Source organism: Telopea speciosissima, chromosome 1 (genome assembly GCF_018873765.1).
Source record: "Telopea speciosissima isolate NSW1024214 ecotype Mountain lineage chromosome 1, Tspe_v1, whole genome shotgun sequence".
Classification (NCBI taxonomy): domain Eukaryota; kingdom Viridiplantae; phylum Streptophyta; class Magnoliopsida; order Proteales; family Proteaceae; genus Telopea; species Telopea speciosissima.
Window position 1 is genome coordinate 68,288,840 of NC_057916.1, and position 144,179 is coordinate 68,433,018.

Genomic DNA, 144,179 nt, shown 5'->3' on the forward strand with positions numbered 1-144,179 from the left:
CCAGCCCTCTCTGGCCTAGTAAACGTATATGCACATGAAATTAATACAAGGGAGAAAAGGCTTGGTGTCTACTCATCTATCTTGGAGCAAAAGATTTCAATTTTTGCTTACAAGGTATAAAAATACAGAAAGGATAAGGATCTCTGAACCAACAAGATTTTCAATTTCCATTGAACAATAACAAAGGCTTAGATCACAAAGCTAGAAGATAAGTATAACTTTGATCACTAAGGTTAGGCCCCCTGAGCACATATCCTTATTTAGAAGAAGTTGCAACACAAGCAACCACTTCATTTGATAATTTTCCATTTTTTTTTGGAAATCTGAACAGCAGTATAAGCTTCCAAAGTATCAATAACAAAATAGTTTATATGAGAAGACTATTATGTCTCTGATTAAAACATCTTCAGTTTGTTGCTCTAATTTTTCATGTTTCTTGGCCTTCTCTTTCTCTAATAAGAAAATTTGTTCAGCTTTTGTTTACTGTTGACGTGATTGTACGTAGTTTTTCTTCAATCTTTACATTGGGAATAAGATCTTTAAAAATGCCGATCAAAATAGATTTGATTGTATCCCTGCTTTCAATCAAGGGCAAAGCAATAATCACAACAGTACCAATGGTACCCCATGCTATTGCAATGATAACCCAAAATGTGAAGTATCCCAAATTGAAGCTTTCTGCAAAAGAGATAAATAGATTTAGAACAATATATCTTGCAGAAATCTATGGAAAAGCATTGCTAAATATATAGTTCCAAAGCCAACTAATTCAAGTGCAAATGACATGTTTTAGTGTAAGCTCTGTTTGGACCTCTGAGAATCCAAACTGCCAGGAAAGATATAAAGATATGATTTATGGTAAAGTGTTAGGAATGTTTTGAAAGCTTGATGGGAATTCATCCAAGTATCTAGATCAACTAAGAAGAAGTCATAGATGAACTTACTTGCTGGAAGAGAGAGAACAGGCCACAATATCAAAATCACAATAGTGAAACAGATACTCCATTTTAATACCCAAGCTTTTGCAATTTTCAGCTTTTCCTCCTTGAATTCTTCATCTGGCAAATCACTAATATCCTTTTCAACCATGGTTATCTGCTTGGTGCTCTCCCAATCATAATTCTGTGGCCACAGAAGACTAGACACAGTATGGATAACTCCACTAGTCACTATAGAGACAATGTTTCCAGCAAGTGTTACTCCATTCCTGCCGGTAGTGTCAAGATTTACTCGGCCATACACTATTTTTGTCATTGTTAACCATGTGATAACTCCACAAATGCAGCCAGTGATCATTCCAGCAATGGCACCTGATGCATTTGCCTTCTTCCATAGAAGCAAGTAAGCTAGAGGTATAAAAGCTGAACCAATGATAACTCCCATGGCTAGATACATCCAGCCCAATGAAACTCCTGCCATATTCAGTATCACTGCTAGCACTCCCATCAAACATCCGAAGGTCAGAATGGCAAACCTCGAAGCTTTCAGAATTTGCTTTCCAGTTGCATTTGGATTGATATAGGTCCGGTATATGTCATATGTGAACAAGGAAGAAACAGCAATTAGCTCAGCAGAGCCACCGGATGTCACAGCCCTGAAAACAGAACATAAATTTTGATAAAGCACATGTGGACCTATTTTTCTTCACTGAGATTATATCTATGCATAAATACATATTAAACATCTATTGCAAGTTTGGTCCTTTTTCTCAGCAAGTTTCTTGTTGGAAAGGCATATCAAGCTCATTTATGATGTATGGATCTGAATGTTGGGTAGTAAAAAAACGAACATATAAACAAACCTAGTGTGGCTGAAATGAGGATGTTGAGACAGATGAGGGGCAAAACTAAAAAAAAATATAAAAAAAAGGAATGAACAAATTAGAGCTAGTTTAGGTGCAGCTCCGATACATGATAAGTTATGAGAAAGTCGTTTGAGGTGGCATGGATATATGCAACGGAGGCCTTTGAATGTCCAGTGTGGAGGGGTGATTTCATTCAGATTGAAGGGGTGAAAAGAGCCGGGGTAAGCCTGAAATGACTCTAGGAGAAGTGGTGAGGAAAGACATGCATAGCTTAGGACTAGTAACCAGTATAGTTTTTCTGATTGGAGAAAAAGGACAACCCATTTAGTTGGGAAAAGGCTGAGATGAGTTGAATGTTATATCTCTATTCTAACCCACCAATACTGCATACATCCAGATCAGTGAATTGGGAAGAATCACCTTGCACACTATATCTGAAAATACTATTGGTTGTTGATCTTAACCCTACTTGAAGAAGATGTAAACAGAGCAAAAAGCTCTGCAACTCATTAAAAGAGGTTGTGTAATGGTACTTGAAAGGAGTGAAGAAACAGACAATATATCAAAAAGGAAAATTTATACTCCCATGAACTACTTGTCCTCCATTTCCCTCTGTGAAAGATTATATAGTTCTCTTAATTCCAAAAAAATAATGAAATGTGAAAAGAAAATGATGGAAATAAACGATAAAGCTCTGAAGGGAAGTGAGACTCACATAAAAAGCATGGTAAGAAGTATAAATGACCCTGCTTTTCCCATCAAAGCTATAGCTATAGCAGGAGGAACAAGTCCACGACTGGCCTCACTTGCTGTTATTGGTAGATCAAGAGCTAAGGCTCCTAAACCGAGTGATGTAGCCAAAGAGAAAGGCACTGCAAACCAAACCAAGCCACCCAACAAGTAGCCCTTGTGAGTTGATGAAGGTCGTGCAGCAATGGCACTCATCCAAAATCCCTGAGGTACCAAAGTCAAAAATTTAAACAGTTATAAGAAAATAAAGTTACTTAACTATTGATTGAGTAGTCTCCCGCTTAAACCAATGAACTGAAGCAGTCAAATTGTGATATGAAAATAAAGTTAGGGTCAACCTGAAAATATTTATAACAGATATTGAGAAAGTATCTCCAGAAGAACAAATAAAACTTACATTGTCCGCGCAAACAGTGGCAAAATTGACAATGACTTGGATAACTCCAAAAATAAGACCACCAGAACTTAACATTGTTAGGTAGGATCCATTGTAGTTCCCACTAACAGGTCCACAGGCCTGTCCAGCATGAGAAATTGGCTCTTGACATATTCTTGATTTGCTGGTAACTTCCATGAGTTGATTGAAGACGACTGTTGGACTACCCAGCTTGCTACTTGCTGTGTAAACCAGGTATACAAAGATGACCAAAATCGCATGCACTGATAGAGCAATACATCATGAAATTAGTTTATTAAACCTCAAACAGTATAGATAAAAAATATAGGCCTCTTTTGATTTTAACTAATCTTATCTAAATTAACACATATCAGAGATTGCAAAAAGTTCAGGTATTGTACCTATAACAGAATGTATATAGCTAGCCAAGAAAGTAGCTTTTAGTCCCCCAGCCAATGTGTAGACCATGACACCAAGAGGGATTAGAAAGCTTGCAGCATAAATGTTGACCCCAGTAAGAGCATTGACAACCGCAGAACCACCAAGAATAAGATTGGCCGTTGTAATAATATTTGTCATGAAGCAGAAGCAAAGGAAGACGATATGAGCTTTAGGTCCCCATCTGAAAGAGGGAGTGAGAGATTTCAATCAAAATACAGGAGAGCTAAATTTATCATCTGGTAACTAATACATACTATGTCATGCAATTAGTAGTATATAAAACTTACCGAGCTCTTACTATTTCACAGACTGTATGAGCATGAGGAGCCTTTCGTTTGATCTCTATTGCGATAATACCAAACATGAGTACCTGTCTCGTAGAAAAAGTAAACCATTATATGATTTTTTTCATGTATCCCCAAGAAAGAAGAGAGCAATTGTATCACTTCAATACATATGACATAAGATTGTATGACAGACCTGAACAGTGGCACCACTTGCATACCAGTAAGGACCACTAACACCATACTCCCAGGCTACATTGGAGCTTTGCAAGATTGTAGCAGCATAAGTCCACTTTAAGAATCCAAATATCAAAAAAAATGTTAAGTTCCCATTGTAATTTATTCCAATTCAGCTACAGCGCCTACAGGTGACTACCGGCACAGAAGCATGTTACCTGAGAAACTATGACACTAGCAATGAGTCCTGTTTTAACAGTTCTTCCTGCAGTATTGAACCATTCAGATGTGTGTTGTGCCCCTGAATATCGCTTCTCAAGCCATACCTAATTATAGAAGATACAATATATTAAAAAAAAAAAATCAAAAGAACAGACACTTGACATTATTAAGCAAAGAAGAGAAAATGAAATTGAGTTAAATTAGACTCAGAAGAAGCATGATCTGAGTTCAATTAAAGATAGAGATTTGATCTTCTTTATTCCTACACTGAACTGAGCACCCCAAAAATTCTGATATTGAGGAAAAGAACTCTTGGGGACTAATCCAAACTATCACATTGGCAAAAATATACTTTGTTTGCATTTTTTTTTTCTCCAGATTTTATTGATTAAAATAGAAAAGTTGAGCTTAATAAGTGGAAAAATAGAGAACTAGAAAGAATGCTAATTCCACTGTGGCATATAACTTTCTTTCATGCTTATGTTCAGCATTGATTGAACCCAAGAAGCCATTTTTTGGTACTTGGTAGTCAACTCAACTTGTCCATTCATATATTTCTCATTCAGAAACAGTTTCAAGGAACCTAGAAGAGGATCTTAATATAATAAGATTGGCAGCATCATCAGAATTTGAAAGGTCTCTTCATCCAATACCAGTGATTTCTTGAATTGAAAATCTCCACAAAATACCTAAAATCATAGGAGTTGAAACTTGGTCCAAAATTGATGCTTTATGGAAGTAACCTAGAGATTTTTACCATAGAAAGAGAGAACTACACTAGCCTTTGTTTTGCATATTTTGCTAGAATTTTTTCAATTTTATGACACTGATGTGCTTTGTGTGTGTGATCACTTTGAATTGCTTCCTTATGATCATTATGAAAACTGCTAGAATGACAAAAAATGTCAAAGATTAAGGTTGTGTTTGGTATGCATTCTCGGAATAGATTCTGGGTCTATAACGTTCTAAAGTGAGAAAATAGAAAGCTTCAGAATGCATTCTAAACCCGGAATTTATTTAAAAAATGCATACCAAACACAGCCTGAGACTATCAGGGCCGAGTCTTCCTTTACTTGTCGTGAAAAGAGAATCTCTTAATCCACAGATTCTAGTGGTTGGATTGGACTCTAGGATCAGTGTCAAGGGCATTTTTGAAATTTTAACCATAGGGTGTAGAGAGAATAATGACACCCCAATGGCTAGATTCTCTTCACTCATATATGAAGAAATTTTTATTTTTAATATCAATTATATTAGCAACTTTATTAAATGGGAAATAAATATATGAAGGTACACAAAAATACTGACTAATGATTAATAAGAACAACACTAATGACAAAAATAACAACAAATAATAATAGCAGTATGTAACAAGCAGTTTTTTAAGTGGGTCCCACCTAGGAAGACACCCCACACTAACCTCACTCCTCCTAGTGACCCATAGTCAATCATAACAACAGAACCAGATTTACCCTGACCAATTCAGAGTCATCCCTACGTCCAAACATGCAGTTATGCCTCCCCCCCCCCCACCCCCCAATTTAGTCTCTTTTTTTCTTTTCAAAACCATCCATTTTTATTGATCCCACCAAAGTCACTCAATTCAGTGAAAAACTAATGCAGTGAATACGTTTCATGGTCACGAATGGAAGGGGAGTTTAGTTCCACATCGGTCAGGTAGTGTGCGATGTTTGACTTATAATCTTGGAAGGGTCTCTCCACCCTGGAACTCGGTGTTTTGGGTTGGACGCCATTAAAAACAGAGAATACAAACTCAGAAACAAACACTCAAAATAGATGTCAAAAAGAAAGAATGAAAAGCTCCAAAGTTCCATACATACCAGGAAAGAGGTGAAGAAGGCAAAGAAAGCTCCAAAACCCAAAATAACAGAATACCCAACAGCTTGATTGAGAGATGCGTTACCCTCAAAAAAGCTAGTCTGCCGGATACAGCTTCCATCGGGGCCAACATGATAGTACTGAGCAGAGAACCCGAACGGTGGGCACTGCACAGAAGAAGAAGAAGCCATGAGAACTAATGGCTTCTTTGTTTGCTCTGTTCTTAATCCATCTCTCTTGGGGACTAAACGGCTATATATAAAGAGAGGGAAGTTGAAGAAATGAAGGATATGATGATGTTTGGGTGACAGCAGGGAACTCTGACATCAACTTTTAAGTATCTGCCTCTCTTAGCTCTTTGGATTATGAAATTTGAAAATAACTCTTGGGCTTGGCTACAATATCTCTGCCTATCACTCTCTCTGTCTATCACTCTCAGAGTAAAAATTTTGAATATTCATACTTTTTTTTTTTTTTTTTTTTATTGTTTCAGTATCTATTTTAGATTCCAACTATGATCAATTGATTTTTATATTTTTTTTATTTTATTGGCATCCTCTGAGAGAGAGAGATAATTCTTAGGCTATGTTTGGTATGCATTCTAGGTCGATTTCGCATTCTCGGGTGATAAAAACTTTTTCATCCAGAATGCGAAATCAACCTAGAAATTGTTAATTTCCATTTCAGCTAGGATTATTGTTAGAAAGCCGAAACAAAAATGAGAGGATAGAAAGATGGCCTGAGTCGAACGAAATCGTTCTGTCCTTAAGACAGTATTTGCACCCTCCTAATCCTGCAAAGGGTTGCAGCAAACCTGCCTCCCAAGATAAATCAGGCGGATTGTTACTGGTTGCAGAGACAATGACACTGTGAAGCTATCAGAGATTTTTTTGATATATGGACTGAGAGAATTAAAGCGACATACTGTGACGATGCGCACGTGCGAAGTGCAGAGTGTGCCATCAAAGCGCCACATTGCGTCTCACCCATGCGCGTACGCGTACGCGCTCGGACGATCATCGTCCTCGCTCGCAAATGCACCGTACAATCTCTTCTAGCATTACATGTGATAATAATAACTACTAACTACTAACACATATAAACCCAATGAGCTTTCCTTTCATAGCCGATGTGGGACTAAAGTCCACATCAATATTTTGAAAAATTCCAACAATTATGGACCAATCCGAACCATTAGTATTACAGTATCAAGTTTCGCAATGAGGCTCTGAAGTGGCATTAAAGAGCTGTTCATTTTTGGCTGTCAGAGCTCGAAACTGATTTGACTATAATTGCATTCTAAAGGGCAAGTTTTGCTTAGTTTTGTCACATGGAAGAATGATATGATAATTTCGATTGTTGCATATTTAACAAATGAGAAAGTTTTTCTTTACCACATGATGAGGGTTCACCATGCCATCCTAGGGTTCACAAACCGCTATAAGGTTTTAGTATGTTCCTCAAAATACCCTCCCATGCACATCTAAAGTCCAGGTGAATGGATTCTCATTCATTGTGGCTGAAGAATAACTCAGTCTTGAATTAATCTTATATCAAATTGGACTAAGTTTCCCTCTACCTATAGAGTACAGTTTGCCCACCATCCTAGGGTTCTCAAATCCCTATAGGGTTTTAGTATGTTCCTAAAATACCCTCCTGTTACCCTCTCCCGCCTTCTCTCGCCCGGTACTGAATAGAATCCTTGGTTTTTTTTAATTTTTAGTTGAGTAATAGCCTTGGATTCTCAATATTTCATTTCATGACATGTAAGTTTCTCTTACCCTCTTTTTGTGAAATAACCCCTTTGCCCCTCCTATATGATACTTCATCCCACGCCCCCATTGGTGCCCTTAAGCATGACACACTTGTTAGAATGCTGAACTACGACCATTGACTTATTTGCCATAGAAAGCTAGCTCCATGCCTTGATTCCAATAATAAGAAGTGGAGTCCAAAAATGAAAATTTGTTTGGATTCTTAACATTCAGGTTTGTTATTTAGCTATTACTTTCTATGGTGAAAGTGGTAATAATTCAATGAAGTGACATTTCCACACATCATTGGGGACACGAGGGGACAAAATTGAGTTTGATTTTCTTTTTTAATTATGCTTGTATTTGTTTTAAATGCAAATTGATCAGGAAACAAACAAAATGGCTGATGTATGAAGAAGAAATATTTTTAGACTTGTTGTACTTATTAAAGTACTCAATGTTGCATGCCATTTTATACCTTTTGTACATGACACATGCCATAAATATACAGAATAAAATCTAGCTAGACAAATAAAAATCAGAAAATTCTTTTAAACACTTCTGCTTTGGTAAGCTTACCAAAAGAGTCCATTTTTATTACATTAGAAGGACTCGTTATATGATAATTCTGACTATTGGATAGATAATAATGGTCTAAATTAATCATGTGTCAAATATTGAAATATCAAAGCATAATTCGACTAAATATCTTTGTCCATTTTTACGTATTATTTTATAGTCATAAATTTTCGAACTTCATGTTTACCACCAAAACAAAAATTCAAACTTTAAATTTGCCGCTAGGAGAACTTTGTTTAGGCTAAATTTTACATGTGGATTGGGGACCTTGAGGTTTACATATTGTTAATAGTGAAGCATGATCTCAATTTAACCTAGGAAGTACTGGTGATTTTTCTTCAATATCAGTAGTCCCACTCACCGTTGAGTGGGCCCAAGGTTTGGGGGCGGGAGCCTCTGAGCTGAATTTTTGGGAGTCATTTATACTGCGGGGCAATTTTGGACTTTCGGAGATTAGGGTTTCTCTTTATTGTATTGTGCAAAATGCGGTACCAGGGTTATCTCTTAAGGAGGTGGTGTGTGAGGGTTTAAGTATTTTCTTCATTAGAATAGTGGAAGCCCTGATTATCGCTCAACCTTGGATGTAACCCATCTTGGGTGAATCACGTAAATCCTTTTGTTCTCTCTCTCTCTCTAATTCTACTTTCGTTTTTCCTTTACAAATCGTTGTTTTGATGTGTTGTTAATTCTTAACACATATTCCCCACAAATGCACCATCCAATCTATCAGGTGATAGGTATTTAGACTGCCACAATAAACTTATGAAGAAGGGCACCTTCAAAAAAGTTTTACCCTAAAAATAAAACTCAACTTTATCCTAACTAAATGTGATGGACTAGATGTGAACCTATAAAAATAAAATTTTAAGGTGTCATTTTATTTTTTTGCTCTCCTAATGTAATATATTTTTTCTTTTAGTGATGGTAAAATCTTGTCATTTCACATGTATACTCGAAAGCATAAAAAAAAAAAATAAAAAAAAAATACCTTCCTTGAAAACCCTTTTTGTTACATACGAATCACATAAGAGAAAATTTAACTATAAATCTTAGCTACATTCGAGCTGTAACATTGAAATCACTACCTCTTTTTAAAGTTCTATTTCAAAGGAATTCAAAGCATCAGGCCCAAATTTACATGAAGTACACAATGGGAGGGGATCGACATCCCTTTCGCATATAATGGCATCTCCCACATCAAACCAATGGATGCATGGGAAGGGATGTTGAATGTTGTGTGTATATAAAGGGACCCACATGATCAGGGAAGAGAGAGAAAGAAGTACACACCATGATATTCTTTTCCCATTACAAAAATACTTTAATCAAAAGTAAACACAAATTTACGTGAAGTTACGAAAATGCCACTGACTATCTAGCTGAAAATCAATACAAAAAGAACAAAAATGCCACTAATTATTTAGATGAAAATTCTAAATCATAGCCATTTGAATAGCCAACAAAAATGTCAAAAGAAATCCATTAAGATGGACAACTTGCAAATCTGGTGAACCCATTCTTTAGATTGCTGCCTGAGCTTGTCACCCTTGATTGAGCTTGATTATCAATAGAATAAGAGCCATATATTTGAATCTTATGTCTTCGAATTAGATTTTATACATTAGCAGTTAAGCTGTTGTTCTTAGTTAGGTGAAAAATGTGCCATGCCTATTGAAGCTTCAGCTTAAACAACTATATGGAAATGAATCAGATGCAGAGAAACTTCGGTCCTGCAACAAGAGGAAATATTCTCAGCTATATGTGAATAAAAAGAAGGCTACAAAATATATAAGAAACTGCCTAGACATATACGAACACAAGCATATATGTAGACAGTTGTGTTAGAGGAACTGGGGAACTGGGCCGGGCAAAGGACTGGAGGAGACAAAGAGGTTATAACAATGTCCACCAATTGAAGGAGAGTGTAGAAACTTTTTTATATTTGTATTTTGTAATTGGATTCTACGACTCTTTAATGAGTTGAATTGAACCAAATGATTACTCTGCTTAAAGTTGTAGAGCCATCTTGGTGCAAACGGATTTACTTATCAATCAACCCCCAAGATAAAATAACCCTTAAATAGTGAGGCTAGCTGGTAGTCATGCACCCACTCACTAGGCCAGCTAAGGACACTAAAGGTTGTGCTCGACACTCAACAAAACCATAGAGAAGAAAACTAGAGAGAAGAATGCTTGAATTTGTTTATCACAATAATGAAAGTGAATGGCCAATACACCCTTTAGTTATAGAGGTAAAGGGTCCCTTCAAGGTGTCTTCATAAAGAGATGTATCCAATATGATGTGTAGTCATGATTCAATTTCCCTTGGAGATTCCAAATTCATGCCTCTAGGTTTCTCCCACATAAGTGTGTCTCTGAGAAGAGACACAACCCATATGTAAGCGTATATCTAAAAGAAAAGACACATTTGCAAGAAAATGTGTGTATTCGGATTTAAGGATAACTCTAGGCCCAATAACACTTAAGCCCGTATCCAAAAATAGTTCTTGGAACCCATGCCCAAGTCCATATATACCACACCTTAAATGTGTCTATTCGGATTTAGGCTCAACTCTAGACCGAAAATCGAAAGCCCATAACTTATAAATATAAGTAACAACCAGGCCCAAAAACACTTGAGCCCATGTCCAAAAATATAAATCCTTGGAACCCAGACCTAAGCCCACATATATACCATACCATACCGTCATGGGCTAACGTGTTTATGAAAAGCACCCCTAGACCAACCCCAAACATGGGAGATGAGAGATACCTCTCTTCAAAGAAAACTAGAAAGAAGAATTCTTGAATTTGTTTATCACAAGAATGAAAGTGAATGACCAATACATCCGCTATTTATAGAGGTGAAAAATCCTTTTTAGATGTCTTTACCAAGGGATGTATTCAATATAATGTGTAGTCATGATCATAGTTGTCATGGTGGTTAGGCGACCCAAGGCGGTGGAGAGGGTAAAAGATCAAGGCGACACCAATTAGGCAACCAAAGCGTCCAACGCGCCCGCCTAGGTGACCAAGTCAACCAAAGCGCCTAGACGCCTAGGAGGCACCTTGACAACTATGGTCATGATTTAATTTCTCTTGGAGATTCTAAATCCATGCCTCTATGCCTCTTTCATGTATGGGTGTGTCTCTGAGAAGAGGCGCAACCTATATGTACGGGTATGTCTAAAAGAAAAGACACACTTCCAAGAAAATGTGTCTATTCGGATTTAAGCTTAACTCTAAGCCCAAAATCAAAAGCCCATGACTTATATAAGTTACAACGAGGCCCAAGAACACTTGAGCCTATGTCCAAAAATATAAGTTCTTGGAACCCATGCCCAAGCCCACATATATACCACACCATATCGTCTTGGACTGGTGCTTGTGTGAAAAGCACCCCTAAACCAACCCCGAACATGGGAGAGGAGAAATACATCTATTTATAGAGGTTAAGAGTCCCTTCAAGGTGTTTTTACAAAGGATGTGTTCAATATAATGTGTGGTCATGATTCAATTTCTCTTGGAGATTCAGAATCCATACCTCTAGAACCCAGGCCCAAAGCCTACATAAATACCACATCACACCATCCTAGCCTAGCATTTATGTGAAAAGCATGCATAGATCAACCCCTACCATGGGAGAGGAGAGATACCTCTCTTCAAGGAACCTTATTCTTATACTCCCATAAGTGTATATAACCTAGTCCTCACAAAATTTCATGAGCAATGTGAGACTAAAATGAGAATCTAGCTATAGATTCCTTCTGCATCATGTATGTGAAACAAGGCTGACCAGTTAGAAATTAACTTGTAGCCTCAAACATGACTTCTGAATAAATATATATATATAGGAAATATATTTGGTAGAAGTTTTGATACATGGTCGTGCATGTACACGGCATGTATCAAGTACCGCCAGATGGGCATAAATGCCCATCCGAAATGACCATAAAGCCCCCCACCCCCTATTGAATGCATTGATGACGGAATCTACCGTGTACCAATACCTTCCCCATATCTTTTTAATGATTTGAAGCAATGGAAGTAGTTCAGGTCAATAAGAAATGTTTAATTCTCTAATGAAATAACTACTATTCAACTCATCATGAATTTTTAAAGTACCTTGTTTCCAAAAAAATAATGGATCATAAGACCATTAAAAAAAAACTGATTTACTTTCTGGTGAATAATGGTGTCAAATTCAAATCAGAACCAAAAAAACGAAATCGGAACCAAATCAAATAAAATCGGTTAGGTATGAGTTTCAGATTGATTCCAAATCCAGCATAGGAAGCGAATTCTGGAATTAAAACTGAATCGAATTTGGATACCAGTATATTAATGTATTATAATACTAATAAATTATAGTATTAAAAAAAATGGCATATCAGTGTACGAGGCTCCCGCCATTATGGGGTCTGGGGAGGGTCATAATTTACGCAACCTTACCCCTACTTTCACGGAGAAACTGTTTCCAGACTCAAACACGTGCCCACTTGACCACAATGAAACAACCTTTACCGTTGCACCCCTAACTAATACATTATTTACTAAAAGAAGTAATTTCTCCATCAAATTAAATGTGGCAATCATAGCTCTTGAGCCATGAAATTTGTAGTTCACCTCTAATTTACATCTCCTGTAGATCAAGCAGAGCATTTAAATTATCCTTAAAATCAACAATTCCAATGGTATATCTGCTAGTCACATTCACATTCACATTCAGCCATCCTTTAGTTTTTCTTTCTCCCAACTTTCCCAAAAGTGATGAAAGAGCTTGTACTTATGTCAAAATATCTAACTATACTATAAGAAGTATTAATGGAAAGTATAAAAAACTTGTGAGAATTTCTCAAATAACCAAAACAAGTTTTCTTGTTGTAAGAAAAGCAAGTTAACTTGCCTTTGTAAGTTGATGTGGCATACATTGCCGGAAAAAGCTCCTGTCCTGCAGTGGCATGAGCTGGAGCGTCCAGCCCAGCAAAACCACAGCAAAAACAATGGTAGGGTGGTCATTTCACAAGTGGGTCCCACCTGGACCCCACATGTGAAATGACCACCCCACCCCCTGTTTTTGGGGGGTTTTGCTAGGCTGGACGCTCCAGCTCCCGCCACTGCAGGACAGGAGCCAAATCCTACATTGCCACATCAGCATAGAGGATGGTCAACACAACAATTTGTGTGCCCCTATGCCAGACATAAGGGGTGAGAAAATGACCATCCCACCCTCAATGGTGGATGTCTGGGCAGTGCTCCAATTGGCCTCTGCACTGACGAGGGGCAACGCGACCAAACAGCTTTTCTCTCTCCCTTAATTTTTTTTAAAAAGAAAAATAATAATTAAAAACATGAGAAGGTGTAGAGTACCCTGCTTGCTCAGAGAACCCTCTTCCATTCATTTAATAATAAAGCAGGTCATTCTTGTGTTTGTTCGCGACACCAGGCCTGCTAGCCCACAGACCAGACACAAAGGGGGTCAAAATGACCGCCCCACGGTAATGATGCCATGTTGATGCCGTCGCGCTCACTCCCATTGGCCACTATGTGCGTGCAGGGGCCACACTCTCCCACTGAGAATTCTTACCCATAAAATAAATAAGGGAAAAAAATTTCAGAATAGATTTTAAAATCGATTTTAAATGACTGTAAAGGTTGTTATTAGGTGTATTGCAGGTATGTTTTGGTGTATATGTGAACTTAGTGCACTATTCTGTTAATGTATGTTTTATAGGCTGTCATTAGGCTCTGTTTAATAATGTAATGGGTTTGGACTTATTAATTGTTATAGCTCATTTAGATCAAAGGATAAATGGGTTATTTTAATGTATTTCTGCGCCAATTTGATTTGAAGTTATAACTTTATTAATTAAAATTAGGGAAAGAGATTGTGTCAAAAAAAAAAAAGGGAAAGAGATCGGTGCCTCTAGAGCTTGCACATGCGTTGGCCAATGGGAACGCACATGTAAGCATCATCTTGGATGAGATTTCAACTTTGTCATAGGGGTAGCATGGTACTTTCACATGCTTCTATGACTATGGGCAGGAGCCACGTGGTCCACGTGACCAAGTAACCTTCCTTTCCCCTTAAAATTATATATCATAGCCGGTAAAAACCATCTTAAGCTACTTTAGGAAACCCATCTTAGATGAATCGACTACTAGATCAATTCAAAAATAATAAAAGGGCCCAACTACCCGACCAAAGGATTTGGATTTTGGCACATGACTTCATCTGGTTGCTCTGTTTGGTCCACCCATGAATCGATTCTAATTTGAATCGACTAAAGAAAACTAGTTCTTGGGTGACCCAAGAGCCCCTAAAGTATGGATTTCTATCCTATAGGTCTTAAATAACATGTTATTTGGGAGTAAAATTTTTTGTATTATAAGTTGTTTGGCTATTTAAGCACCATAGTTATATAAGGTACTATTAGGCTATTTAAGGTGTTGTTTGGTCATATAAAGTGTTTTTGGTTATATAAAGTATTGTTCATAACATATTACAAACAATTAATTTACGTATCTTTATCTTTTTTGAGATTTAAAGGTTTTGAGAGATCATTAAGTATTCACTTATGATTTTGCCTATTTCAGAGGTAGTTTTTTTTTAAATCTATTTGAAAATGTTGATTGTAAGATATTTTCTCATTGGCTGGCCCAATTGACTAAGTCCATCTCAACGTCTGTGTTAGTTACACTTTGGATGCTTAATTTTCTATTTGTTAGGCATTAGTATGTTATGGGATAAATCACTCTCTTAGTATCCGTTAATATCTAGCCATTATGTGAGGCTAGATATTAATTATTTAATAGGGAGACTCAGGTCCTTTCTCTACCTGAATACGCATACTTATCCCCATTGACGAATGTGCATATGGCTAAGACAAAAAGAGAGAAACCTAGCTCCATTAAAGGCTGAAAGAAAAAAAAAGTCAAAGAGCAACAACCGACGACATCAATGGCTTCATTCAGTTTTACCAGAATTAATGGCTCGTTGGTGAATAGTACTTAGTTTCTTACCTGTTTATGTTTGTGATTCATCAATGCATATGGAAAGATCCTTAGAGATTGTTGTGTATGAAAGAAATTCATCTTTCACTTGGTATCAAAGCAAGATTGTGTCTAATGCATTTTTTTTTTAGTTACATCTGATGTTGTTTGTAATGTATGTTATTTTATTCAGTAATCATGTCTGTCATTAACATGGATATATACCATGAACGATTGAGTGTTTATTGTATGTACTTTCATCCAATTAAGCCCTGATGTGTATGTGCTAAAAAAATTTTATGAAGGTAGTCATGACCACCATGAATCGACAGCCAATGCTTCCATTATCAAGAACACATCAAAGAACCTGATTAATAGGGTCAGCAGGCATGCACAGGACCTGTTGAGGTTGCCAACCACCATCCGTGTCTGCTGAGGTTTTTCCTTTACCATTAAAAAAAAAAAAGATGCAACAGCCATAATGGCCACTGCCATTAATGGACAGCAAGGGTGGTGAACAACAGCGGCAGTCGTCGGAGTATATTTTCTCACCACACAAGAAAGACACATGATTGTAAAGTGTACTATGATTTAGGTTCTATGTGATTTGGTTTTTTATATACTTTTTCGATTTGGTTCTATGATCGCAATTTTAAATCAACATTCTTATATAAAGTTGGAAAAAATGCCAAAAAAAGAACATAAACTACCAAAAGATTACATGTTTCAAAATTTGACATGTAGACTATCCATATCATCCCTATATATTAAATTATGGGAAAACACAAGGCACACCGAAAGTATACCTCAAGCTAGCGTCTGTTGTGTCTATTTCTCTTCCCCCCTCCCTTCTTAAAATGACTCCTTTGCACCTCATGTATCATGCCCCATTCCGTGCTCCATTGGTGTGGCTCTCTAGCGTCCATGAAGGTTCAGCCATCATCCTAGGCCTCACAAAACCCCTAAATGAAAAAAAAAAAAAAAAAAAAAGAAAAAAAAAAAGCCTCAACATGGTGTTGCTCTAATCTCAAGAAGGAACCAAAGCTCAATCTCTGTTATAAATACAGATGATTCGGGTAAACTTCATTGCAGGTTGTATCTTTCTTGAAAACTCAAGTCTCATTGTTGAGGACAAAAGCGATTAAAGAATGAATGTTAATTGCCATTAAAATTGGAATTGATTTGTGGATTTGAATATGATTGTTAGGAGGTGATTAAGACCATCAAGGGGGGAAAAACACATATAAAAACACATCTATGCCCCCTTGTTTTGAGGAGGAGAGATATAGACACATGGGAGTACTGGCGTAAGCCACACTCCTAGACAGAAAACTGCTTCCCAAATAAATAATACAAGCCCAGGAAATAAAAGCCCAGTAGAGATGCCAGGGGCCCAGGCCCCTATAGGATGGCTGATGACCGATGTGAAGCGAAGAAGCAAATAATGAGCGAACCCCTCCTAAGCGACAGCTGGAGCCTCTGCAACAGAGAAGCACAAGAAGATCTGGAAATGGAGAATCCAGAATCTGGGATTGTTTCTGAGATGAGGGGAAAGGGTGGGAAAGGTGATGGTGGTGTGTAATTGTGGGGGATCATAAGCTCGGCCCAGCTGGCAGCAGCTGTGGTTTCTTACTTCAAGGGATTCGGCGAGGACTCATGCTTCATGCCTTTTAAAGCCTTTGTTGTTGCTTCCCTCTTCGTCGGTGCAGGTGCCACCGCAGTCGTCGGATTCCTCCGCGTCTCCGACATTCGAGAGGTACTCTCTTTCTCTCTCAACCCATCATCGGCTTCTTTCTAACTTGCGCATTAGGGTTAGTGAGTAGCCGAGCAAGGTTCCAACTTCCCCACCGTAGGGCATAGCCGCATAGGCACAGACCCATGTGGAAATGACAAAAAAGGATAACGTTTACCTAGAGTCCAATTCCAGTAAGGATATTTGGTGGAGATTACTTCAAAGTAACCCAAGACGAATTGTAGGAGGGGAGTAACATCATAAGTGTGGGGTTTGTAGAGATAAGAGACCATCTTAGTCACGTTGTAGGGCATGAAGTAAACGTGCGCACGGTGCGGATCTTTAGTCCTGAACAAGTTATCCCCGAACTCCATCTCCAATATAACTTCGATACTTGGGCTCCTATGTATTTGTGCCTCATTTCTCTCTCCCCTATTTCCTACTTTTTCTTTACCCTTTAATCTCTCTCCCCCCTCCCCAATTTGGTGGGTACTCTAGATCCTCACGCTATTGCAAAGCCACGTTGCATTCTGGCCATTTAGTCCCCTGATGCTCTCAAACCAGGCTTTTAATGTCCCTCTGGCTTGCTACCTGCGTTGTCTCTATTCTCTCTTCATTCCTTTTCTCCACTTTGTGGGGTTTTCTATCTTAGTTTTTCCCTCTCCTTTCGCTGCTTAGGCTGGTTTTCTCTTGGGTTTGTCACTCTGATGCGGTTGTGTCCCTCCCCAGGGCCCCCCATCTCTACTACTACTCTATGATACCCCTCCACCTGCTGCTCTCTTGTGCTCTCCCTTGCGATTCTTGTGCTTTTTCTCTTTGTTCTTTTCTGTTGGGTGCTCTCCATGCCTCTGTGCGGCTCAAACTCTCGGTCTTCTTCTTCCCAGTCCAAGTCCTCTTCGGTTCAGGCTGGGGGTGGGTTCAGGCCCCTGCGCTCTGGTCCCGGTAGCACTACCCCACCTAGTTGCTCGAAGACCTTTGCCAACAGGAGTGTGCCTCATTCCCTCCTGTGGATCTTCATACAAGTTCCACTGGCGTACGACGGACTGGTGCCTTACATTCTCTTAAGCCCTCTCTGTCCCTCTTTGGGTTCCTAATCGGGTCCCCTCTACCGGATGAAGAATTTATTTGTAGCTCACTTTCCTCTGCTTGGGAGTCGTTGGGTCTAGTTTTCTTTTACTGTTTTGAGGACGGTAGCTTTACAGCGGAATTTGAATCGACTGTGCTGCGCAATAAGGTTCTCTCTTTGGCCCCTTGGTGGTGTGGAAATTTCTTAGTGCATGTGGTAAGCATCCACTCGTCGATGACCGTTTTAAGCAAGAAAGGATCACTGTGCCGATCTGGGTCCATGTCAAGGCCATTCCTATGGATTGTTTCTCGTACAAGGCAATCCAGCATGTTGTATCTTGCCTAGGCAAGGTGTTGGAGCTTTAGTCAAACTCAGTGGAACTTGGGCTGCCCTTGGACACGGCCCGTGTAAAAGTCCTGGTGAACAAATTTTATGCTGTGTGCATCTCTTCCAAGATCCGAAACCCTCAGGGGATTGCCTCTTCGGTCGAGTTGCGATACGAGCTTTTCTCTATTTGTTTCCAGTGCGGACGATTCACCCCCACCACCTTTGATTGCTCCATGTTGGTGGAGTCTTCTTCACGGCTGGCATCAGGAGAGTTTTATAAAAATGTGTTGACGCTGCCCCTTTTGGTCAACTGCACCTTGGATCGGATTCCGGCGATGCCTACCGCCTCTGATGGGCATGCTGAGTCACCATTCTCCACAGCCATGGACTTTTTTGACCCCTGCTATTCAGATTGAAGTGGATAGTGTGCCCCTCCAGGCTGATGCTATTGGTGACTTGTTACTAGATGACTTTGCTGCCCTGATGGCTCCTATGGATTGTGATGCCCCAGCTTCTGTTGCCCCTCAGGTTCAAGCTAATTTGGTGTCTTTGAAGGAGGAGGAGGAGCACAATGAGGACCAGTTTATTGCGGGACTCTACAAGGAATCCCCTGCTTCCAACCCTTTTTTCCAAACCCGGTGTGTCTAGAACCCCTGTTGGTCTACCAGCTTACAATGGCCCTGAACTTTCTTCTACCCCCGTACCCACCTTTGAACCAGGCCCTGGTCCCGTCCCGGTGGTTAACATGGATTTTTTCCCTGTCCCTAGCAATCCTGAGGCTACGCACGGGTTTTTTTTCCCATGGCCCATATTATATTTGTCCATCAACACTTTTACAGCCCGGCCCCTTCCACTGACCCTTCCCCTGTGCCTCCCCCCCCCCCCCCCACTTGCATGCTGATTTGGACATGGCTGGGTTTTCTGGGAGCTTGACACCCACACCTCTACCTAAGAAACGAAAGTTCTTCCCCTCTCAGGTGTTAGCTTCTACTGAATCTGAGTTCAATGCCTTTAGGATTTCCCTTGCTCACTCCCTTAACACTTCCCATAACCCTGCAGCCTTGTTCTCCCTCATTTCTGACTGGTTGACTGAGCAGACCTTGGACTCGGCCAGAGGTATTTGTATTATTGAACCTGCTGCAACTAATTGTGGTATTCACAATGCTGAGGAGGATCCAGAGGCACCAAATCCAAATCGGGTATCTTCCTTATTCTTTGACCAGCACTTCTTTAATTTTTATGTTGTTTACTTCATCATCTTGCTTAGTCTGGCTCTTTGCTGGTGGGATCTTAGTCGTAAATACTCCTATAGATCATTCAAGCCTCGAAAACCCCCCCTTTTGTGTATGACTCTTCTCTCCTGCTTTTTTTGCTTGTTTTTGCTGCTACTGCCTTTCCTTTCTGTTGCTTTTGTGTTTACTATTTTTTAGTTTGCTTCTGTCCTCGTTTTTTGTTTTAGTTCCACTATGAAGGTTTTTTCTCTGGAATACAAGGGGGATTCACAGATCCCTGACTCAGAAAATTTTACTTGACCATTTACTTGACCAATCATGCTTTATTTCATTTTCCTGGACTTTTGAGATTGTATAAATCGGTTGCTTTTATTGATAGCCTGGGGCTTAAAGGGCGCAAGGGTGGTTTGTGGGTGCTTGCTAATGATCCAACCTTGATTACTGATGTTTCACTTCATGGTTATTTTATTGCTTTTAAGTACTTGGATCCTTTAATGGGAGCTATTTGGCTTGTGTGTTTATACGCACCACCACATTATGGGTTACGAAAGGAATGTTGGAATGATTTGTATAAGTTTGTTGTAACCCTCTCTGGTTTGTTTCTGATTATGGGAGACTTCAATGAAATCCTTGCTCCTTCTGAGAAACTGGGCGGGTCACCGTTTCACCTCTCGCCTTTTGCTGGAGGACTTACTTCCATCATCAATGATTTTTCACTTGAAGAGATCAAGCTTCCGAGCCCAAGCTTCACTTGGTCCACTAGGCAAAAGCCCCTTGATTTAATTAAGGAATGCCTGGACCGAGCCTTGGCTAATCAGGATTGGCTCCAAGTTTTCCCACATACTACACTAATCAAGCTGCCCTCTGTGGGATCGGATTACAACCCCTTGGTCCTTCAGTCTTGTGGCTCCCAACCTTCCTACAGAAAGTTGTTCCACTTCTAAGAAGCCTGGACTCATCACCCTGCCTTCGCGGATTTCTGCCTGCAACAATGGAGGAACTTAGGTCCTGACCCCCTCCATCTCTAGCTCCAGAGATTTTCTGTTCTGCTACGCCAATGGAACTGGTCACTCTTTGGACATGTTGAGCTATTGAAGAGTAATATTCTGGATAATTTCCTTTCCATGGAGGATCGACAAGCCCTTAAGATCTCCTCTCTCGCAAGCTTCAGTGGATTTTTTATGCAGAGGAAGCCTTTTGGCTGTAGAAATCTAGGCAAGCTTATATCAAGGATGGGGACCGGAATATCAAATACTATCATGCTGTTACTCGGACAAATCTTCGTCAGAGACAGGTAAATTTTATCATAACGGACAAGGGCTCAAAAGTGGAGGATCCTAGGCTTATAGCTCATGCCTTTGCTACTCACTTACACCAGATATTTACAACTACGAATCCGCTTGATCCCTCTTTTGTTGAGTGCCTGTTTGAGCCGATCATCACCAACCCTGCTAGACATGCTCTTTGTCGGCCACCAACCAGTTATGAGGTGCGAAAGGTAGTTTTCTCTATGGGCCCCTGGAAGGCCCCAGGTATGGATGGCTTTCAAGCTTGCTTTTATCAAAAGTTTTGAGATCTGTTATCTAACGATTTATTGGCTTTTGTGCATAAGTTTTTCAATTGTGCTGCTCTTCCAGCAAGGATGAATCATACTCTCATTGTGTCATCCCTAAATCTGATGCTGCCTCTAAGGTTTCGGATTTTTGACCTATTAGTCTTTGCAATGTGTCGTACAAAATTCTTGCCAAACTTATTGCTACGCGTCTTAAAATTTATCTCCCTACTTTTATTTCGCCCTTTCAAGCGGCATTTTTACCTGGCCGACAAATTACTGACAATATTGTTATTGCCCAAGAAATTTTTTATTATCTTAACCGCAAAAAAGGTAAGGGTGGTTTCGTTATACGTTGCCATTAAGCTCGATATGTCCAAGGCATATGATAGACTTGAATAGTCCTTTGTTAAAACCATTTTTGGTTTTCTAGGGTTTGGTGAGGATTGGGGGCGTCTCATTTCTGCCCTTATTTCTACTACTACTTTTTCCATTAAGTTAGATGGGAGTCCCTTTAGTCTTTTTTCGGCATCCAGGGGCATTCGACAAGGATGCCCCTTAAGCCCTTATCTTTTCATCTTGGCTATGGAGGTGCTGTCCCGTTTGCTTCATGCTTATAGGGGTCTAAATTTATTTCATGGTATTAAGATTGCTAGAAATGAGCCTGAAGTCTCACACCTTCTTTTCATAGATGATATTTTCATCTTTTGCAAGGCCACATCGGAGGACTTACTCACAATCAAGGCAGTCTTGGACCTCTTCTCCGACTTGTCTAGCCAAGAAATTAACTATGCGAAGAGCGGTTTGTCGTTTAGTAAAAATGTTCCACTAGCTGATAGACATGCACTTTGCTCTGTCATTGGTATTATGGAAATGAGTATTCAATCCACTTATCTGGGTGTTAATCTTTTTCATTGCAGATCTAAATCCAAAGATCTGCAACTGCTTGTGAACCGTGTTCAACGTCGACTTGCCTCCTAGAAGTCTAACTTTCTCTCTTTTGCAGGACGGTGAGTTATGATTCAGTGTGTTCTCACATCTACTCCGGTCTACCTTATGTCATGTTTCCTTTGCCCTAAGAATATCTGCAGGGCCCTCTACTCGGTCTACATCAAGTTTTGGGCGGGAGGATCGTCCTCAACCAGGACTCACTCTATGATTGTTTGGGACAAGATCTGCCTTTTGACTAAGTTTGGGAGTTTGGGTATCCGCCGAGCATCTGTAACCAACTCTGCTTTAATTCTCAAGCTTGCTTGGCGACTCCTATTTGAGCCTAACTCTCTTTGGGCCAGGGTGCTTAAAGCAAAGTAATATTCCTCTTAATCTCCTTTCCATCATGCTGTCTAGAGAAGGGGAGGTTCGTGGACCTGGAATAGTATTGCTCAGCTAATACCTGTACTCAAGGGCTTTTGTTTCCGCGTTATTGGTAATGGGAACGATTCCTTCTTCTGGGATGATCCTTGGATCCCTTCTTTACCCACCCGCTCACTACCTCTCGCCCTAAACCCGAATAGGATGAATGATAGGGTAAGTCAGTACTGCTCAGGGTATCGATGGAACATGGATTTACTCTCCTCTTGTATTCCTCTTGAAATTTTACCTAAGGTTACTAGTGTCCCCTTATCGGATCAAGCTGACAGTTGGTGGTGCACTTTAGCACAAAATGGCAGGTTTACCTCGCAGCGGGCAGCCTGCGTCCTTTCTCTCAACCGGCTCCTTCCTCCATTCAGACTGGAACTATCCGATGGTGGAGGTTCTTTTGGAAATTGCCTTTACACCCTAAATTTAAAATATTTTTCTGGAGAGTTTTACATGCCGGTATTCCTACAAGAGTTTTTTAGCTAAATGGAGCCGGATTGACCCAAGCTGTTTGTTATGTGATCACTCTACATAGACGATTTGGTACATTCTGATCTCTTGCCAATGGGTGAAGCACATTTGGGCGGCGGGGCCCTTGGGCCTGCGAACTGAGCATCTCGAACACCCCTCTATTCAAGATTTATGCATTTTCTTTCTCTCTAATTGTAATCTTGATCTAACATCCCTTAACTGGTTCTTCTCTGTTTTCATAATTACCTGTTATTCCATCTGGGATGCTAGGAACAAAGTTGTTGCTGGCAAAGCGAATGCCAATCCTCTCAGGACCATGTCCTTGATAAACCGCTGGATCTCAGATCTTAATCTTTACTCCCCTTTATTTGATAACTACAAACCTATACAATCACGCACACCACATACTACACTCTCTATTTCTGCTTTGTATCGTCCTAACATCAAACTACCAACTTTGTTTTGTGCAGGATGGTTCCACTCGGGAATAGATTCCTCGGCTTGGGCTTTTTGTGTGATGCTCTAGGGACGTCTGTTTGCTGCTCATGCGGGTTTTTTGATGGCTTATAGCCCTTTGGAACCGGAGGCGTCAGCTTTTTTTTTGGTTTTCAGTTTGCTTTTTTTTGGGTATTAAGGTCCATGAGGTTCAGGTTTCAACAAAGGAACTTCTTCACCATCTCCCACAGCCAACCAAATGGCCATGGCCGTTGGCGATGCTGCCTTTGTTGATGGACGTTAATGCTTTTTTGGATGGTCATATTATATTGGAAAACTGTGATAGCTATATTATGACGTGGCTAACCCGCTTTGCTTGGAAAGCAGTTGAGCATCACCAGATCTTTTTGTATAATCAGGATGATGTACATGCTATGTTTAATACTTAGTTTAATGAATTTCTTACTTTCATAAAAAAAATTTAAAAAAAAGGTAATTTACACATACCACCCCTGAGGTTTGACGAAAGGATGATTTTACCCCCCAGTTTTGGAAAATTCTACGTACCCCCTGAGGTTTACAAACGGTAACAAATAAACCCATTCCTTCAGTTTATGACTAACACTGTTAAAGTCAAAAGGTGAAGTGACAAAAATGCCCCTTCAAGGAAAAAAAAAACCCTGCAACTCATCTTCCCCAAATCGATTGGGGAAGATGAGTTACAGGTATCCCCATCGATTGCTCCATCCATGGCTTCTAATGGAACATCTCCGGTGAGCTTCCGATGTAAATTTGGATTAACGAAACTAGGGTTTTCTTGGTTTTTTAAATTTTAGCGTATTTGCAATGATTCGAGCCAAATTCCAATCCGGATCTGATTCTTGGGTTTTAAACCTGATGAGAAGATAAAATGCATTTTATTAGGAAAATGCTCAATTTAAGTTATGTCAAGGTTTATACAGAAAGTAGACAACAGAAAATAGGAATTGAGGATGATTATGACTCTCTACTCAAGTATGAACATGTTAGAAGAAAGAAAAAAATAGAGAGAGAAAATGAACTACCAATAAGATGGACTTACCTTTTGACAATCCGTTAGATATCTGGCTATATTTAGGGCTTCCACAACCAGGTAGGTCTCGATGACAGGGGTTGCAGAGCACCAGAAATCAAAGGTGAAAGCCACGTTTACCTGAACTCGGGCGACGGCCTGCAAGGTTGTTCGCTGGGAAGAAGTTGGACTTACCCTTGCAAAGAAAAAAAAAACCTGCAACTCATCTTCCCCAATCGATGAGTTGCAGGTTTTATGCAGAAACCAAAACTCATAGAGAGCTCTGTATCTGAAAACGATTGCTAGCAAAGCTATGGCAGTGTCCCACTCTCCCACCACACCCCACCCCACACGACGAACAAGCCAGCAAACCACGAGAGTTGCAGGCTTATTTTCAAGAAAGTAAGCCCCAAATTTGCTAATAACAGATAATAACAATAAGTAAAGTACTTTATTGCCAATTTCTTTGAGGTAGCCTTACAAATAGAAAACCCCTTGAGAAATTGGACGAGACGCGTCTTTGTTTCTCTATCCTGAAGAGAGGTCTGAGTCTGACTCCTCTTTCTCTCTCTGCACTTTGATTTGCTATCACTGAACTTTGTGCTTTAATGGCGAACAGCAATCTACCTCGAAGGATTATCAAGGCATGTCTCGATCCTGTACTTTGATCCCTCTTTTAATTTCTCTGATCGCATTCCCAATCTTGCCGATAGTTGATTTTTTGAAAATTTTCATGAAAGAAAACCTTTTTCATGATTTTTCCGTTGTTGAAGATTTTCGTCGATGATCTTTTGTTCCGTTTTTTTTTTCTTCGATTGAGTTTTCTGATTCTAGGGTTTGTGATTCTGCTTTGATCGTTGAGTACTTTGTTATGTGATTGAACAGGAAACTCAGCCGCTCCTCAGCGAACCAGGTGTGTTTATTTCACTTCCGCTATTTCTCCCCCCGTCCTCCTTTAATCCATCATTTCTCATAGCTATCCTGCCGATTGCTAGTTTCCCGTTTTCTATAAGCTATTAGATTTAGAGTTGCAGGTCCTTGAGTACCCCTCCTCCCTCCACATCGAGCCTCATCACACACAACGCAGTGGAGCTCAAACCAATTCTCGACGAAAGCCCAGGAAGCTCACCGGAGATGTTCCATTAGAAGCCATGGATGGGGCAATCGATGGGGATACCTCTAACTCATCTTCCCCAATCGATTTGGGGAAGATGAGTAGTAGGTTTTTTTTTGTTTTCCTTGAAGGGGTATTTTTGTCACTTCACCTTTTGATTTTAACAGTATTAGTCATAAACTGACGGAATGGGTTTATTTGTTACCGTTGGTAAACCTCTGGGGGTACGCAGAATTTTCCAAAACTGGGGGTTAAAATCATCTTTTCGTCAAACCTCAAGGGTGGTATGTGTAAATTAAGGATAACGTTTTGAGAAATATGAGAATGAGACAACCGCCAGCGCAAAGGATTCTTATCGCCTTTGTACTGGGGGCGTCCAGTGCCCATCGTGCCGCTGTGCACACATGGGTGGTGCCCTGCCGCACAATGGGCATTGGATCGCCACCAGTACTGGGGGTGATAATTTTCCCAGCGCAGTTGGTGTGTCAAAAGTTTAGCCCCAATGGGATCGAACCAATTGAAACCGATAGGTTCAATTTGGACCAAATACGATTGAATCCTGATTACAAATTTGATAAACAGGAGGAAAAATAGATAAGAAATCGGATCAAATTTGACTGAAACCGTAATCAATGGAAACTAAAACTTCCTTAATGGTTTGGTTTCAAGTTGATTTAATGATAAATCGAAATCAATTCAACCCAACTGAAATCGGATCGGACCGGACCAAACTGACTAATTGACACCCTTGCTTACCCAAACATTGCAGCTCCCAGGAGGTCACCGTTCAACTCCTCTTTGTTGACTTGTGTCTTCAGACAAACAAACAGGCTATGGGGCATGTTAGATAAGGTAGATTTTTATATGGCCAAATATTCTCTGTTTTGGGGCGCAGGCTGCGCCCAAACATATAGGGACAGTATTTTTGCCATCTAGGGAGGTGGGGCGGTCATTTCGTCCACCCCCATGTGTCTGGACACAGCTTGAACGGCCGACCAGAGAACATCAACTTTTTTTTATATATACATATTTTGATTTCTAGAGGGTGGGGGGAGGCTTCGTGTAACCGGGGTTTTCCCTAGGGCTTGAACCGTAAACTTGGGCAGGTTCAAGGGTTTCCTCATTAGCACAAAAAAAAATTTGGGGAGGAGGGCTGTTGTGGACTGGTTTGCGTTTGTGTGATTGATCTCTACTTCTATTGGCAGGTAAAAGATTTGAAGGAAGTAGGCCCAACCATTAGGAGTGGCATTGGTGTCCCCCCAAGACAATCCTAGTGAATACTCTCTCTCTCTGAGTAGTGGGTATAGGCAATGTTGTCAAGTTGGGGAGGAGCTACGTTTTCAAGCATGGTTATAAACATCGGTATGGGATTCATATCGATCTCAACTGATACTGATATTAATATGTATTGGTTGTATCGAACAGTTTTGCCCTTAATTTCAATGAATTAAAAAAAATCATTATTTAAATAAATTTGCCATTAATAAAAAACCTTTTCATAAATACAAGACCAGACAAGTATCAGTATGAAGCACGACCGATATGGGTCAACCAATACACCCTACTGTATTTATAATCATGCTTCCAAGGTGATGTATTTCATCTCATCAGATTTACACTATTGTATTTGTTACAGATATGTCAAAATGTTCTCATTAATCAGTACACAGACTAAGAAGAAAGACCCATGCGAATGTGAGTGGAGGGTATTTAATTGAATTTGGCTTTTGATTTTGATATTTTGTTGCTTTTATTGAAGAAAAAAACAAACATGGTGATGCAGAAAGTAAGTGGGCCAAATAAGGCTTTATTGTGGTGGTGATGCAATCGAAAAATCCCACCCTTATTGGATGTCTCACGCATGTTCTCATTGGCCCTCAGACTAGTGCGCAGGGGCCATGAGGCTGGCAACATTCCCCCCTCCCTAATGTAAAATATCTCGTGATTATTTTCTACACAAAATTATAGCATTATGGATTTTAGTTTTTCACCCCTCCATGGTGCTTGTGATGTTATGGGAAAAGCCAATGTCATCATTTACTCCTGTTCCCTATTGTTGGAGTCTTGAAGGTCCAAAAACCCTTCTTCAATCCATTAAGATTGTGCCATTTAGGAACTGGATCCCAGTTTTAGAGCAATTTAATAAATAGGTCAGATCTTATGGATGAAGAGATTCTCTCTACAACATGGGTTAAGAGAAATTGGGTCATATAAGCATTGTTGGCATTTAGTTGAAAAGTTTATAAAGGAATGTTATCATAAGGAACAAATTTTATTTTATTTTTTTGGTAAAAATAAGGAACTAATTGTGTCCATGAACTTTACAAACAAATCCATCCCCTTATATTAGAACTCGAATATTTTCAATTTTAATATATTTTTTACTAGCCTTGATGCAACGTTTATTTTTATATATTTTTTTAATAGCCTTGATGCAACGTTTAATTGTGCTATTGCAACCTGATGGTTGTGGGTTTGAAACTTGGAAACACCCTCTCCTACGAAGCAAGGGTTAAGGGTTAAGGCTGCATAAATTTACCACTCCCATAGACCCTAGTAGCAGGAACCTCATTCATTAAGACGCTCTTTATTATATATTTTTTTAAAAAAAATTTAGAAACCAAATTTTATTATTATTATTTTTATTTTTTTTCCTCAATTGGAGAAACCTAAAGGTGTCAATCGGGACAGCTCCTAATTGATTCCAATCCTACGAGGCCAATCTTAAACCATCCAATTTATTAAATTGCTCTAAAACTGGGATCCAGACCTATTTATTGATGGCACAATTCATTTCCAGTTCCTAAATGGTTCAGACCATTGTTATAGTGCAAAGTTCCAAAATACCTTCGCGACGTGAACATGCAAATAACCAGAATATATATTCTTAAGCATACAAATTATCAAATATCTATTCCTTAGCATACAAACATTCAAATATCCATTCATAAGCATACAAACCAAATATTTGGAGGAAATCTTCTTCGTAAGGATACAAATTAGTCAAAAAAAAATTCACACTTCCAAATCACCAACATCAAATCAAATTCCAAATTATTTGAATAAACATCCTCCAAAACGACGTAACCCTTAAAACCAAGCTTATATTCATTTTAAATGGGGCATGGCAGTTCAATTCCAACTGATTCTTTATTGATCTCAGTTCTATAATCATTGAGAACCAACAACAACAACGATAAACTCAGACTTATCCCAACTTAATAGGATCAGGTACATGGATCCAAACAAAACACACTACAGATGGGAAATGAGATGGTCGTCAGGTCGTTTTATTAAATCAACCAAATGTTCATATAAATGTTATTTTTAGATCATTATCTCCATCCACACCCTTCTATTTTTTATTTTTTTTTCTTGACACTTAAGCACTGAAAGTCAAGTACTATATCAACATTTTTAAGCCAGAACAGTCCCAAAAAATACAAAAAAATGAAATCTATACTCCTCCTTACCAATCCCATTATAAGTGTTTCCAGCTCTGATTAATCCCTCCAATTGTTAGGTACCATTCAATTTTGTTGCAAGGTCCTAAAGGTTACATCCAACTAGAGTAGTAAAACTTATATTGGATTGCAACCATTTCACAAGTTTGTTGCAACTTTGGTTCAACTACTGACAAATATAATCCATTAATTCTAAATGTGGGTTTTCCATCCAATATGTTCTGGCTAAAGCCATCCTTTGGATGACTTAGAAGTCAGACCCTCAGAACCAAAAGACCATTGGTGAGGCCACAGAATGCCCATTTTCCTGTCAAGAAATTAAATGTAAATATATGCAGGAGTTGCATTTTTATTAAAAGAAAACTCTTCCAAACAGTAATTCAAGAATGCTATCCCCAGTGCACCACTATCACTACACCTTCCCTCCTGTTTGACTGACAGATGAACCAGACAATGAAAAACAAAAATTCTGTTAACTACCCCAACAACCTCCCCCTCCCCCTCAAAAGAAAAAAAAACAACCAAACCTAAATAGTCCTGCCCAAAGACCACTTCAGTTTTAGAATCAGAATGTCAGGTTTTTCTGCTCAATGTTCAGAAGAATAGGAGAACTGTGAAGCAGAGCAGCAATAGGTTTCTGTTAAAGCAAAACTTAAGCAGGTCTCATTAAAACCATAATTCAAGAAGTAAATGCCATGACGAAACTGCTACCCACTTATTGAAGCAAAACTTAGACATACCTTTAAGTTGTACAGCCCCAGCAAGGGCCTTTGAACAATTGGTTGTGTGCAGCCAATAGCTTGAGCTGTTAAATGGCAGCGAAAGAAAGAGAAGCCAGTGGTGCCTCGCAAGCCAAGCAAACAGTTATCCCCGTATAAATTAAAAAAATCGGAATACAAGAAGTGACTAAAACAATGATTCTAAATGCCTGACTGCCAAATGCCAGGCCTCATTAAAACAATAATTCAACCAATGCCATATAAATCAGACAACAGATTAGATTAAAAAATGACATTTGGTATGAGCATGAACAGATGTATGAATTTTATTTGATCTCAATGTCCTAAGCTGGGACATATGACTCCAGCATCAACTGTGCTGGTGAAGGTGATTTGATCTCAACTATCAGAAATGTGAACTTCCACTGTTTGTCCGCCTGGTCTTTGAACATCTCAGCATAAACCTTGCCAGCTCCATGGGGCCCACGAATATAGAAATTAACCTACAAAAGTTGATTGCATATTTTACTTTAACTACCAAGAAAAAATGACAAATTATCAGAAGCAGCTTCGGTTTTTTTTTTCTTTTTTTCTCCTCCTTTTCCTGGGAGTGGATACTTGCTTCTAGTTCACTAGGATAAAGGCTGTATCAGAATAATATCCTGCAATTTTTTATCAAGAAGGTACCTCAACATGCTCAATACCATCTTCATCAGTCCAAGTTCTATTCGGAATCCGTTGCCGAGCTGCCCGGTTTCTACTTTCTTGACCATAGCCTGTAACAGGTGATCCGATCCTCACTCTAACCTGATAGAAGACAAATCAAAATCATGTAACAAGAGACCCATTAAAAGAGGTGGCCATTCAGCGAAACAATTCATTGTCTGTGTCATCAAAAGGATTCAGTAACAATTGGTAAATGGCATAGCAGTGATAGTGGAATATCAGTGGGGAATCGGTTGATGGTCAGCATCCCTAGATCGAATTTGAATTAAATCTGTGCCGTAAAAATTCAAGTGTAATATCTGACAGACCATCATCATATTCCTTTTCCGACAACAAATAGAAGCAATTAACATTGGTCCGGATGATTATTGTCCCATGGAATGGCTTAGGCAGAATTCAAAGAGTAAGTGCTATTACCTCCCATACGAAAATGTTCCAGGACAGCTTATACTGTTCATATACACAACTGCCTTTTTCTTATTACTTTTGGCCACATATAAAACTCCTGGTACCAACTCCTTATTGGGAACTCTTATTCTTTTTGCTCAAACCATGGGATACCTCTTAAAATAGGATCATCAACCACCATTGAAGAGCAATATGTTTGCTATTCATTGCTAGACCAAGCATAATATTCGAGTACCAAGAGGTGTTCCCTAGGACCCTAACCCCTTCTGGAATGTGCATTCCAAGGAGACCAAGTAATGAAATTCATCCAAAGAATCCCATTGATTGTCCGAGTTCATTCCTGGTACTCCATGAATGCATACCAGGGATGAGTCTAAAATTCAAGGCCAATAGTTAGGTTTCACAATTGTGGTTGAAAATTTTGGATTTTAACTAGAAAAAGGAGAACTGGATTCAAAAAAATTTGGACTCCAAGAACTACATGTCTTCAACTGACCTGACCATCATTCTGAACCCTTTCCAGAGCCTTTCCAAAAATCTTGTACCTAAAACAGATCATGGATTTTAGTTTGTCATCTAAAAAGGAGAGAAAAAATAGTTGTAAAATCCCAACATTTCAGCAGACAGTAGTCAGAAACTTACTCCTTAGGCTCAAAAATAAGCTCCTTGAAAACAGCATATCCAGCTGCAGCTGCAATACCAAGTCCTACAAGTATGATAACACTGTATGAGGCACCTTCTGTAAAGGTCACTGGCTTCTCTGGAATATTGTATGTGGGGGCATCAAAAGGATCATCAACTGTAGATATGTCCTTTCTGTTCCGCTGGAGGAAGTGCACAACTGATGTTAATTGAGATCTAAAATTCACAATCATTGCACAGTAAAAAAAAAAGTAGATTGTATTGATCCTTTGGATAATATATCTTTCGGACTATTGACGTGATAATCTATATTAAATTAGCATGTTTTGCAAACATAGAAAAAAATTACTAGCAAAATCATATTAACTGGAAATAACTAAATGCATTTACCATGCAGCATGATGATGATTGAATGTGAAGTCTTGAAATACAAAAATAATGTGTAATTGATGTGACAAAAAGCTCTTTAATTTCAGTTTATATTTCTAACCTCTGGTGGAGTTTGCCTTGATGACTGAGAAGCTGAACTGGACGCAAGGGATCTAGCTAAGCAAGGAAGTATTGCAGGCTGTCCACGGTACTTCGCAAGTTGGTAAGGAGTCCATGAACTAACCAGACACTCTCTACTCCACCATCCTCTGGACAAAATTGGATTTCCTGTCAATCAACTACTTTAACATGTTACTGTCTTTCAATAAATTTTTTCTCAGGAAACCACAGAAGGAACTAAAATCAAGATAGCTATGACTGAACCAAAGCTCTTTCAAAATCATTTACAAACTTCATACTATAGTTAATCCAAGGTTTCAAGAATCATGATCAGATCAGTTGCATCAACTGATCCAGATCCAGATCCAGATGGGCTGACATGATCCATTCAAGACTTGCTGATTCCTCAGATATCCAGCCAATGCGTGGGCAGGATCTAGACAGCTTCACCAATCAGGATTGGGATCAGGCTGTCCATCATCGATTGCCAAGTTTAAAATTCTTGGCTTAATCTCAACTTCATCATAATTGAATCATGCCTCTTAGTTCTCAGGCTCAAGTATGAAATGAGATTCTTGACAGTGTCAGGGCCCAATTGATAACCATCCCGCTCCCAATTCCTTGATTCCAGGTGGAACTGATTTTTTTGGATTCCATGATTTTTGAGACTAAGATCGCTATTTGTTAAAAATTTCTGGAATCAATTCCAGAATAGAATAAGATCAGAATCAGCGTTTGGTACAATGTGTTCCATTCTCCAATTTTACACTTTACAATATTTACCAAATTGCCATTACCCAAATGAGAGGGAATATTTCCTCTCCTTTTTCCTCACAAAAATAAAGGCAGGGGTCTGCAATTGTTGTTCCAGCCATACGGTCAAGTCCCAGCCTATGGAGACGGTAATTAAGGCACCAACTCGAATCAAACTGAATCACATTTCATTCTGAAGAGGGTTCGTCTTGTTTGATTTTTGCAGAATCACCATTACAAACAAAGCACATTGCATTTGAGCACACCATGGGAAGGGAACAGAGCTGATCTACCACGACATGAAGAAAAGAGAGCAAAACACGGTCTCCATTCCTAGTTCGCTGCACAGAAGAACCACCACAGAATACAATTTCGAAACTTTTCAGAATGGAGTAAGCGTGTCAATGCCCGATCTCCGCGCTTTCCTCCGTAAATCAAGTATAAATAAAACGTTCGATCTGAATGAAAGGCAGCTCAAGGATATCAAGATCTGGGGAAGTGGAAGAAAAACCTGATCGTTTTCAAGAAATTGAAGCGTTCAGCACTCATACAAGCGAGAGGGACCTCATTAACAGCGAGTTCCGGATACGCAGCAAAATGTTTGAGGAGACTCACTCGAAGATATTGAATGGAAACATCAGGTCGTTGATGGGAATCAAAATAAAGAAGTAAAAACAGGAAAGTAAAAGAGAGAAGAGCTGAAAGCTTGTTGCTATTACTAGAGATGGTTGCAGGCGGATGCACGAGAGAGATGGGGAAACCAGGGAGATCGAGATGGGTTCCAGCGGAGGTGGAGGTCTTGGCGATGGCAATTGGGGGGACTTTCAGAGAGGCAATGTGATGTAGATCCAAGCACCCGCAAGAAGAAGAAGAAGCCCATAGATTAGGGCCTAGTATTTGGAGCCTTAGTTTATTTCCATACTTAGTTTATTTCAGCCTTAGTTATTTCCCATACTTAAGTTTATTTTCAGTTAATTGTAAACTTAAATTGAACCGGTTTAGACCATGGTTCAATTTAAGTGATTAATTCCTATTGGTTGTTAGGTGCTTATTTCCCATTGGTAGTTTAGGAATCTTTTAAGATATTAGCTTTTAAATTAAGTGTCCCACCCCCTCCACGATTTAAGAAGGGCAGTGATTTAGATTTGTATTAGGATTTGGGCCTATGGCCATATTATAAATAAATAAATAAATCGTGGGGGGGGTCCCCCACAATTCAGACTTTAAAAAAAAATCGTTTTATGCTTGCTACCATTGTTGCTGCTGCTTTGCTCCTTTGAGAGTGTTGCCTTGTGAGTAATATCAAGGTGAAGGGATTGGTGGATCTCCAATCGACTCCTTGCATCTTGTAGACTGGGAGGATCCTCTTCTCATCTCCTTGCATCTTGTAGATCGGGAGACCCTGTCTTCTTCAAGCTACTGCTGCTGTTGAAGAACTATTATTCAAGTAAGTAGTTTATTGTTTCATCAATACTCCTTCTCCTCATCCTCCAACCTAAGCCAACCGATCCTCCACACCATCCCCTCCATTAATCCCCATCGATCCATTAAACCCTAGCTTATCTACAGTCTGCCCAGCCTTAGTCCACGATTAGAATTCATTCAAATTTCAATCATAACATCCCCACATCATCCCCTCCACTCGACTGCAGCTTCTGCACCATTCCTACATCAAACCCTAAAATCCCCTCAACCTCCATTAATCCCAAAACCCTAGAATTTACAGATCCATCACTTCCAGCCATTAGTTTACCATCAAACCTTGGCCAAATATTCTTCTTAACCCCTAGAAGACTCGACCTAAAGCCCTAGTCCTAGATCCACATCTAAACCCTAAATTCTAACACCCCCCTCTTTCCCAAAACCCGAAACCCTAATTTTCTAAATTTTAATTTCTCACTCAAACTTCATCAAACCTATTTCATTAGACTCCTAAAAACCTGCCTATCATTATCATATAAGATTTACCCCATTACCCTAAACCTAACCCTAGTTTTTTACCTAAATCTTCAATTCTGCCCCAATCGGCCAGCAGATTGGAAGGTCCTGGTTTACTTGGCTCCTAGTAGATCCTTTGTCTATCTAGGACTACATTACAATGGCGGTTGGGGGGGGTAAAACAAGGAGGAAGAGGAGGACGTCGATCATCGGGCTTCAACAAAAAATTGTCAGGAACAGCCTTTATTTCGTATGGCCTTTGTTACAAGTTGGCTTGTTTTGGAAATATGTTCTGTAATTCCTGTTCTGGGAGGGCATTTATGGCCGATCTGATTTCTGGGAACATGAAATCAGACCGTTTTTACCAAACAGAATTCCACTCCCAATCTATTCCCACGGAACAGGAATCAACGAAATCAGGAGTGTTATCAATCGGGCACTCACTATTACACTATTGCATGGAGTATTACTGTGTTTCACGAGTATCTCTAGGTTTCCACTCCTCCATAGGATTCACAAAGTTCTCATAGAACCACCCCAATTTCAACTCAACACCCATGGCTGGGCAACATAGCTTCTTATGCTCCAGGAGGCCTACATGCTCTAAACTGTAAAAACTATTCCACAAATATTCCCTTCTCTCCCCCCCCCCCCCCTCCAACCTTTTTTTTTCTTCTTGAAGATTTCCATATACCTACATGCATTAACATCAGTCCTAAAGACCTAAAGAGAACTTTAGTCAATTTTCTTCTCTCACAATAAGCCAAAAACTGGCATAGCATACGGATATGTCAAATTCCATATGAAAACAGTTCATGCGAGTGTCAAACAGTAACAGGATCACATGGGAAAGTTATAGAAAGATATAAATTAAGCAGTAAACACTAAATTTTTTACTAGTTCAGTAAGGTGGCTATCATTGTCGTTGCAAATACTTCCAAAGCCTTGATCCAACTATTAGGAATTTTTTTTAATCACAGAAAAACACGAGGTTGAAATAATGATATATACCAAAAGCAAAACAAATTCCGATCCATTTGTTCATAAACTGGTGAAGCATCAGCAGAGGGTTAAGACACCCACCATTTGACAGGTCAACCTAGGAAATCTCTTCAAACAAATTTTGACATGATGGATGATACTAAGCATCTAAACTAATTAAATGGATCCTAACTTGCAAAACTTTTCCCTATAGTTAAAGAAAAAAGCATAAATTGGATGAGTACTTGTCATTAAATCAGGTCATATTTTCAACCTAATATCTCCTACATTGGTACTTGGGAACATTAAACAGTCGGTCCCCACTCCCCAGTGCTATGATCTGCAGTATGGGAATAATCATGGACTGTGATTGTCTACAATCTACAATCATTCATATCAAAGAGAGAGAGAGAGAGAGAGAGAGAGATCCATGCAAAATAGAATGGTATGAAAATTTAGAGATCCCAATAGACTATATTTGCAGCTGGTCCATCTCCTTAAGGACAGCTACCATATACATTGATATTAGGACAAAACAGTGATTCAACATAAGTTGCAGAGCTGACCTTCTGTCCCCAGCACATCCTGCAGATAAATTGGAGAAAAAGAAAACATTAAGTCTCTATATTTTTTTCCCCCTCTTTATTAATGGAACTCCTCTATATGTATATGGGGAAAGGGAAAACATAAATAGTGAAAGTGAAAAACAGTTGTTTCAATATTTCATGGTCTCTTCAGAGACATCAAATAGACTTAAAAATATGCATACCTTACACAGTCTGCTGGGATCAACACTAGTTTTGCTCACATGACCTGAGTTTAACACCACCTGTAATTATATTATCGTCATCATATCATCTAATAAAGGGAAAATCATTGCAAGCATAGATATAACCTTACATTCATAAAATACATCATCATCAATCAAAATTTCAACTTTAACCAATCAATATTAAATATTTCGTTCTTTTATTTTTTTTCCATTTTAAGCAATACCCTTCGTCTCAGAATATGAGTAGATTGTTTTCTCTTCTCCCCTGGGCCCTCCAATGACGAGAAAATAGCTATCCTGTGTGTCTGTCAAGCAAATTATATCAAAGTTTAAACCAAACTTTTGTATTGGTCCAAAGTGAAATCTGAAATTTCAAATTTTTACGCAAAAAAGGTTTTGAAGAAGATACCAAAGTTAGTTGCAATATTTAAATTTCAGAAACTTCAATCTTTCTACTAGTAATGTGAAAAACGTAAATCTGCACAAAATGAAGAACAAAAATGGATCCATGCTCCATTTTCCATTTGTTAACTCTGGATGCACTGTGATCCTTCTGTAAGATGTCCTCAATCTCCTATTATAATAGAAGCATAACATTATCACAAGCCCAAAAAATAAAATAAAATAACAAAATTCACCCAGACTGTGGCAAAATTTCTAGAAAGAAGGCTAAGAGGTGGAGTAGATCAATTCGTTAAGAAGACATAGCACAGCCAACAGTTGGATAATTGCATTAGTTGTTAAAAACAAGCATAATGTGTTATCTGCCTGACTTTAGCAGTAATTTTTATAATAAGATAAAACATTAACTGATTATTAAGTGGATTTACTTCGGGGAACTAAGATTTTGGTTTTATCTTATCTTAGATTTTACCTCTAGAAAGAATCTTTCAAGCCAATCCGACAACAGTTAAAAGTGAGATTTAGGATGATATTAGTCATATGACATATAGTGATGGCAACAGATAGAGCTTTGGGAAGCTTTCACCAATACCAAACCCAGCCATATTAATTGATGGTCAACTCTACCCTGCTCCTCTCCAGGAAGCATGCAATTCACCAACTGCTTGAACAATGTAACCAAGGCATGGCCACCACATCTTCCGTATAACCCCCCCCCCCCAAAAAAAAAAAAAAAGAGTTCACCAAATTTAATCAACTGCCAACCACTAGGAGTGAAGAAAGGCAGTTGTCAAGCTTGACTAGCACAGTTGCCGGCCCTATTGACATATTACATTGAGTGCCTAATGCGACAGAGGTATTTTCAGAAAAGGGAGGGGGATATGGGGCCGAAAAAGACAATGAGAAATGAGCTGACACCATGTGATTGACCTAGTTTCTTTCTTGCCTTACAGCTACTAAAGAAGTTAAAGGACTCAATGGAAATCTATTCACTAGTATCAGGTTGTCAAAGGATTTGCAATTTGAGGATCATCTAGCTACATCTGTTCTGCCAAGTGTCAGTAAGAAAATTCAATAAACTAACCTCATCACCTTCCACTGCCTATTGTTAACTTCACCACCTATCAGGCACTAACTTCAGGTGCCATCGAATTCCAGCACCCAATCAATATACAAACTCCCAACACAATTCACAGATTCTCCAAGAAAAGAGAACCGAAACCCTGTGGGCATAGAGAATCACCCTAGACCCACGCACTTGATTGAAATCATGAATTGTTGTTGGATCTATAGATGCATATAGAAATCCATAAAGCCTCATGGCATTTTTTTCCTAGTTAGATTGTGAAAGAACCTCTTGTATGACTCTTTCTGTGTCATTGTGGACCAAAAAATCTCCCTCAAACTCATTCACACACAAACCTGAACTTCATTCCATCAATTTTTTCCTGTTCAAAATCTCACTGTATACAACTGTACGTTAAACCTCAACCTCCTTATTACTAATTCCAAGAAGGGCAATGTGTTAATTCCTTCATATCAGTTTGACGACCATCATATTCAAAAGCCTCATTCTTCAATTTGTCCATTAAAGCCAAGTGCATTGCAGCAGATTGCAAGGACACCAATCAAAATTTTTGAGAATTTCAATGACAAAACCAACTCAATCTCACACTTGACAGAAACTTTCTCTGAAAGCCAAGTGCATTGCAGCAGATGATGAGAGTTTAGGAAGTAAAGCAACGCCAGACTAGCACCCAAGTTTTTCTTCTCCCCAAAAAAAATTGCAATTTCTTACCTACAGGCTACAGGTAGGATAGTAGTATAGCACAACCCCTTTAGTGCTTGGTGAGAAACTCAGTTGACTATTTATTGCTAAAAACTTTTCTGGCTTCTTCAAGTACATGGAGTGCCACTTCCAGTACAGAATAGTTGATACCTTGCATTTAAATAGAATTTACCAGTTGCTCTGTGTATCCATTAGCAAAAAATAATAACAAACGAAGAAGAAAATAGGAATACCAGTAAGAATTTAATCTACATACATTGTAAACAATTCAACACAATTTATAATAAATAAACAAATGAAAACTCTGCCAAAGCGTCATCTCTGAAACAGCAGTGCAGGTGGTTACAGGTTAGTCATTGTTCTCTGCAGATTGAGAGGTCAAGTTGGGGGGAGGATTCTGGATGCTATCTTCCCCCCCCCCCCCCCCCCCAAAAAAAATAATGTACCAAGATCGTACCTTTCTTCTACTTAAAATAAATCTGTACATGAAACTTAATAACAATCAATCGAACAAAGTAAAACGATGAAGAAATTGAATGGTAATGCCTGCAATCAGAAATCGACATACCTTTTTCACCGTCTCATCTATTCCCACGTCAACCGCATTCTTTCCCGTTGCCGTGGATGAAAAACTAATGAAACCCACATCAAATAGTGACTTTTCCGGAGACAAAACGATCGAAGAACACGAACTCTCTGAAGGTTTAAGCATAAAATCCCATCTGTTCTTCTTAATCAAAATCAGGGATTCACCCACTTTGTGCTTAAAACCATTCATCTTCACACAAGAATTAATGGAAGCTGCTAATAATCTCTCTCTAACTTCTTAATATCTGAGGGCCAACAACAAACGCCACCCCAGAGGCCTAAATAGTTCAACTCAAATTGAAGAAATAAGAAAGCTCTCACTCGGCCAGCGAGTCGGCAATTGGAGGTTAAAACTTGTTTACATGGCGGTGCCTATGCTTTAGGGTGCGCAGGGGTTCAGTCCTTCAGACTTCGGAGTGACCGGACGATAAGCAGGGTTTTAGTACTCGGTATACCGATCCGGATCAGCCCGTATCAATCTAGATTGGACAGATTTACCCGTATTTTCTTCGAAAAAATATTTTTTTCTACATTTTTACCCTTGGTCCATACGGATTCAATGATACAGAAAATTGGCCAGAAATCGGTATTGATCTTTACAAAAAAAAAAACAACCCCACCCCCCCCCCCCCCCCCCCCCCCCCCCCCAACACCCCCCCCCCCCCAAAACCCCACCCCAACCCCACCCCCCCCCCCCCCCCCCCCCCCCCCCCCCCCCCCCCCCCCCCCCCCCCACCAACCCCCCCCCCCCCCCACCCCCCCCCCCCCCCCCCCCCCCTTATCAATGGAGTGCAAAAAGGCAACCTCACCCCTTCCCGCAGATTAAAGCAAGGTAATTATTTTTCGCATAGCCTCTTCATTCTTTGTATTGAATGTCTCACATCATTGATTTTAGCGGCAACCTTCCAAAACATGTACTGTATGTGAGGTATCAAATTTCGAATGCATAATCCACAAGTTATTCACTCATTCTTTGTTGGTAATTGTCTATTGTTTCTTAAGCCTTCTCACAACTCACTTCGGCATCTGAAGATTATATCGAACCTCTACTATGAGACATATGGACGGTCATTAATCTTCAGAGGTCCTTAGCTTCCTTTAGTCCAAATACTACAATCTGACAGTGCAGAATTTTTACAAGGATTATTGGAGTACAACGTCTCATCACCCTTGGGAAATTTTTGGGGCTCCTTATTGAGGTTGGGAATAATAAAAATGTCACTTTCTAAAATATTAGGGAGTAGACTCAACAAGATTGCAGATGGAAGGAAAAATGTTGTCGCCAGTTGAGAGGAAAGTCCTCTTGAAGGTAGTAACTACTACAACTCCAATATACTATATGATTCACTTCAAAATCCCTCATGACCTTCTTGATGATATTAATAGAGCAAAGTGCAAATTCTTATGGGGTATAAACTTGATGAGAGGAAAATTCACTGGATTGGAAAACCTCTCACAAGCATATCTTGGGCCACAACCTTTTTGGGCATAGAGATGCATTTTGAAAGATTTAGAGCAATCATTACTCTCTATTTATAAGGCAAAATCTCCTCAACCTCCTCTTTGCACAGTTACTTAGGTGTCTGATCTCATCATAAATGATGCTCATTGGAATATCAATATTTTGATAAGCCTCTTTTTACAGTATGAGGTGGAGGCTATACTCAACATCCCCATAGGATCTGAGGATTTCTAGGACCAAATTTGTTGGGTCCCCCCCCCCCCCACTCCACCTAAAAGGATTTTTTTTCTATTAAATTTGTCTATCACCTTGGAGCTTCCCTTACCCCTCCTTCAATCTACCTCTAGCTCTAGAGTCAACTTGATTCATAAGGTAGTTTGAAAAATATTATGGAACTCAAAGGTTCCTCTCAAAATTCAAAGCTTCATATGAAAGACTTGCATAAATGCTATTGGTGTTCATGTTAACCTCAATAGAATGAATGTGGTGAACTTAAAGTTGTGTCCATGTTGTGGTGTTGCCAAAGAGACATAGTTGAACATGTTCTTCTTGAGTGCCCCCACATCCATTTGGTTTGGTTCACCATTCACTTCATGTGTATTGATGAGGTCATTGTCTCACCCAAGCCGGTGCATCTTGACTTGAGTCCTCAAATGGGGACAATTTCATAGTATGACTTAGAGTTAACAACAAGAGTGTTTCACCGCTCATGTAGGTTTTTGTGTGAGAAATTTGGAAGTGCCGAGATGCAACGCCCTTTAAAATAACCATCCCCGCCTTTCACCATTGGATGATTATGGTGAGTAGGTATGTGGAGGAGACTATTTCAGCACTCTTGCCTGTCCATCAATCTAGTGAACATCTTTATCAACCCAAGTTGAGGTTTTTTTACTCTCATGGGATCCATCATATCTTCACTCATGCATGAAGGCATCGCTAATGCGATCGCAACGGAAGCTTAAATAGGATCACAGTATCGATGGAGAAGTCATTCAAAATAGAATGAAGCAGGGATCGATTATTACCTAAGTCTCACAAGTGCAAGACCTCCAACCGATGATAGCCCTTTCTCAATCGTTCCACACACCACGCAAGCTTTGTGTTCCCACCACGGTCAAGCTTACTCCTCCACATTTCCAAGAACACAATAGCTTGGACCACCTCTAGGATCAAACACCAAGAGAACAAGAGAGGGAGAAGACGATTTTTCTAGGAGGGAGAGAGAGCTCTGCAATTTTGCTTTGGGTTTCCTTGTCTTGTGTGATTTTGTGATCTCATGAATATTTATATTTCTCTCACAAAATCCCCATATTGTAAGCTCACATGGGATAGATATATTGAGTTACTATAAGTGACTCAATTATCTCCCAAGCAATCTTTCTCTAAATTAGGAAAGACATGGATTGCTAGGAAAATCCAATCTTGAGTGAATATGAATATTCTTTCCATTGGGTTTCCTTTTCTAACAATCTCCTCCATCCTACTGTAAGATCCAATCTTACAAGAGGATCATGAAAAGGACATCACGATCAATCGTCACCGCGTAGATGAATGGAACTGAAAGGAAAGGGGTGGGATCGCAATGGGATACCACTTAGCTTCTAAGAAAAGGCCATCGAAGATGCTAAGCAGATGTAATAACCTACGCCCAAGGTAAGTAGTTAAAACACGCATTAGTCCCCCACAAAACAATGTTGCATGGTTCAATATAAGTCATGTGTACGGGACTGTCAATCCTCAATGAACCGATACACCGATCGAGAGATTCAATTACCTTGATTGGACCAACAGAAAACATTTCAAACAAAATGTTCAAGAAAATAGATAATGTTATATATATATATATATATATATATATATATATATATAACTAAAAACATTTCAAAAATATTTTGAAGATGCTACCTGATCCGGATTTGGGTCCAATCCTGTATAGAATACTCTCCTCAACATATTCCCAATGTATGGGTTGTAGGTTCAGTGTTGGGCATCTCTTTCGAATACAGTCAGACACTGAGAACCCAGCGCACCGGTATATAGTCAGAGATAGACATCAACCGTTGGTACACCAAAACTCTCAACATATGAATGCATCGATAAGGACCCCTCAGGTCAAGGGACCAATCGTGAACTACTTAAGAGAATCTCATTTTCTTTATACTGACAGTACACCACATGTGAAATTCTCAATGATCCAGTCCAATGCACACACCAAATGTGCACTCACATTTGTGTCTTGGAAAATAACCTCCCTAAGCACACACAATGTGACCACTATGCCGGATGGGATGTCCAGTTCCATCCCCAGTGGTGAACAGTTTTAGGTATGAATACCTAAGGACAATAACTGAGCTCAACAACTAATCATGCTAATCAAAACAAGAATTTATTATTCAAATAGAAGGAGTTTTGTACATCAGTGCCAATCACCCATGGACTTCACCCCCATATTCCCAACATGTTTCTCAAAAACACTAGGAGGCAACACCTTGGTCATGGGGTCAGATAGGTTATCTGTAGTGTCAACCTTAGCTATGGCTAAATCGCCACGCTGAATAATCTCATGGATCAAGTGATATTTCCGCTCCACATGCTTATTCCTCTGATGAGCTCTTAGTTCCTTCGCTTGTGCTATAGCTCCCCTGTTGTCACATAACAGTTGTATGGGTCGCTCCACTAGCTCAGGCACCACCCCTAGGTCTGTCAAGAATTTCTTGAGCCAGACACCTTCCTTGACTGCTTCACTAGCTGCCAAGTACTCAGCTTCTGTTGTGGAGTCGGTTGTTGACTTTTGTTTGGCACTCCTCCAAATTACTGCACCCCCACCAATCATAAAAACCATCCCAAAGGTAGACTTTCTGTCATCCTTGTCAATTTGGAAATCCGAATCCGTATATCCAACCACTGACAATTGATCATAACCATAAACAAGAAAGTAATCTTTGGTCCTCCTTAAGTACTTGAGGATCCCCTTGACAGCTGTCCAATGTTCCTATCCTGGATTGGATTGATATCGACTCACAATCCCTACGGCATGACAAATATCTGGCCTGGTACACAATATGGGCATACATCAGACTTCCTACTATCGAAGCATAAGGAACTCTCTTCATAGTCTCAATTTTCTCAGGAGTTTGAGGACTTTGCAACTTGGATAAACCGATTCCATGTCTGAGGGGCACACTACCTCTCTTCGAATCCTGCATGTTGAACCCCTCAAGCACTTTGTCAATGTAGGTGGATTGTGATAATCCTAACATCCTCTTCTTACGATCTCTCACAAGCTTAATTCCTAGGATGTAGCTGGCTTCACCCAGATCCTTCATTGAGAATGTTTTGGACAACCACATCTTTACAGATGAAAGTAACTCCACATCATTCCCAATGAGCAATATATCATCCACATATAAGACTAGGAAACAGACGGCACTCCCACAGACTTTCTTATACACACATGGTTCATCGATGTTTTGTTCAAACTCAAAATCCTTGATAGTTTGATCAAAACGGATGTTCCATGATCTGGAAGCTTGTTTTAGTCCATAAATAGACCTCAACAACCTGCATACCTTATTTTGCTCTCCTGGAGAGACAAAACCCTCTAGCTGATTCATGTATATGACCTCATCAAGATAACCGTTAAGAAAAGTGGTCTGCACATCCATCTGCCAGATCTCATAGTCATGGTATGCAGCAATCGACAATAGAATCCGAATGGATTTAATCATCGCTACAGGTGAGAAGGTTTCATCATAGTCAACACCCTCTTTCTGGGTGTATCCCTTCGCCACCAGCCTTGCCTTGAAATGTTCCACCTTTCCATCCACACCTCTCTTCCTCTTGTAGATCCATTTACACCCTATGGGTTTTACCCCCAACTGGCAGATCTTCAAGAGTCCAGACATGGTTAGAATCCATGGAATCTATTTCACTGAGTCAACGTCCTTAAGAGCCTCAACGTAAGTATAAGGATCTGTGTCTGAACAGTCAGACACCATGTGGAATTCTTCCACCTTTTGATCTTCCTCCGTGAGAAGGTTCAAACGAGTTGGTGGCGTTGGTGGCCTAATAGACCTCCCACTCCTCCTAGGCTCTTGAGGCTGTTGCTCAACTGTCGGTACGTCAACTGGAACCTCTGTCGATGCTGAAGGTACTTGGTCATTAGTTATTTCTTTAATGACCACTGGATCTGATCTCAGTGAGATCATGTCATCCTCAAGAAAAGTCGCATGCTTACTAACTATTACTTTCTGATTAACAGGGTCATAGAAGTAGTAGCCTATTATAGACTTAGGGTATCCCAAGAAATAGCATCTATCTGTTTGGGATTCCAACTTATCCGTCTGTTGTTTCTTTACATGCGCTATGCAACCCCACACTTTGAGATGTTGAAGACTTGGCTTACGCCGATACCACTACTCAAAAGGTGTTCTGGTCACAGACTTTGTTAGTACCCTGTTCAATATATAGATGGCAGTTTTTAGTGCGAAACCCCAAAAACTCAATGGCAGTTCCGAATAACTCAACATGGACCGAACCATGTCTAACAAGGTTCGATTCCTCCTTTCTGAAACTCCGTTCTGTTGAGGTGTTCCTGGGGCTGTCAACTGGGTTATGATCCCAGCTTCTTTCAGACAGTCCCTGAACTCATCTGATAAGTACTCTCCTCCTCGATCAGATCGAAGGCACTTGATGCAATTTTCTAACTGTTTTTCAACCTCCGCTCGAAATTCCTTGAATTTATCAAAGGTTTTCGACTTGCGGTGCATCAAGTAAATATATCCATAACGAGAGTAGTCATCAGTGAAGGTCACGAAGTATTCGTAACCATACCTCGCCTAAACATTGATGGGTCCACATACATCTGAGTGTATCAATTCTAACACTGCTTCGGCTCTTCTTCCCTTGTTAGAGAAGGGTTTCTTGGTCATTTTTCCTTGTAGACACGACTCACAAGTTGGGTAAGGTTCTACCTTCAATGATTCCAAAGGCCCATCCTTCACCAACCTGTTTATCCTTTCTACTCCAATGTGACCTAACCTCAAGTGCCAAAGGTATGTAGAATTATTTTAGGCTGATTTTCTTTTTAAAGAATTATTGGAGATCTCATTCACCTCTAGTACCAGTTTTAAGAGATATAACCCATTATCCAGTAGGCCAGAAGCAATAAAAGAACTATTCAATCGAATAGTTAATTTATTACCAAAGAGGAAAGTATAACCATCCATAACAAGCCTACTAACAGAAACAATATTCCTCCTAAAATGAGGAACATAAAAACAATCTCTCAAAACTAAAGTACTATAATAAAAAACTAAAGTAAAATCTCCAACGGCCTTAGTAGCGGCCTCAGCACCCGTACCCGTTCGCAATCGAACTTCATCCTTACTCAGTCTTCTTGTCAGCTTGAACCCCTGCAACAAGTTGCAAATATGGGCGGTAGACCCCGAGTCCACCAACCATGTGTTAGTAGGTTCCTCTGACAAATTAGACTCATAAAGGACCAAGGTTTCAGAAATACCTTCTTCCTGTTTCTCCTACTTCTTTTTCTGAGCATCCAGGAAAGCACGACATTCCATCTTCCAATGTCCGTCCTTCTTACAATAGAAACAAGTCCCCTTACTCTTGTTCTTCTGAATTCCCTTATCGCCAACCTTAGGGTTTTTGCCCTTGTTAGCCTTCTTCTTCTTCTTCTTGCCCTTGGGCTTTGAGGAAGAAGACTTGTCCTCTGTAGTCAAGACCTCCACTTTATGCTTCTTGGATGCAGCTTCCACCTCTTGCAACATGTTGCCTAGCTCAGGGAGTTCCACGGAAAGTTTATTCATATTGTAATTGACAATAAACGATCCGTAGATGTCTTGAGGCAATGAGTAGAAGATGACATCCTTCTTATAATTCAGCTTGAATGAAGTCCTAAGGTTCTCCAGATCCAGGAACAAGTTCCTCAGTTTCATGACATGGTCAATAATCGGAGTACCTTGAGCCATCTTCGTGCCATGGAGGAGTGTCACCAGTTGATGATGGGCATGACGTTCTTCCCTCCCATACATCTCCTTCAACTCCTCCATCATGTCCTTGGTCAAGTACAGATCCTTGATCGAATCAGCGATGGTCTTCTCCAGAGAACTCAACACGAGGAGTTTTGCCTTACAGTTTTTCTGTCGAAACAACTCATAGGCAGGCTTTGATTCAGGGTTCTCCTCATTAGGGAATTCAGGCTCATCTTCATCTAGGACAAACATTAGACCTTCCGCAGACAGGAGTAACTTGATGTTCCTCCTCCAGTTAACATAGTTAGGGCCGGTCAACATATGGTCTTTGATAAGGACGGCATAGTTCATTTGGGTTGACATTTTTAAAATCTACATGATGTATAAAAATTACTAATTAGCATGATCTACAACCATTGAAATAACTGAGGTAAGAACAATCAATGGTCAGTCACATCCCAAGCTTCCTTCTAGCTTGTAGGGCATGAATTGGAAACGACCAACCCTCATGCTCATGACTTAGCCTATCGGAGTTCATCATTCGCATCTTGGTTGGGTGGACTATTCTGCCCGTCACTTAGACTTTCAATGTATTTGGCCACCTGAGTGTCATGCCCATTCCTATCGGCTGACACACAGTCAAGTCAAGTGTTTACCCTTAATTTCGGAGGGAACTATGGTGTTTGTGGGTTAATGCCTATTATCATAGAACACATTCCACTGACCATATTCTCTACCTATCACACGTGAGATGAGTGCAGACAATTTCACCAATTCACCCTAATATTATCCTATCGGTATCTACAAGGGTGGATCAATGACATTTTTACACTCACCAACTAAGGGAGGCCATGAGAATCCCACCAACCAGGGCTTCCTATATCACACTTGTATTATAATGAGGGAAAATGGGAACGCATATTAAACCACAAGCATACATCCAATGTATAAACAAAATAGCACATCCATTCAAGGAAAACTATAAACACATAAATACCAATGGTTATGGGACAACATCTTTAATCAATGTGAGTTCATAACCAAGACAAACTCACTTTGACTAAAAATGGATGGGAGTAATCATAGCCTCATATGTCACTCCTACTCACGACAATTATAGTGTGATAATGCATATGCAACTAACTATTACAGGAAAATTTGAAAACTGTAATAATTAAGGACACTTCAAGTGAGCAAGTCCTTCCTTCATTCTTGTCTCCAACGAACTGGCAAGATCCCTGAACCATGATCTACGATCCATGATCCATGATCCACGATCCATGATCCACGATGTTACAATGAATATTTTCAAACTAAGTTAAAAATATTACAACCCTTTCCAAATAAATAAAATTACATAACAGGAAACCAGTCCACCAAAATTGGACTGCCTGGAGAATAATAGAGAAAATTACATATAAAATCACAACCATGCCATGCCTAGCACACACATACATCTAATGCATGTAATTTTATTCATTCCATAAAAATGGTCCACATTATTTACATGATGCTCAAAAATAATATTCCAATATTTATGTGAAAATTGTCCAAAAACACATAAAACATCATTACCATGACAATTCAAGCCATTATGATCAAGTGCATCCAATGCATCCATCATGCAACCATTACCATGACAACTTATGTCATAATGGTTATGTGCATTACATGATCATTACCATGACAATCCAATGTCACTATGATCATGCACATCACATAGCTATTACCATGACAACTTATGTCATAATGGTCATGATACTTACCCCACAAAGCCATCATATACATGCTTAAAATAAAACTAACAATTATAGTAAACCATTATGCCAAATTGGGGAAGGTGGGTGAAGGGAAGAATCTCTCCACCCATCTTCTCCAATGAAAATCCCTTTCATTAATGAAACCAATTTTTATTTTTTTTATTTATTTATAAAAATCTGCAACACAAAGTGAAGCAAAACAAGAGGGAAAAATAAGGGCACATTCATACAATAGAATCACATACGGCAAGGCTATCTGTGCACGTATGCGGCTGGCAGCCCTGCACACATGCCACAGGCTATAGGGTGCACACGGCCAGGGGGTATGGGCTATCTAAGGGGTGGGGTGCATGTGGCTAGGGGCGCACGCAGCCAGCCAGCCCGCGGCCCTTATGCGCACATGCATCTCACCTCCAAATATTTTTTTTTTATTATTATAAACAGAATAAAAATTATGAGCATCATAAAATAATGAACAAATAAAATTGAAAACAACCCCATCGATAAAGAGGCTCTGATACCACTGAAGGCATCGCTAATGCGATCGTAACGGAAGCGTAAATAGGATCACAGTATCGATGGAGAAGTCATTCAAAATAGAACGAAGCAGGGATCGATTATTACCTAAGTCTCACAAGTGCAAGACCTCTAACCGATGATTGCCCTTTCTCAATCTTTCCACGCACCACGCAAGCTTTGCGTTCCCACCACGGTCAAGGTTACTCCTCCACAGTTTCAAGAACACAATAGCTTGGACCACATCTAGGATCAAACACCAAGAGAACAAGAGAGGGAGAAGATGATTTTTCTAGGAGGGAGAGAGAGCTCTGCGATTTTGCTTTGGGTTTTCTTATCTTGTGTGATTTTGTGATCTCATGAATATTTATATTTCTCTCACAAAATCCCCATATTGCAAGCTCACATGGGATAGATATATTGAGTTACTATAAGTGACTCAATTATCTCCCAAGCAATCTTTCTCTAAATTAGGAAAGACATGGATTGCTAGAAAAATCCAATCTTGAGTGAATATGAATATTCTCTCCATTGGGTTTCCTTTCCTAACAATGCATTCCTTTCCTTGAAGGTTAGAGTTATGGGTCTGGGCTCCCTCGTGCTAGAAGATACAGGGAAGCTCTTTTTGGTGGCCATTGACCATGTTTTCCATAGTTTGGCACTTGTTGGGGGAAGCGATGTCTATTAGACTGGACTTGAAGTCGGCAATTGAGATTCTATTCCGACTGCTAGGCTTTGATTCACAGTTTAGTGAACACCTCTGTGCTCCCATCGATTGAAGTATTCACCATCATTTCAGATGCAAAGCTCCTCTTGAATTATCTTGATTTTTGTTTCCTCTCATACGTAGGTATGATCGTGTGACTGAAAATATTTGTACCACTCTACTTCAAAAGTGGGCTTTGCGCTACCATTACTTGGGTCTCTGGAAGAATTCTTTTCCAGAGAACCTTCTCGAGATTGTAGATACCTTTTTGCCCAACGAGGCTTAATAAATTTCCCCTTTGTGGGGTTTTCGATGTTAAAAAAAAACCTGAACAATTCTCAAAGGCAAAAATTTATTTACAATGACTACTAAAGAAGCATAGGAAACATTAGTGCATCCCCAGTTTTACCAAGCAAAACATAATAATGAGTATAGCTATTAAAACCACTTCAGACATCAAACCAAAGGCTGGATTGGTTTGATTAGTCAAACCATAGTTGATAAAAAAAAAGTTTTATAACAATATAAAATAATAAAACAAATAAATCAAGGGCTAAGTAATATAGGACACCCCATTGAGTTTTTTTTTTTTAGGGGGGGATAGAAAATAATAACAATTATTGCAATATGGTTGGCAAACTCGATGAAATTAAAATCATTTTTTTTGCTCATTCTTACTCTCAATATTTTATGAGTATAGTCAAAACCAATAATGTTATAAAAATGACACCAATAATTCTTTTGTAACATGGTTATTGCCTTTGGGAATTATTCATTTGAATTTTTTTTATTTTTTATTTTTTGCTTAAAACCCCACAAACAAGAAATGCTTAAAACTTCATCCAGTAAAAAGGTTATTACAGTCTTGTGGAAAAGAGTTATTCCATATACTCAAGTGAGGTCGTGAGGGTAGCTCAAATCCCATTTCAAAATAGCATGGACGCAAATATTTTCAATCCTACCTAAGTGTGAGAAGAAACAAAAACCAATATATTCAAAGGCAAAATATTGTTTACAATGACCAGTAAAGAAGCATAGGAAACATTAGTGTATCTCAAGTTTTACCAAACAAAACAAACGTTTAGTATAACTGATAAAACTACTCCATGCATCAAATAAAAAACTGGTCCAATTTCGATTGTGTAGTTAGTTTGACTAGTCAAGCCATAATTATTAAAATAAAAAAAAATTTACTAGTAGTATAAAATAATAAAATAAATAAAACAAAGGTTAAATTATATAGTAAGTGTTGGCCACAACATCATAATATCCCTCCTTTCAGAGAGAGTAGAGGTGACTTTTAAAAAGTTTTAGTAGGAAGTCAATCTTCGACATTATTGGTAAGCTTGTCTTCCTGTGCTGTGATGTATCATATTTGGTGGAAAAGAAATAAAAGAGGATAAACCTCGTCCTCGTGTACTGTAGAAAAAATATAGGAAACCATCTCTTTTGAAATAAGAAATAAACTCCTTCCCATTCGTTCAAAGAGCCCAGACATATTAAAAAAAATATGCATCTTGCGGCTTGTTGGGACCTTCCACTCATTTTCCTCCCATCCCCGACTTTTTGATATATCAACATTTTATTGGTGTTTCTACCCCTCCCTAGTTTTTAGTGTATCATCTTTTTATTGATGTTTTGCCCCTCCCTGGATTATGATGGTATCATCCTTTGATTGATGTTTTCTCCTTATCCCTATTTTTTATGTATTATCCTTTATGGTTGTTTTGTTGATTAGATAGGAGTCAGACATGTGTCCTATTTTTTTTATTTTTTTTTTGTTTGTCAAAAAGTAGTCTATTGATGAACACGAAAAGCACTCATGTGGTCTGATATAGCCTCACCAGCTATACAAGGATCGGAATTAGGCCATACTGTCCTTTTTGTAATAGATAGTGCCCTCCTTGCAAGGGAATCCGCAATACCATTCGCGGCCCTTGGAATATAAATAAAAGAGCATTCATCCAGATAAGTAACTAAATACTAGATATCCTCTAGGATTGGCTGAACAGATAGGGGAGGGGAGGTAGCAGCAGATGTCAAGAAGGACACCACTTCTTAATTATCACTTTCAACTTGCACCTTCAGTGTGCCTTCAAAAATGGTCTCCAAAAGTCCCTCCCAAATTGATAGAGCTTCACCAATCATAATATCTTTGAAAACCATCGGATTGGAAACTGCTTTCTTTGCTCCCCCTAAATGGTCCCATATCAAAAAACCCCCAGTCCACTGCCATCCTTGTTCAAAGCTGCATCACAATTAATTTTATGACTCCCATCAAGTGGTGGTGACCAAACCAAGTTGGAATTCTGTACTGGTGATCTAATTTCCTCTCCAGATTGAACTTCAGCAGCTAAAAACTCCTCGGTGGCATCATGTGCTGCCCTTATTACTTCCTCCGGTGTCCAACTCTGTCTCCAAAAAATGAGGTCATTACGAGCCCTCTAAAGAAACCAACACACAAAAGAGCGAGCATAGTGATGTTAACTTCCTTGAAACATTCTTCCCTTTTTCAACAAAATAGGACCAGCCTTGAATCCACCGATGAAGCTTTGCATCCTCTCCAACTGGCAACTTATATGATAGCGCACACCCAAACCAAACTGCGCGTGTAAAAGAGCAATATAGAAAAATATGATCATTTGATTCAATAATCATTCCACAGCGTTGGCATTGAACATCCATAGTAATATTCTAGTGGTTTAGTGCTAAGGCAGCGCATGCTGTCCATAGTAGATTCTTTACTTTTGAAAGTGTATTACAGTGTCATATTGCCTTCCACACCCCTGTAGGAACCTCCAACCAGCTGTTGGAGGATGAGTGTGTTGATTTTGCCAACTGGACTTTGTCTTTATACTTGGCCTTTTTCCTTAATTAATTTTTTAATCATAAAAAAAAAATTTATATAAGATGACCCATTTTGATAGCTTGTTAAGACAAACTTTTTTAGGATAGAAAATGTCAACAATTATTGCAGTATGATTGGCAAATTTGACGAAATTAAACTCATTTTTTTGCTCATCCTTACTCTCAATATTTTATGAGTATAGTTAGTATCGATAATTTTATAAAGATTACACCAATATTTTTTTGCAACATAGCTATTGCTGTTGACATCCAACAACCTTAAATTTGTAGGTTTGATATCATCTAATTATGTGTTAATTTTATAAATCTAATACTGTCATGTATCATTTTGATCCTTTAAAAATTGTTTATAAAAAAGAATCTTTCAAGTATAATATGTTGAATTAAAGGGAATAACCATATGATTAAAATGCACCATTAAACTAGGTGAAAGAATTCCCAATCTATGCAGTAGTTTTTTTTTTTTTTTTTTTTTTTAATGATGGGAAAAGAGAAACATATATTAAACTAAAGAAGCAAGAGTTTGTACAATATTATCTTTAATGTAATGATGGGTCCTCTTAGAAGATACATAATGACACAAAAAATAAAACAAATCCCGAACATGTCCATCTGTAGTAGCTTCTTTTTTTTTGTTGATGAAACCCAGAAAGAAATATATATTAGAAACTAAGAAGGGTGCGGGAGTCGGATTACAAGCGTTTTTTGCCAGGTTTTTGGCAACAGTCATACAAAAACTATTAGTGCTAAGCCTAAATTGTATATTTTGGGTTAAATCCGATATATATAGTAAGCTATCAAATAAGTACCACGGCCAAAGACATTTGGTTGGAGATGGAAGAGATTGAGTGATCCACATTATCACACCAAATTTCTTTAATCTGCAACCCAATGTAGGCAGCATGGTTCAATCCCTTACGGATCGCAAAAATGTAGTCAACCAATTCCGCAGTGAACCATAACGTCCCTGCATAAAAAAACTTAAACTGTCCATGTACCAAGATGAGATAGGCCCAGCCAGCCACAGTTAGTCCAGAGGAATTGAAACCTGCACAAATTAAGATAGGATAATCATAAAAGGGTAAGATAAGCGAGGAAGGATTTAGCGATATATGCAAGTTATTGTCCATGCATTCCAAAGAAAAGAAATACGAAGGATACAAGTTCAAATCCACAATCCATTTATGAACAGTCTTCAACACCCCTGAGGGATTAGGTTGTTCAGACCCAACCACACCCTTGTTCCTATAAGTCCAAATAAAGTAGCAAGTAATAATGGAAACACTAAAAAACCATGATAACATAAATGCATCAGACCGAAACTGGAGGTAGAAAAATTGACAGAAGAGACTGAAACTAGCAACTCCCAGAGAATCAGGCCTTAACCCAAGTGGTCTTACAGCCCAGATGCGTTTAACCCAATCACAAGAAAGGAAAAGGTGCCATAGAGATTCAACACCATTTCCACAGAGAGCATAGGTAGAGTCAATCTGGATCCATTTCGATAAAATATCCTTGGTAGGAAGCCCTGCATTGAACAAACACCAAAAGAAAAGTTTAAATTTAGGATGAAGCCTAAGTTTCCAAAAAAATCTCCACCAACCAACAAAAGTATTAGAAATTACTGAAGAGGAAGATAAAGTTTTTGTAGCAACTTTAGTGGTAAAAAGACTAGATTTTGTCTTAATACACCACCATTGATCATCTGAAGCAGAAAGCTTAATTGTTTGAACATGATTTACAACAAAGGGAGGAAGGCAATCATGTAAGAGATCAAAATTCCAATTATTATCTTTTTGAAAATGACTAACCCTCAACAGTCTATCATTGGACAGTAAGGGTGAGGGTGTAGCAATAGTATGAGATAGGTTACCTGAAAGGGAAGGAATCCATTTATCATACCAGAACGAAGTATTGTGACCATTGCCAATACGCCGACACACCATACGCTCCAAATCAGGAATAACCTGTGCAATGCTATTCCAAGTCCACGAGCCCTTTTTGACTCTCGTGGCAAGATAAAAAAAACTATATTTAGAGAAATACTTAGCTTTCAGGACGCGAGCCAACAGGGAGGAGGGCTCAGAGATTAATCTCCAACCTAATTTTAAAAGGAGAGCCCTGTTATGATGGTCTGCTTTTCTAAACCCCAAACCCCCACAGGATTTGGGACGACACATTTTGCCCTAAGAGATTAAAGAAAGTTTTCTCTTATCAGGAGACAAATTACCAATTTAGAAGTTAAGACAGATGGAATCAATCTTGCGGCAGATTTGATTAGGGAACTTGAAACATTGCATCAAAAAAGCAAGTGTAGACGCTAGGACAGATTTTATAAGGACACTACGCCCAGCAAAAGATAAGAATTTAGTTTTCCAGGAACCAAGTTTACGCTACATACGCAGAATCAATCCACCCAACTCCCTACATTTTGATTTGCCATGAAAGAGATTGGTTCCTAGATACATCGAATTCTTGGACATTTCCTTAATACCAATAAGGGCAGAGAGAGACTGCCGGACATCAAGGGGAACATTCCTACTAAAGTGAATCTCACTCTTGGCAAAATTAATCTCCTGCCCAGAGAGATCCGAAAAAAGGTCCAAAATAGCTTTAATCGTAAGCAAATCCTCTTGGGTAGCACGACAAAAAAATGAAAATGTCATCAGCAAATAAAAGGTGCAAAATTTCAGGGGCTGACCTAGAAACCTTAACCCCACGAAACATATCCAACTCACGGTAAGCCAGGAGCAAGCGAGACAAAACTTCCATAGCCACAATAAAAAGGTAAGGACTGAGGGGACAGCCCTGCCAAAGTCCTCTAGATGCATGAAAATATTCAAAAGGGCTCCCATTAAGTTTAATAGAGAAAGAAGAGGATGAAATTAAAATAGATATCAAGTGTCCATTTATCCCCAAACCCTAGAAACTGAAAGATGGAATTAATCAAGTTCCATTCAATCCTATCATATGCTTTAGACATGTCAATTTTAATAGCAACAAATCCCCCCTTGCCTCGTATATGTTTAAAATAATGAAAAATTTCTTGAGCCATGATGATATTATCAATAATCTGTATGCCAGGGATAAAGGCAGCCTGAAATGGAGAGATAAAAGACTTAAGACAATTCTTTAGTCTGGAGGCCACAAGCTTAGATAGGATTTTATAAGCAACATTGCACAGGCTGATGGGCCTGAAATCACCAACAATAGAAGCATTTTCAGTCTTAGGAATAAGGCAGATTAAGGTATGATTCAAACTATAAGGGATAAATCCAGATTTGAAAAACTCCGCAGTCATATTAAAAACATCAAACTGAACAAGATCCCAATATTTTTGAAAGAACCCTGCATTAAACCCATCCATACCGGGGCCTTCAAAGGGCCAAAAGAGAAAACGATCTTTTTAACCTCCTCCAATGTTGGGAGACCAGCGTGAAAAATAGTAGGAAAAAGACACTCTACAAAACTAGCATCCGAAGGTTAGAAGAAGAGAACAGTTGTGTAAGGTGCGTAGCAAAGATATGGGCGATGGCTTTGGGGTTTCAACAATTGTACCCTGATCATCCTTAATGAATTTGATGGAGCGCCGCCTGAGATTGGTCCGAGTAATAGAGTGGTAATAGTAGTTTTTTGTTTTGATAAACCAATCTTTGTAGTAGCCAAAATAACTGAAAAACATTATCAACTATCAAGTGCTTTAAAGTAATTGTTGGAGACTTGCCTAAGGCCTCGCACTAAAAAGTAAATAGTTTGATAAATTTGCATCATTCAGATAAAAGACATGAATTTGAACTTGGAAGGGGAAAAGAAAATTTGAAAATGTGAAAAAGGAAACCAACAGTCTTGATTGAAGTCTCAAGAGTCTGGATCTTCTGCTTATTGTTTGTCTGCTGTTGGTATAGTAAACGAGAAACCTATAAACTCGTGAAGCTTCTTCAAGCAGACTCGAATCGGTGTCATTTCTTCTCTCTTCGTTCTTGCTATGTCCCGTTAGGGTTCCAAAACTGTTCAAATATCTGCGAAGTTCAATTCTATTACTCGCTCGATAGGTCATGGAGAGGAGAATGTCACTGGAAGGTACTGCAATCTCCGACTTGGACGATGGCAGCAGAGCTAAGGGGTCTATTCTGTCAACGGTGCAACCAAACTACGATAGCAAGGCTGTAAAGGTACAATCTTATTTGGAACGTCAATTTTCAGTACCATTTGGTTGTGTTTTTACTGGTTTACAAGTTTGGTTTCCTCGAGAGGTTCATTTAAACGAGTGATTTGGTGAAACACACGATGATGAGGTGCTTTGATATCCCCTTTTTTTTTTTTTTTTTGGTAAATTTCATTTGAAATTGAATTGGTGGAGTTCATCTTGGTTGGATATTTTCGACGTTGGAACCTGTGGATCATATTCTGAGTTGTTGGTATTGAAGTGAGGGGGGGGGGGGGGAAGTGAAAAACAGAGAACTACCAAATGTTCACCCAATTTTTTTTTTGCCAGTGCCAATACGAAAGTTAGAGTTGCAGTGACCAGTTAAGAGCTCTTCCACAGTCACCTTGGTGATTGTGTTACGAAATTGGGTTTGGTATGGTTATTCAAGTGAACAGCTAGTTTGGCATTAGGGAATTAAGAAACTGAGCTTTCAAGTTGCAACACTTAATTAAGTTATTTTTGTGTAACAATGGACAATCCCTTTCTGAAGATTCTTTCCAGTTAATGCTTTTTTTTTTTTATATGAGAGTAAGGGAAGTGCACTTAGCTTGGAATAGAACTAATGTAACCAATGATAAATGTGAAAAGCAAAAGTAACTTTTTTTAGAGGTGTTATGGTGATGAATGGATTGGATGATGTTGGTTCTGGTTGAGGAAGATAAAACCAATTTCGAGCTGGTGAGACTCCTAAGAACAAGATGAGAAAAAGAGGAATTGCAAATTAAATGAATTCTTTTCTGCTTTTCAATTCAATGTTAAGGATTATATAGTAATCCCTAAACTTGATTACATAGTTGCTAATTAACCCAACACCTGATTAGCTAATTAACCATAACTAACTATCATTTTCTATCTCTCTCACTGCTTTTCCTATAACCTCTCAACAGACCACACACCACCTACGTGACCCTCACATTCTACCAAGGAATCTCTACTATCCGTTATTCTGAGCTTCCATATTCTTGCTGATATAATCCCCAGACCACACAGGTGCTCTTCTAGTCCTTTTGGGCCTGCCACTAGTGCTCGGTTGGTCTGAGTCCTTCATGTCTGTACCATCCTCTTCCCATTCTTCACTTTGCACATAATTCTCCATTTGCTGCTGTACCAATTCAGGTTCTAGTTGTATAGGTGTATCAAGAGGTTTTATGAAGAATGGTATTCTTCTGCCCAAACAAATCAGAATCAGCTGTGTGGAGTATATTCTGGGATTAAAATTGGCTGACCTGCAACCCAAATTTTTTTTTTTTTTGATGTTGTCATCATCCGAGATTCTGCCAGATTACTCAACCATTTTCCCCCTACGAATACATCCTTAATTGTGTGATTTCTCTTTTGATTATGATACAATAGTCCTAACTAGTCACACACCAATGGTGTCACGTATTTAATCCTCCAAATTATGTCTCACATAGCATTTCATCTTCTTTAAAGTTAAACTAATGTTCCTTGTTCCCTGTATTATCTTTGAAGTTGGAAGGTATTGATTATGATTAGTATCTGTGGGACCTCTGTGTACACTGCCAAACCCTTGTAACACTGTCACTACCATTGTGAACACTACAATAACTGCTGGGGATGATGGAATACTGTCCAGTCACTGCCTGCCCTGCCAAAAAACTGCCAACTCATCTAGAATGCTGCCTGAACTGGCCTAACCTCTGTAACTGCCACTGTACACTGTCTCCACCACTACAGTTGCACTAAGATGCACAGTGTTGATAACAACAACACACAGTGTTGACAACAATGACAACCAACACACAGTCACTGCCATTTGCACTATGCGTTCAACAGGGACTTGGGAACTTTCATTCCTTGATAGATAACAGACGCAGCATAGAGCTATTGGTAAGTCTTAAAGAATAATATGATAGTAGATTGCAATGTCTAGAAAGGAAATGACTTGTAAATGTATGATGCAGTCAAGATTGTCCAATTGGGTTAATTTGGCCTCAGAAGACTTTATTTCGGCCCATTGTTGGGTTCTATGGACCTTGAGCTTTTCTTATTTTTTGGTTTATTGATTTAATGAGCCTAATTTATAGGCCCATAAAGTGGGGATAATGTTTGTACAGGGGATTAGTAATTAAATTGAGTGTTTAAGTTAGATTAAGATCATAGTTGTCATGGCGACGCCATGTCGTCCTGGCGCTGGAGAGGGTTGCATGGCGACCCTCTTTGATTTCTTCTTCCTGTCTCTCTTTCCCTCTTCGATTTCTTCTTCCTGCCTTCGATTTCTTCTTCCCTCTTCGATTTCTTCTTTCCCTCTTCAATTTCTTTCGATTTCTTCTTCTTGTCTTCTTTCCCTCTTCGATTTCTTCTTCCTGTCTTCTTTCCCTCTTCGATTTTTTCTTCGATTTCTGAATTTTCTTCTTAAAACTTGAGAAACAATAGAGAAAAAATAAAACATGGCTTGAGTATACATCTATTAACACATTAAAAATAGAGAAAATAAAAAATAAAACATGGTCGACATGCTCGCCATGGCAACGCCATGGCGGGCGACATGTCGATATATCGACGTGACACCCCTCCACCGACTTGGATCGCCGTGACGCCATGACAACTATGATTAAGATACTTAATAGCTAGATAGAATTCTGTTTTGAGTTTATTTACATCATTGAATGTATTAGAGTGATTATGAGTCCTTTTATGAGTCAAATTAGGAATTTTAGAATGTCTATATATATGTAATACATCCCCCATCACTTGGATATGATTTGAGTAAAGCATATGACTTTTTTTTAAGAGTTTTGGAGCTGTTGAGTAGTGCGTACGGGATTGGTATCCCAAATCTGATTTCTTCTGTTCTCTTCTGTTGTCTTCTTCTCTCTTCTTCCTCCCAAGAAGATCGATCTCATCTCTCTTCCCACCCCTTCCATTAAGCTGATTTCTTCCCTTAACAACGCAGTTGCTTCCTTTATATCAGATCTGACCTCAAATTGGATTATTGGGCCTGCTTGCATCTGAGATTCTTAATCCGTATTTTTTCAGATTGCATCAATTTGTATCAGAGTGCCGAACTTGAGGCTACATCATCGAGGTTGATCGGTACGATTTACTCCTTTTGATTAGAGGTCGTTTTCGTAAATTGCAAACATAACTTTGTAATCTCCATACAAGGGTTCTTGATTTAAGACAGCTTGTTGGGAGCTTGCCTATGATAACCGCTTCTATGATAAGGTGTCAAGCATGATAGAATCTTCAGAAAGCGGATCAGAGGTGGTTAACAAAAGCAACGATCAAATTGAAGTACACGGCTCGATCAAGATTGAAGATGAGGAATTGATTGACAGTCCGGTTACAGTTATGAAATCCTACAATCATGTTCCAATCGTAAAGATGTTGTTTGTCAATGATCATCAAAAGATCGCGACAATTGATCGTGAGATGCATTGGATCGTCGCCCTATCAAATCCAATGTTTGTAGATGCCGATCGAGTGATGCTGATTCTCCCATTTTATAAAACTCGAGGGTGAGTTTTTCTCAACACCGGGGGAATTGATGCAGTTCAGATTTTCCAATTGGGTCAATCGAGCCTCAGAAGACTTATTTTGGTCCATGATGGGATTCTATGGACCTTGAGCTTCTTATTTTTGGGTTTATTGATGTAATGAGCCTAATTTATAGGCCAATAAAGTGGAGATGATGTTAGTACACGGGATTAGTAGTTAAATTGAGTATTTGAGTTAGATTAGGATACTTAATAGCTAGATAGAAATTTGTTTTGAATTTATTTACTTTATTGAATGTATAAAAGTGATTAGGAGTCCTTTTCTGAGTCAAATTAGGAATTTTAGAATGTCTATATATATGTAATACATCCCCCAGCACTTGGATATAATTTGAGTAAAGTATATGACTTTTTTTAAAGAGTTTTGGAGCTGTTGAGTAGTGCATACGGGATTGGTATCCCAAACCTAATTTCTTCTTTTCTCTTCTTCTCTCTTCTTCCTCCCAAGAAGAGCGATTTCATCTCTCTTCCCTCCCCTTCCATCAATCTGATTTCTTCCTTAACAACGCAGTTGCTTCCTTTATCTTAGATCTGATCACAAATTGGATTATTGGGCCTGCTTGCATCTGAGATCCTTAATCTGGATTTTCAGATTGCATCAATGTACATGAGGGGCTAGGAATATTTGTAGAGATGAAGTAGAAAGAAACATTATCGATGTCATGCATGTTATTTTTTAGATGTTTGTGTTGTAAGGTTCTCATGGATCCAGATGATAGCATTGCAAAATTGATAGTTATAATCTGATTGGGATCTAAAGATAGCATAAGCGTTTTCTGGAAAAGCATTCAATTGTTTGAATTTTGCGCCCTTTTCTTGTATGGGGAGTTTATAATCTTTTTATCCAATTGGTATATATTTTCAGTCACTTGGACAAGAAGGTTGAGAAGGTGGATTATCCCCATCAAATCCCTCCAGTTAGTTCTTTTTAACCCTTAAGCCCCATAGTTTTCTTACTAAAAAGTGAAAATCACTACCCGAATCTACCTGTTGCCTGGTCTGATGCAATTGACAGGAACCAATTAGGTCTGGCTTCTTCCACCTCGCAAAATGTGGTAGCTGGCACATTCCTTTTGACTGTAATTTTCAACTACAAATCATCCTATTTTTATATTGATACCCAATAGTCGGGTTTTAGAGGGAAAGGATCCTCAAATTTCCCCTCATCTTTGGAACCTCATGCTTGCATCCTATGCCATTTGGAGTTCGGAGTCCAGTCAAGGCTTTAAATTCTGCTCTGATAAAGTTTAGAACATGATAGTGAGAACATAACTTCAGCAATCTCCATACAAATTTGCCTTATTTTGGAAGTTGCGGCATCTTTATATGACTTTGGTCAATTTTATAAAAACCATCATAGTATTTTCAATGTTCTTTTCTGGTTGGATTCAACTGAACTATGCTGAAATTAAATAACGTGCTTCATATAGATTTCACTTCTTTTAGTCCAGATTATCTATAGCTCTTAGTTGGGACATTTCTGGTGTGTTCTGTCTCCCTTGAAGAGTATCTTTTCTACAGCACACAAGTAGGATGTCTTCATGTTATTCAACTCTGAGAGGCGCTGATGCAGATTCATCACCAAATAGGGCTTGTTTCATTGGGAATAAGTCTAGGGTTGGGTTACATACATGTTGGGCCTTTGATCCCGTAGGTTTCTAATGTAATAGGCCATTTTTATGGGCCTAAAATATGGGTATATAGGTTGCATACGGGATTAGTCCAATACTTAGTTTATTTTTATGTTTTTTAATTGAACTGGTTCAAATTGGTTGCATCCAATTGGTTCAATTTAAGTGATCATGTGACTTGGTTAAGAGGTCCTGTGACAACTTAAGTGGTCATGTGATGTAGGTTGCGTTGGATTAAGACTCTATAAGTCCAGCCATGTTTTGAGTCTATTTCCTTTAGTATTCTAGTTTCCTAGTCAGTTTAAGTTACCTAATAGGTTAGGGATAGGGTTAGGCCATTCCTTTTTAGTGTCTAAGTCTATTTTTGAGTATTCTATATAAGTTTGTAAGGAAGGCCAGCATTAAATACGAATTTGATTAATAAAAATTAGCTTTATGCTTGCTGCCATTGCTGCTGCTATTTGTGAGTGTATATCCTTGTGGATCTCAAGGTGGTAAAGGGTAGGTGGACTTCTGCGACTCCTTGCATTGTGAAGATCGGGAGGCTCTTTCAAATCATCAAGCTGCTGCCATTGTCCTACAATACAGTGAGTTTGAACCTGTTTTCTAATTTTAAACCTTCTTCTATCATCCTTCATCTTCCCTTAGACCTAATCCACAATCCCCTCCATCCATCAAACCCTAATTCTTCATTAAACCTGCACTCCTACCTCCACTAGAATTCCCCCATAACTCCAGTTTTAGACATCACTTTCGAACCCTACTTCCAGCTTATATTCCCCACACCAATCCCCACATTCGACCTTAACCCTAGCCCTTAGTCTCCACTTTAACCCCTCCATTACCCCACTCCGTTAAACCTAAAAAACCTGCAACTCGATTCTGCCCAACTGCAGAATTTTAGAACCCTTCCAAACCCAAATATTCTTATGCCATTAAAGCCTCCTAAACCTGCATATTAAAGTCATATAAGACCCATTCCCAAATTCCCATCCTAAACCCTAGAATTAACCTAAAACCTAGTGCTGTCCATTCGAACCAGCAACCCCTTTTGCTATTGATCCTATTATCTGGCTCCTAGTAGGACTCCTACCTATCTTCAATATGATCTCTGTACCTTTCTCTGTCTTCTCTGTATTGATCTCTCCTTGGGGCTCTTTGTACTACCGAATTGACTTGATATCTGTCCTTTTTTAGGGGAATGTTGTTTACAAGAGGCACAATTGGCCTTTGTTCTATTGCCAACATTCGATCACCAAGGGCTTGCTGGTCTGTTGAAATCTTCTGTCGCATAGTCATAATTGCATCAAGGGAATTGGGTGGGGGTGGTTGTGTGGGGTCCACAGCAAGGGTGCCATGTTCAGCCATGGCTTTGATACCAAATAATATAGTCCTAGATAAGTAGGAGTCCTACTAGGAGCCAGATAACAGGATCAATAGTAAAAGGGGTTGCTGGTTCGAATGGGCAGCACTAGGTTTTAGGTTAATTCTAGGATTTAGGATGGGAATTTGGGAATGAGTCTTATATGACTTTAATATGCAGGTTTAGGAGGTTTTAATGGCATAAGAATATTAGGGTTTGGAAGGGTTCTAAAATTCTGCAGTTGGGCAGAATCGAGTTGCAGGTTTTTTAGGTTTAATGGAGTGGGGGAATGGAGGGGTTAAAGTGGAGACTAAGGGCTAGGGTTAAGGTCGAATGTGGGGATTGGTGTGGGGAATATAAGCTGGAAGTAGGGTTCGAAAGTGATGTCTAAAACTGGAGTTATGGGGGAGTTCTAGTGGAGGTAGGAGTGCAGGTTTAATGGAGAATTAGGGTTTGATGGATGGAGGGGATTGTGGATTAGGTCTAAGGGAAGATGAAGGATGATAGAAGAAGGTTTAAAATAAGAAAACAGGTTCAAACTCACTGTATTGCAGGACAATGGCAGCAGTTTGATGATTTGAAAGAGCCTCTCGATCTTCACACTGCAAGGAGTCGTAGGAGTCCAGCTACCCTTTACCACCTTGAGATCCATAAGGATATACACTCACAAAGAGCAGCAAGCATAAAGCTAATTTTTATTAATCAAATTCGTATTTAATGCTGGCCTCCCTTACAAACTTATATAGAAGACTCAAAAATAGACTTAGACACTAAAAAGGAATGACTTAACCCTATCCCTAACCTATTAGGTAACTTAAACTGACTAGGAAACTAGAATACTAAAGGAATAGACTCAAAACATGGCTGGACTTATAGAGTCCTAATCCAGCCCAACCTACATCACATGACCACTTAAGTTGTCACAGGACCACTTAACCAAGTCACATGATCACTTAAATTGAACCAATTGGATGCAACCAATTTGAACCGGTTCAATTAAAAAACATAAAAATAAACTAAGTATTGGACTAATCCCGTATGCAACCTATATACCCATATTTTAGGCCCATAAAAGTGGCCTATTACATTAGAAACCCATGGGATCAAAGGCCTAACATGTATGTAACCCAACCCTAGACTTCCAATGAAACAAGCCCTATTTGGTGATGAATCTGCAATTCTGCATCAGGCACATACATGAAAACATCTATTCCACATGATAAATTTTATGATCACTTTAGTCTCCTACCTTTTTATAAGTAATGAAAGAAGTACAAAGGAGAAAAAGCTTTGCCTGATGATTTGGCAAAATTGGGGGAGGGGGGAGGCATAAACATGTTTTAGGTGACCTCCCTTGTGAAATTTACACTACTTTGGCAAATAGGGTGTGATGTATTGTTGTTGTAGGTGGGTTAGCTCTTTGAGCTTCCTTTCCCCACTTGGAGGCCTGCACTCAGTTTCTATTCCCCCCCCCCTCTTTTCTAGGTACTATTAGTTATTTTCTTTGTTTGTCTATTTGTAACCAAGAAGGTTAAAACAAAATTTATAACCGCACCTTTTTGCCCTTGTAGAGCTATGTGCCAATTATTTAGAGGGGCCAAATATGTAAATTTGTATGTTACTACTCTCTCTCTCTCACAATCAAGGTTCTAAGTATGCACAACAGGTCCGGAATTGCCGTTGGCCGATTCTTGCTTCCACTTCCACTACTTCCGTCTCTTCTCACTCCAGACTCTCAGGTGCCGCCAAATACAAACTGTAGACCCTCAAGACCCGCCTATGCATTCCCAGTGGTTGCAGGTTGCCCCTTACAAGATCATGATGTGCTGTGAAGAAATCTAAGTCGAGGAAGACGATTTTGAAGTAGAAATAGAGGAGCCTAGAAATGTTTTTAATTATCCGAAAAAGGTAATTTTTTGGGCATTTAGTCAAGGGTATCTGTTCCTCCAGAAGGTTGGAGGGTAGATGTTTGACTGAAGTATTATGTCTTGTGATTAAATGATGAATGATGACATGGTGAAAATTGAGGAGAGAGAGATACCGCCAAATGAAGATTTCAGATATTTGGGGTCTATGTCTATCATACACAAAGAAGGTGACATAGATGATGATGTTTCACAAAGAATTAAAGTGGGATGGATGAAATGGATGTGCGGCAAAACTAAGAAGGATAAAGTGAGGAATGAACGTATTAGAGCTGATGTGGGAGTTGCCCCGATCAGCGACAAGCTCCGAGAATGTCTTCGGAGGTGGTTTGGCCATGTGCAACAGAGGCCTGGGGACGCCCCCGTATGGAGGAGTGATCTGATTCTGATTGAAGGAGCCAAAAGAGCTCGGGGAAAGCCTAAAATGATCATAGGTGAGGTTGTGAAGAATGACAAGTATGACTATTGGAGGGCAATGATCCACATTGTCAACACCATGTAGCTAAGATTTTCTTGATTTCCTGGGCTATCCTCTTTCCTCTTATTTTCATTTTCCATTTCTCACATTTTTTGTCTCATTTCTTCATTCCTTTTACTTTCCTTCCCCTTTGTGTGGATCTCAGTTTTCCCTACTTTGTTTTGAAAGGATCCATGTAGCCGACCCCATTTAGTTGGGATAAGGCTGAGTTGTTATTGTTGCCAAGTTTGTCCCCAAACAATAGATTCTAATTCCCTTCTTGTCCCATTGTTTGTTATTTACCAATAAACCCTTGGAAATTTTGGTTTATTATAATTTTGCCACTGCTCCTTTTTGTAACTTGGGTATTTGGTATTTGGTATTTGGATGGGCCCATAGTGACCCCAATAGGTATTTTGACCTGGGTTCCGCATCAATTGGAGATTGCATGAAGTAATTATAGATTTGCCATTATCTTGTTCATCTTGGCTATTTTTTGATTTGGTAACTCACCGGATGTCGACTTCTTTATTTTTTTCTTCCCGAGAGTGATGTCGATGGTCAACTCTGCAGATGTTCTTGGTTTATTTGCTGCCATATGATGATGAGTTCTCTTTTTTGCATCCTATGCATTATTTATCCTCGTGTAGTGCTACACGTGAGGGGGTTATTCATGTCAAGTGTCATCTATTTATTTGAAGACTATTATTATCTGTTCGTGTCATCTGCTTGTGTCCTTAACGACAATTTTATCTTATAAAGGTGGTTACTTATTTGCAGCAACCTTATTCTGTTATTTGTGGTTCGTAGCAACCTTATGCTGTTACTTGGGGTTCCCAACAACCTTGTATGGTTACCAGTGGTTCGCAGCAACCTATGTGGCACTCTTATCAATGGTCCGTAGCAACCTTTGCTGCACTGTTAACAGTGGTCACAACGACCTATGCAATACTTTTATCAGTGGTTTGCAGCGACCTATGCTGCATTTTTATGTCTTTGTGAAGATTACTACTTGCTTTCCTTGAGAAGGGCTTATGATGTTGCTGACTTGCTGTTGCTACTATGATATTTTGGATTGCGGTTGGTGTTCTCTGCCGCTTATTTTATTTGTTGCTGTCTGGATTTATTCGACACGAAGAGTTTTTCTATACTATTGTTGCTAATGATTGGTGTGCTTGAGTTGGTATTGCCATCGGAATGAAGTTCTCAGTGCTCACTGATGTTTACGATTGTATATATATGTTCAAGACTAGTTCTGCTGTTAATATCTGTTCTTATTGTTCCAAGTTGGAGCCTTTTGATATATATATATATATATATATATACTCCAGACTGAGGAGAAGTGTTGAATATTGTACCGTAGGAGGAGAGTTAGAGTTTAGTCAAGAGTGGGAGAAGTCTAAGTTGAGTCGGTCTATGTTAGTCATTGTTATTTACTTTAGTTTGTCTTTGGTTGTAATTAGACTCTTAGTATGTTTCCTACTAAGAGTTAGTTGCTTGATTAATATAAGGGAGTGGCTTTCCATGATGGAGGCATTCCATTCCATCTCTATTGTGTTCACCCTTTCTCTTTTTTATTAAAAACAGAAAAGAAAAAAGGAACAGCTCTTGGTTCTGCAATGAAATGATTACTACCTTCATACTCTTCAACTGAACATGGTATTGATTTGTGGACCATGTACATGATTTATCTCATGTTGCTTTATTGTTTTAACTAGAGAATATCTATTTCAGATTGGATATTTGGTTGTTAGTCATCATAATATGTGTTGTATAGGGTGCTTATCCTTGCTGTGATTTCCTCTTTCAGGAGACATTGAAGCACTTAGCATCAATTGATCTAATTGAATTGTGCAATGAGGCAAAAGTTGAGTGCTGTCGGGCAACTAGAGACTTAAGGAGCTGTGGACGCTATGTGGATTCTGTGTTGAATTCATGTGGACATGCGTCACTTTGTGCAGAGTGTAGTCAACGTTTTGAGCTATGTCCAGTTTGTCGGGCTCCAATACCAACAAATGGCAATAGAGTCCGGCTTAGACTTTATTATGAATGCATAGAGGCCGGTCTTATCTCCAAAAGATGTGATGATAGATTTCAAAAGAAAGATGGTGACAAGCACTTATCTGCCGATGTTGAACGTCTTTATTGTCTATTTGATGTTGCCACGGATAACAAATTGGTTTCTTTGATCTGCCATTGTATCCTTTTATAGATTCTCATTACATTGGATCTACTGGTAAGCTGTTATGAGTTAAATGAGGACTTGGTTAAACTTGTATCCATCAACAGGCATTTTGAAGAGATGGTGGCTGATACATTCTTCTCTTTGCTATTCTACTTATTTAAATTTAGGAAGGGGACCAATTTTGTTGATAAATTGTTGATTACTGGTTGACATGCTTTGTCTTTTGTACATTGCAAATGTCATTCCTCATCCATATTTTTTGAAAGTTTAAGGAAGTTTACATTTCCTCCTTTCTTGGGTCCCCGTCCCCATAGAGGAATTTATGAACTGAAAATAAAAATTAGTATTGAAATATAAAATTTGAAAATTTTCCATTCTTTATTTATTATCAGTCACAGCATATGAGTTTACCAATGCTCTTTGGTACCATTTACAGATTAGATAATTTTTTTTGAAAATTTAAAATTTTAAAGTTTCATCTCCTTCAGAAACATTCATATTTAGTTCCCCCTTCAAACCATTTTTAATATAAAGAAATGTTTTCGGAAATGTTGGGGATGATTGTGACTTAAGTGTTGTACATCCATCCATCCATGCCTTCTTGTTTGTAATTCCAGCATTATTTTGAGTTCTTAACAAATCCAATAGATGTTACGGATGTTTGTATGGATGAAAGTGCTGTGTCCAGTGATCCAGCGATTGCTTTTCTTTTGGATGAAGTGGTTGTTAAGAATTGGTGCAAGCGGACTTTCAGAAACATCATCAGAGATCTTCGGGATATTTGTATCCTTATAAATGGTTTATTTTATTTGCTTTCACTTCTGAGGCATGAGTTCCTTTTGTACCAATTTATTCTTACCATAGGCTGTAGAGCTTATGCCCTTAGCTGTCTTTAACAGATACCCTTGTTACAGAAGAGATGGAAAGTAAATTACGTTTACTTTCGAAGTTTTTGGTGCGGCTTACCGCGATTTCCAATGTTCTTGAGGTTTTGGAATTAGCATTCCAGGAAACTCTTTCTGCACAGTTTCATGACTTGCATCACCTTCAGGAGAATGTATCAAAGGCAAAGCAGGTGTAATTACTTGATGCCCTTGTTCACTTGATATTCAATGGATGAGTTTACTGTACAAGTTCAGATACTGTTGTTTGTTTACTTTCTAGTTGAGTAAGTAAAATCTGTAGGTCACTGTTTTACAAGTATCTAGGGAAAAATCTTAAGTTGGACTTTTCAATTTTTCATAGAGGCAGGCAAAAGGATCATTATCTGGGATTTTAGCTTAGATCCATACGGACCATACCTTCTTTATTACCCACTTCAATTAAGTTTCTGTTGTTTGGAATGGATTTTCTCCCTAAATGATATGGTAAAGTTTGTCCTGGGATATTTTTAGCATTTTTCTCTTGGTATAAAAAGTAGTGATTATATGAAGTTATAGTCAATAAATTTTAGATGGAAGGCCCTTGGATCTTCCTGTTAAATATTATGGGCATGAGAATACTGTTTAAGTAGAATAGGAAAAGGAAAATGACTGTTACACATCCATCAGTGGGATCTTTGTATACATGAATCAAACCAAATTTGCTTTACTTATGGAACCTCAGTTAGTATGGCTCAGACTTCTTTATGATTTTAGACTCAACCAAATCATCTTTTTTAATGATTGACTTATTTAAGATAATAGTCTCAACCAATTCATTTTTTTTAATGACATGTGCATGGGACTCAACATAGTTTTATGAGTGTGGATTTTAATTTGTTCTAACATGTACATTTATGGTGACTTTTGTATGCTTTTATGGGATCATCTCAGAAAACTAGAGCATATAATGAATCGGGTTTGAGTTGGATCCAATTCTGATATACTACCAAATGACCCAAACCTGACTCGGACCCCATGATGTTGGATCTAAATCCTAATGGGTCATGTATGGGTCAGATCTGGATATATAATTCTAATCTTTGGTTAATTTTGTACCAAGGATATATAGGGACTTTACAAGGCACAGCCCGAAACTGGTTCTGTTGAAAGTTGGATGTGAAATTGTGATCCAAACTCAGATTAAACCGATTTGAATTAGAGCAGATCTCAGATCTAATCTTCTCCATTATGCCCTACAGAAAGCCCATATGCTCTGTCTTAATGACTCATGATTTTCTTGTGAAATACTTTTGTGCATGGTAAATGAGGTTTGGATTTCTGTCCATTGATTTTATCTTTAGCTGCATTAGCATAACAAATAACAAGATCTTTTGTTTAACTAGATAGTTTCTTGCTGTCTGCGTGCATGCATCTATGCGCATGTGTGCAGGCTGTGTATCCATGTGCATGTATCTCTCATGAATTGTGTTTAAAGAATTGCCTGCAGCAATCTTCTTTTTTGTTCAGTTTGGCATTTACGAAACTTTTGTCTTAGAAATTATTATCTAGGGAGAAATTAGTGAAAATGTGATTTGGTCACAGAGATGTGTGTGTAAGCTAGACTTCTACACTGTCACAGTAAAATTTTTCGGTATTATTTGAAAAATCTTTTGTTTATGGAGATATACTTTTTTCATCTTTCATAGTATTCATAGAATCCATTACACTGTCATCTTATTATATAATACAGTGAATGTACCACATATCAAGTATACTTTAGAAGTTCTAGATAAGGTGTTCAGTTTTGACAAAAACTTCACTGTTACAATTCTTTGCTGATGATCTTTGCTCTGCTTAACTTGTTGTCCTCAGCATTTGGAGATCATGACTTGGTGTATAAGACATCAGTTTCTTGAGAATGTCAGGTCACGTTATTCCAACTTCACTTCATGGCACTCTGTTGTTCGTGAAAGGAAATCAGCTGCAATGAAGCGTTCGTGGCCAGAGTCAATAAATAAATCTGCTGGATCTGCCGGGCAGGATGGATCCACTCTCTTCATTGAAGATGCACTGTCAAATCTTGAGAGAGAACAGGGATATGAACTGGGAATGATGGAGGACCTAGAAGTTACATCCCTGCAGAAGAAGGATGGGGGTTTGTCATTCTTCAGGTCTAAAACGGATGGGGTTGAAGGGTGCTATCCATTTGAAGATTTACGAATTGCTGCAGATATACTTTTTTTACATGGAAGCTCGGATATGATAGAAGCAAAGCGAGCTATTGTATCCTTTTCTATTCCCCTTTTAGATGCTTGTGCTTTGGAGCATGGTTTGAAATTTTGGATTTCTCCCTCTGCTGAAACCAAAATATTTTGATGAAATTTTGGTAAATTTTGCATATAAATTTTGATAAACATTTTGTTTCGGTTTCTTGCTGAACCGAAATATTTTGGTTTCTTGCGAAACTGAAATAATATTCTGTGATTTTGGTGAAATTTCGCCCAAATTTCAAACACTGTTACGGTGCTAATGTACAAACATGTAGAAATTATTTCCCCCCCTCTTTCTTTCCCTTAACTTGAGTGCAGTTCCTCTACTACTTGTTTGATCGGCATTGGACGATGCCTGATGCAAAATGGAGGTATTTAGTAGATGATTTTGCTGGTACCTTTGGTATAACCAGGCATTCACTACTGGAATCCTTGACATTTTATCTTCTTGATGACCATACAGATCAAGCTTTGCAGGTACTCTGCATAAGATCCTCATGCATACTCATGGACTTGACTTCAGTACCTGGTTATATTAAATTCAAATAGAATGTGAACGTGATTTCTTTTGTTTTTACTCGTTATATCTTTATCTACTTCAATGCTACTTCAATGCTAAACTGTTTCTTGTAATTGGAGAAGTCCAGGTTTGACAGTATTTTTTTACTAATAATCATTTTCTTTTTAGTTTCTCTTGGCCATTGAATTTGCTGGCCTTACTGTAGATGGGAGAGTATACCTGATCTGATTGTTGGGATACACCAGAGGCCTTTAGCTTAGCTTCCATAAGTGGCTTCTGAAAATCATTCTGGGGGATGGGAATTTCATGCTTTTGTAGTTATGTTCATGCATAGGGGAAAAGTATCTGTAGAGGATATTGGTGATACTATATCTGACTGTATTTGGATGCCTGCCTCTGAGATGCTTTTCCTGCCCTTTCACAGTTGCTACCTAATCGGCCAATATACAGGGAAAATAACCAGAGGATCCAAAGTCCTTGTTGGATGGTTGTGATGTTTAGAATATGGACTACAAGGGATCCTAGAAGACTTTTTTGGGTGCTTAAAGGTGGTTAATTGAATTGGTCTGGGTGGTCTCATTGAATTGCTTTTTTCCTTGCCTTTGTGTCATTTTCATTTCAATTTCTATACTAGTGTTCCCTTTTTCTTCATTCGTTAGGAAGCTTGTCACCTGCTCCCAGAAATTGCTGGCCCCGCAATGCATGCAAAGATCACACAAGTTCTACTAGAGAGACAGAATCCTGATGCTGCACTGATGGTTTTACGGTGGTCTGGACGTGATGGATTGTGTGCCTACGCAAACACTGAACATGGTGAAGCACAATTAGTTACACTATGTGAAGCGGTGACAGCTGTTCGGGTGAGAGTTGAATGTGGACTCTTGACTGAAGCCTTTATGTACCAGAGGACACATTGCATGAAAGTGAAGGAAGATAACTTGAAGCACGGATCATCCCAGGCCTTTTCGGATGGTTTAAAAGGTCATTTTGAGACTTGGGAGGACCGAATGGAGGCATTGGTATCAGAAATTTGTTGTCTATGTATACGAAGAAATTTGGTTGATCGAATGATAGAGTTGCCTTGGAATTTTGATGAGGAAAGATATCTCCATAGATGCCTCCTGGAATATGCCACTGAAGACCCTTCAACTACTGCTGGTAGTCTTCTTGTGGTATTCTATCTTCAGGTAATTGCGTAGTACCGTTAACCTGAAAATAAAGTCCTCTCTGTCTTGCATGTTGGTTTTTACAAAACCCCCTTTTGGAAGAACTTCTTGTTTAGTATATTGTTTGGTGAATAAGTACGATATAAGCGTCTTCTTGTCTTTTTCTCCCCTATTGTTCAATGTGTATACTCTTAATTGCAATATGGAGTACCATGCAAACATTTGCTAGTATGTGTGGCATGCGTAAATAATTCTTTTAAGGCTATGGTGACATACTTGTGACATCAGCTTTGTGGCCCTGCACCAGGTTAAACCCTCTGAACTGAATGTCCTTTGAATTCTGAGGCTGATTTCCTACAATACTATGACGAATCATGTGCAGGGAATTATTTTATCTAATTGTTTTTGTTGAAATAAGCTGCTTACTGCTTACCTGATTGGGGTAAGCAGTCCTAGTTCCACTAGGATTGGTCCTACCTGTCCTAGCTTACTAGGATTAGTCCTAGTCGAGTTAGGGTGGTTAGTCCCACTTTATTTATGTTTCTTTTTCTTTATTTTTTATTCCTTTTATTGTTTTTCCCAGCCGAGTCCTAGTTTGGGATTCCTAGTTGTATTAGGAATTCCTAGTAGGACTAGGACTGAGTTAAGTTTCTATTTTCAGTTGTAATTCTGTTCTTTATATAAACAGGGCCTGAATGATCGATTTATTCATTCAAGCATTCTCTACATCTCTCTTTTAACATGGTATCAAAGCTAGTCTCTCAGATCTAGCCTGGTTCCTAGCCCCCCACCCTCCTTCCATTATCATTCGATCTCCATCTTCCCCCCCCCCCCCACTCAACTCTCTTCACTTTTTCTGGTTTTTTCTCCACTTAGGGCAGATCTAATGAGGTGATTTGTATATGCTGCCCTAATTTTTCACCTCAACAATTGATGATTTAAGAAGTTCTTTGATCGATAGCTGCTGCCCACACTTCTGCAAATTTTTTTTTGGAGTTGTCCCTTGTTGAAGATCAGATTCTCTTACAATTACAGGCTGGTTTTCTTGGGATCCAACACTGCAGGTTTTTCTGGACAGCTGCTGTCTCTGTTCCTCTTCCTACCATTGAGGCATATATCCATATCACTCTCCAGGTTTTTTTGAACAAATATTCAAGACCTGCTGCTTCTCAATCTGGTTTATTTCTCCTCTCTGCGTGGGCAGTTTTGTTGCACAGATCTGCATCAACTTTGAAGACAGATTCTGCAATTTTTTTTACGACTTGAAGACCCCTGAATCTCAATCGACTTCTCTTATAGGGTTTCCTCAAAACCCTACCTATCGATTTTTTATTTAGGGCTGGTTCTTGTTGCTACAGAAGGGACTCATCTTTCAGTTTTTATATTGTTTTGTCTGCAATATGGGGGACTCAGATGTAACCACGGCCAACTCTGGAGTTGATTCTCAGCCGCGGATAGAATTTCTCCCTTATGCTGCAGCTATTAAACTTGAGGGATCAAATTACCTCATCTGGGCCAGATCTATCTCCTTGACTGTGGCTGATAGGGGACTCACTGGCCATCTTACTGGCACCACCACACAGCCTACTGAAGAAGGTGCTGCCCGTACTAAATGGGCTGCCAATGATGCTATGGTGATGTCCTTTATTAAGAATTCTATGACCACTGACCTCTCCAGTCAATATCTACTCCTTGACACTGCTACCCAGATCTGGACTGCTGTCAAGGGAACTTATGGCCGTTCAGGTAATGATGCTCAGGTGTATGACATCAGGAAGACACTCCAACATACCACTCAGCAGGAGCTGTCTGTCACTAAATACTATGCTGCCCTCAAGTGTTTATGGCAGCAATTGGATCACTATGCTAGGTTTTCACCTACTACTACTACTGACATCACTGCTTATCATTCCTATGTTGATAAGTTTCGGGTCTATGATTTCCTGGCTGGCCTCAATGATGATTATGATCCTATCCGGGTACAAGTCCTTGGTCGGATTCCTTTCCCCACTTCGGAGGAAACTTTTTCTTATGTTCACAGTGAAGAGACAAGAAGGGCTGCCATGATGATTACTCCCAAAGTTGAGAGATCAGCATTACTGACTGCTGCCTCCACTCCCGTTACTTCTTTTGACAGTGTTGGTGCTACCACTACTAAAGAGCCTGTGAAATGTGAGCATTGTCACCAACCATATCACACGAAGGCTCAGTGTTGGAAATTACATGGCAAGCCTGCTGATTTTGAGGCCAAACGAGGACGTGCTAAGTCTAAAAGCAAAGCCAATCACACTGAAAGTGTAGCCCCAACTCCTACTGCTGACATCGGTTTCTCCCAGGAAGAACTCTAGGCTCGCCGTCGTATGTTGAACACATCCGCTGCTTCTACTACGTCTGCTGCCAATACAGGTTCCTTCTTTGCCCGTATAGGTATTTCTTTTGCTGGTCATTGTGCATCGATAGTATCCACTCCATGGATCATAGACTCCGGTGCTACTGATCACATGACAGGTTCTTCTAGCCTTTTTGATACATATTCTCCTGCTTCTGGTAAGGATAAAGTCAAAATTGCTAATGGGTCCCTCTCCTCCATCTCAGGGAAAGGATCCATTGGTTATTCTCCTTCCCTTACCCTGTCATCTGTGTTGCAATTAGCAGTATCACTAAATCCCTAAATTGTAAAGTGACTTTTTTTTCAACTCACTATGTTTTTCAGGAGCTGGACTCGGGGAAGACGATTGGATCGGGTAAAGTGCATGGCGGATTGTACCTGCTTGATGGAGATCCTACACCTACTCAGTCTTTACCTTTGACATCTTTCTCTTTTGAAATACATAAATGGTACTCTAGACTAGGCCATCCCCCCTTAGGAACTTTATCAAATTTATTTCCAGCATTAGTTAAGGATTGTAATAAGGAAGATTTTTTTTGTGAACCTTGTGTCTTGGCTAAACAGACATGTTCAACTTATCCTATTTCTAATAAGAGATCCTCTTCCTTATTTCATACTGTTCATACTGATGTATGGGGGCCTTGTAGGAAAGCTTCCCTGACTGGCCATCGGTGGTATGTCACTTTCATTGACTGCTATTCTAGGTTCACTTGAGTATACCATATGCACACAAAAATTGAAGTTTTTTCTTGCTTTCAGCACTTTCATCAATTAATTAAGACCCAATTTACTGCCACTCTTAAAATTTTGAGGAGTGACAATGGGAAAGAGTATACGGAAGGTCAGTTCCAAAAATACCTTGCTGCCCATGGAATCCTCCATCAGACTAGCTGCGTTGACACTCCAGCCCAAAATGGTGTGGCTGAGAGGAAAAATCGCCACCTCTTGGAGGTGGCTAGAGCTCTTATGTTTGCTCGCAATGTCCCTTCCCTTTATTGGGGAGATGCAGTTCTTACTGCAGCCTATTTAATTAATAGGTTGCCCAGTCGGGTTCTTCTTTCCAAGGCCCCTATTGAGCTATTACTTGGCTCTTCTTCCTTCATAGTCCCACCTAAGGTGTTTGGCTACGTTTGTTATGCCAGGGATACAAGGTCCCCTGGTAAACTTGACCCACGTAGTCTCCGCTGCATTTTCTTGGGTTACTCTGCTACCCAGAAGGGGTACATGTGTTATTACCCTCCTTCCCGCCGGACTTTTGTTAGCATGGATGTTGTTTTTCATGAACATGTTTCATATTATGTGTCCCCACCTCTTCAGAGGGAGAGTGTTATTGAAGATGTGCTGACTATTGACTCTCCACCTCTACTTCAGTCTGTTTACCACGAGTCTGAACCAGTTCGGCCTGACCCCAGTACTTCCCCTGACTCAGGGGGAGAGGTTCCTATACAGGGGGAGACTATCTCTATTCAAGAGGAGCAACCTACCCCGGTCCAGACTCCTATCCAGAGGACTATTAGTGAATTTCAGAGGAGGATTGATGGCCGTACTGTGAAGACCTATGGAAGGAAACATAAGCAGGTTCAATCAACTGTTGCTCTAGTACCCATCCAATTGCCGAACCCGGATCCAGAACCTACCTCTCCACCTGGTAATATTCCTTCTCCTGAATTACCTATTGCTCTTCGCAAAGGTGTCAGGACTTGCATTCAGCATCCCATATCTCATATTGTTGCTTATAACTCACTTTCTCCATCCTTTAATGCTTTTGTTTCCTCTCTTTCTTCTGTTCGTATTCGTAACCATTGGCAGGAAGCTCTATCAGACGGAAAGTGGAAGGCAGCTATGATGGAAGAAATGGAGGCCTTGAAGAAAAATAACACATGGGAACTTGTGGTTCTTCCACCTGGGAAGAAAACCGTTGGATGCAAATGGGTGTTTGTGGTGAAACAGAAGGTTGATGGCACTGTGGATAGGTATAAGGTGCGGCTCGTGGCCAAGGGGTTTACTCAGACATACGGCATTGATTACCAGGAAACTTTTGCACCTGTTGCAAAGTTGAATACTGTTCGTGTGTTATTATCTTGTGCAGTCAACCTTGGATGGGATTTGCAGCAGCTAGATGTAAAAAATGCCTTCCTAAATGGAGCACTGGATGAGGAGGTGTATATGGACGTCCCACCAGGGTTCTCTTGTGACAGAAACCAAGGAAAAGTGTGTAAACTGAAGCGTGCACTTTATGGGCTGAAGCAGTCACCTCGAGCATGGTTTGGCCGGTTCCACAAAGCTATGATTTCTGTGGGCTATAAGCAGAGTAATGCTGATCACACACTCTTTATAAAGAGGACTGGTGAAAAACTCGCTGTTCTTATAGTCTATGTCGATGATATAGTAGTTACTGGTAATGATGGTGATGAGATCAAACGATTGAAGACCTTCCTTGGACAAGAATTTGAGATTAAAGATCTAGGGAAATTACGGTACTTTCTTGAGAATTGGGATTGAAGTGGCCAGATCTTCTAAAAGCATTTTTCTCTCCCAGAGGAAGTATGTCCTAGACTTATTAGCTGAAACCGGGTTGCTAGGCTGCCATCCTTCAGATACTCCTATGGACCCTACTGTTCGACTCAAGGAGAAAGAAGGGGAGCCTGTTGATAAAGGCCGGTACCAAAGACTTTTGGGGAAGTTAATTTATCTCTCACACACCCATCTTGACATTGCTGTCGCCGTGAGTACTGTAAGCCAATTTATGCATGATCCCTATTCTTCTCATATGGAGGTTGTTCTTCGTATCTTACACTATTTGAAGTCAGCTCCTGGAAAAGGAATTCTTTTGTCTACGCATGGTCATCTACGGATAGAAGCATACACTGATTCTGATTGGGCTGGTTCTGCAGATCGCAAGTTTATTTCTGGGTATTGCTCCTTTGTAGGTGGAAATCTTGTCACGTGGCGTAGCAAGAAGCAAAATGTTGTTGCCCGTTCTAGTGCCGAAGCTGATTTTCGAGCTATGGCACAGGATATTTGTGAGTTACTCTGGCTTAAAGGGTTGTTACAAGATCTTGGTGTTGCTATTCGTCTTCCTATGATGTTGTACTGTGACAACAAGGCTGCAATCAGTATAGCACACAATCTTGTACAGCATGATCGTACCAAGCATGTTGAGGTGGATAGGCATTTCATCAAAGAGAAATTAGAAGATGGGCTGATTTGTATTCCTTTTGTGACATCTGCGGATCAACTTGCTGATATCTTCACCAAGGGATTGTCTGGAAAATTGTTTCATCCCAATTTAGTCAAGTTGGGCATGATCGACATCTTTGCTCCAACTTGAGGGGGAGTGTTGAAATAAGCTGCTTACTGCTTACCCGATTCGGGTAAGCAGTTCTAGTTCCACTAGGATTGGTCCTACTTGTCCTAGCTTACTAGGATTAGTCCTAGTCGAGTTAGGGTGGTTAGTCCCACTTTATTTATGTTTCTTTTTCTTTATTTTTTATTCCTTTTATTGTTTTTCCCAGCCGAGTCCTAGTTTGGGATTCCTAGTTGTATTAGGAATTCCTAGTAGCACTAGGACTGAGTTAAGTTTCTATTTTCAGTTGTAATTCTGTTCTTTATATAAACAGGGCCTGAATGATCGATTTATTCATTCAAGCATTCTCTACATCTCTCTTTTAACAGTTTTTTTATAGGGGGGGGGGGGGGGAGTGGGGGTGGAGGGAGGGGGGAGTGTGGTGGAGTTTGGAACCTTTTGAGGTTTGAACCTCCTTCCACCACCCCCAGCCCCCCAAAGAGGAAATCTGAGCTAAGTTGTGCTTTATTGGTTGACCAGTTCTTCATGCTTCAGTGATTTTAATTGATGATTGTAGCAGCAGAGAAAACTGCAATCAGTACTTTTCCAGCTTGAGATGAGAAAGAGAGAAGGAGAAGAGCACAGTCGATGGAGAGGAGGAGGAAAGAAAGCTAGAACAAAATAGGATAATGTCCCTCTCATAGGGTAGTCTTGTATATATATATAATCCCAAGTCAAAACAGCTCTTATTAGGGAGTCTTACTAAGATACTAAGTCTGATTACAATAAGGGGTTATAACTTAAAAGGGGAATAACAACTAACGAGCTAACCTAGAGCTAATCTAGTTACTAGTTACAACTAAAATACTACCCACGGTACAACATACACCATACATGGTACACCACACTACACACGATACACTTTAATACTCCCTCTCAAGCTGGAGTATATATATCTCCCATAGCCAGCTTGGAACAACCACAGGGAAACACAGTTCTGAATAATGCCTTAGTGAACAAATCGCCAAGTTGATTGGACAAGTTGATAAACGGACCGTATTTCTCCCAAAGTGACAATCAACTTCAATATGCTTATTCCTTATGGAAAACCGGATTACTTGCAATATAAATCTCAACTTGATTATCACAATACATATTCATAGGGTTAGCAACTGAAAACCCAACTCTTGAATGAGAGACTTTGGCCACATCATTTCAGCTGCCGTATGTGCTATAGCTCTGTATTTGGCTTCTGCACTCGACCGAGCCACTGTAGTCTGCTTCTTACTCCTCCAAGTAGCAAGATTTCGACCAACAAACGTACATACACAGTAGTAGATCTACGATCACCATTGGTACCAGTCTAGTCAGCATCAGAGTAACCTATAATATCAATGTGACCATGACAACGATAAACAAGGCTTTTTCCAGGATCACTTTTAAGATACTTCAAAATATGACAAGCAACCTCCAAGTTGTCTTGTTTAGAAATTTCCATGAACTGATTAATCACACCCATAACAAATGAAAGATCAGGTCGAGTAATGGTTAGATAAATAAGTCTTCCAGCGTCTTGTTTGTTAGCAAAGTCTTCGTCATCACATGTTCCAAACTTCAGATGAGGATCCATAGGAATATCTATGGGCTTAGAGCATAACATCCCAGTCTCTGATAGAAGATCAAGTACATACTTCCTTTGAGATAAATTGACGCTCTTTGTACTGCGAACAACTTCAATACCCAAAATATATTAAGCATTTCCAAATCTTTCATCTGAAAATGTTGATGCAGATATGCCTTGACATCCTCAATCCTAGAGGTATCATCACCAAAAATAATGATATCATTCACATATACAACCAGGATAACCACCTTGGACCCATGTCGACGAACAAATGCAGAATAATCAGAGAAGCAGTGTGAACACATAACTATCAATGTCCTTGCTGAAATTTTCAAATCAAGCCCGATGGGACTGTTTCAACCCATAAATAGCCTTGTGAAGACGGCGAACCTTTGATACATTCGCCCCCTGAGCTACATACCCCGGAGATTTGATGCAATCTGAAAATCCAGATTAAAAATCTCAGATGCAAGCAGGCCCAATAATCAAATCTGTGATCAGATCTGAGAAAAAGGAAGCAACTGCGTTGTTAAGGGAAGAAATCAGATTGACGAAAGGGGAGGGAAGAGAGATGAAATCGATCTTCTTGGGAGGAAGAAGTGAGAAGAAGAGAAGAAATCAGGTGTATGCACTGCTCAACAACACCAAAACTCTTAGAAATAACTCATATTCTTTACTCAAATCATCTCTAATTGATGGGGGATGTATTTTATATATATATATAGAACTTTTAAAATCCCTAATTTGACCCATAAAAAGTGTTCTAATTACTCTTTTTTTTGGATGAATGAAAAATTTATTAGCGAAGCGCCGAGAAACTAAACCCCCCAAAAAGCAGAAAGAACAAGGAAAAACAAGAAAGAATACTCAACAACAACACACAGGACTAACCTACAGCTAGCCTAAACAAGCTGAAGGGAAACCACACAGGACAAGAACAAACTCAAACAAGCAATCATCAGTATAAAAAGTTGACCTTCTTCCCATTAGGATTATAGGGAGGAATGGGAGGAATCACCCAACGATTCCTCCCAATAGATGGAATCGTTACCATGTCTCCATTCAGAGTATCAATTGGAACACCTTGTGCCAACTCCGATTGGGGATCTAGAAGGGTCAGCGAATTTTGCAACGGACCTCCCAATACAGCCGTCTCAGCATCCATTGAATCAACTTCGTTGTGGCCATTAAGATCAATATAGATGGTGCCTCCCTCTTCCATGAACCCATCTTTATCCACCAATTCTATTCCCATAGAACACTTATTAGAGATACCTTCATCCATGGGGACCACAAGGGATGAAGAGTAAGTGTTACCACCAGATCCCTCCTCAATGGATACATGATGATTCTTCCTTTTCTTACCCTTTCTTTTCTTTCCCTTAGAAGAAGACTTACCCTTTACTTTGCCACCTTGTTTCCTCCTAGCAGGGACCTTCAAAGGGGGAGAAGCCAGAGGCGACTCAGATGTTGCAGAAATAAGAGACGGCGACAGCAAAGACAACCTTTCTAGAGGAGAGGTGTTAGAGTTGGAGCTCTTCAACTTAGCAACGCAAGTTGGGTCATTGTGGGCACCACACGCAAGGATGTACCTTGGATCAGCAACAGGGGAAAGTGGTTCTACTTCCTCAATGTGGGACTCACTGGCCGCGGCTAGCTCAGTCCCTATCGTGGACACAATAGGGCCCAACTCAACACACAACTCGAGACCCAATTCTTGGGCAAAACTGTCACAGCTCAAAAGAGGTCCAACTGTTTGAGGAAGACCCACGCCAACCTGTCGGTTAAAGCCGACTTGATCAGACTCGCCAGATTGCTGCATGACAGACTTGCCAAGCACGCTACCACCTTGCTTCACTTGTCTCCACGACATCCAAAGAAGAGAACCGATTACCTTCACCCAGGAGATAATGCATGGCATCACTGGCATGTGAAACAGCCTTTTCACATTGGGAAAAAACAACTGCCACCTCATTTGAGATGGCTAGGCCCACCACCCCTGTCCCTCTCTTCGTGACTAATCCTCCAGGCTCCTCTCTCTCTCGACCAGCATCCACCGCTGCAATTTCACCGTCGGCAATAAACCCAGTCCGAGCCGGAGCAGTAGAAAGGCTAGAGCATCCAATCACCCTATGATCGGAGTCCCTCGAAAAGTGATCTAAAGGATCCCCCCTTCTCCCAACAGTACCTCTAGAAGGGCGTCTTCTCCTCCGAGACTGAGCTTGCTGAAATCCATTCTCGACCAATGTTTCATTCACCCTAAGATTGGCTCCAAGATTAGTGATGCAGAATGATCACCAAATAGGGCTTATTTCTTTAGAAATAGGCCTAGGGTTGGGTTATATCCATGTTGGGCCTTTGTTCCCAAGGTTTTTTTTTTATGTAATAGGCCACTTTAATGAGCCTAAACTAGGGGTACTTAGGTATCATACGGGATTAGCTCAATACTTAGTTATTTTTATGTTTTTATATTGAACCGGTTTAGATTTGGTTGCATCCAAGTGGTTCAATGGGTCTAATTTAAGTGAAGTGTTCCTATTGGTTAATAGGTTCTTTTATCCTATTGGCTAATATGGAATCTTCTTTTAATTAGTTTTTTTAAGTCAGATTCTTTTATTTTAAGTTAGTAGGGGTAGTTAGGACATTTTAGTATTTTAAATTAGTAATTTGACTTTGATTAGATCCCTTCCACGATTTAAGTGAGGAGGAGATTAGATTGTATGAGGATTTGGCTTAGGCCTTTAATTATAAATAAAAGAATCGTGGGAGGTTCCCCCACAACAGATTTGAATTTAAAAAAAGAGATTTTCTTGGCTGCTTGCTGCTCCTTGCTCTCCAAGAGTGTGTGCATCCTTGTGGGCTTATCAAGGTGGAAGGGTGGGTGGAATCCTGCGACTCCTTACGCCATGACGGTTGGGAGGCTCTTTGTGAAGGTGGTTCTATCCTTCAATGCTAGATTTACTGCCGTGGATATCTGCTGTAAGTCTACCTATTAATTTCTGTTTTATCCTTCTTTCCCCTTCCCCATTCGATCCTCTTTTTATTTCTATTTGTATTCCATAAACCCTAGCCAGTCTTAACTCTGCCCAGACCTGTTCCCTCATTAGATTACCATCAAAATCAGGCTACGGCCCCCTTCCTATGTCCCCTCCACTCGATCCAGCTTTGGATCCCATCCATCCATCACAAACCCTAAATTCTTCTTCCCCATTAAAACCCTAATTGGCCCAAATTCTGTCTAGACTGTCTCAGCCGACAGATTACCTTCATAATTGGATCGAACCTTCCCCCAAGTCCCCCTAACACTCGACCTAAACCCCAGCCCCTGAATCCTACTGTTAACCCTAGTTCTAGTTGTTTTTCTTGATTACAAAACCCCAAACCCTAACCCTAATTTTTGCAGGAAATTAAAACTGATCCAAATTCAGATATTTTTATACCACAATGACCCTCTAAACCTGCAGATTAAAACCCTATAAACCCCATTCCCAAATTCCCATCCTAAACCCTAATTTTGCCCTAAAACAGCCCCTAATCAGCCCTAAACAGCAGGCTTAACAGAGCTTGATTCTACCTGGCTCCTAGTAGGATTATTTCCTATTCTAGGACTACATTAATTAGGAACATGAGAATCATTCTGATGATGGACCTTCGATGCACATTGGCTGTCTCCATGGCCATAAATGGCACACAGAGCATCTCGGTGGACTCCATTCAAAATCAACTTTCTGGGAGAAAGACCCTCCTCCTACCATGATTTCAATAGACTTAGGCAACTCCACCTTTGCCGAGACCTCCACACAAAGCCTAGCGTAGGACAGTCGCTTTCGTCCATTTATCGGTAAAGAGAGGAACACCGAGAGTGCTACCTATAATGCTCAAGGCTGCCTCTGTCCAGAGGTGGAACGGCAGATGTGGAAGGTTAACCCACAACGGCATGGATTCCATTGAAATTCTGGTCAAACAGGATTGAGGAGTCCACGGCCTCAACACCACAGGACGCCTAAGGACAGAACAAACTCCCCCTTCCATTACCCTGAACTTGTCCTCCTCAGATGAGAACCTAAACACAAAAACCCCAGAATCGAGTAGAGAGACACCCACCGTTCCAGAGCATCTCCACTGACGAAGCAAAGCCCCTTTCATTAGGGAGAAGGGAGGCCTTCTCCCCACAAAGTACCCCACTAAGGTGTTGCTCCAATGATCTAGTTCCACCTCTACAACAGCAGCTGGGCAGAGTGCCAACGGCTTGCCATCAACGCATGCTGGCTGTACAAACTGGAGCTTGAGACCCTCTGCTTGGCCAGAGCCCGGAGAGAACAAGGAAGCCCATCCACCTTGCGTCCCAGGGGCCACCTCAGGCTGACTGAACCGGCCTGCAGGAACATGAGGGTCCCCCACACTCGACCTTGACAAAGACACATCGATACCCAACTTCTCAGAACCTCTGCAGGACACAAGAGCTCCCTCCTCAAGCAAAGGCGATCCCCCTTCACACCTCAACCCAAACCCATTTCCAGATCCACCACTATCTTCTGCCATTCACCGCTCAATGTCTTGCTTCACAGCCATATTCTAATACACTTAATAAAGTAAATAAACTCATAACAGAAGTCTATCTAGCTATTAACTATCCTAATCTAATTCAAACACTCAATTTAATTACTAATCCCGTGTACTAACATTATTCCCACTTTATGGGCTTATAAATTAGGCCAATTACATCAATAAACCTAACAATAAGAAGCCCAAGGTCTATAGAATCCAACCATGAACCAAAATAAAGTCTTCTGAGGCCCAATTGACCCAATTGGGCAATCTTAATTGCATTAATGTGGCTCCATATACACCTCCTCCTCTAGATCACCATATAGAAAGGCATTTCTGATATCAAGTTAAAACAAAGGCCAATCAAGATTTACTGCCAAGGATAGTAGAACACGAACAGAGTTAAGATGGGCTACTGGAGAGAAGGTCTCATAATAATCAATGCCAATATATCTGAGTATATCCTTTGGCTACCAAGCGAGCCTTTAGTCAGTCGCTCAACAAAACCATCTAGTAGATACTTGACATTGTAAACCTAATGACACCGCACAAATTCCTTCCTTGGGGGTAAATCAATAATAGACCATGTCTTACAATCTATCAAGGCATCCATCTCTACATCCATAGCATTCTTCCACAGTTCCACCTAGGATGTAACAATGCACCCTGGTACTTAGCAGGCACAGACACAATAGACAAAGACAGAGCAAAGGTACGAAGTAACGGGGGAAGGTGAGAAACATAGACAAATTCAGAGATAAAAAATGCTAACATGGAAAGAAAAGGAACGGTTCGAATAGCGTCTACTCATATCATTGAAAACTATACTTTGTTTAAAAACTTCTACAAGAAGATTTTATTGAAAACGTTAGGAAACATAGGGAAAGCTACATATATTTGTTTCAACTTTGCGACAGAAGGAATAGACTCAATGTTAATTTAGAAAGATTTTAAAGCGTATCAGCCGACCCGCCCCCCCTACGTGCGCAACCATACAACGAAAGAAAGCACATTCCACACAAGAGATGCCTTCTAGAAACTGTGTTCAGTGCGCCACACATATACGAAAAATCATATTAGCTTAATTGCGTAAGTAATCACTGAACGTGCATTACGAATGGACTCATTGCCAGTCAATTCTAAGGATCGTATCCGCATCTTACTAACACTAACAGAAAAGAGTCCGTTCACGTCAGGCTCCGAAAGAGTTGTTGATTTTGTTGCTTGTATTTTTCTTTTATTCATCGAGATGTAATATCTATGGAATGTCATCTTTCGAGAATGAGGCAGGCAGCCCTATCTAGTTTTGTCAATTCATCTATTTATGATTTGATTGATAATACAGAACGAACTTTTCAAGTGCACTGGTAAGCTTCAGATGAGGGGGCTAGGGTACCAAAAAAGGAGCTGATCTAGTTGATTGACTTCCTAACCTTCCGTAGGCTACCAATATCACTATTACTAAACCATGCCTTTAGATAGGTAACGGACTGACCTACTTTTTTCAAAAAAGCTTGACAAGCGATACCAAACTGACAGATCAGTAGAAGGAATATTATTTGGAACCAACCCGATAGCGAAGACCGAACCACATACCCTACTGAAATCACCGCTCTTGTTCGGGCTTCCCTCCTGGTATGGCTAGCGCTACCTCACCTTCACATGGCTAGTTCTACCTCACCTATAGAGTAGGCAATATTAAAGTTTTGAGTACATATTCTCATACCTTTACGAAGGGCGATTGGCAAGTCAACAGAAGTGGGATCCCTGGGAAAGGTTCTAATGAAGTAGAGGGAGGTATTGAAGGATTAGCCGGCATTGTTGGAGTCGCTTTGGTATGTCACGAATATACTTGCAATTGCTTAGTGTGGGAAGCAGTAGTAGTGATGAAGTCAGTAAGAGGAATAAGTGCAGGAATCGGTGGAGGATCAAGGGAAATCTGTAATCAACTTGTAACTCTCACCCGAAAAATAAGGTGTAGTTTCAAAAAAGGTAACATCAACACTAACAAAATGCTAATGCTAACAAATGCTAATGTGTAACAGGATCATAGCATCAATATCCCTTTTGAATGTGAGCATAACCAAACAGCACACATTTAGTTGTACGGGGAGAGAATTTATCAAAGCCAGCTCGAAGGTTGTGAACAAAGCATATACAGCCAAACACCTGTGGTGGTAAACCAGACAAGGATGAGTTGGGAAAAACCACAGAAAAAGGAGACAGATTGTCAAGAACAGCAGGTAGTATGCCATTAATAAAATAGCAAGCAGTCAAGACTGTTCAGTTTTAGAGAGGAAGGAGAAGAAGGAAAAGAGAGGGAAAGAGAAGAGCACATACGGTTGTGTTTAATCTCATGTGTTTCAAACTAGAGACAAACTTCCTTATATTGAAAAAGAATAACTAATTACACAGGGGCCCCTGGCCTTATACAAATAACAGAAGAAACATAAAATACATGTGGTTATGTACAAGAATACCCTTAAACTCCTATTCTTAACACTCCCCCTCAAGCTGGGTGGTATATGTCATACATACCCAGCTTGTTCAATAAACAGTTAAAGTGATGAGTGCTAAGTCCTTTGGTGAAGATATCGGCCACTTGTTCATTCGTCTTCACAAAAGGGGTGCAGATGGTCTTTGACTCGATCTTTTCCTTGATAAAATGTCTATCAACCTCAACATGCTTGGTCCTATCATGTTGCACTTGGGTTGTGGCAATACTTATGGTTGCCTTGTTGTCACAATATAAACTCATAAGTTTGCAGTCTCAAATCCCAATTCTGAAGAAGTCTCTTGACCCACAAGACTTCACACACTTCGTGAGCCATAGCTCTAAAGTCCGCCTCAGCACTTGACCTAGCCACCACAGGTTGCTTCTTACTTCTCAAGTAACCAAATTCCCACCAACAAAAGTACAAGTATCTGAAGTGGATCTTCGATCGAGAAATAGATCCAGCCAGTCAAGCATCGATGTATGCTTTGATCCTCAGTGACCATTTCTAGAGAAGAGAAGACCTCTTCCAGGGCATGACTTTAAGTATCCGAGGATCCTATACACTGCATCAAGATGTCCCATTTTGGGTGCATGCATAAAGCGACTTACCACGCCAACAAGATAGGCTCGTCCGGTCGGGTAAGGGAAAGATAGATTAGCTTGCCTATTAATCTCGATATTTTTCAGCATCTACGAGGGCTCACCACAATCTTCTCCTAGTTTGTGATTCTGATCAATAGGAGAGAAGGCTGGTTTACACCCTAAGTACCCTGTCTCTGTAAGTAGATCAAGGACAAACTTCCTCTGACAAACACTGATCCCTTGCTTGGATCTTGAAACTTCAATCCCTAGAAAATACTTCAATGGACCAAGATCTTTGATCTCAAACTGCCAAGCCAAGTAAAGTTTAAGCTTTGTGATTTCAGCCTCGCTATTCCCCGTGACCCCAATGTCATCAACATATACAATAAGAGTTGTAATAGTGTTGCCCTTCCTTTGTATAAACAAAGTGTGATCAGCTTGACTTTGGGTGTATCCATTCTGTAGAATAGCTTGCCTAAACTTCTCAAACCAAGCCTTAGGAGATTGTTTAAGGCCATAAAGAGCTTTCCTGAGACGACACACTTTTCCATTGCCACTAGGATGCTTGAACCCAGGGGGAGAGTGCATGTAGACTTCTTCTTCTAAGTCACCATGTAAGAAAGCATTCTTTACATCAAGCTGGTATAATGGCCAATCAAGGTTTGCAGCCATTGAGAGGAGTACCCGAATGGAGTTATGCTTGGCCACTGAAGCAAAGGTTTCCTGATAATCAATGCCATACACCTGGGTATAGCCCTTAGTAACCGGTCTTGCCTTATATCTCTCTACAGTACCATCAGACTTGAACTTGACTGTGAATACCCATCTGCATCCAACAGGAACTCTCCCCTTTGGGAGTTCAACAAGATCCCAAGTGTCGTTCTTCTCAAGGGCCACCATCTCGGTATTCATTGCTTCTCTCCATTTTGGATCAGCCATGGCCTCTACTACATTCTTAGGAATAGAGATGGAGGAGATAGCCACTATGAAGGCAATACCTGTAGGGGAGATAGAATCATAGGAGACAAACTTGGCAATGGGATTAGTACAAGCTCGAGTTCCTTTGCGGTGAGCAATAGGAAGATCTAAGTCTGAGGGTGTAGGAGTAGAGGAAGGTATACCTGTCTCAATGGATGAAGGCTCAGGATGAGGAGACGAAGGAGGATTTTGGCAGGTCTTCTTTATAAGGAGCCATGAAGGAGGATTTCTCTTGTCCTTTGTATACACAAGTAGCTCCCCTTGTTCTCTGTTCACCTCTGCACTCGGAGACTCCCCCTCAACAACAGTATCCTCAGACCTTTTCTTTCCCTTGTCAATCTGAAATGGGGAAATAGGGACGAGAGAGGGGGAAGGAAAGGATAGAAACTCAGGAGCCTCTTCAACCTCACTACCACGACACTCCCCCTGAAGAGGTGACTGAAAATACGGGAGATGTTCAAAGAAAGAAACATCTTTGGAGAGAAGCCACCGACGGGTAGGAGGGTGATAACATGTGTAGCCTTTGGAGGTAGAGGAATACCCAAGAAAGATGCACTTCAAGGACTTAGGATCCAATTTAGTGCGGGCAGATTTGCTAAGATGGACACAGCAGATGCCACCAAAGACCCGTGGGGGAAGTGAAAAAGAAGAAGAAAGTAAGGGTAAGACCTCAAGAGGTACTTTGAAGTTCAAGACAGTGGAGGGCATATGATTGATAAGAAAGACTGCAGTGAGTAAGGCATCGGACCAAAAGGTTTTTGGAACATGCATTATAAACCAAAGAGGCCGGGCTACTTCCAGCAGGTGGCGGTTTTTTCTTTCAGCAACCCCATTTTGTTGAGGGGTATCAACACAAGCCACCTGGTGGATAATGCCATGGTTAGAAAAAAAGGACTCCAAACCACCATACATATACTCTCCACCTTTATCAGAACGGACAATCTGAATACGAGTTTGAAACTGAGTGTAAACCAACTCATAAAAGTTTTTAAACGCAACATAGACATCACTCTTTTGTTTCAAGAGATAAACCCCAGTAACTCGAGAGAAGTCATCAATAAAGGAGACAAAGTAGCGGAAGCCACGTAAAGAAGTAACAGGGGAAGGGCCCCAAACATCAGTATGAACAATGTGAAAAGGTGAAATAGATCTATTGCTAGAAGATGGATAAACTGTTTTACAACTTTTTGCAAAAAGACAAGGCTCACAATGAAAAACATGATTGATAGGAAAAGAGGGAAATAAATGTGGCAACATTTTTCTCATAACAGAAAAGGAAGGATGTCCCAAACGCTGGTGCCCAAGCAAAATGTCCTCCTGTGTACGTCCGCCATGTTGCCCACAGACATAAGATTGAGCTGTCGTCACAGGGGAAGCACAAGTGAACATATAATCCATCAGTCTCACGTCCACTGCCAATTACCCTCTTCATCACCAAATCCTGAAAAAGACAATGGGTAGGAAAAAAGGTGACAAAGCAGTTCAAAGATTTAGTCAATTGGCTAACCAGAAGATTAGTGGCAAAGTTGGGAACATGAAAGACAGACTTCAAAGGGATAACTGGAGTAACTTGGACATCTCCCTTACCCGAGATGGAAGAAAGGGAACCATCAGCAATTTTTACCTTATCTTTTCCAGAACAAACTGAGTAGGAGTTAAAAAGCTAAGACGTACCAGTCATATGATCCGTGGCCCCTGAGTCAATGACCCAGGGTGTGGTGGTAGATGAAGTAGAGACCTGTAGAGCAGTGGAAGTAGTGGGTGCAGTAGAGGAGGATCCATCCAAGTGTGCTACAATCTGACAAAAAGCTGCTATGTCTTTTGGAGAGGGAGGATGAATCAGACTCATGAACCCCAACATAGGCTTTAGGCCCATTCTTCTTCAGTCCTTTCTGTCCTCCAGATGCAGTAGAGGGTGGTTTCCCATGAAGATCCCAACAAAACTCCTCCTTATGCCCAGACTTGCCACAATAGTCACAGGAGAATCGGCCTCTACCAGCCCCCTTAGTGAAGGGAGGACGGTCCTGTGGAGTGGATGAAACAAGAGTAGAGCGCTCAATAGTGGGAGTGGTCTCCATAGCACTTCTATGCGTCTCCTCACTCTGTAAATAACCACACACCTCCTCCAGGGAGGGAAGACTTGGTCGGCCAAGTATCTGTACCCGTATGGGTTCAAACTCAGAGTTAAGACCTCCAAGAAGGAATAGGACCCTCTCCTTCTCAAACAACTGATGCACTTTAGGCTCATCAACAGGACACAGCTAGAGATCTCTGTTGTGATCATACTCCTCCCAAAGTCCCACAACAAGGCTATAGTACTCAGAGATACTTTTGTCACCCTGGCGCAGGCTAACAATCTGTTGAAGAAGTTGATAAACCTTTGCAGAGTCCCCCACTCTATCAAAAATACGAGCAACACTATCCCAAATATCTTTGGCTGTCTCCTTGCTCATAAACCTTCTTCCAATCTCCGACTTCATTGAAAAAATGAGCCAAGTCATCACAAGGGAGTTCTCGGTTTCCCATTTGGAGTAACCTGGATCATCAGAGGAAGGGGCCTTAAAGCTCCCAGATATATATCCCAACTTCCCCCTACTTCGAAGGATAAGCTTCATGGACCGTGACCAATCCAAGTAATTGTTACTATCAAGCTTAACAATGAGGAGCTGAACATTTGGATTCTCATATGATGGAGGGATTGGCAAGGCTGCTGTAACAGTGGGAAGTTCAGATGTCTCAACAGTTTCTTCACCCATTGTGGTTTCAAAACAAACACTTGAGAGGAGCAATCAACAGCACTTCAAGCAAGAACAATAGATTCCCAAGTAACAGTAGCAAAAAACAGAGGTAACCTAGACCAAAAAGCTTGAAAAAGCTTGTAGAGCCTCACACAAACAGTAAACAGCAGCGGAGTAGAAAAGAAAAGTCTTCCTTACCAAGAAACGACAGTGGGTAGTCCAAAAAAGCTCCCAAACAAAGCTCTATTGAAGAGCTATTGCCAATCCCACACTCTGGCTGGTGGAACATAGGGCAGAACAGTCCTGGCCGAGATTCACTCTTGTCCCTTAGATGCTCCCAACTGGCTTGAGATGACACAATGGGAAGAAAGGTAACCTCCAAACGAAACTAGAGCACTTGGTTGCTCGCCATTTGGATGAGAACCAAGAGAGAAAACAGATCTGTGAAGAACCGCAGGTTGGAGCTCAAACTCCAGCAACAACCAAGAGAGGAAACCACCTCTTGGCCCAGTAAACACCCTTCTAACACCTTCAAACTCCAGGAAGAGTAGGCTCTGATACCATGTTCAGTTTTAGAGAGGAAGGAGAAGAAGGAAAAGAGAGGGAAAGAGAAGAGCACATACGGTTGTGTTTAATCTCATGTGTCTCAAACTAGAGACAAACTTCCTTATATTGAAAAAGAATAACTAATTACACAGGGGCCCTTGGCCTTATACAAATAACAGAAGAAACATAAAATACATGTGGTTAGGTACAAGAATACCCTTAAACTCCTATTCTTAACAAAGACAACATCACTCCAATAAAACTTGGGAACATGCATGAGAAACTTAAGGGATCGAGCAACGTCCAACAAACAAGGTTCTAAGACTCGGGTCTCAGTGGCATCTCGGCTAAGCTAGAAACCGAGTCAAGTCGAGATCTCGCCAAGATCTTGGCGAGTTGCTGCATTTTATTTTATTTTTGACTCGGACCCCCAACTCGGTGGGTTTTTCACATATTTTGGGTCTGAAACTTGGTATCCAGCCTATTTCAGGCCATTTAAACACAATGGCATGCCCAGATTTGCCAAAAAACAAGTCCAAATATGAGTTTTACTTTGGAATCCTACAAATAGGTGATGATTCTTGGACTATTGGAGTTGAATCTTCACTTTAGCACTTGAATCTCACTTCAAACAATGCAATCCACCCAAGATTTGAAAGAAAGAGGAAGAAATTTGAGGGAGAGAGTTGTTTGAGTGTTTTCCCCTTTGTTTAGAGAGCTATGGACAGAACTATTGACATTTCTGAGTTCTGTCCATTGCCCTCTTTTAATAAAAATGGGCACATGGGTCAAATGGGCAATTAAAATGGGTAAAAACCATGTTCTAACCCGATACCGAGATCTCGCCGAGATATTGAACTTTTAAAACTAAAAAAAAAACTGGAAAAAATGTGTACCGAGACAATACCGAGATCTCGCCGAGAAAGTGTAATTTTAGAATGCGTATGGAATCTCGTCTCGGGATCTCACGAAACCGAGAAACTCGGCGAGATCTCGCGAGTTCTCGAACCATGCCAACAAATACCGGTTTTTCCTCTCAGCCATATCATTCGGTTGAGGAGTATATGTACAACTATTTTGATGTATCATCCCATGATTAGAACAAAATTCATTTATTTCTCGTTGAGTATACTCAAGAGCATTGTTAGAGCAGAATTTATTTCATTATAAAATTGCTTAAATATCATTAAAACTCTGATCGATCCCTTAAAAGATACAACTAAGTCTTGCGAGCGTGATCATCAACAAAGTTTACAAAGTAAAAAAAAATCTTGACTGACTCTTGACACGACACGAACCCCAAACATCAAAATCAACTAAAGAAAATAAGGAAGAACTCTGAGAGACACCACAAGGAGGGAACAAAGTACGATGATGTTTTCCAAGCTCCCACACCCCACACTTAAGTTGAGAGATATGCTTGCAACTCGGAACCATATAATGGACCCTGGGAAGAGAAAGATGTCCGAACCGGTAATGCCACTAGAGAGTGGAAAATGAACAAGAATCAATAGAAGCAATGGTAGGAGCTACGTCATCGAGGTAATAGAGGTCATCCTTCTTATACCCTCCACCAATTGTCTTCATTGAAGATCCTGAAAAACACTACATGTAGGATAAAATGCCATTGAAATATTAAAGGATTGAGTCAGCTGACTAACAGACGTAAGACTTGGGGGTCAGTTAGGAACATGAAGAACATATTTCAACATAGGAGAGAAGACAAACTAACACAACGAGAGGTAGATACCTGAGTAGACGAGCCATCAACAAGTATGACTCTAGAAGGTTGATTACATTTCTGAAGTGAGAAAGTACATGGGAGTTACCAGTCATATGAGAATTGACACATGAATCAATGACCCATGGTGTAGAGGAAGAAGAGGCAAGAAGGGCGTCAATACCTGAATGAGCGTTGGTAGCAGTGGTTGTAGAGGCAAATGTTTGTTGAACTCGCTTAAGTAATTGGTTGAGTTCATCGTGTAATGATGCAACTAACTAACTACAACTAACTACCTCTAGAGTTAGAAATTTGATTGGTGTCCGAGGATGAGGCCATATTAGAATTTTGATCAAATATAGTAGTTGCAGTAGCATACAGTTGTGGAGCCCATTCAGTTCTACCATACTTCACCCATGCATCAATAGCATGATTCATCTTACTACAATGAGTGCACTGACACATACTTGGATCGAATGGCTGTCCTCTTCCTCAACCACCACCACGGCCTCGGCCTCCCCATGAACCACGGCCTCTTCCAAAAAACCAATGCCACGGCCACAACTCCACTATTTGAAACAGGTAGAATTATTAGTAGAGGAGGTCGAGGCAGATTTGGTGAAGGAGGGAGACATGATACGTTGGAGCCAACAAAATGCCTCATTCATGGATGGTATCTTTTCGCCAGCTAGAAGTTGGCTTTCCACTGGTTACAGTTCAGAATTCGTCCTAGTTAAAAATTTGCCACCAAGAACTCTGCCTGGTGAGATTTTAGAACTTCAATATCAGTGGACAAAGGTTGGTATACATTGAGTTCTTCCCACATGCCTTTCAGGACACCATACTAGTCACTAATAGAGAGGTTTTGCTGCTTGAAGGAGAAGAACTTTTCATATAAGTCATATATCTTGGACATGTTTTTATCCTGAGAACAAGTTTCTTTGAGGTAATGTAGTCCTAGAATAGGAGATAATTCTACTAGGAGCCAGATAAAAGCAAGGTCTGGTCAAGCCTGCTGTTTGGGCTGATTAGGGGCTGTTTTAGGGCAAAATTAGGGTTTAGGATGGGACTTTGGGAATGGGGTTTATATGGTTTTAATCTGCAGGTCTAGGGGGTCATTATGATATAAAAATATTTGAATTTGAATCAGTTTTAAATTCCTGCAGAAATTAGGGTTAGGGTTTCGGGTTTTAGAATTAGGAAAAACAACAAAAGCTAGGGTTTAATGTAGGATTCAGGGGATGGGGTTGAGGTCGAGTGTTAGAGGGACCTGGGAGAAGGTTCGGCTGCAATATGGGGAATTTCTGATGGCTGAATATGCCTAAACAGAAATTTAGGGTTTTAGGCTTATGGTGATTAATGGGGGATTAGGGTTTAGAGTGATGGGAAGGGGCAGCAGCTTAGATCGAGTATAGGCAGGGGTGTGAGGGGGCTGTGGTCTGAATCTGATTGAATTCAGATGAGGGATGAGTGTTTAAGGTAACCTAGCTGATCTAGGGTTTAAGGAAAACCGATAGGATTCAAATAAAACAAAAAGGGAATGATGGGGAGGGAGGATGAATGGAAAAACAGAAATTAAGGTTCAAACTTACCACTGGATTCCACCGGCAGCGGCTTGATTGATGAAGGATGAAGCCACCTTCAGAGAGAGACCATCCCAGCTGTCACGGCGTAAGGAGTCGCAGGATTCCACCCACCCTTCCACCTTGATAAACCCACAAGGATGCACACACTCTCGAAGAGCAAGGAGCAGCAGCAGCAATCGGCCAGCAGCAGTAACAGTACTTTTAATTCAAATTTCAATGTGTGGGGGAGCCTCCCACGATCCAATATATTTATAATAAAGGCCTAAGCCAAAACCTAGTACAAATTAAGGTCTCTTCCTTCTAAAATCGTGGAAGGGACAGAACTAATCTAACTTAAATTGAATTAAACAGTAAATTGTCCTAACTACCCCTATGAACTTAAATTAAAAGACTTTAACTTAAAACAACTAATTTAAAAGAAGATTCCATATTAGCCAATAGGATATAAGAACCTATTAACCAATAAGAGCTCTTTACTTAAATTAGACCCATTAGACCCATTGAACCAATTGGATGCAACCATTTCTAAACCGGTTCAATCTAAAAAACAGAAAAATAACTAAGTATGGGAAAAATATAAATCCTAACCTACGGCTTCCTATTCAAACCCTAAGTTCAGGGCCTCTTCTTCTTCTTCTTCCTTCTTGGAGCTGCATCATGAGGTCATCCCAGACACCCTTAGCTGTGGTATGAAACATCACATTGGAAGCCACAAAAGGTTCTATACTGTTCCACAGCCAACAAAGTACTGTGGCATTTTTCGGATATCCATTCCAGATATTCAGTAGCAGTCATAGCAGGGGGTGGCTTAGTCAGATAATCCATTTTGCGCCTGGCAGTGATATATACGCTAACAGCTTAAGCCCAGATTAAATAGTTGGATGCACATTTGATTTTAACATAGGTGATTTGGACATTGAAGGAGTTCACAGGTGGTTTGGAATCACCCATGATATGCATACCAATAAATTAGCACCAAAAAAAAAAGAAAGAAAGAAAGTGGCAGAAAAAGTAGGAAGTAGAGTCAACCTGCACGAAGATATCTTATGCCGATAGGTGTCCAAAACTGATGAATAGACACTAATGCAATAGAAGTACTAATCTAGTAGCAATATGAAGCAGTAATAGAACAACCAGCACCAATAAGTATGAGCAGTAGCAATATAGATGAAATCTGAGATCACAGACCCAGATTTTTGGGTGATTTCAGAATCAACCTATCAAGATGTCAGATGGACACCAAACTGAGGTCGAGGGACCCTTTTGGATGGACAGATAATAGCTAAAAATTGGAGACAGATCTGATGGATAGATCTGTAATACTGTGAGAATGTAAGTTGTCCAAAAACTTCAGAAAAACACTGTGTACCACAGATCAGTATGGAGATTTTTAATTGCAAAAAATCAGTCTTAAAACAGCCTTAAACTGAGGTTGAAGGACCTATGCAGGGGGGGGCCTTTACGACCCAGAAAACCCAGGCAGATCTGATGGACAGGTCGAAAATAATTAGAGGTATCAATACTAAAAAAGAAAAAGATAGAGGCATCCTGCTTCAATGGAAGAATTTGGATAATACCATATCAAAGACTGGGATCAGCTTCAAACTTCAGTGAAGTGGCTCATTCAAGGAAGGTCTTTAATACCTCAAAGTCTCAATCAAATCTAATTGTTAGATATGGATTAATTTCATCCATGAATCAAAAACTTCAAAAAAAAATGGGAGTTGCCAGCCAAGTGTTGATACAATTAAATCCTCTAGATGAACAGCTCCATAGAAATCCAGAACTAAGCAGCATGTGGAAGGAGACTCTAGTTTATCTTCATATAACCATTAACTAGAGTCTCATGTATTGTATATAGCAGCATAGGTTGCTGTAACCAAACGAAAGGTCTCTTAAGAGACTATCAAACCAGAGATAGAGGAGTAAATACTGATTTAAAATTGCTCTGATACCTTGTAGCAGAGAAACCTGCAATCAGTACTTACCAAGCTTCAGAAGAGAAAGAGCAAAGAAAGAGAAGAGCACAGTCGATGGAGAGAAGGAGAGAAAGCTAGAACATGACAGGATAATCTCCCTATCATGGGCTAGTCTTGTATATATATAATGTCAAGTCAAAACAGCTCTTAATAGGGAATCCTACTAAGATTCTAAGTCTGATTACAATAAGGAGTTATAACTATAAAGGGTAATATCAACTAACGAGCTAACCTAGAGCTATGCTAGTTACTAGTTACAACTAAAATACTATCCCATGGTACAACATACACCATACCATGGTACACCACACTACCCACGATACACTTTAATAATTATTTCCTAAATGAAGTCATTCCCGACTGTCAGCATTAAATATGATGATCCTTGTACAAAGTACACTGGTTTTTAAAAATTTGATGAGTTGAGTAGCATATCAGACTAAACAGTGAACATGTGATTAGACTATTAAAGAGTGCTCCAAACACTTTGATACTCCCTCACGTCCCCTTTTCTTCTTCTATTTTATATGGATGGGCTTTTGATTTTATCTACTGACCTAAAGAAACTATCAATGCATTTCAATAAGCCGATGCATTGCGGTTCCCAAAGTCAATGTTTTCGGCAACTTATTCAGTGTCAAATGCTAGTATATGGTGGTGTTTAATTACAATTGGTCCATGTTGAAGGTTCATAGTTGTTTGAGATTAAATAGTTGGTTTATTCACACATGGTTAGAGAATATTCCATTACATCCAAGAAATCATTCCTTTCCTCCCTTTAAAAAGGGGAATAAATTGCAGAGATTTTGTGACTACATCTCACTGCTTTTACCTTTCACACTCAATTCTTTTTTCTTCTTTTAGTAGGGCCATTCACCATGAAAACTTATCCCATTGACTTGTTTCAACAGCGCTTTCGGTACATTGAGGCATATCAAGTTGATTGTATACTTCAGAGCTTAGAGCAAGACTTCATCTCAAAGACTTCTATTGATGAGGGTATTATTTCGAGGATAAGATCAGTGAGCCACTGGAGAGGAGGATTGGTTGTAAGTACCTTTTGACTATGTTCCTTTTTAATATTAGTTTTGGAGACATTAGAAAAGAAAAGAAGTCCTCTCAAGAGTAAGTGGACAGATGAAATAGGTTATCAAGAAGGAAAAAGAGGAGGTTGGTTTCCTGATTGCATCTTTTTTGTAGTACACACACTCGGTTCAGTTGCAACTCAATTGACACCTCTGAATTGATTCATCAAATAGGCTTAATCGATCAATAAGAGTTGTTGACTCATTAAAATAGGATTGGCTTCTGAACTGCCTTGTTTTTTTTTCTATTTTGTTGGGGGGGGGGGGGGTTGTTGGGTTGTTGCAGGATAAATCCATTGAGTTGCTGCCGGAAGTACAACAGCAACAATTGAAGACAGGAAGCTGGCCTGACATTGGTATTTCTGATGCTAAGGAACTTGAAATTCCTGCAATATCTGAACAAACTGAGGTACAGCAACCACATTCTACTGGCTTTGTGGTTCCTTCTACTGCCGATTCCCTTATTCTTCGGATGGATCGTACCATTCCTCCCAAAGAAACTTCATCTTTTGACACTCCAGCTAAACTTGGTGGATCATTCAGCAGTTCCCACCTTGAACTTGGTTCCCATCCTCCTCCATATATTCTTCGTGCGAGATTACCTACCACTGTTGGGGGTCCATCAACTCCTCGCAACAGAGACAATTTGCATTCAAGTCAGAGTTCTGCCAGAGAACAGAGACAACAAATTAGTATAACACAGAAGTTCAATTTTGATGGTGTCCGAGCTCGTGGAGTTCTCCGGGCTAGTCCTCAAAGTCCTACATCTTTGAAAAATTTGAATAGGGGTTCAATGAAGGTTCTCCAGAGTAATTACCTTCAAGACGACCAATTTGATGAATTTTCCCCTGGAATGGAACAAAATGGGTTCATTAACCATGTGGAAAATGCTCGTCCTTGGTTTCCTCGTCAAGTTACAGCTGATCCAATGACTACGCCTAGCAGCAACCACCACTTAAAAGATTCTCCCCATGATCCAGATCCCACTGTGTCTGGAAAACAACCTGTATCAGATAAACCTTGGACTACGATTTCCCCTGATGACCCAATGGACGTCTCTTGGAGGTGAGTATGCTTGTGTGTTTTGACTCCTGAAATAGAAGACCTTTCTAGCTATGAATTTATCTGACTGATGCTTTTGTTGTTTGATTAGCTCTGGAAATAGAAAGTTGGGTGTTGGCATCATGAATACACAAAATGGGTTGAGGTGGAGGTCCGATGAAGCCAGCGAGGATGAAGAGGAGCCAAGCCCAGAGGTAATGTATGGTGGAGCTTCTTTTGCGACACCCTTGAGGGGAAAGAGAAGAAGCATGCTTATTAGATGATGAAGGTTGCATCTGTTTACAACTTGCATGTATCTGTAGCCCTCCTCCTTTGATCTATATTCCATGTCAATCACCTCAGTGGGCTTCATTTTGAGAGGATAAAGCAGCTTTTTATCACAGATGATCTGGTGAGAGCAGGATCCTTTGATCACATAGGTTGGGGATGCAGTGCTCATATATCCCTAGTTTCTCATGCGAGTCCAGTCACTGATACCAGTAGAAATATATATAAAGTTACTACAGGCATTCAATCAAAGCTTTCTGTGAGGTTATCACTATGAGGTGAAAGGTGAGTGCTTTTTGATGGGCGATCAATCTCTTTGGGCAGAGCTTGAATCTTGGGCTAAACTTTTTTGAGTTTTGAAGAAAGAGGCATACCTTGTCATCTTTTGGTTCACCACTGGAAATGAACAATTGTTTGAGTGAGAAAAACTGTTGTACCATATACGGTGTCGATGCAAATTTTATCTCTTGCTTTTTCTTTTCACATCTGAGAATTCATTGTAATAATTTCATTCTCTGATCTATCAACAGTTTTAGATTTTAGACTACTAATTTTATCGTATTGGAATTTTGTAAGCAATGAGAAATAGATGAATGTCTGGTCTGCGTTCTCAAGAGGTTTGACTCTCTTTTCATGATGAAATATTATGACTTGTATGCTCAATGCAGTAACCATATTTGAGGGCATTCTTGAATTTGTCAGATTGCTTTTCCCTTCTCTGCAAACCTGGTAAAAATGGTTTGATGTTGACAATGAGCAATTTTGAGTATTAATTCTAATACAAAAGAAACTAAGTCTGGATTCCAAAGTTCTTGTATGCTCATATATAAATTTCCATTTCATTTTCATTTGTATGTGCTTGGTAATCATAGATCCATGAAACTGCCTTTACGGTCAAAGATTGTTTTCTTCTCGTGGAGAAGTCTCCACGACATCCTTTTAATAAGAATGTTGGGCACACATTCTGTGTCTGGGAGCGCATCTGGGTGCAGGTTGTGTCCAGACACATGGGGCGGGACGGGGGTGTGTTTGACTTATTGAGGGGGGGGGGTTGTTGTTGGTCATTTCACTTATCCCCATGTGTTTGGGCATACCCTGTGCCCCCAGTGCAGAAAACTTTATCCCAAGAATGTTATTCACAAAGACTTTGTAAAGACTTTATACAACTTTGCCCCATCTGTGGGTGTAGCTCCATAAACTACAGGTCACATTATCTTCTTTTGCCCTTTCTCAAAAGGAATGTGGGCTGCATCTCTTTGGGAATACATGCACTGAATTCTTTGAGGCACCATTATTCAAAGATCTGGTTTGATTGCTCATGGCATATGCCTTGCGGAATGAAAGATTCTAGGTAGTTTATTACCAATTTAAATGGAATTCCATGTCCATAACCATCCTTTTTAACCTTTGAAAGCCTATTGCCTTTGTTTATGATCTGTGCTGTATGCTTAAGAAACTTGAAACGTTCTATTCAGTATGTTAGCAGACACAAAACGGGTCTTGTGAATGGCTTGGCACGGCTTGGCATGTATGGTCATCAATGCTGACAAGCAAAATTGGAATTACTCTTGTGGACTTGCAGCTCTCAAGTCTTACCTCCTTTTTTGTTTAATGAAATGTTTTTCTTTTTCATAAAAAAAATTAAGAATTAATACTGACGGGTATTTCATCCACAAAAACAAGCAAACATTCTCTTTCCCATAAATGTTGGAACCTTGTTTATCAGGATGTATGTACATTAGTCTCTGATTTCTTCATTAAGGGATACCTCTGTCCTGAAATTAATAATACTTCGATAGCCGTTTTTTGACCTATCCGTCTTTGTAATGTGATCTATAAAATTATTTTAAAGTTTAAGCAATAGACTTAGACCATAAATTTCACAGATTCAATTCACCCTTTCAAGTGGCTGTTGTCAAAGTGCGAAAAATATCAGGAGATTTTCCATTATTTGAAATCACAAAAAAGGTAAATTAGGATTTGTTGGCCTTAAAATTGATATGTTCAAAATTTATAATAGGATTGAATGAGGTTTTGTTCGTGCAATGTTGGAAATGTTTAGCTTTAACAATCACTAGTGTGACCTCGTTTCCCTTTACATGTCGACTGTTTAATTATTCAATTAAGCTTAATGTTTCGGCTTTTTCCTATTTTCCCCCATCTAGTGGTCTGCGACAAGGTGATCCTCTTTCACCCTGCTTTTTGTTTTGGTATGAAATGTCTATCACGAATGCTTGTCTCTGCTCAGGTTGAAGGTCTTTTTAAGGGTATTCGTATTGCTTGATCAGCACCTATTCTCTTAGGTGATCCTCTTTCACCCTGCTTTTTGTTTTGGTATGAAATGTCTATCACGAATGCTTGTCTCTGCTCAGGTTGAAGGTCTTTTTAAGGGTATTCGTATTGCTTGATCAGCACCTATTCTCTTAGGTGATCCTCTTTCACCCTGCTTTTTGTTTTGGTATGAAATGTCTATCACGAATGCTTGTCTCTGCTCAGGTTGAAGGTCTTTTTAAGGGTATTCGTATTGCTTGATCAGCACCTATTCTCTTATTTATTCTTTACTGATGATTGCTTTATTTTTTTGTAGAGCAGAAAAAAGTGAAATTATGATAATTAAATCTATTCTTTGTCAGGACATGTAATTGATTTAGATAAGAGCTCTATTCACTTTAGTACCAATTGTACCGATTCAATTAAACATTCTATCTCAAATCTCCTAAGATTCAGGAAGGTAGAAAAGCTTACTGTTAAGTAGTTAGGTATTAAACTTTTCTGGCACAGATCTAGTTGGCTTTCAAGATCTGGTAGAAATAGTTCAAAAAGTAAAATTGCTACCTGAAATATGAATTTATTCTCCCGAGCAAGACGAACAACCCTTAACAAATCTGTCACTCCGCCACTGAATCTTTCTGGAATGTGTTTTTTGAGTGCTCCTTTTCAAAATTTATATGGTTTGCTAGTATTCTTGGATTTCGAACTAAATTTCTGCAAGTAAGTTCTTTTCAGGATTTTCTAAGTTTTTATAATTAATATCGAATTACAATAAATCAGATCTTCAATATTTTCTTTTCATCAGTTCTATGCTTCTGTATTTTATTTGGCATGAAAGGAAGCTTGTCCTGCAGAACAGCATAAGCATGAGTAACTTAACCCCCTCTTGAGTTCTGTTCAACATTAATCGATGGTGTGTTACTGTGCCCATCTCACCGAATGTGTCCAAGTCCAGTTTCTCTGTTTCTGTTGATACACCTAATCTTGAGAGTCATCCCAACCTCCTAAAAACTTTGATGGCCAAAATTTGAGCCCAAAAGATGGTTATTCAGACATTATTCACAGATGGACGTCTTCAGAAGGAAACTAAGGAAGCTGGTTGGGCTTCGATTCTATCAACAGGAGATGGAAATTATATATATTTTTTTATTTTAATTATGGTCATGTAGAATCTGCAGATGAAGCCGAGGGAAGAGCAATTGAACAGGGATTGCGTGAAGCAGCAGGACAGGGCATCCAGTGACTGAAAATATAGACGGACTCTGCTCAGATTAGTGTCTTGGTTAAAGGAGAATTCTCATTCATGGCCGTGGATGTTATTCCTTCTATTATGTACTATAGTTTCATATGATCTTTTTCATGACGTATTTATCTATAAAACAGGAAGAGAAACAGTATGGGCAACACATGTTTTAGCTAACAAAGCGCGAACAACTCAGTCTGTAGGATCAATGTCAGGGTGTAATTCTGTTTTCTGTACTCTTTGTTAATTGGATTATAGATTTCTTTTCACAAAAAAATATAATTGACAAGTCGTGAAGCACAAAGAAACTAGTCGGCAACCAAAGATTTTGTCCTCTATTATATAAATATGAATCCACAATTATGCACATCAACCTCAATCTGATATTATAGAACTGCCAAAGAATAGCACACAAGAGAATTAAAATTAGAACCCCTATTGACAAGATGGTTCAGAACCCTATGCAAGACCTATGCAAGTTTGTTATAGAATATCGGGCAATGAAACTATTTGTTAAAGATCTAAAGTCAGTAAGTCTCATGAGCAGTCATTTGACTTTGTGGCTCTACGACACAATTGATAGAAGTTATCTCCAGACCGTTTCATTTGCATCTGTGAAAATTGCCCTGTGATGCTCAATAAGGCACTGAACAACCTCAATAGCTCCAAAATCAGTGGGTGAGCCGTCATCGTCCAAGGGAATGGCAGAGGATGCATCAGTAATGTCACCTTCTTCTGTAGCAATCGAAAATAAAAAGACATTGGTAATCCCAAATTAACAGTGGTTGATAAAAACCAAAATTTTGAATTATTTTATATCACCTCTTCAGAAACTAGAGGAAACGGTTAAAAAAATCTTATGATGTGTTAAAAAGAATGCCATGTAAAAATGGTGAGTAAAGGGAAAAAGGAAAAAGACGAAAGTCATGCCTCTTCTTAAAACAAGAAAGGGATAGATTTTCATCTTATGGTAGAAAAAAAAGGATCGCAGCCTTTTCCATCACCAACAGGAATATTTGAATGAAAATGGGGGAAAAGAAGAGAATTGGGTTAAAATAAAATGTTAGAGATAAGCACAAATTCACACTCATGACACAGAAATGGGGAACTCTCAGGTGAAAATTTTGGCTCTCACATGCCAGACTACTACCAGTCATGTTTCATGAACTAGTTTTACATGGCTGATCAACTGCCATTGCAAAGTGAAGGCACGGGAGTAAAGTTATTAAGATTCCCAAATGCATGAGGTGTAAGCCTCAATTATGATCTTAAGCTTCTCATCCTAACTTTCAAAGACAAAAAAAAAATAAAAATGAGAACACAGAGAAAAATAGAGAGAAGAAATAAAATAAAACATCTTATAGGCTCCATTTGTTTCCAGGTAAAAACGATGTAAAAGGAAAATTTTCAGATCAAATTTGCATAAATGAGTAAGACGTAACAACAAAATTAAAAAAAAAATAATACCGCACTTAAATTTTGTTTAACAATTTTTAATGAAGTATCAAAAACAAAGTGCTCAGTAGGGGAGAGGCAGTAGAAGTCATATATCAGTTTCAATAGATGGTAGCAAAGATGTCAGGGTTGGCTCATAGCTCTTCAAACATCTTTTAAAGAAATCCTTGGTATGAAATTGAATCTCAAAAGGTTCTAAATACATTAGAGATAATGGATAGCAACCTTATTACTTTAAACAGAACAATAGGTGAAAGAAATAGAACAAAAAAAAGGACTATTTTCAAATTTGGTCCTGTAATGAGAGCCCAGCATGAAGCAAAGGTACAAATATAAGACTGAGCCATGAGACTGCACCTCACATGTGCTTCAAAGTTTGAGGTGTGTCTTTGGGATAGTTAAGTGACTCCAGAGATGAATCTTAAGGCCAATTCCTAAGCCTATTCTTGAGGCTCAAGGTCTAAGGTAACACTAAAATCGACTTGTAACCTACAATGCATACAGAGTTCATATAATAAACGATTAGAGCAATTACCTGAAAGAGTGTCCCAAGCACTGTAAGCAGGTGTTTGATCTATGGTATTCTTGGAAGGACCTTCGGTTGTATGACACCAAAACTGGCTAAAATGGTCTGGTCTTTTTCCCTTCTGCCAAATAATAACAGGAGCCGTTTCCACTGCAAGGCTGTGAGCATCCATCTGCATGTAAAGTGGTCATTTGAGAAGTGCAACACTAACAGTCAGACTACATACTGCAACCAAACTACTTATTCCTATTTCTAACTGTCCAAGATTTACTCAAGCCAATTTCTATGACTGACAAACCATGCCTCACCTGTGAGTGGGAGACTATATATTCTCTTTTCTTCCCCTCCCCATTCTCCCTTTCAATGATTTACATTATAGATTCTAAATATGACAATGATAGAAGTACTCAAAGTATAGTTGCAATAAAAGGGGCTCAACATAAAGTGAATCACATCTATGGTGATCAAGTTAGAATGCCATATCATACTATGGGCTAGATAGAATTGAAAGAGTTCTCCTCAGATATCAATACAATAGGATTAACTGTTATCACCCAATCTGAAGGTTTCTTTTCCTTTAGCAATCAAATAGGTATCATACAAACCATGAAGAAAAATCAGATTGTTCTGATCATCTATTCAGGATATCATCCAGGAGTCCAATTATGGATACGCCCTTGAAAATATGCTTTGAAGAATATTGAAATGAAAAGCAACTGAGACTGAAGAATATAAAAAGTAAACCAAGAGAGATTAATGCAAAACTAATCTTGAACCAGAGAGATCCAACTGGAGAACAGCTTGCGACAGGTTCATAAGTAAGGAATGAAAACAAATTACCAAAGAATTTTAATAACAGAGAATCAAGGGATCAGATTTAGCCAAAATTTTGGTCAAAGGCTTAATTGGATGGGACTTGAGAGAGTATAATATCAGAAATCAAGCTTGATCCAATGGTCACATTCCTACTTGAAAAGGAACTCCTAAATTTGAGAATCAATGAAAGGTTCAGAAAATCAGATTAGAGATTAATTTTGGTATCAAATAACAAGCCTAATGATAGTCAGATATCTGAGAACAGACTTAGAAAACAAAACTAGAAAATCGAGTAAGACTGAAATCAGATTTGTAGTAGGAAAACAGAAAATCAGTTTCAAGATTGAGTTTTGTAACCGTAAGAAGGTTCATAACATAAAAACAATTGCCAAGTATGCAAGCAGAATTGAAATCCAAAGGTTAGATTTGGAGTTTTAGAAAATTCCTAGATGGAGTAAGAATTCAAGAAACCAGAAAAAAAGAAAGGATTTTTATGCTAAGAAAAGAATCAGAACTAAAAATTGATATGACTAGAGAAGAAAATTGCATAACTAACCTTGTAATCAATGGAGAAGCAGACAAGAGCAGAGAAGAAAAGAGTAGGGAAGAGAAGAAATCAAGTCTGGGATACCAATCTTGTATCCCAAGCTCAACAGCTCCAAAACTCTTAAAAAACAACTCATATTGTTTAGTCAAATCATCTCCAATTGATGAGGGTGTCTTACATATAAAAAGACTTTCTAAAATTCCTAAATTGACTCATAAAAGGACTTCTAATCACTCTCTTATACTGACCTAAAGTAAATATACTCAAAACAGAATTCTTAAAAGCTATTAAGCATTGTGACTCAAGCACTTAACTACTAATCCCGTGCACTAACTTTACCCTCACTTTATACAACAACAACAACAACAACAACAAACTAAACCTTATCCCAACTTAATGGGGTCGGCTACATGGATCCAAACAAAACAAAGTAGGGAAAACTGAGGCCTAAACTAAAAAGGGGAATGAAGAGATGGCAAATGAGATGAGAAAAGAAAAATGACAAATGAAAGATGAAAGATGTAGGAGGAAAGAGGCACAACCCAGCAAATCAGGAGAATCTCAGCTAAATGGGGTCTGCTACATGAATACTTGCCCTCCAATATGCTCTAACTGAGGTCATACTTGGTACAAGACCTAGACTATTCACGTCCTTCCTCGCAACTTCTCCTATGGTCATTTTAGGCCTGCCCCTAGCTCTTTTAGCTCCTTCAATCGGAATTAAGGTTTTAGATCTCGGTTTCATCACTGGTTTCGCCAGGCCACGACACCGAGATCTCGGCGAGATCTTGTATTTTTTTTCCCCTCAACTCGATGGTTGGTTTCGGTGGCCATATGGCCAAGATAGGGGCTGAAACTTTACATTCCCCCTATTTTAGGCCTTCTAAACACAGTGGAACCATTAGTTTTTACAAATTCAAACCCAAAATGGTACTTTGACTACGGACCCTAAGTTGGTAGTCTACGACGTGCATGAGGTCTACCCTAGGTTGTTCCATATAATATGTAGAACTCATATAATTAAAGTAGAGGTGTAAAACAACTTAAATAAGCATTAGGAACTAAAATACATCAAACCATAAACCATTTAAGCATTAGGCATCATATTTATATTTCATAATCATATATGGTGATGGTTCGATGGTTTGTTAATAATTGTTTGAAACTTTGAAAGAAAGTAAGAGACACAGGTTAAACAAATACAAGTGTGTAACAAGTCCTACCATTTGAGAGTAGCTAGTACTGAAACGAGTGGCTGAAGGTAAAACGGATATTTTTCACTATTTTGATCATGTTTCTATGAAAAATTTGATCGGTGGACATTGTATCACATATAATAAGTACATAATCAATAAACAAGCATTGATCATGATTCTATGAAAAAAAATTATTTTTTAGATGAATAGTTACGTAACAGTGTTCTTGAGAAGCAAACCAACTCCCTTTCTTGATGTTGAAGCTTGAATGTTGAATCCACAGGCTTTAATCTTCCCTTAAAGGTGAGATTTACCAAAAAAAATCCACCAAAGTTGGGGTTTCCCTTCACAACAGACCGAGATTGGCGAAAGGAAGCGAGTCGAAATCTCGCCGAGAGGGGGGGGGTTTTATATGTTATAAGTTGGTTTGGTTCGAGTCGAGACTGAGATATAAGTCGAGATCTTGGCCGAGATATTGTATGTTTTTGGTATCGCATATGGTTTCGTCTCGAGAGCTGCTAAAACCGAGAAAATAGCGAGATCTCGCCGAGATCTTGTACCATAATCGAAATCATATCAGTCCTTACTGGGGCGTCCCTAGGCCTCCGTTGAACATAACCATCCCACCTCAAACGACTCTCTTAAAGCTTGTCATTGATCGAGGCAACTCCCAAGTCAGCTCCAATACGATTGATTATTCATTACTTTATCCTTCCTAGTTTTTCCGCACATCCATCTTAACACCCTCATCTCTACTACACATAGTTCTGAATATAACACTTCTTAACTGCCCAACATTCTGCCCCATACATCATAGTTGTTCGTACAACGGTCCTATAGAACTTTCTTTTTTTAAGCATTAGGCATCATATTTATATTTCATAATCACATAGCACTCCGGACGCACCTCTCCACTTCATCCATCCCACTTTAATCCTCTATGAAACATCATCCTTTGTGTCACCTTCTTTATTTATGATTGACCCCAAATATCTAAAATAGTCACTTTGCAGTATCTCTCTTTCCTCAATTCGCACCATGTCAGTATTCATCATAGTATGTCTAAAATTACACATCATATACTCCGTCATTGTTCTACTAATCTTAAAGCCTCTTGTTTCCATGGTTGATCTCCATAGCTCTAGTTTAGTATTAATCTATGTTTTTGTCTCATCTACCAAAACGATATCATCAGCGAAGAGCATACATCACGGGACTTCGTCTTGAATGCTCTTGGTTAGGTCGTCCATGATAAGTGCAGATAGATAAGGGCTTAAGGCTGATCCCTGATGTAACCCAATCGTAATTAGGAATTCCTTGTCCTGATCTCCCACAGATCCCACAATAGTCACCACACCCTCATACATATCTTTCCACATATTTACTCGACACCGCTCTCTTTACTAGAACCTGCCGGAATAAATCTCTAGAGACTTGGTCATAGGCTTTTTCCAGGTCAATAAAAATGACATGGAGATCTTTCTTGCTATCTCTATATCTTTCCATGAGCCTCCTCAATAAGCAAATAGCTTATGTCATGGATCTACCTGACATAAAGCCAAATTGGTTCACCGAGATATGAGTCTCTTCTCAAACGGGCTTCAATAATATTCTCCTAAAGTTTCATAGTGTGACTCATTAGCTTTATGCTTCTACAATTATTGCAGCTTTGGATATCACCTTCATTTTTGTAGATCAGGACTATGAAGGAAAGAGTGATATGATTACGATTGAAGGAGATAAAAAAAAAGCTATAGGAAGGCCTAAAATGACCATAGAAGTGGTTAGGAAGGATATGCAGAGTCTAGGTCTTGTACTAAGTATGACCTCAGATAGAGCCTATTGGAGGGCAAGGATCCATGTAACAGACCCCATATAGCTGAGATTCACCTGTCGTGCTGGGTTGTGCCTTTTTCCTCTTACTATCTTTCATCTTTCTTTTCCCTATTTTATTTCTATATCTCATTTGGCATTTTCTATTTTTCATTTCTCTTCTCTTTCCCCATCCCTCTTTTCCCATCTTTTCTTTCCTTTTTTTTTGGTTGGAACTTAGTTTTCCTTAATTGGTTTTGTTTGGATCCATGTAGCTGACCCCATTAAGTTGGGATAAGGCTGAGTTTGTTGCTGTTGTTGTGTTTGTACATCTCTCATATAATTACAACTATGCCACTGTCCTCTATTATTAAATAATGGAGGTGTGCCATTCTCGTAATTTTGGAAAACCATTTGACCCATGTTTGGACCCCAATTACAAAAATGTATGGGGCTAAAATTTTATGGGTAGGATAGGTGTGATATCCTCTACACTGGAATATATTCAGAATGAAGAGAAGAAGGGAGGGAAGGAAGGAGTCAGATTTGCAAGGAAGGGGGGGGGGGGGGGAGAGCTCCACAGCCAACCTGCTGCCTCAGGCCACACAGGCTTCAACGAAACAAACATCCCAAAGTTGAGATTACATGTTTATAAATAAGAGGAAAGTTGACACCTACCCAACTAGGAAACTAAAAACTTAAACACTCGCCTATGTATCTAACTCTATCTAAAACTCCCATATAAAAACACGTATTAAAAAGTTACAAAATAACCCCAATTTTGGAAAAACCATTTGAACCTTGTTTGGACCCCAATTACAAAAATGTACGGGGCTAAAATTTTATGGGTAGGATAGGTGTGATATCCTCTACAATGTGGAATATATTCAGAATGAAGAGAAGAAAGGAGGGAAGGAGGAGTCAGATTTGCAGGGAAGGGGGGTTGGGGGGGGGGGGGGAGAAGAGCTCCACTGCCAACCTGCTGCCTCAGGCCACACAGGCTTCAACGAAACAACCTCAATTCATTCATCCCAAAGTTGAGATTACATGTTTATAAATAAGAGGAAAGTTGAAACCTACCCAACTAGGAAACTAAAAACTTAAACAGGAAACTAAATAAAGACTCTCCTATGTATCTAATTGTTAGCTATATGGCCAGAATACCGTGGGGGTATTCTGGTCCTCTTTCTTTTGTTATTTTATTTATTTCGTACATGTGGTTTAGTCCCACATTGCTAATGTACAATTGTTTCATTCTTCATTATGATTATAAATAAAGATGTGCTTGGGATGACTATATCATCCAAGCATTCATTCTCTAATCCTATTCTATTAACATGGTATCAGAGCTGAATTCGAATTAGGGACCCCCCCCTTCTCTTCCTTTCTCGATTTCAGCCTCCTCCCCTCTCATTCGCAATTTTTTTTCTTCTCCTTTCCCCTTGTTCTTCATTCACCCCTATTAGGGCAGCACTGATGAGATGATCAATAGATCCAGTGGCTGACTGGTTGCCCTCCATTACCTCATTCTATGATCAAGTTATTTGATCGATAGGGACAATTTTAGCTCCAGTTGCTGCCCACGATATTTGAAGATTCTGTTTTTTTGTGGACTGCTCTCACTCCCTTCCAAGGAAGCAATCTACATCATTGAAGACTCAAGAACTGCAGCAGCATTTACTATTCTGGATTAGTTCCTATCTCCACCAAGTTTGAAGACATCCTAGATCGATTATTCTTCCACCAAATCAGGGTTTTTTCAAAACCCTGAGCATTATCGATCTAGGGTTTGCATGTTCTTGTTGCGGCTGATATTTGGCAGAGTGATTCAGCATTACTAGAGCACCACTCGATCCTAGTTTCAGCTCCATCTGCTGAGATTTTGCTCTTCTTCTTCGCTACATCGATCTCATCAATTTCAGGGTTTTTCCCAAAACCCTGTAAAAATCGATCTAAGGGATTTACTTGGCTACTGTTGTTGATTTTTGGAGACCCTTGTTCTACCACTACCAGCAGGCTCTCCTCCAATTTTCAGCCCTTAACTTGGAGGATTTCTTGGGTTTTTCTTCACAACAGCCCCCTTCTACGATTTGGGCTTCTCTACTGTCTTCATGGGTGACTCTGTGGATTCGACTACTACTTCTGTTGGTGATGGAACCAGCAAGCCAGATTATCACACTTTTTCTCCAAATCCAATCAAGTTGGATGGCGGTAATTATTTGCTTTGGTCTAGGTCTGCATCCTTTGCCATTGCTGGCCGTGGCCTTACGGGTCATATTAGGGGCACTACTGTTATGCCCACTGAGGTTGGAGTTGCTCAAGACAAGTGGCTTGCCAACAAGGGAGTTCTTATGTCCTACCTAATTGGTTCTATGACTACAGATCTGCAGCACAATTTTCTTCTCCTTGACACAGCCTCGAAAATTTGGGCTGCTTGCAAGGAAACTTACGGACAGCTTGGCAATGATGCCCAGGTTTATGAACTCAGGAAGAAGGTCCTTCACACTACTCAGGGGGAGTCGATAGTCTCCAAGTACTATGCTACTTTGCGCAGCCTTTGGCAGCAACTGGACCACTTTTCTGACTTTCACCCAAGTACAGCTGCTGATATTACTTTTTACAAACAACATATGGACAATATCAGAGTCTATGATTTTTTGGCAAGTTTGAATGTCGAGTATGATCAGATTCGGGTTCAGGTGTTGGGTCATAAGCCATTTCCCACACTTGAACAGTCCTATGCCCTGGTCTCCTCTGAAGAAAACCGTAGGGCTGCCATGTTGCACCATCCTATTACTGACAGATCGGCACTCCAGGCTGCTGCCCCTGCCACTCCTGCACCTAGTGGCACTGCTTCTCTTGGTGATTCTACTACTGGGTCTGTTGTTTGTGAGTACTGTCACAAACCTTACCACACCAAGGAGAAGTGCTGGAAACTTTATGGGAACCCGGCTGACTTTGAAGCTAAAAGGGCTGCCAAGACCAAGACAAAGACTAAGACCAAGGCCCATTAGACTGAGACTGTTACTGCGGCCCCTGCTACTGACCCTGGTCTATCCCAGGATGATCTACAGGCACTCCTTCGTTTGCTGAGGTCTTCTGCTACTGCTGCCTCTACTACATCAACTACTGCCAATTCTTCTGCTACTTCAGGTTCCCACTTTGCCCGGTCAGGTATTCCATTTGGGGGTCATTGTGCTTCTGTAGCTTCACATCCTTGGATCATAGATTCTGGGGCTACAGATCATATGACCGGTTCCTCTGGTTTGTTTCATAGATATTCTCCCACTTCTGGGAAAGACAAGGTCAAGGTAGCTGATGGTTCCCTTTCTTCGATATCTAGAAAAGGAATCATTAACTGCACTTCCTCTCTTCCATTAACTTCTGTTTTGCATATTCCTAATTTTACTACTAACTTTCTTTCCATTAGTAGTATTACTCGTGATCTTAACTGCAAAGTCCCTTTCTTTCCTTCTCATTGTGTGTTTCAGGATCTGGACTCTGGGAGGATGATTGGATTGGGTAAAGTGCACGGTGGGCTGTACCTGCTTGATGATGGTCGGTTCTCTCCACCACCATTGCCTTCTCCACTACACCAGAACTCCATGGTCTCTTCTGAACTCTACCAGTGGCACTCTAGGTTAGGTCACCCCCCTTTAGGAATTTTAGCACATTTATTTCCTAGTTTGGTCACCCTTCGTACTAAGGATGACTTTTTTTGTGAGGCGTGTATTCTGGCCAAACAGACACGTTCAAATTATCCTATTTTAAATAAAAGGAGTTCTTCTTGCTTTCAATTAGTGCACTCTGATGTTTGGGGCCCTAATCGTAAACCCTGTATTTCTGGTCATCGGTGGTTTGTCTCTTTCATCGGTGGTTTGTCTCTTTCATTGATTGTCATTCTAGGCACACATGGGTGTATCTTTTGCACACAAAAAATCAGGTTTTTTCATGTTTTCAACACTTTCATAAAATGGTCCAAACTCAGTTCCAGGCTACTCTCAAAATATTGATAAGTGATAATGGGACAGAGTATAAAGAATCACAATTTCAAAAATATTTGGCTGACCATGGAATCATTCATCAAACTAGTTGTGTTGATAACCCTACCCAGAATGGTGTGGCAGAAAGGAAAAACCGCCACTTGTTAGAAATGGCCAGAGCTTTGATGTTTGCGAAAAATGTCCCATCTCAATATTGGGGGGATGCGGTTCGTACGGCGGCCTATCTCATCAATACGCTGCCCTCTAGGGTACTTAACTCCTGTAGCCCCTCTGATATTTTGATTGGTAATTCCCCCTTTATTGTGCCTCCCAAGGTGTTTGGTTGTGTATGTTATGCTAGAGATACCAAATCTCCAGGCAAACTTGAACTTCGAGGGCTCCGTTGTATTTTCTTGGGTTATTCTCCAACCCAGAAAGGCTATAAATGCTACCATCCCCCTTCCCGCCGTACCGTGGTTAATATGGATGTTATTTTCCATGAGTCCCTTTCTTATTATTCTTCGCCACCTCTTTAGGGGGAGAGTGCTGGTGAAGATGTGGCTTTTGAAATTCCTTTACCTGAGGTGCCTTTGGCTGCTGCCCAGCCATCTTTACCACCCTCGGCTGCTGTCCAGCCCCCTTTACCACCCACGACTGCTGCCCAGCCCTTTTTGGATGCTTCCCATCCAACTTTGGATGCTGCCCATCCTACTTTGGAGACTGCCCAACAACCTCTGGCTGTTCCTCCCTTACCTAATGGGAATCCTTTACAGGGGGAGACCACAGAAAATAGTGTTGTTAATATTCCTATTCAGGGGGAGCTGACTCCAATCCAGAGAACTATTGGTGAATTTCAGAAGAGAATTGACAACTCCAACATGATCACCTATACAAGGGGCAGATCCACCAGAGGGCAATTGCATCCCACTGTAGCACCAGTACCCATCCAATTGTCGGCTCCAGACACAGATCCTACATCTCCTGGTAATCCATCTCCTTCCGACCTACCTATTGCACTTCGCAAAGGTACTAGGACTTGCACTTTACATCCCATATCTCATTTTGTTTTTTATAACTCTCTTTTCGTGCATTTGTATCTTCTCTTTCCTCTATCTCGATTCCTAGAAATTGGCAGGAAGCATCTACAGATGGAATGTGGAAGGCAGCAATGTTGGAAGAAATGAGAGCACTGCACAAAAATAATACGTGGGATCTTGTGGCTCTTCCTCCAAGGAAAAAACCAGTGGGATGTAGATGGGTCTTCGTGGTTAAACAAAAAGCTGATGGCTCGGTGGATAGGTATAAGGCATGTCTGGTTGCAAAGGGGTTCACTCAGACTTATGGAGTTGACTATCAGGAGACCTTTGCACCAGTGGCAAAGCTCAACACCGTCAGGGTGTTATTATCTTGTGCTGCGAATCTTGGGTGGGATCTTCAGCAGTTAGATGTCAAAAATGCCTTCCTCCATGAAGAGCTTGAGGAGGAGGTATATATGGACATTCCACCAGGTTTTTCTGATGACAGGACTAAGGGCAGGGTTTGTAAATTGAAGCGTGCCCTTTATGGTTTGAAGCAGTCACCTAGGGCCTGGTTTGGCAGATTTCATAAGGCTATGATTTCAGCAGGTTACAAGCAGACCAATGCTGATCACACTTTGTTTATCAGACGTCTTGGTAACAAGGTTACTCTTCTCATAGTCTATGTGGATGATATTGTGGTCACGGGTAATGATGATGCTGCAATCAGGGATTTGAAAATTCTTCTTGGCCGTGAATTTGAGGTCAAAGATCTTGGTCCCCTAAAATATTTTCTAGGGATAGAAGTTGCTCGATCTTCAAAGGGCATCTTTCTTTCTCAAAGAAATATGTCCTTGATTTATTGACTGAGACAGGGCTACTTAGCTGTCATCCTTCAGATACTCCTATGGAAGCTACTACAAAACTTAGGGAGAAAGAGGGTGAGCTGTTGACAAGGGTGCTTACGGTTAGTGGGCAAACTAATCTACCTTTCTCACACACGCCCGACATTGCGATTCTTTGTAAGTTTGGTGAGTCAGTTCATGCATGATCCCTATTCCTCTCATATGGATGCATCAGTCGTATTTAGAGGTATTTGAAGTCCGCTCCGGAAAGGGAATCCTTCTATCTCCCAATGGTCACTGAAGATTGAAGCCTATCCGATGCCAATTGGGCTGGTTCTCCTGACAGAAATCTATCTCTCGCTCTTGTTCCTTTGTGGGTGGGAACCTTGTCACATGGCGAGCAAAACGGAATGTTGTGGCAAGGTCTAGTCTTGAAGCCGAGTTCCGCGCAATGGCACAAGGAATTTGTGAACCCGTGGCTTAGAGGATTATTGCAGGATATTGGTGTTGTTGTCCATCTTCCTATGATGCTTTATTGTGACAATAAAGCCGCCATTAGCATTGCTCATAACCCTGTCCAGCATGATCGTACTAAACACGTGGTGGTTGACTGTCATTTCATCAAGGAGAAGCTTGAAGCCGGCCTCATTTGTATTCCCTTTGTGAAGTCCACTGATCAACTGGCTGATGTGTTCACTAAGGGGCTGAGTAGCAAGCTGTTTCATCCTATCTTAGTCAAGTTGGGCATCCATGATATATATGCACCAACTTGAGGGGGAGTGTTAGCTATATGGCCAGAATACCGTGGGGGTATTTTGGTCCTCTTTCTTTTGTTATTTTATTTATTTCGTACATGTGGTTTAGTCCCACATTGCTAATGTACAATTGTTTCATTCTTCATTATGATTATAAATAAAGATGTGCTTGGGATGACTATATCATCCAAGCATTCATTCTCTAATCCTATTTTGTTAACACTAACTCTATCTAAAACTCCCATATAAAAACAAGTATTAGAAAGTTACAAAATAACCCCAATCGCATGGCCTGGTTTGGGTCATTTGGCTCAATAATGAGCTAGAACATTTCCTACGTCTACGATCTGCATCAAAATCATTAGTTGTCAAGAACTTATTTGAGTTAAAAAATAGAGGCCTAAGATATCCCCCTTAGGAAAATAATATGCAGGTTTATAATAACATCCATGCATGCATTTTAAAACAATATATGGTTGTCATTAGTTAACCGGGGATATAAAACACATATTCTTAGAAGAGTGGTCTCCACACTTTAGCGAAGTACAAGAACTTACATGGATCCTGTTAGTTATATTGGACCAGAATACCCCCACGGGTATTCTGGACTTTTTTCCTTTATTATTTGTTAGTTTCTTATGTGATTTAATCCCACATTGCTTATGTAATTATTTTTACTATTTCATTATAGTTATAAATACAATGTGCTTAGGATGAACTAATCATCCAAGCATTAACCTAATTCAAATCTGTTTCTACATGGTATCAGAGCAGATTTCGAACTAGGGACACCAATTTTTCTCGGTTTTTGTTCTTCTTCTCTCTCTCGATCTTCTTCTCTTCTAGTTCTCTCCTTCTTCTCCCTTGTTCTTCATTCCCATATAGGGCAGCACTGATGAGGTAATCATGTGATCCAGTTGCTGCCCCCATTACCTCATTTATGACTTATAATTCTGTTCGATAGACTCCAATCAACACTGCTGCGATATTGGTTCTTCAGTTCCTTCTTGGAGATTGCTTCTACGTTAGATACAAGGGCTCCTCTCCTCGCTTTGAAGACCAGAAGCTGCTGCAGAATTGTTGTTTTATTGGTTCAGAAATTATTCCTCAAGATCGAAGACTTCCTTGAGATCGATTCCTCCATTATCAGGGTTTTTTTCAAAACCCTGACATCTATCGATCTTAGGGTTATTGCTGCCCACTGTTGTTGATTTTTTGCAAGTGTTTTCTTCACTTATAAGGGCTCCTTCGACAGCTATATCAGCTTCTACAGATCTGTTTTTTGGTGTGTGAAGACCTTGAGATCGATCTCATCATTACAGGGTTTTTTAAACCCTAATTCTATCGATATTGGGCTGCTGCACCTGTTTTTTTTGGATCTGATTTTTCTGCAGATGTGTTTCTCTTATTAAGGACTTCTCTACCTCAGTTTTTCAGCCACTTTGATATTATTTATTGCAGCCTAGGCTCATCCATCGATTCCATCACTTTAGGGTTTTGTTCAAAACCCTAAAAACCATAATCGATCAAGGTTCCTTTTTGGCTGCTGGTTCTATTTGTTTGGGACTTTACTTGAAGTTGTTTGGCCTTCTCTGCTGCCGGTATGGGTGACTCTACCAACTCTACTGCTACTTCTATTCATGATGGCAATCACAAGACAGATTATCACAGCTTTCCACCTAACCCCATCAAACTGGATGGCTCAAATTACCTTCTGTGGTCCAGATCAGCCTCCTTTGCCATTGCTGGTCATGGCCTCACTGACCATATTGATGGCACTATTGTTAAGCCTAATGATAAAGGCCCTGATCAGACTAAGTAGCTGGCCAATAATGGTGTTCTCATGTCCTACCTCATAGGCTCTATGACTTCAGCTTTACAGCATAATTTTCTTCTTCTGGATACTGCCGACCAGATTTAGGCGCTTGCAAGGAGACCTACGGATAGCTTGGCAATGATGCCCAGGTTTATGAAATTCGAAAGAAGGTCCTTCACACTACTCAGGGAGACCTGTCTGTTTCGGACTACTATGCTTCTCTCCGTAGCCTGTGGCAACAGTTGGATCATTACTCTGATTTTCACCCCTCTACAGTTGCTGATATTGCCTCTTATAAGAAACATGTGGACAAGATCACAGTCTATGATTTTCTAGCTGGTTTGAATATGGAGTATGATCCCATTCGTGTTCAAGTGTTGGGCCATACACCTTTTCCCACACTTAAACAATCTTATGCATTGGTTTCTTCTGAGGAGAACCGTAAGGCTGCCATGTTACATCCTCCTATTACTGACAGATCTGCTCTCAAGGCTGCTGCCCCCATCACTCCTACACCTATTGGCACTGCTTCTCTTGGTGATTCTACTACAGGGACTGTTGTTTGTGAGCACTGTCACAAACCATATCACACCAAGGAGAGGTGCTGGAAACTTCATGGGAAACCAACTGACTTTGAAGCAAAACGGGCTGCCAAGACCAAGACCAAGACCAAGACCAAGACAAAGCCCAAGGCCCATCAGACTGAGACTGTTACTACAGACCCTACTACTGACCCTGGTCTATCCCAGGATGAGCTACAGGCATTTCGACGTATGCTGAGGTCTTCCGCTGTTGCTGCCTCTACTACATCAGCTACTGCCAATTCTTCTGCTCATTCAGGTTCACACTTTGCCCGGTCAGGTATTCCTTTTGGCGGTCATTGTGCTTCTGTAGCCTCCCATCCTTGGATCATAGATTCTGGGGCTACAGATCATATGACCGGTTCCTCTAGTTTGTTTCATCGATACTCTCCTACTTCTGGGAAGGACAAGGGCAAGGTAGCTGATGGTTCTCTTTCATCTATCTCTGGAAAGGAAATCATCAACTGCACTTCCTCCCTTCCATTAACTTCTGTTTTGCACATTCCTAATTTTACTACTAACCTTCTTTCCATTAGTAGTATTACTCGTGATCTTAACTGCAAAGTTACTTTCTTTCCTTCTCATTGTGTGTTTCAGGATCTGGCCTCTGGGAAGACGATTGGATTGGGTAAAGTGCACGGTGGGCTGTACCTGCTTGATGATGGTCGCTTCACTCCACCACCATTACCTTCTCCACTACACCAGAACTCCATGGTCTCTTCTGAACTCTACCAGTGGCACTCTAGGTTAGATCACCCCCCTTTAGGAATTGTAGCACATTTATTTCCTAGTTTGGTCACCCTACATACTAAAGATGACTTTTTTTGTGAGGTGTGTGTTCTGGCCAAACAGACACGTTCAAATTATCCTATTTCAAATAAAAGAAGTTCTTCTTGTTCTTGGCAGCCCGTTTTGCTTCTGATGTTTGGGGCCCTAATCGTAAACCCTCTATTTCTGGCCATCGGTGGTTTGTATCTTTCATTGATTGTCATTCTAGGAACACATGGGTCTATCTCTTGCACACCAAAAATCAAGTTTTTTCATGCTTTCAACACTTTCATAAAATGGTCCAAACTCAGTTCCAGGCTACTCTCAAAATATTGAGAAGTGATAATGGAACAGAGTATAAAGAATCACAATTTCAAAAATATTTGGCTGACCATGGAATCATTCATCAGACTAGTTGTGTTGATACCCCTGCCCAGAATGGTGTGGCAGAAAGGAAAAACCACCACTTGTTAGAAATGGCCAGAGCATTAATGTTTGCGAGGAATGTCCCGTCTCAATATTGGGGGGATGCGGTTATCACGGCAGCCTATCTCATCAATAGGCTGCCATCTCGGGTACTTCACTCCCGTAGCCCCTCTGATGTTTTAATTGGTAATTCCTCCTTTATTGTGCCTCCCAAGGTGTTTGGTTGTGTGTGTTATACTCGAGATACTAAATCTCCTAACAAACTTGAACCTCGAGGACTCCGTTGTATTTTCTTGGGTTATTCTCCAACCCAGAAAGGCTATAAATGTTACCATCCCCCTTCCTGCCGTACTATGGTTAGCATGGATGTTGTTTTCCATGAGTCCCTTTCTTATTATTCTTCACCACCTCTTCAGGGGGAGAGTGCTGGTGAAGATGTGGCTTTCGAGATTCCTCTACCTGAGGAGCCTCTGGCTGCCCAGCCCTCTTTACCACCCACGGCTGCTGTCCAGCCCCTTTTGGATGCTTCCCATCCACCCTTGGATGCTGCCCATCCTACTTTGGAGACCTCCCAACAACCTCTGGCTGTTCCTCCCTCACCTAATGGGAATCCTTTACAGGGGGTGACCATAGAAAATAGTGTTGTTAATATTCCTACTCAGGGGGAGCAGACTCCGGTCCAGAGAACTATTGGTGAATTTCAGAAGAGAATTGACAACTCTAACATGATCACCTATACAAGGGGAAGGTCCACAAGAGGGCAGCTGCATCCCACTATAGCACTAGTACCCATCCAATTGCCGGCTCCAGACACAGATCCTACATCTCCTGGTAATCCATCTCCTTCCGACCTACCTATTGTACTTCGCAAAGGTACTAGGACTTGCACTTTACATCCCATATCTCATTTTGTTTCGTATAACTCTCTTTCTCCCTCTTTTCGTGCATTTGTATCTTCTCTTTCCTCTGTTTCGGTTCCTAGAAATTGGCAGGAAGCATCTACAGATGGAAAGTGGAAGACAGCAATGTTGGAAGAAATGAGAGCACTACACAAAAATAATACGTGGGATCTTGTGGCTCTTCCTCCAGGGAAAAAACCAGTGGGCTGTAGATGGGTCTTCGTAGTTAAACAGAAGGCGGATGGTTCGGTGGACAGGTACAAGGCACGTTTGGTTGCAAAGGGGTTTACTCAGACTTATGGAGTTGACTATCAGGAGACCTTTGCACCAGTGGCAAAGCTCAACACTGTCAGGGTGTTATTATCTTGTGCTGCAAATCTTGGGTGAGATCTTCAGCAGTTAGATGTCAAAAATGCCTTTCTCCATGGGGAGCTTGAGGATGAGGTATATATGGACATTCCACCTGGTTTCTCTGATGACAGGACTACGGGCAAGGTTTGTAAATTGAAGCGTGCCCTTTATGGCTTGATGCAGTCACCCAGGGCTTGGTTTGGCAGATTTCATAAGGCTATGATTTCAGCAGGTTACAAGCAGACCAATGCTGATCACACTTTGTTTATCAGACGACTTAGTGACAAGATTACTCTTCTCGTAGTCTATGTGGATGATATTGTGATCACTGGTAATGATGATGCTGCAATCAGGGATTTGAAAATTCTTCTTGGCTGTGAGTTTGAGGTCAAAGATGTTGGTCCCCTAAAATATTTTATAGGGATAGAAGTTGCTCGATCTTTAAAGGGCATCTTTCTTTCTCAAAGAAAATATGTCCTTGATCTATTGACTGAGACAGGGTTACTTGGCTGTCATCCTTCAGATACTCCTATAGAAGCTACTACAAAACTTAGGGAGAAAGAGGGTGAGCCGGTTGACAAGGGCGCCTATCAGCGGTTAGTAGGCAAACTAATCTACCTTTCCCACACACGCCCTGACATTGCAGTTGCTGTGAGTTTGGTGAGTCAGTTCATGCATGATCCATATTCCTCTCATATGGATGCGGTCCGTCGTATTTTGAGGTACTTGAAGTTTGCTCCAGGAAAGGGAATTCTTCTATTTGCCAATGGTCACTTGAAGGTTGAAGCCTATACTGATGCCGATTGGGCTGATTCTCCTAACAGGAAATCGATCTCTGGCTACTGTTCCTTTGTGGGTGGAAACCTTGTCACATGGCGGAGCAAAAAGCAGAATGTTGTGGCAAGGTCTAGTGCTGAAGCCGAATTCCGCGCAATGGCACAAGAAATTTGTAAACTTCTGTGGCTTAGAGGGTTATTACAGGATATTGGTGTTGCTGTCCATCTTCCAATGATGCTTTATTGTCACAATAAAGCGGCCATTAGTATTGCTCATAACCCTGTCCAGCATGATCGTATGAAACATATGGAGGTTGACCGACATTTCATCAACGAGAAGCTTGAAGCTGGCCTCGTTTGTGTTTCCTTTCTGAAGTCTTCTGATCAGCTAGCTGATGTGTTTACTAAGGGATTGAGTAGCAAGCTGTTTCATCCTATCAAGTTGGGCATGCATGATATATATGCTCCAACTTGAGGAGGAGTGTTAGTTATATTGGGCCAGAATACCGTGGGGGTATTTTGGACTTTTTTCCTTTATTATTTATTAGTTTCTTATGTGGTTTAATCCCACATTGCTTATGTAATTATTTTTACTATTTCATTATAGTTATAAATACAATGTGCTTAGGATGAACTAATCATCCAAGCATTAACCTAATTCAAATCTGTTTCTAAAGATCCGCATGCAAGGTTGATGAAACACCTAGGCAAGCCGAGGCGATAGGCCTCTTGGTTGCCTAGACACTTAGCCGATTGCCAGGCAACTCATGTTGATCTCATAAATAAATAACAATATATGGCATAAATTAATCACAGAGACCTGACTGATTGACCAAGCAGGGACCATATGACGAGTGACTAAACGCTCTAGCAAACGGATGGATGCCCAATCTGTTAGATTTTAGGTTGAAGAAGGAGAAGAGAAGAAAGAGAAGAGAGCAGCCACGGTTTTGGTGTTCAAGTGTTATGTCTCTAACCTAGAGACTAACATGTTTATATTGAAAAGAATAGTAAATTACACCTAGGCCCTTGGCCTTATACAAATGACATACCAGGAATATTTACACATATGCCCCTGATACAATACAGCCATTCTTAACACTCCCCCTCAGGCTGGGTGGTATATGTCATACATACCCAGCTTGTCTAACATAAAACTAAAGTGATTGGAGCCAAGTCCTTTGGTGAAGATATCAACCACTTGTTCATTCGTCATCACAAAGGGAGTACAAATAGCCTTAGAGTCTATTTTCTCCTTAATAAAGTGTCTGTCAACCTCAACATGCTTTGTCCTGTCATGTTGAACTGGGTTGTGAGCAATACTGATGGCTGCCTTGTTGTCGCAATATAAACTCATAGGTTCAGTTGTCTCAAACCCCAATTCTTGGACAAGCTTCTTCAACCACAAGACTTCACACACACCATGAGCCATGGCTCTAAACTCTGCTTCAGCACTTGACCTGGCTACCACTGGTTGTTTCTTACTCCTCCAGGTGACCAAATTGCCTCCAACAAAAGTACAGTATCCAGATGTGGATCTCCTATCAGAGATAAACCCAGCCCAATCAGCATCTGTATATACTTCAATTCTCAAATGACCATTCCTAGAGAAGAGAAGACCTTTTCCAGGGCATGACTTCAAATACCTGAGGATCCTATAAACTGCATCAAGATGTCCCATCTTGGGTGTATGCATAAACTGACTCACTACTCCAACAGCATAGGTGATGTCAAGACGGGTGAGTGAGAGGTAGATAAGTTTACCTACTAGCCTCTGATACTTTTCAGCATCCACCAAAGGTTCACTACAATCTTCCCCTAGTTTGTGGGTTTGCTCAATAAGGGAGGAGATTGGTTTGCATCCTAAGTAGCCTGTCTCCTTAAGTAGATCAAGAACAAACTTCCTTTGGCAAACATTGATCCCTTGCTTAGATCTTGAAACTTCAATCCCTAGAAAATACTTCAATAGACCAAGATCTTTGATCTCAAACTGCCGAGCCAAATAAAGCTTAAGCTTTGAGATTTCAGCTTCACTGTTTCCCGTGACCACAATGTCATCAACATAAACAATGAGAGTTGTAATAGTGCTGCCCTTCCTCTGTATAAACAATGTGTGGTCAACTTGACTTTGAGTGTAGCCATTCTGTAGGAGGGCTTGTTTGAACCTCTCAAACCAAGCCTTAGGAGACTGTTTGAGTCCATAGAGAGCCTTCCTAAGTCGACACACTTTCCCATTATCACCAGGATGCTTGAACCCAGGAGGAGAGTACATATATACTTCTTCTTCTAGGTCACCATGTAAGAATGCATTCTTCACATCAAGTTGGTACAATGGCCAATCAAGATTTGCAGCCATTGAGAGAAGTACACGGATGGAGTTATGCTTGGCCACTGGAGCAAAGGTTTCCTGATAGTCAATGTCATACACCTGTGTATACCCCTTGGCGACAAGTCTTGCCATATACCTTTCCACAGTACCATCAGACTTGAACTTGACTGTGAATACCCATCTGCACCCAACCGGGATTCTCCCTTTAGGGAGTTCAACAAGATCCCAACTGTGATTCTTCTCAAGAGCCAACATCTCTGTGTTCATTGCTTCTCTCCATTTTGGATCTGCCATAGCCTCTGTTACATTCTTGGGAATAGAGATGGATGAGATAGCCACAGTAAAGGCTTTACCTGTAAGGGAGATAGAATCATAGGAAACAAACTTGGCAATAGGATTAGTGCATGCCCGAGTTCCCTTTCGGTGAGCAACAGGAAGATCTAAGTCTGAGAATGGAGAATTAGAGGAAGGTATACTGTCTCAACTGATGAAGGCTCAGGATGAGGAGACGAAGAAGGATTTTGGCAGGTCTTCTTTATAGGAAGCCATGAAGGAGGATTTCTCCTCTCCTTCGTATACACCAATAACTCCCCCTGTTCTCTGTTATCCTGTGCACTAGGAGGCTCCCCCTCAACAATAATATCCACAGAATTTTTCTTCCCTTTGTCAAGCTGGAAAGGAGAAATAGGAACAAGAGAGGAGAAAAGAAATGACACAAACTCGGGAACCTCTTCACCTTCAACACTACCACCACACTCCCCCTGAAGAGGGGACTAAAAATACACAATGTTTTCAAAGAAATGAACATCCTTGGAGAGGAGCCACCGACGGGTAGGAGGATGATAGCATTTATACCCCTTTAAGGTGGAGGAATACCCAAGAAAGATGCACTTCAGAGCCTTAGGATCCAATTTAGTGCGGGCAGATTTGCTAATATGGACATAGCAAATACACCCAAACACCCTTGGAGGGAGAGAAAAAGAAGAGGACCTTGAAGGCAAGAGATCAAGAGGAACCTGGAAGTTCAAGACACTAGAAGGCATGTGATTAATAAGAAAGACAACAGTGAGTAGAGCATCAGACCAAAAAGTTTTTGGAACATACATGGTAAACAAAAGTGATCTAGCCACTTCAAGGAGATGGCGATTTTTTCTTTCAGCCACCCCATTTTGTTGAGGGGTATCAACACAAGCCACCTGATGAATAATGCCATGGTCAGAAAAAAAGGTTTCCAAACAACTATACATATACTCCCCACCTTTGTCTGAGCGGACAATTTGGATCCGAGTTTGAAATTGGGTATACACTAACTCATAAAAGTTTGTAAATGCAACATGAACATCACTCTTATGTTTCAAAAGAAAAACTCAAGTAACCCGAGAAAAGTCATCAATAAAAGAAATAAAGTAGCGGAAGCCACACAAAGAAGTAACAGGGGAGGGCCCCCAAACATCAGTATGGATAAGATGAAAGGTGAAGTAGATCTATTACCGTTAGATGCATAAACTGTTTTACAACTTTTGGCAAATAGACAAGGTTCACAATGAAAAACATGCGAGACAGGAAAAGAAGTAAACAAATGTGGCAACTGTTTCCTCATAACAAAAAAAGAGGGGTGCCCCAAGCGACGGTGCCATAGCAGAATATCCTCCTGAGTACGTCCACCTTCTTGCCCACAAACATAGGACTGAGCTTGCAGAACAGGGGAAGTACCAGTCTCCAAAACATACAAGCCATTAGCTTCACGACCACTGCCAATCACCCTCTTCGTCACCAAATCCTGAAAAAGTCAATGGGTAGGAAAGAAGGTGACAAAGCAGTTCAAAGATTTAGTCAATTGACTAACAGAAAGAAGGTTAGTGGCAAAGTTGGGAACATGAAAAACAGACTTCAAGGGTAAAAAAGGTGCAACCTGGATATCTCCCTTACCAGAAACAGAAGAGAAGGTACCATCAGCAATTTTTACCTTATATTTCCCAAAACAAACAGAATAGGAATTATATAGCTGTGACCTACCAGTCATATGATCTGTGGCACCTGAGTCAATGACCCAAGAGGCGAGGCCGGAGGAGGAAGCCTGCAGTGCAGTGGAAGAACCGGTGGTAAAGGAACCATCCAAATGAGCCACAATCCGGCGAAATGCAGTAATGTCATCCTTGGAAAGAGAGGATTCATCAAATTCAACAACTCCAACAAGAGCCTTAGGCCCTTTCTTCCGCTGTCCTCGCCCTCCAGATGAACCAGCAGGGGGCTTCCCATGGAGATCCCAGCAAAAATCCTTAGTATGCCCATTCTTGCCACAATGGTCACATAGGAATCGACCCTTCACAGCTCCCTTAGCAACCCCCTTATCGGCCCCCTTGGTGGAGTCCTGAGGGATGGAAGAAACAAGTGCAGAGTGCTCAACAGTGGGGGCAGTCCCCATAGCACCCCTACGGGTCTCCTCACTCTGTAGATATCCACACACCTCCTCCAATGAGGGAAGACTTGGACGGCCAAGAATTTGCACCCTAAGACGCTCAAAATCAGCATTAAGACCTCCAAGAAGAAATAAGACCCTCTCTCTCTTAAACAACCGATGCACCTTGACCTCATCAGCAGGGCATGACTGGAGATCTCTATAATGGTCATACTCTTCCCACAGGCCCACAACAAGGCTATAGTATTCAGAGATACTTCTCTCACCCTGGCGCAAGCTGACAATCTGTTGGAGAAGTTGGTATACCTTAGTAGAGTCCCCAACCCGATCAAAAATACGGGTCACACTATTCCAAATGTCCTTGGCAGTCTCCTTGCCCATAAATCTTCTTCCAATCTCAGGCTTCATGGAAAAAAGAAGCCAGGGTATCACCAGGGAATTCTCAGAGTCCCACTTGGGATACCCTTGCTCAGTCGGAAGAGGGGCCTGTATACTACCATTGATGTAACCCATCTTTCCCCTACACCGGAGAATCAGTTTCATGGACCGGGACCAATCCAAATAGTTGTGGTTCTCAAGTTTGGCAATAGGGAGTTGGGTATTGGGACTCTCAAAGGAGGAAGGAAAAATGGGGCTGTTGGGCTGTGTCTACAAGAGGCAGGGGTGTTGTAGCATCTTTGTCACCCATTTTGACCTTTAATCAAACACTTGATAGGCCCAAATAACAAATATCTCAACCACAACAACAGTCCCACAAATACAGCAATAGAAAACCAGGAAAAACAGACATAAATAGGCTGAAAATAGGCCTTTAAATCCCTAAAAACTGATCAAACAACCACGGAGTGAGGATTAGTATTGTTCCTTACCAAAAACGATTCAAATAGACCAAAGAAACTGGTCAAACAAGAACCTATTGAAGCAACAAGAGCCAAAAAACACTGCAGCTGACGGAAAACAGAGGCAAAACAGCCTGGCCGAGATTCCCTTCTACTCCTTGGGTGCTTCCAAGAGATGTGGGAGGACACAATGAGAAGAAACAAGACCTCCACACGAAACTAGAGCACTTGGTTGCTCAGTATTTGGACTGCAGACAAGAGAGAAACAGGTCTGAGAAGGTATGCTATTTTCCTTCACAGAGACTGTTCTTCACCTTCCAAGCAATCTTCGATCACCTTCAAACTCCAGGAGCAAACTGCTCTGATACCATGTTAGATTTTAGGTTGAAGAAGGAGAAGAGAAGAAAAAGAAGAGAGCAGCCACGGTTTTGGTGTTCAAGTGTTATGTCTCTAACCTAGAGACTAACATGCTTATATTGAAAAGAATAGTAAATTACACCTAGGCCCTTGGCCTTATACAAATGACATACCAGGGATATTTACACATATACCCCTGATACAATACAGCCATTCTTAACACAATCAACTATGGAGATCATTTTCTTTGTAGAGACATATAATTAGAGAGATAGACTTTTATTTGTCTAAATTAGGAAGAACTCAGGAAATAAACGATACCTTATTAAGAAGTGACTTCTGGCTCACACGGAGCAATAGTGCAGTGACAAATTCTAGTGTCATGTAGTTTACATTTGGAAGCTTCTTCAATATGCTTCTCATTGTATGTATGCTAGAACGAGCACCTTTGATTTCATGATGAAGGTCAAATGTAGTAAGTGGCTCAGGAAGGCTTGCAAGATAACACTTCACCAGAGATGCGACATCAATTGGGTTTGCACCCTCTGGCAATGATGCATTCCAATCTGTAGAATATAAGATACAATGAGAAAGCCAAGACATGGTTACTTAATCTGATTGTAGAATATAAGATACAATGAGAAAGCCAAGACATGGTTACTTAATCTGATACCTGACAAGTGATCAGAATATTATTTTGAGAGATGATACCTTGGTTGTATAGCGAAATCAAATTCTGAATAACCTTTTTATCACCTTCAGATCTGAACAAGTGCTCTGAGTTTAGTCCTAGAAAGCAAACAGATAGATAATTTTACACTCAGAAACCTAATAGTCACATGAGGAATATATTGATGTCTCATTTACTGTTGATCACCTGATAATATGAGGTAATCCGCACATTTGACCAAAACTTGAGGAACTGGCCTGGTGGATTGTTGTCGTTGTACATTTATCTCAATTGCAACTCCAAATACTGAGGAAAGAAACGATTAGAATCAAGCAATATAAGCAAGTACCAACACCAAAATTACAAAAAAATTGAACGTTCATACAGTAAGTAGTTACCATTCCATACACCCCCAAACAAGTAGGATATCAATCTCCCGATATTTAAAAAAGTACAGAATGGATTTAATAATTATTGAGATGGTACACCTGTGTCTGAGCACAATCAGTGTCACCCATTTTTCTAGACTCAAGAAGTAAACCATTCAGTGGTGGGTAACTATTCTCCAGATGCATGGCTAACTATGACCATGCCAAACCATTCTACAAGACCTGTAGCCCCAAAACCAAGATATTTCCTAACATTAAAGAATTCATATAACAGCCAAAAAAAAATTATAGAATCTTCAACATAAAACATATAATAATATAATATAATGATCAAAAGATGTAAAACTCACCATCAGTGCTTGCAACTCCCTGCAGAATGAAAGACAGGGTAAGAGCTTTGAGACAAGAAATTGAGTACAAAACTGAAAATCTTTCCTGGCTTACTTACCTTTTGCCAACGCTCAATGTTATTCAGAATGGTCTTACTTCTTTGCGCAGTCTTTTTTGCCACCTGAAGGCAAACCAACACAGCAGTACATGTTAGATGCTCATTTGCTTAACAAAGAGCCTTATTGAATTCTACACTCACTTAAACTATTGCAGACACAAAGCAGTACTCTTTGAGATTTCTGTGCTAGTGGTTGAGGCCACCATGAGTATGCTTCAATGGTATGGAAGCAATCACTAAGGCATCTATAGCTAGTTTAACTTGGATTGGACTGTGCAGTATTTGAGGAAACACTGCAATAGAGATTGCTCAAGAAAAGGAAAGTTTGTTCAGAAGCCCATCAATGATTATACCCTAACTAGTAACAAGATCAATACTAAACTAGGGTGGCAGGAAATGGAGGTGATCATATCTACCCATGCCAAGCTAGAGAGCCAGACTTTTACCTTGGAGTAGTAGATGGAGCTAAATTTTTGTGGAATGAGCTCAGCTAAAGCACCAACTGATGCAAGTGATGTAGATCCCACGACTGACCAGAAGAAGAACCAAAGCCCATCGAACCAGTTCCAGATAGACCAGAACTGGACCAGATCAAGCCAGCCCAGCAGGTCTTCTAGAAGGGCCAAGAAAAAGAGGCTAAAACACTGTTCATGTGAACAGTGTCGCAGCCCATATTTGCCTTGTGTGGGAATGCTTTTTAGAAGATCTTGTGGGCCCATCAAGTGGAGGAAGATTCTATCCTAATGCTGCCATAGTTTAGTTTCTATTTTCAGTTTATTAGGTAGTTTCTAATTTGGTTATCTTCGCATGTTTAGAAGGGCTGAGTTATAAAGCCCTTAGTAGTTTCTAATTTCATTCAGTTTCTATTTCCATTAGTTACTATTTTCATTAGTTTCTATTTTCCAAACAGTTGCTAAGTTTTACCTTCTATTTTTGTAGCCTAGCCTCAGTCTATATAAAGGCAGCTATTGGAATTGATTGAGACAGAATTAATGAATGATTTTTGAGGCATTCTTGCACTTGATTATGGGAGTAAAATCGCTGTTCAACAACTGGGATAGCTGTGGGAGAGAAACCCAGGCTGAGAGAGCCATTCCCCTACCCCCTTCTCTTCTATTGCAATCGATCCTTTGTGCTGCTGTTTCTCTGTTGATCAATACAAGTGCTGTGAAGAATCCTTCAAAGGCTGCAATCAATCCCCAAAGACTCCAAGTCTGTTGCTGCTGCTGCTGCTGTACCCATCGATTGAAGACCTCTGCTGCTCCTGCAAGTTGTCTCTCTGCTGCAACAACAGACTGGTATATCTCCACATTCCTTCATCAAAACCTGCAAAGTTTTGGAGCATCACCTCACTCCATCACCCCCTCCATTCAATTCCCACTTCTTCCCCATTCCATTTGCTAGAATCCTCTCTATTCACAAACCTTCTATTGTCATTCCCTCTTCATAACTTCACTTCTGTCCATCAAAATTACACAAAACTTGCTCCAGATCACCTACTCCACAAGGCCTCCACTCGATCCTCATTGGATCCCAAACAAAGTGCTGGTTTGTGAGATAATCCTTAACCTTCTATTTTGGTGTTGCTGCCATATCTTCCAATTCAACCATCAGAATCAAGTGAGACTTTCAGCAGTACTTCTACTCCATACAAGCACCAATCGACCTGAGTTTGATCCCTTTCCAATGGCTGGATTGGTTCTTATTTATTAAGTTACTAATTCTGATTTTGTTTCTAATTTGATGTTCTGCTGCAACCTATCACCGATCCTACTGTAGAGTGGTTTTTAATTGAACCCCTTCTACATTAGCAATTTTTTTTGACATACTGAGATAATGTTTCAGAGCAACTTCAGTACAATCCTAAGTTATGATGTTTAATGGGCCAGCTATTGAAACTGTATGTCATCAGCTTAGTTCCACCTTCCAGATGGTAAGAGTGATGCCCTATTCACCATCGATTAAAGATATGAAAAAGACTCCCCAGGAGAAATGAAGGTAAACCATTGTAAACCCCAGAGGGGGTGGCTCAGTTGGCAAGGATCAATACCTCACAATTAAGAGGCCACGAGTTGAACTCTCTTTGGGAGCCTAACTATCAAAAAAAAAAAAGTTAAACCACTGTAAACTATCCTTTTTCTCCACTACCCACTAAATCTTCAGCATGAGAGGAGCAGATAAATATTTGAAGGCAGACATTCAATGCAGTTCCTAGACGTGACTGTGCTAAATGAGAGGACAACACAAGTCTCCTGGCATTTATTGTTTTGTTAAGGCTTTTACTTTTGAAATTGTGCTTGAAAGAATTGTTTACTGATTCGTCAGTCCTTGCTGCCCAAAAGGGCTCCTGTTTATTGGCTTTCCCTGAATGTAACCCGTAAGTTGAATGCTAGCAATTTCAGTATGCTTAAATTCTGTAATAGCTGGCTCTAGAAGCCATCATAATTAAAGGAGGATCCATTTACTATCTTATGTAGGTTCCTGGTGAGACTGATCTCATAGTGTGCCGAATTATTCATTTTGTCGGGCCACGCGCCCTTGAGAAAAGGCAAAATGGGCAGTCTTTTGAAATTTTGTATGATTCACAAAACAACTTTGACCTTCAATCCGAAAAGCCAGTGCAAATTGAGAAGAATCCACTCCTTTAAACGACAAACATGCTGACTCAAACCACATATTGGACACATATAGCTCACATATATTAAGCAATGAAGCCGTTGTACTTCTTAGGACAGATCGCCAGCTTAAATAAGTCATGTATAAAAAGACATCCCTTTCGGATTATGAATCATGAATTTGAATAATAGGGGCTAAAAACTGTATCACTGTCTGTTTTACCTCTTCAACTTTAACTTTTCCCACAGCAACCTTGTCTTTTGTCTCTGAAATGCCCTTCTTGAGCATTGTTCCAGTAGAAGCCGCAGCAGAACGTAGGCGTTCCTGCATGGCATCCCTTGATGATGGCCGAAGAGTGGTCTTCTGAATAAGGTTCCATCGGCTTTTCACCAGTGACCCAACTTTTCCAGCTGCATCAGCAACATTTCCCTTTGCGTCTTTTGCAACCTCCCCCACAAACGTCCCAGCCGATTGTCCAGCTTCTTTCAGCTTGACCCCTGGCATTGGAACTTTTTCACAAACACTCCAAAAAAAAGAAAAAAAAAGAAAAAAAGAAAATCATAGCAGAAGTGTAGAAAGAGCATCTTTAAAAGGCTAAATAGAGGAATCAAAGACTTACCGGAAGAAGAAATGAAGCCATTTGCCTTCTCTTGCCACTGAGGCGAAACAACGGAAGGCATGGAATCTACGCCGAATACTAAAGGGTAACAATTAAACCTGAACCCAAAAAAGACCAAACAAAACACACATCATACATCAAGGAGATCCGTAGACACGGTTTCGTAGTTGCTTAAAGAATCAAACAAGACAATAATTTTCAATTCAAAATACCCAAGTTACAGAGCGTGATACTGTACATCAACTTATTTATCCTACACAATCAAAAGAAACAACCAATGGCTCATTTTTGCAATAGCAGGAGACAAGATCTAGCAACAAATAGACAAACTTCCTCTTAACTCCATCATCCGAGTCACTCCATGACGGAATTCCAAGAAAATTTGTCACGTGAGAGAGTCAGAGAGAGAGAGAGAGGAAACATACAAATAAAGAAAAGCAGGAAACTTTCTGCATTTATAGAGCCATTTCTTGGAACTCTTTCCAAATGTCCATAAGTTAAAACCTGATTTTGCTATACTGATCTGCTTTAACAATCAAAATCATGAAATCAAAAGAAAGAGGAAACAGATATTCGAGTACACAGCGAACGTTCAAAAACCCTAGTAATTCACCTTTCTCTTTTTCCTGGCGAGCGAAGAGAAGAGAGGAGCCGAAGAGGATGAGAAGCGAACACTGCTGACGGGAATCAAAGGAGAGAGAGAGAGAGAGAGTCCACCGCTTTTGGCTTTGCGCGATTCGAAAACTGACGATTGCTGTAAAAAGACTAAAAGAGCACCGTAAAATTTGATTGGGAGGACACGTGTACATTTTTTTGTAGTAAGGTATATGCCAATCAAATGATGCCACGTGGTATTTTTTTGTTGGGGCTCGCAGAGTCAGTCGCGGACAGGGACAGTTAATCTTGGCTTTGTCAGTTGTGAGAGTCAAAGTCAAACTGATCGGTAACGATATTACGGCGGCGCACGTAACGCACGAAGTTTTCAAATGAAGATCACGACCGTTGAACTTGAAAGTACCGTTTGGAGGATCCAAATGTAAAGGAAACTTTGGAGAAAGATATAAATTCAGTGAGACCGGTTGTACGTGATACATTTAGGCTCTCAAAATTCTCATTCTGAAGTGGATTGGTTGGTCCCACCACTGATAATTGAAGTTCTTGAAGCGGACATTCATGGAATTTCTTTTAAAAAATAAAAGCGGACATTCATGGATGCAACTTACTTCCTGTCGTGCGCGTTTGATTTGGTCAAATGATGAGTCTTAATTGAGCCTTTTGAAATGAAAGATTTTAAACTCTTACGCTATGTTTGGATGCGAAGAAAATAAAATAAAATAAAATTTTCATAATAAATCAATTATTGTATCATCTGTCATCATGATTTTATGTTTTTGTTTTATTATATTTTATTATTTTTTTTTCTTGGCTTCCAAACATAGCCTTAACCCTTAATGAAATGAAAATAAATCAAGGGCAAGAGATGGTTGTTTGGTCATGTAGCGTCAGCGCTTGTCCAAGGGCCCTTTTAGAGTGCATATAAGGGTATCAACATAGATGTGATTTTTTATTTCATGGGGAGCAAGGTGGTATTTTTGTGTGCTTCTGTATGTACCAAGTAACGTTCTATTTCTCGTAAATCAAATCAAATTTTAGTAGATAGTTTTCCTTCACCCACGGTCAGGGAAGAATCTTTCGACAATGTATTTGGATAGTGCACAAAAAACATCAGGGAACAAAGAGGGTTTTCGTATCATCCAAAATCCGAATCAATCTTGTCTTTGGACTTATTCCAATTGATTCCAACTGATTTAAACTATCCACTCCCAATTCATTTAACCATGAGCTTCATAAGCAGAGAGTTCATGAAGCCAATGAGTGGTTTAAATCCTTATTATTATTATTTTTTAATAAAGTGAAATGTGAATTGTAGGAGTAATTAATGTAACAATTAGAGAGGTGAATTTAGTAGTTCACACCTAAATTAGGGGGTCAATCCCATTGTTTAAGTAATCATAATAGCTTCCTATGAATCACTCAATTCAAATAGGAACCATGTATCTTTACCAAAAATAGGAATTAGGAAATCTGATTCGAGCAAATCCCTATTGGTCCGATTCATCTGATTCTTGCTTTTTTTTGTTTTTTGTGTTTTTTTGCATTCTAACTCCCTAGAGTTTTGAAAAAAACCCATGTACTCATCTTTTTGTTTTTTTTTTGGTAAATCATGTACTCATCTAGACATCTTATAAGAACGTAATAGAAAACATTTATTTAACAAATGTTAGCCCCCCACTTTTATCACGTGTAGTTCCCCTACTCGGTACGGTTTTCTAGTGCCTCTAATAAAAGGTGGGTGGATCCCACTTGGGCAGTGTGTTCGGTCAGGGGGTGGAATGATCATTTCAGCCCCCTATGAGAGGAACCGAACAATCGTACCGATCAGCAAACTTCAAGGGATAAAGGTGCCACACACGCACCGTACCCAAAGTCTTGAAAAACCCATGTGCTTATTTAGATTTATTATAATAAAATATATTTATTTAATGGGAGCATGTGAATGTCACCTCTATTGGTGTATTTAAAAGATATAATCTTCTTTTAATTATCTCTTGTTTTATTCTCAAACGTTTTTTTAATTCATAGATGATTAAAATAGTTTTAAAAAATAATTTAAAGTGGATTATCATTATGTCATTTTCAAGAGTTGTTATTGTTTCACACATTTTTTGAATGTACAAGTGAAATGACAAGATTTTATCATGTGATGAGCTCCATCCAAGGTGTCAAAACTTAACCTTCTGGCAAATGATTTCGTTATTTGTCCAACAATTTTTTCCTCTTTTAACCTTTCATATAGAAAATAGGTAACAAGATGTACAGACCACAGTTTGTACATTGCACTCTTACTCTCTCTCCTCCCTGACCATGTGGGCCTCTTGTATTTGAATCGTAAGGCTCCCATCCGCCAATTGACTTATTGTGAGAGATGCCATTACACGTGAGCAGTGTGTATATGTTACTGGATAGGTTTTTAAAACCTTAATTTGAAGGGTTTTTAAAACCTTAATTTGACCCATGAGTCAATCCCCATGTAACATTAGGGTATTCAAAAAACCAACCAAACAGTAAAGACGGGATAGGGTTACCTGAAATACCACAATTGCGGTACTTAAAATAAAATACAGTATTTACACAATCCAATAAACATAAGAACAAGCAACACATCCCACGAACAACACTGGAACCCGAGTAAATTTATGCATAACACAAGGTTCCAAACCCCACACGCAGAGGGAGAGAGAGAGAGCTCTTCCGAAATGCGTAAAGAAAGTGAGAAAGAATGAGATGTGCAAGTTAAAAGTCCTCTCTCCCTCCCCTAGCTGTTTTTTTTTTTTAATTTTTTATAGAGATGCAGGTGCTAGCATAACTGTTTGCTAAGAAAGTTAAGTGGTAAGATCCTATTACCTATTAGATGACTAACCCAAAGATTTCTTATATGAGTATATCTCTATTTCTATAATAAAATCTTTGTTAGCAAAGAATTAAAAACATATATAAAATTAAGGTCCCTAGTAAATTGTTTTCTTACATTAAATCCCTCCACTTTACAATATTACATAATAGACTTATGGACATGGGATTCATTGTTGTCACCACTCTAGTCCATTAGAGTATCATATTCAAAGAATCTAAACCATTGATTGAACATAAAAATAATTTCTAAAACTCTTTACAAATAATTATTACTTAAAATAATAACATATGAAACCCTTAATAAAAAATTTACAAAACATGTTATTACATGCAAAATTTCATCCAATCAGGAATGTACTCTTTCTTGATATTATCCCAATATAGGAACTAAGTTTCTTGTTGAGCATCTCTTTCGTTCACAGGAAAATACCATGAAATCAATGCATTAATATATAATTAGGGAGGCATCAACCGTCAGTACACCAAAATCCATGTTTCCTGACTGCAACAATAAAGAACTTTTAGGTTTAAGGACCAATCGCAAACTATTATTAAGGATCTTGTTCTTATTTGTTGTGAACAAATTTATATATAAATCTAAGAACAACCAATCGACCATTAATATCATAGTAAATTAATTATTAAATAATTAAAAGATTAAATTTGATGGATATATTATATCAATGGTCTATCTGTCACGCCCCCATCCCAAAAGGGAATAAAATACAATAAAAGGGGGTACGACTAGGATAACACATGTCACCCCTCACTGTCAGGATCTCGATTTGCAGTGTATTGAATCACAGTCAGAACTAATATAATTATCACAAATATACTAGTAAACGAAAATAGAGAAATATTACATTTCCAAGGTAAAACAGAACTACGGAAGCGTTTCAGTAATAGTTACATAATGTTCATCTGCCTAGTGTTAGGTTATACAGTAATTCAGTGATACTTCAAATGACCATTACATAACTATCAAAATATAGTCTGTACATTGCATGGTGTAAGACCCAAAAGAAATAGAAGTAAGTCTCTGAATCAAAATGCCCCATAGGCACAGTCATCACATGGACACCCGTCGCCGTGTTCCTCTGTCAACGGCTCTGGGTCCTCCACGCCCACAGAATCATACTCAAATGAGTGAACATCCAGGTTTGCCACAAATCCATCATCTGCAGCCATATCTAAAAAGGTGTACACAAAGGGGGTAACCTCCACTGAGCCCAGTGAGGGGATGGGGAGCATGCAAGCAATAACATATAGTCCATGATTCATGAAATCATTAAGCAATTATCCACCTAGCAGACACATCTAAGTCACTAGGTACTTGCTACTGCAACAACTCGGTTAACATCGCGGATCACTTATCTTATCACCGAGATGTGACCTCAATTGTTACAATGGGGCTCGCACCGGTAGAAGCCACTCGCCACCCAGAGGCAAACCCCGATAATCAATGGTCATCTCTGACCTAGCCTCGAATCACTCCTCAGGCACACAGGGAGCGTTGATTACCCAACACCTAAACCCCTGTTGGTAAGGGTCGTAGCAAGGGGATCGAAGATCCTAACCGCAATAATACTACATGAAGCTATGGTATCGAGAGGCATTCCGGACACATTGACGTCCCATACCATCTAGTACCCGGGTACCAGCACGACACGGCACATGACAGACAAGGAATAATAATTCATGGGGATCCGATGCCGGCATACCCAACACCATATCCCAACCAAGCATTTCAAATAGATCTACCATCACTACACAATCCACATCACTAACATATCCACAAATCATAGTTATAAATATGCAATTATGAACGTTGCATGCTAATTGGCATTTAAATCATACAATATATGTAAACACTCCCAAAAATCAAGTCAAATCTCAACCCCACTCACTTATTAGTTCACGATCCATTACTAAGGTTGGTTGCTGATCAACATAACGTAAGTCCCACCGTACAAGATTGCCTAGAGAAGCATGACAAAGCGAGTTAGGTAAGGTAGGAGGGGTCTCAAAGATTAAGCTTTAAGGTAGGATAACACAGTTCAGGTGGACTCTTGAGTGGACGCACAGTGCCTGGGTCCAACCCGGGCAAAATACTCTAAAACCTAAGACTGCACTCTTGAGTGGATCCTGGTCTGAGTCCACCTACAAACAGAGAAGGGATGGACTCTTGTTGTGGTTTCTAACCTGGGTCCACCTGTAAACAGATTGGGGTGGACTCTTATGGTGGTTTCTAGCTTGAGTCCACCACTGGGTCCACCACTTGGCTGAATCCGAAATTCACCACACGCAAGCTTCCAAACTCGAATTCTCTTGGGTTTCAGCCCACAAGGACTAGGGGAAAGGGTTTTTAAGTCACCTAGGTCATAATACCCTACCCTTATCATAGGGTTGTTGGATTCAAAGGGTAATTCCATCAAAATCCAAATCTAAGGTTTCTCCACCAAGAACCTTAGATTCAAGAAATAAATTCAAGAAATGTGAAGAGAGGTCTCAAGGGTTAGCTTCAAGTCCCCAAGTAGGTAGGATACCAACCCAAAAGCATCCTTGGGTTCCAAATGGAACCCTAGCTTCAAAACCCCCAACCATAAAATGGCTTCATCTCCAAATCCAAAAGAATTAAAGAAGAGAGAAGGAGAGAGAGAGAGATTCAAGGACCTACCTCAGCCCAAACAATAACTCCTAGGGTAGAGTTGCACAAGCCCTAGGATCCTTCCAATTTCTTCCTTTTCCTCTCCTTTCATTCTCTCTTCACCTCCACGATTTAGTTAGGTTAAATGAGTTATGACCATTTAATGGTCATTACCCCCTATTTGTAGTGGCTTAGTTAGTGGTCAGTTAGATTAATCCATATAACCCCAAAACCCTTATTTTGGTCTCAAGTGGGTCCTTAAGATATTTTAAGGCGCCATACTAAAATACAAAAGGAGATGGTGGGGCCCATGACATTTGGGGACACCGCGATGAGAATCCGACACAAGAAACAAGTGGGTCCCACAACACCTTACCCACAATAAATCCTATGGCAAGTGTGGACCCACTACTGTGAGTCCAGCTCAGGGTCTAGCCCACCTGAAATAGGGTAAACCCAAGGCAATAGACCTCGGGCTTTGGCCCACCCTTCGAGGGTTACTATGGGAATTAAGCAACCTTGTAAACAAGTTCAGAACATACCCAAAAATAGTTCAATTGCCCCATCAAGGATTGATTTCTGGAATCCCGAAGAGTTTCCTTACTTCGACGTTCACTTCACCATGGCTCGTCGTGTCGATGTGACAAGATACTGGATGCTCTCTTCAGTACTCCTCGCTCTTGGGACTAGTGCTTGGAGGGTAGTCCATGAAGTCTTCATCCACAAATTTCTCCCAATCCCGATTGAGAAATCTTTCCTCAATCGCCAAGCTTGTGAACCGGTCAAAGACCTTATAACTCGATTTGACCACCCTTGCGAACAGGTCACCGACATAGACGCCAGCTCCATCTACGTGGCACAAAAATAATGTTATTAAAAGATGATCTCGGGTGCAGGTCTAACATTCCCCCAACCTTACAAAAAATTTTGTCCTCGAAATTTGGCGTACCTTGTAACTTAAAAAAGAGAGGGGTACTTCGCCCGCATTTCCAGTTCAGCTTCCCAAGATGCTTCTTCTTCTATATGATTGCACCACTTTATCTTCACATAGAAGATAGGATGGTTTCGAAGGTGAACAATCTTGTTGTCCAAAATCTTCTCGGGTTGCTCTTTATAGGACATGTCAACAGTGAGCTCCGATGGTTCATGCGTTAGAATATGACTCGGGTCGTGAACGTATTTCCACAGCATAGACACTTGGAATACGTCATGCATGCCTTCCAATGATGGAGGGAGAGCCAATCGATATGCCACCGGCCCGACTCTAGCCAGAATTTCATACGGACCGATAAACCGTGGACTCAGTTTACCCTTCTTGCTAAAACGCATCACCCCTTTGGTGGGTGACACCTTGAGGAAAACCTTGTCGCCAATGACAAATTCTAAATCTTTCCTTCTCAGTTCCGCATAACCTTTCTGCCTGGACTGGGCTGCCTTGATTCGCTCCCAAATCAGGTCCACCTTCTCACCGATTGCTTGGATCAACTCGGGACCTAAAATACGACGTTCACCAACCTCATCCCAATACAACAGTGTTCAGCATTTCTTCCCATACTGAGCCTCGAACGGTGCCATACCAATTGTGGCTTGGTAACTATTGTTGTAAGCGAACTCGACGAGAGAGATATGCTCATCCCAACTGCCTTGCATGTCAATGGCATATGCTCGAAGCATATCTTCCAAGGACTGTATGGTCCTTTCTGACTATCCGTCTGTTTGAGGGTGGAAAGTTGTACTAAAGTTTAGCAATGTGCCCATGGCCTTCTGGAAACCATCCCAAAACTTAGAAGTAAACCTGGGATCTCTGTTGGAAATGATACTAACAGGGACTCCGTGCAAGCGGACCACATTATCAACATACAACTGGGCCAGCTTGTCCATCGAGTAGGTGACCTTTATAGGAATGAAATGGGCCATTTTGGTTAACCGATCCACAATAACCCAGATGGCGTCAACACCCCTAGGTGTTCGGGGCAGGCCAGTAATGAAGTCCATGGTAATATTCTCCCACTTTCATTCTGGAACAGGCAGTGTTTGTAGTAGACCGTGAGGTCGCTGCCTATCTGCTTTCACCTGTTGACAAGTAAGGCACCTTGCCACATGTTCAGCCACATCCTTCTTCATTACACCCCACTAGTAATAATTCTTCAAATCTTTAAACATCTTCGTGCTGCCTGGGTGAACTGAATTAGGAGAATTGTGAGCATTAGTCAATACCTCCTTCCTTAACTGCTCGTCGTTGGGAACACACAACCGGTTCCTGAATAGGAGGACACCCTCCACTGTCAATATAAAGTCTAACTCACGCTGTGTTCCTTCACGAATTGCTCTAATAATCTTTTGGAAGTCTTCATCGGAAGATTGAGCTAATTGAATCTTCCCCATAAGAGATGGTTGAACTGACAAGGTTGCCAGAGATATAGTTGTACCCTCTATCAGCAACTCTAGATCCATCCTTCTTGCTTCCTCGATAAGTTCTTCATTGACGGCTAGTGATCCAAGTGATAGTGACTGTGACTTTCGACTCAAGGCATCTGCCACCAAGTTAGCCTTACCAGGGTGGTAATGGATGGTGCAATCATAATCTTTCAACAACTCCAACCATCGCCGTTGTCTCATATTAAGCTCCTTCTATGTGAAGAAGTACTTGAGGCTCTTATGGTCGCTGTATATCTCGCTCTTCTCCCCATAGAGATAATGCCGCCAGATTTTCAGAGCAAAGACCACAGCTGCAAGCTCTAAGTTATGAGTCAGGTAGTTCTTTTCATAATCCTTCAATTGCCGAGAGGCGTAGGCCACCACCTTTCCATCTTGCATCAATACACAACCCAGACCCATCTTTGACGCATCACTATAAACAACCATTCCTCCAGTGCCATTAGGAATGGTAAGCACCGGAGCAGAAATCAGTCTTTGCTTCAATTCTAGGAAGCTCTTCTCGTAATCATCAGACCACTCGAACTTCACTCCCTTTCGGGTCAGTCGAGTCATTGAGGCCGAGAGTCTTGAGAAGTTTTTGATAAACCTCCTGTAGTAGCCGACTAAACCCAAGAAACTACGGATCTCAACCACATTCTTGGGGGTTTCCCAATCAACTACCGACTTCACCTTACTGGGGTCAACTTCTATACCCTTGGCTGAGACAACATGCCCCAAGAAAGCCACTTGGGGTAGCCAAAACTCACATTTACTGAACTTAGCGTACAACTGCTTCTCTCTCAACCGCTGTAGCACAAGTCGAAGATGCTCAACATGCTCCACCTCATTCTTCGAGTATATCAAGATATCATCAATAAAGACGATCACATACTTGCCCAGTACATCGTGAAACACCCCGTTCATCAACTCCATGAAAGCAGCCGGGGCATTGGTCAATCCGAAGGACATGACCAAGAATTCATAGTGACCGTAGCGAGATCTGAAGGCTGTCTTGCTAATGTCACTATCTCTGATTTTCAATTGATGATACCCTGACCTGAGGTCAATCTTCGAGAACACCTTATCACCCTGTAGTTGATCGAACAAATCATCAATTCTGGGTAACGGGTGCCGATTCTTGATCATTAATTTATTTAGCTCACGGTAGTCGATGCACATCCTCAGGCTACCGTCTTTCTTCTTCACAAACAGTACCAGTACTCCCCAAGGAGAAACACTCGGTCTGATGAACCCCTTCTTCAATAAATCCTTGAGCTGTTCCTGCAACTCTCTCAGCTCTGCAGGTGCCATCCTATAAGGTGCCTTGGACACTGGGGCTACACCTGGGATCAAATCAATCATGAATTTGGTCTCACAGTCTGGTGGTAACAGTGTCAGGTCTTTCGAAAAAACATCCGAGAATTCCTTAACCACATCGATCTCTTCAAGTGGCCTGACCTTTGCTTCGACATCCATCACTGATGCCAAGTAACACTGACATCCTTCCTCTATCAACTTCTGGACTTGTAAAGCGGAGATAGTGATTTTCTTAGGCTTTCGATTTTTACAACCCTCAAATATGAACTCCACACCTTCATCAGGTTTAAACACAATCCTCTTCTTTGCACAGACTAGGCTAGCCCCGTAACTAGACAACCAATCCATGCCTAAGATTACGTTGAAGTCTCTCATGTTCAACTCAATCAGACGAGCAACAAGTTCCTTACCATCAATCCATACTGGGCAAGGTTCATAAAGTGCATCAAGTTCTATGGCACTGCCCGTTGGTGTACTGACCATAAGATTTTGGGAAAGTCATTTCGAGCTGACTCCTAGTCTTTTAGCAAACATAGGAGATACAAAAGAATGCGTTGCCCCTTAATCAAACAATACATAAGCAGGCTGTGAACATATAGAAACCATACATGTGGTCACAGTAGGGTCAGCCTGGGCTTCATCATTGGTAAGTGCATAGACTTGCCCCTGAGGTTGGTTGCTGGTTGGAGGTAGAGCAGGACGACTAGCGGGTCGTGACTGAGGTGCTTTGGAAGGTGCTGTAGTTGAAGTACCTCCCCGCTTGGGGTATGGACATTCCCTAGAAATATGACCACTGCCCAGACAGTTGAAACATTGGATTGTCTGTGCCCCATAGTGAGGATTTGCAGGTAGCTTAGGAGCCTGAGCTGCACCTTGCCTATAGTACTGAGTCGGGGCTGAAGTGGAGTAAGATCCTCTCTGAAACTTGCTAGGCCCCCTATAGTTTGAAGAAGTCATAGGCCTCTTGCTGGCCTGGATTGCTCTATAATTCTCCCTTTGTTTGTCTTCTACCACCTTGGCAGCTTGAACCACCCTAGCGTATGAGGGATACTCATGGAATACCACAGGCATACTAATACCGGGCCTCAACCCCTTCTCGAATAGTCGAGCCTTGACAGTGTAGGGCTTCATGTGAATGGGAGCAAAGTAGAAGAGTTCCTCGAACAAATGCTGGAATTTGAGGACTGACTTGGACCCTTGAATCAAACTTGTAAACTCAGCCTGCTTCTTGTCGCGGAAGCTCTTGGAGAAGTAATTTTCAAGGAAAGTCTCCTTGAACAGTTGCCAGGTAGGGTTGGGATGCAGTAGTCCAAAGTTTTCTTTTTCAAACCGCCACCAAGAGTCAGCCTCACCTCTGAGCTGATAGACCGCACATCTGATTTTATCCTCGTCAACACACTGGAGCACCTCAAAAATCCTTTCCAAATCCCTTATCCAGTGAGCTGGATACATGGAGTCATCCGCCATTTTGTTGAAAGTGGGAGGGCGTTGTTTTGAAATTTCTCGGATAGTCTTGAGGCATCTGCCCAGGCTGGTATCGTACTGGTGCCTGGTGCATGGCGATTCCGACGATGCTTGGTGGCCAGACTGGTGTACCGTGTATCGGCCAAATGCGCAGTCTGGAGGTGGCACTAGTACAGGAGGGGGCACTTGTCTTGCCTTTCCCTATCCGCAACCAAGACTTGAAGCTGGGCATTCATATTATGCATAATGTCCCTTGTCTCTTGTTGCATGGCTCGCGTAAGGTTCCCCAGTAGCGCGGCCACATCCGTATTGTTTTGAATTGGCGGAGGATTTGGTAAATTCGTACCCAAGCCTTCCGTGGCCTCGTCAAGGGAAGGGGAACGATTCTCAGTTGAGCGGTTATCAACCATGTTGCGTACCTTTTCAAGATTGATAATTTATCAAACACAATTTCAAGATTTAAAGGAAAGATAAAGGAGAAACCAATCCAAAATCTTCCTCAAATGTACGTGTAGGATAGTCAATAAACATGGGGAAATACACA

At 40.2% G+C, this 144,179-nt stretch overlaps 3 protein-coding genes, 2 long non-coding RNA genes and 1 pseudogene across 9 annotated transcripts; 2 read left to right on the forward strand and 4 right to left on the reverse strand.

Annotated features, from left to right (window-relative positions):
* Positions 1-192: 192 nt before the first annotated feature.
* On the reverse strand, positions 193-6,105 carry LOC122661639 (annotated as a pseudogene).
* An 11,061-nt stretch (positions 6,106-17,166) lies between these two features.
* LOC122648656 lies at positions 17,167-40,304 on the reverse strand. The gene is made up of 3 exons (XR_006331112.1): positions 40,295-40,304; positions 29,460-29,466; positions 17,167-17,357 (listed from the first exon to the last, which is right to left on the reverse strand). It is a non-coding gene; the product is annotated as an uncharacterized LOC122648656 (long non-coding RNA).
* On the reverse strand, positions 29,200-39,519 carry LOC122648654 (probable mitochondrial import inner membrane translocase subunit TIM21). Of its 2 annotated transcripts, none has more exons than XM_043841875.1 (9): positions 39,231-39,519; positions 36,469-36,528; positions 36,274-36,284; positions 32,029-32,200; positions 31,539-31,720; positions 31,393-31,441; positions 30,450-30,569; positions 29,784-30,265; positions 29,200-29,350 (listed from the first exon to the last, which is right to left on the reverse strand). In XM_043841875.1, the coding sequence occupies exons 1-8, from the start codon at positions 39,438-39,440 to the stop codon at positions 30,107-30,109; spliced, it is 963 nt and encodes a 320-aa protein (XP_043697810.1). In that variant the 5' UTR covers positions 39,441-39,519; the 3' UTR covers positions 29,200-29,350; positions 29,784-30,106. The 2 variants fall into 2 exon arrangements, with proteins under 2 accessions (XP_043697810.1, XP_043697809.1); XM_043841874.1 differs by having other exon boundaries at positions 32,029-32,195; positions 36,266-36,284.
* LOC122648655 lies at positions 32,201-36,317 on the forward strand. Its single transcript, XR_006331111.1, has 3 exons — positions 32,201-32,330; positions 35,073-35,075; positions 36,302-36,317. It is a non-coding gene; the product is annotated as an uncharacterized LOC122648655 (long non-coding RNA).
* A 16,183-nt stretch (positions 40,305-56,487) lies between the features above and the next one.
* On the forward strand, positions 56,488-99,799 carry LOC122669844 (E3 ubiquitin-protein ligase HOS1-like). 2 transcript variants are annotated; one of them, XM_043866718.1, is made up of 10 exons: positions 56,488-56,724; positions 67,467-67,854; positions 68,490-68,624; positions 68,741-68,916; positions 70,577-70,987; positions 71,293-71,451; positions 72,154-72,681; positions 98,045-98,182; positions 98,505-99,283; positions 99,372-99,799. In XM_043866718.1, the coding sequence occupies exons 1-10, from the start codon at positions 56,608-56,610 to the stop codon at positions 99,541-99,543; spliced, it is 3,003 nt and encodes a 1,000-aa protein (XP_043722653.1). In that variant the 5' UTR covers positions 56,488-56,607; the 3' UTR covers positions 99,544-99,799. The 2 variants fall into 2 exon arrangements, with proteins under 2 accessions (XP_043722653.1, XP_043722662.1); XM_043866727.1 differs by lacking the exons at positions 56,488-56,724; positions 67,467-67,854 and having other exon boundaries at positions 68,510-68,624; positions 68,728-68,916.
* Positions 99,800-103,557: 3,758 nt separating this feature from the next.
* Positions 103,558-133,040, reverse strand: LOC122646535 (uncharacterized Rho GTPase-activating protein At5g61530). Of its 3 annotated transcripts, none has more exons than XM_043840121.1 (10): positions 132,930-133,040; positions 132,316-132,388; positions 131,919-132,193; positions 129,081-129,143; positions 128,983-129,001; positions 128,451-128,549; positions 128,285-128,362; positions 127,895-128,139; positions 105,052-105,214; positions 103,558-103,793 (listed from the first exon to the last, which is right to left on the reverse strand). In XM_043840121.1, exons 2-10 carry the CDS (start codon positions 132,374-132,376, stop codon positions 103,648-103,650), a joined length of 1,149 nt encoding a protein of 382 aa, XP_043696056.1. In that variant the 5' UTR covers positions 132,377-132,388; positions 132,930-133,040; the 3' UTR covers positions 103,558-103,647. The 3 variants fall into 3 exon arrangements, with proteins under 3 accessions (XP_043696056.1, XP_043696043.1, XP_043696049.1); XM_043840108.1 differs by having other exon boundaries at positions 103,558-103,796; positions 132,930-133,039; XM_043840114.1 differs by having other exon boundaries at positions 103,558-103,796; positions 132,316-132,413; positions 132,929-132,997.
* Positions 133,041-144,179: the final 11,139 nt, after the last annotated feature.

Bases quoted from the DNA above. Each gene is read 5' to 3' on its own strand.
- LOC122646535 (XM_043840108.1), bottom strand. From the start codon at position 132,376: ATGCCTTCCGTTGTTTCGCCTCAGTGGCAAGAGAAGGCAAATGGCTTC. The intron at 128,363-128,450 runs GTGATCAACAGT...TTTGCTTTCTAG, and splicing joins GGATTACCTCATATTATCAG to GACTAAACTCAGAGCACTTG. The intron at 105,215-127,894 runs GTATCGTTTATT...CTTTACATGCAG, and splicing joins AGAAGTCACTTCTTAATAAG to ATGGATGCTCACAGCCTTGC.
- LOC122648654 (XM_043841874.1), bottom strand. From the start codon at position 39,440: ATGAATGGTTTTAAGCACAAAGTGGGTGAATCCCTGATTTTGATTAAG. The intron at 31,721-32,028 runs GTTAGAAATATA...CACTTCCTCCAG, and splicing joins CAAGGCAAACTCCACCAGAG to CGGAACAGAAAGGACATATC. The intron at 30,266-30,449 runs GTACCTTCTTGA...CAACTTTTGTAG, and splicing joins ATGGTATTGAGCATGTTGAG to GTTAATTTCTATATTCGTGG.
- LOC122669844 (XM_043866718.1), top strand. From the start codon at position 56,608: ATGGAGAGGAGAATGTCACTGGAAGGTACTGCAATCTCCGACTTGGAC. The intron at 56,725-67,466 runs GTACAATCTTAT...TTCCTCTTTCAG, and splicing joins ACGATAGCAAGGCTGTAAAG to GAGACATTGAAGCACTTAGC. The intron at 68,917-70,576 runs GTGTAATTACTT...TGTTGTCCTCAG, and splicing joins ATGTATCAAAGGCAAAGCAG to CATTTGGAGATCATGACTTG.